Consider the following 103,036-nt stretch of genomic DNA (forward strand, 5'->3'; position numbering starts at 1 on the left):
TATGATGCAATAACCCAAAACGCTTGCAATTGTGCTTAGCCGCCTCCTCAACAATTGTACAAAATATCCACATTGCATTTGAAATGCACATGGTGACATTTTAAATCCATTATAGATGGCAACCCACTCACCATCACTTGCCAACTATAAACAAATTTGACACAAAACGGAAGAAGAAATTCTCATATTATATCCAATATTTTGACTCGCTATCATGTACATTAAGAGAATGGTGACATGTGAGTATACCTTTGCCACCAAGTATGTGTTGGTTTGGACCGTCTAAAGGCTATGATCTACATGCATGGATCAATTAAATACTACATAGGGCTCTTGAGCTAAGCATCACCATAACTTTGATTTCAAACTCAAGACTTTTATTTCACAATGTAGGGGTTTTCAAGACGAGTAATTTTGTTGGTAGAATAATATTGTAGTTGTTTGCATCCTTGCCATTGTCACATAACCAATGTCAAACTTCACCACCATGAGAAGAACTAATATTAGTATTGGCCTTTTAACTATGTGAGTCTTTAATTGTATGCTTGAAGTACCTAGAATATGACAAAGTGCAATGCTCTTTGAACGACATTTTGCAAATAAAGTTTGTCCTTTTTTCTCTAGGATACCATGTCTTTTACAAATTTAGTTGTAAATACACATACGAGAATTTGCTACAAGCAGTACATGTGTAAAGGCAAATCCAATTAAAAACTCAAAAAACCCATGGGAGTGTTTCTTTATACTCTCCACACGCCTCTCAATTTTCATAATATTTGACTATATGGCCGCTAAAGTGTTGCTCCTTGTATGGGGAAAGGGGTATTTTGGTAAATTCCAGATAAGTGGTGGGGAGGGGTATTTGGGTAAATTTTCCAAAACTGGATACAGAGGGAAGTGGGCCGAGAGAGAGCTGCTCTGTTAGGGTTTCCTCCTCCTCGTCATCACCATGTCGAAGAAGAACAGCCTCTCTAAGCGAAAGAATCAGTACGAGTTCGACCTCAAGAGTATGTATATCCCCCCCCCATTAATTCATTCTCTCCCACTTCCATTCATCGCCTGAAAACGCTTTCTTTTTCTTTCGGATTTTGTTTTTTTGGTTTTGATGGTTTTTCTGTGTCTGTGTGTGTATATCTGTTCGTGTGTCTTTCTCTCAGGGGAGAAAAAAGATCGAGAGAAGAAAGAGAAGAAACTGAAAGCCAAGTCTGATCAAATGAAGGTATTACTCGGAGACTCCTCCTCGTCCTTCTTCTTTTCTTACGCTCATGCCCCAGTGGGTGTATTCCATTGCATAAATTTATATATTCGTCTGTTTTGCTTGGTTTGGATCACCTGGGCTAGTTGGTTTATTCATCGATTGATTCGCTTTGATTTTGATTACATTGACTCAATTGTTTGTTTTTGCATCATCTCTTCTTTTTCCCTTTATTTGACTAGATCACAAAATCTAAGCCCAAATCTTCTTTTATTTGCCGTGCTTTTGGTAGTTTTTTTGTTCTTGATTGGTTTAATCACATGGATTTTAACTTTTAATTTCCTGTATCTCTGTTTATTTGCTTGAATCGATCACATAGGTATATTCTTCCGTAGTTATTTATCTTTTTTTTGTTTTGTTTGCATGTTTGGTCATGGTGATTTCATCTTTGCTTTGATAAACTCCTTTTTTGTTTGTCAATTTGTTCACGTTGCTTCATCTTTGTGTTCTCTCTCTCTCATCTCTCTGTGTGGAGCATTCATGTATCAAAGCTGAACTACCTATGCACTCGGTCCAAATCTATATGTACTACTTTACTAGAAGCCAATGCAGAATAATTTATCACAAATTACATATATTTTGCTATATCTCCTTCACTTATCTTTGATTTTCTTTATCTTCTTGTTTTGCTAGGTTGGTTCGATAAATTCACAACTATGTTTTATTATCTTTCTTCTTTTTGTTTTGGTTGGTCATTATATCATTTGTTCAAATTTGTGTTTTGTTGTTCTTTTTTTTTTACTCAGTTGTTTTGATCGAATTGCTTCATCTTTAGTGGGCTTTATCTCGCTTTATTTTCTGGTTAATTTGTTCCAACTGATTCATCTCTGCATGGGCTGATTTATATTTTTTTGCTCTTTGGTCTATTGGGTTGTATCACATCATATCAATAGACCAAAGACAAAATATAAGATAAAGCAACACAATGCAGAGTAAAGGAGGTTTAATGTATCTTGCATTGATGTGAATTTTGATCAGGTTGATTCCTCAAAGAAGAAGAGTAAACGAGGTTTTAAAGTTGGAAAGAAAGGCAAAGTGAAGGTAAAATCTTCAGCTCTCGCTAAGGCCAAAGCTGCACAAGCTATGGAAGTGGACTCTTGAAACACATATTGTCTAATGAAGGATTTCTGTTCTTCCTCGTCAGAGACTTCATCCCAGTCAAATATATACCATTCTAACCTAAAATGTGTTTCTGATTTTCACTAATTTTAGGCACTACATGTACATCTGAGACTTGTGTTTTCATCTTTTCAAGAGGTCATTAGATATTATGGCATTGGGTTGGTTTTATGGCATCATCTCTATGGTTTTAGTCTATTTTGTTAGAGCGTGAGGGTGGATATGAGTTGCAGTGGGTGGAGTTGTAAAATTGTTTTAATCTTTTAGCTGTCAAATTGAGCATGTGATACATGGCTTGGTGTTGCAAAGTGTGGAGCATCCTTTTGTACACAATCATCTTGGAAAATATTAACCCCTAGACTTACCGTGAGAAAAAGATTTTAAACTTCGTAATCATCTCGGAATACATTACGCATTTGCGAATTTAGCGGTTAGAATTTTCCATGTTGATGAAGAAGCTGAAATCTATGCATGGAATGGAAGATGTTGTGCTAGCCATAATGGAGTTTCACCTTCGTGGAGCTTGAGGTCAGTATGTAAAGATATTTGTATGAGTCTAGTCTAGGAAATGACATTGTACAGTTAATACAACCTTATAGGAATTGTTTGAAACATTATGCATGATGTCCTCATATCTGAAACATTCCAAATTGGCTTGTTCTTTTGTTCCTTTAGTACATCAAAGCAACATAGGCTAGGTGAATATTTGTCAAATCCCCAATTCCTACTTTCAATCCATACTTGTCTAGATGAGTGTGAAAACATGGCTGATTGTTTCTAATGTGGATTCTTGGATGTAATGAAGCATTGACTAGTTGCCATTAGTAATTTTCACTAATGGAGTTTCAATATTAAAAACTTTGTTCTATATTGGGTGGGTTCTCTATTTCATGTGGAGGGTTTGCAACATAAAACATGAACACATATCCTCGTGGCCCTTTCTTTTCCTCTACCTGTGCATCCATACATTCCTCATATTGCATTCAAACCATTACCAGAGAACTCAGCCATATAAAAGCAAGTGGCTCATCTAGATTTGTTGTGGTAAGCATTCAATATCCCATGAGGCGATCCTAGGCTTTGTACTTTCATTTCTATATGACCCTCGTGGCCTTCGTTACGTTATTTTGTGTTGCTTCATTGTTGAGTCTTCTTGCTTGACCTTTTCGTTAGCAATGTTTGTAGTAATGGGTGTAATCTCCCGCTAGGTCTCCGGTTTCACTTCCGTTGCTGTAATGACATGTGCCCATTCTTCCACCCGTGCAAGCAAGCAAGCAAGAAGTGGAACTCCAAAGAGGCAAAGAATTAGCAATGGCCACATCCTCAGTAGCGTAGCAAGATCTTCCGGTGAGTGTTAAATAAGTGGGACCTCAAACAATTGCCCGATACTTCAAACGTGTAAATAAGAAAATCCAAATAACAATTGTTATGTTTATAGCCTATAAATGGCTTGATTCGGCTTTTTTCCTTGAGTGAGGCTCGAAAGAAAAGAAAAGAAAAGAAAAGAAGTCGTTTTAAGTTTGACAGACTGGAAAAGAGTAAGTTTTAGCCATGGTGATTCTATTTTGTTCGTAATATATTAAAAGTTATTACTTCGGAAACCGTAGAGCCTCTAGCAAGCCGGTGGTGCAAGCGCATAAGGTGAATGGGACCCTACCTTTCTATCAGGAGTACTTCGTTTTATGAAAAAACCTCATAAAGCTCGTATATACCCTGGTTCATACATCCAAATAAACCCTAATCTTGGCTCTGAATGTCAAAGCAGGGAGTGGCCGAATGAAAGAAGCGTTTGATTTCAATAAATCCGCTTTCAAAAGAGATATTCGAATCGTATCTCCTCCCTTAATGCCAAAGTATACTGTTAGAAATTGACGCTTTCAAACCTTCACCTCTCGGCCACAACCGAGGACACACGAGTCAATGCAGCAGTAAATCGAAAACACAGAGAGAGACTCGAATGCACAGGGTTTAGCGTGGAAAACCCTAGACGGGAAAAACCACGGGAGTGCAAGACTCCAACTATCACTATACGCAGGGAATGTACAATGGCGAGCTGCAAGGCGACGACCTTGAGCTCGTTGTCCTCGCCACAGGCGGCGGTATTACACAGAGGCGTCGACCTCTTCCTTTCTCTCTCTCTCTCTCACTCTCTCTCTCGGCTGCTCTCACTTCGCTCCCTCTAAGTGGAAAACAGAAAAATGAGCAACAACTAAAACTGTTTGCCCTAAGTCATATTTATACACATATGACTTTCGGGCTATTTACAAATATAGCCTAGAGGGCCCTTGGCAAACATATTCACAAATATGTCCCCGCATCCGGATCTCTCTCTGGGTACATTCGTCATCCGGCTCCGTAGCCGGGGTCTTCATCATCCAGATCCGAAACCGGGTCTTCATCATCCGGCTCCGTAACCGGGTCTTCATCATCCGGCTCTGATACCGGGTACTCCTCATTCGGGTCTTCATTCCCGATTCCCGGACATCTGACCATCCCATCCGGAGGGACCGTAATCCCAACATATACTTTGTATTCAAGAAGGAAAAACGAAGTGCAATGAGTATAATGGTGCTCGACCTTTCGTGCGATTAGGAAATTCCATAGTAATGGTCCCGTGAATTCGAGAATATGCCAAAACGACAAGATCATCTACATAAATTAAAAGTATTACTAGAAATGTCCAATGGTTGGTTTTTTCCCATGTCTCTTAAGGTATTTTGGCGGAACTCATCTAGTTGGTTAGTGCAAAGGCCAAATAGTATAGATAATTGAGGGTATCCTTTTTTCCTATATATGATGCCAACTTCTATGAAAACCTTTGTTTGCTTTCAACATGCACCTTATTTGCATTCGGATTGTATCAAAAGCCTTTTGAAATCTACAAAACAACAATACAATGGTTATAGTGTAAAGCGAACTCTCGTCCATTGCGCCCACGAATAAACAAAGTGATGGATAGTGTTGTGTTTTGGTTGGACACCTACTTGTTCTATCTCTCTTGCACATCCATGATAATGAGCTTAACGCATATTGTGGCTCACTGTTGGTAATGCTTTATGAGATGGTTTACAAGCATGAAGTGCATAACTAATATATATGGAATTGATTATAGTGATGAGACATGGTATCCAAGGTTTGTTGGTATAGTGGGGTGTGGTTATGATGTTCATTGATTACATTTTTTTCCATAAAAAAATCTTCCATTGGTATTAAAATTAAAGTGGCCAAGGGCAATATACAAACAATATATAATCTAGGCCATCTCAACAATTATAGATCATCACAGAAAGGACCAAAGATAACTTATGTCATTTGGCAAGATACCTTCTTTGCCTCATTCGATCAAAGCATTTTAGTGCCATGTCATGAACACCATGTTCTACATAGCATTGTTGAGAGTGCAACCTTGTTGCACCAATAAAACTGCACAACCCAAGTATGCTCCAACCACACTTATTCCTCAATGGCTCATTGATTACATTTAGATGTCCTAGAGTGGATCAAATGTTGTGAGCATAAACCTTCCTATATTTATGATTGCAATCTCCATTGCCATCAACATACATTTGCACACTTCGTAGAAACTCCACTATATGTTGCCAATGGAGGTGGGGGTGTATGGAACAAGTCAATTATGCGTGATTGTCGTTGCATCTTGTGTGGTAATATTATGCTTTTGAAGCTGGAACCATCTTTGGCCAAAGTGTATTGGGACAACATTCTCCATCATGTATTCAATGGAGGAGGGTGGCATGCTTCTCTAGAATGTGTTGGTAAACATAACATCTACTCACTAAGTGCTCCATCTCAACATCTCCTTTGCATAACTTGTAGATCTTCTAGCTCTATGCTTACAAAGTGTTCATCCTTCTTTAATATCTAACTACATGAAGGGAAGTCCTAGTTGGCATATTGCATCGCAAGAACTATAGAGCATGTAGACATCCATGTATCTAGGTCTCTATATGAATCCATCCTATGAGAAACTCAAATACTATCATTATAACCTAACGTGAGCTATCTTTGTGGCAAGAGGCTCTCTATAGTTTGATCCAAGTATATTGGGTGCAAAGTTGTCATGGGTCTTGAACAATGCTTTGTTCCATGGAGAGGTGTAGGATATCATAAGGTTGACAAGCTCTCAATGTTGAGACCATTGTTGTTGAATTGCTTTGTCATTTTCTAGCACCACAACTCTTCTTCGTATTTATTGTTGATACTTCCTTTGATTCTACAAATACTTTACATTTAATTCTTTGAGTTGGTTTGCTTTAGATCCATTTGATTGGTATGGCCAATTAAGCTCGATGACCTCGTGTGAGATTAAGGATTCATTATGTATATCCGTAATTATGTGACGATATGTCAACACTCTATTTGTGTCCACATGTGGGTATGGGGGTATGTGGCACATACAGTTAGATTGTGCATGATGTAGAGGTCCCCATGGTTTTGAATAACCATATCTTGGTGAGAAAGTTCCTAGTTGTGGGCATAATGGCATTGTCATTCTAGCATGACCAAAGTTGCATAGTTTTAAGTAAGTTGATCATTGGTGACTTGGGTGATAAAGAAGTACATGTTGGTATTTGTTTGCATGACTCTTAGATAAGCATATGAAAAGTTCAACTTTTACTCTTGCTCATGAGAAGACAATCAATCAATGAGCTTGGTCCTTCTTTGGAAGATCAAGGCCTTTGTCTTTCCTTAGCTTGCTACAAGTGCTTATTGGCCACAAAAAACCATCTAGTGCATTTACATGATGTCAAACCTCCACAAGATTGACAGACCAAGATGATGTCATTGGTGTAAAGAAGAATGTGGATATCGTATCTACTATGGTGATTCCCTCGTTGCCTCCCTGTGCGATGTAGTATGTGGCTTTGTTGATATAGAGTATAACGAAGGTATGGAGAGATGGGCAAACTTGATTTACATAAATGGTGCTTGTGATGTCCATCGATAACCCCCATGGACACCTATGTGTACAACACTTGCTCATAATGCATATGTCGTCCTCCTCGTGTTGGAGGGAATCTTGAGTGCATGGAGTACATATCAAAGTTTTCTTTGTCTACCATTGTCTTGTTGAGTATGCGATGCAACGAAAAGGTATGATTGGTAGTAAAGAAGGTTATTTGAAATCCGATTGTCCTAAGGCTAGTATTTCTTCACAATTGTCATGAGTAGAGAGAGAGAGAGAGAGAGAGAGAGAGAGAGAGAGCAAGAGTGGAGAGAGGAAGAAGAAAAGCGAATTTGTTTTTGTTGGTGCGCTCTCTATTGGCAACGGAATTGGGCACAAAACAAACGTTAGAAAGCCCTCGATCAGAGCTTTGTAACGAGATATAGCAAGTTGAATTTGGTGGTCCGAACTAGAAGCAACGATTGAAAGTATGAATCTTGTGTTGTTAGCATACACATACTCAACACGCATTCTAAACCTCCTAAAAAATAATGAATATAAACATGATTTCCTCACAAATTGTGGGGGACATCGATATGGGCATCATCGACCCAATAAAGAGTAATGTGATGATTGAATGTAATCGTGAAAGGGAAGAATTTGGAAGGTTTAAGAGGTTTAAAGGTATTGAGGAAATGAATGAGAAGAAAAATTTGACATATGTTGAAGTAATACATATGGATGAGGTTGACAAAGACCATCTTAATGGGGATAATTTATGGGGTATTGCCAATACCTTGTTGTCTGATATTGTGGAAGAAAATGAAAATGCAACAAAAGAACGCATTGATGTGGAAGTTGATGCTAAGGCAGTGTTGCAATCTTTTGATGTATTCTATGATCAACCGATTATATTATTTTTTACCTGGAAACTCCCATATATAAATTGGATTAGACAATGGTTGAACACAATCGTGTCACCGAATTGTGTTGAGGATATATTTGCAGGACCACGAGGGTTTTATGATGTAGTATTTCGTTCCCCTGAACATCGAAGTGCATTGTTGGCTAAAGTTCCATAAATGATTAGTGCATGTAATGCAATGGTCCCCCGTTGTCAAGATTCGAACTCTTGACATAACCATGTTGTAATCGAGTGTTATGTGTTAACCACACATCTAGCATATAATCATGTATATACTTCCTCATTGTAGGTTTTAGCTAGCATCATGTGCATAATTTCTCCCTTGTATTATTAACACTTGGCACATGCATGCGTACCTACTGCCTACATGCTCTATTGTATCACATGCGTGCAACAGGTATGCATGCCACTTAGTATAAATAGTTGAGTTCACCTTGAAGGAATTCAAGGGGAATAACGCCAGTGATGGACATATCAATCTAGTATTCTCGTTTCGCCCATCTTCTCTCCTTGATCTTCATCTCTATCTTTATGCTCTTGTGTCATCATCCATCGTAGCCTCATCATCCGTGCTTCGTCTTAGTCCGCGCTTGATGTGTTTGTGACAGTTTGTTCACCTTCCAAGTAGAAGCATCACCCGTCTTCGTCATCGCCTTTGCTTCTAGAGTTACCATCATCACCGTACCATCATCAACATCGCTTCATTTCCTATCTTCCTCGTCGTTTCTATCTCCTAGTTTCTTCTCATAATTTTCATTGGCTTTTAGTTCTCCTCATCATTGTCTCTATTTTTTAGTTTCTTTCCGGTTCGTGTTCGTGTTCTAGTTCCCGAAGAGGGCCGCACAAGGCCGCTCACTCCCGTTGGTGTTCGTGTTCCAGTTCCCGGCGAGGGCCGCATGGTCGCTCACGCCCGTTCATGTTCCAATTCCCGGTGAGGGCAGCATGGTCGCTCACGCACGTTCGTGTTCGAGTTCCCGGTGAGGGCCGCATGGTCGCTCACACCCATTCGTGTTCTTGTGCCCAGTGAGGGTTGCATGGTCGCTCACTCCCGTTCGTGTTCCAGTCTCCGGTGAGGACCGCACATGGTCGCTCACTCCAATTATTTTTCATGTTCCACATCCCGGCGAGGACCGACATGGTCGCTCATGCCCATTGCGGCGCATGTTCCAATTCTCGGTGAGGACCACACATGGTCGCTCACGCCCGTTGGTGTTCGTGTTCCAACTCTCGATGAGGACCACCATGGTCTCTCATGCCCGTTGGTGTTGGTGTTCCAATCTCCGGTGAGGACCACACATGGTCACTCACTCCAACTATTGTTTGTGTTCCAGATCCCGGTGAGGACCGACATGGTTCCTCATGCCCGTTGTTGTTCATGTTCTAGTTCCCGGTGAGGACCACACATGGTCGATTACTCCCGTTCGTGTTCTAGTCTCAGGTGAGGACCGCACATGGTCGCTCACTCCCGTTGGTGTTGGTGTTCGAGTTCCCAGTGAGGGCCGCATGGTCGCTCACGCTCGTTTGTGTTCCTGTTCCCGGTGAGGACCGCACATGACCGCTCACTCCTGTTCGTGTTCGTGTTCCTGGTGAGGGTCGCATGGTCACTCACTCCCGTTCGTGTTCCAATCTCCGGTGAGGACCACACACGGTCGCTCACTCCAACTATTGTTCGTGTTCTAGATCCCGGTGAGGACCGACATGGTTGCTCATGCCCGTTGTTGTTCATGTTCCAGTTCCTGGTGAGGACCACACATGGTCAATTAATCCCGTTCGTGTTCCATTTCTCGGTGAGGACAACATGGTTGCTCACCCCCGTTGGTGTTCGTGTTCCAACTCTCAGCGAGGACCGTTCCAATTCCTGGCAAGGACCTCACATGGTTACTCATGCCCCTTGGTGTTCATGCTCCCCGTGAGGACCGCACATGGTCGCTCACACCCGTTGATGTTTGTGATCCAGTTCTAGTCGAGGACCACACATGGTCGCTCATGCCCGTTGGTGTTAAATACCTCGTCTTGTGGAAGGGTTACTCCTTGTCTAGGGTTTACAAAATACTTTGGAGGTGATCTCAGTTTTTTATCAACAATATCCCCTTAAGCTGACAAACGATTTGGGAAGGCATCCTTGGAGGGGGGATAATGTCAAGATTCGAACTCTTGACATAACCATGTTGTAATCGAGTGTTATGTGTTAACCACACATCTAGCATATAATCATGTATATACTTCCTCATTGTAGGTTTTAGCTAGCATCATGTGCATAATTTCTCCCTTGTATTATTAACACTTGGCACATGCATGCGTACCTACTGCCTACATGCGCTATTGTATCACATGCGTGCAACAGGTATGCATGCCACTTAGTATAAATAGTTGAGTTCACCTTGAAGGAATTCAAGGTGAACAACGCCAGTGATGGACATATCAATCTAGTATTCTCATTTCGCCCATCTTCTCTCCTTAATTTTCATCTCTATCTTTATGCTCTTGTGTCATCATCCATCGTAGCCTCATCATCCGTGCTCCGTCTTAGTCCGCGCTTGATGTGTTCGTGACACCCGTAGTGGACTATCATGCTTTGTTGAAACAAGAATGCCCCATTTGGGTAATAGTGGATTGTAAGCATACGTTTTTATGGCCACTTTTACCTGAGTTGATGAGTCAAATGGGTAAAGTGTTGTATCTCCACATGCAAATGCTACAAATAAGTGCAAATTTTGTATGTTATGGGATACAAGTTGTAAGAGGTTAGGATGGGTGTGTATGAACACACCTGGTATCAAAAGACTTTGTTTTAAATTGATATGGGAGACATTTGCAGGTCATTGTTTTGGGTGTGGTGAATGGGGTCACTTTATGATGGAATGCCAACGTCATTGCCCTTCAACTATAGAGGTTCCTAATGAAGGGAATGGTAAGGGAGGAGTTGGGAGATATGTTGGTGTATCAAATATTATGGTTGTTATGGATGAAAGAACATCATCTAGAGCAGGTTATACAAAGGTCTCACTTCAAGGTTTGGCCCCTAAGAATAAGGGAACTCAATCTATGGATATGGAAAAACAAAGTTTAGTGGTTATAGATAAGGGGGGAAAACCGTTGGATAGGACTAGTAGTGATGTTGTTGTTGACAACGATTTGCATCAGGTTAAGGGTAAGTCGAAGGGGAAAACAATGAATATGCAACGTAATAGTTTTCCCACTACTAGGGAGCGTCCTCGAAAAGTTCCATGGCAACAACAATTTAGGGATAAAGGATTACCCCTTCACCTTCAATTTGATTCATTGGGACGGGTTGTAAATTCATCGAATTCTCTAGGTTTTCGTCAAGCGGGAGGACCTAAATAAAAGATTTTGATAGACAACCCTAAGGATGTGGTGCATGAAAATCCATATGCAATATTAGAATATGCTTTGACGAGTTCCATGACATCAGTTGCTCTAAAGGAGAAAGTGCACCCATAACATTGTTGATTGAATGAAAGTGTTAACATGGAATGTGAAAGGGGCATGTTCTCCTCATAAGAAGTATATATTATGGGAAACTTTGTTAAGTAAAGTATGGGATGTATTATGTGCAGTTGAGCATAAGTGTCATGAGCTAGCAGGATCTAGAGTTCATTTTCGTGGATATTCATCATTTTATGCAGGGCATCTTAATAACCATTATTCAGGTGTGGTATTAATCGTGCGGGATAAATATTATCCTCAAGTGGTGCATAATGATCCTTATGGTCGATTTTTGGTTCTAGAAATCACTTTTTTTGGCGAGGTTGTGTGGTTGGTTGGGATTTATGCCTCCAACCAAGCTACTCAACGTATTGTATTATGGGGCTCACTCCTTCAAACCCTATGTGTGGGTCGTCTATGATTACTTACGGGTGATTTTAACATGTGTATTGATGCATCTCAATCTACATCTGAACATTCGATCATGGATGATCTTGAACAACTTGGTTGGGATTCATAGGCTATGGAGGTTCTGAAGTTGGATGTTTGGACATGGTTGCATGGGAATGATCCAGGTTTTACCTTCCAATCTGCCCAACATAGACAAACATGGAGTCGACTAGATAGAATGTATGTGATGCACGATGATTCTTTTTTACCGACATCAATTCGTATGATAGTTCTACAAGATGTAGGAACTTCAAATCACTTTCCTATTTGTTTGGAGGTTTGTAGTCATGCAATTGACATGTATAAATCCTTACTTTGAAAGCCTCCATTACGCTTCAACTCTTTTCTTTTGCTTCAGCCTCACTTTGATTCTCTTATGGAGCAAATTTTGGTAATTTTTTCACAACAAGTGAATATTAAAGGAATTAAAGCATGAGTATCACATTACAAAACATTAAGGTCATTCATTGTATGTATGGAGTAACTAATGCTCAACGACGAAGAGGTCTTCTTCGAAAATTCTCACAAGTTCTCTCCAAGTGTAATGCATTATTGATACATGCACCATTAGATGAGGAGATTTTGGATATCCAGAGTCAATTACATGTTATTATTTCTCGATTGCAATGCCAAAGTTATCGTTATGCTAAGATGCAACAACTCAGGGATGGGCTCATAAATAATCGATGTCAATCTCATTTGTTTTTCCATGTGCTACATCCTGGTTATGCTCGATCTAATGCGGTATATGTGAAGCAAGGGGATAAATTGATAGTGGATCCTACTACAATAATTGACATATGTGTTCATTACTTTAAGGATTTGATTGACCCACAATTGTTAATGACAAATGAGGTGAGTAGAGCACGTCATGAGTTTTATGATGTGGTTGCATGTATTGTGCATGACCTCATTAGTCATTAATTGGATGCGAATTTCACTGAGGATGAGGTGAACACGGTTTTAAGGCATCTTCCTAGTGGTAAGAGCCCTAGTTGGGATGGCTTAACAAATGAAGTTTTTAAGCGATATTCGAACATTTTAAAGGGGCCCTTAACTTTGATGTTTCAACATTCTTGGGATTTTGGTCGTATGCCTCAAGCTTGGAGGTTGGTCTAATTAAATTAGTTCCAAAGGTGGCATCTCGCGAGTCATTTTATCAATGGAAACCTATTTCAACATGTTTGTGTTCACAAGTGGAAGGATCGCGCATTCCACTTATACATTCCTTTTATAATCTTGCGATTTTAGGCGATTTTTAGAAACTTGATACACCAGTATCACATGTTTTAAATCGCATGTAAAATTTGTTAATTTTTTGAGATTTAACAAGTTTCAAAATGATAATTTTTAAAATTGAATAGTTTTTCAATAAATGCTTAAACGTTGATAGTTTGCAAATATGAAACGTAGTTAACTTGAAGAAAATCACAATGGTTAACTTACCACACAAGTTAAGATTAATGGTTTCACCATCTTGAGAAGATGTAGATTCCAGAAGTGGAAGTTACATCTATTGTTAGACTTGAAAATCTTTTAAGTATAAGAGGTAACATTGTAATCTGTAATGCCATCATCTATAAATTTAGTGCTCATTAACATCCATAAATTCACAACTCAAGAAATGTATACAATATTCATAAACAATTTTGGTAAATCCATAACTCCTACATTGTAGATGATATTCATAAACTGTCAAAACTACCAAACATAGATGTAAACATTAATATATTAATTTGAACATATCACATACTTATCAAGGTATCCACAATGCTCAATTGGTTGAATGAATATCTAGTAAGTTGAGGGATAAGTTCATGTATTGGAAGTCACAATCTTGGTCATTTCATGTACGCTTGAAGGTTGTACAATGTATTATGGAACCCATGATATTATATTACTTGTCATTATTGCCATGGAAAAAGAATGCTTTGCATTCTGTTTTGCAACCTCTTCGATATTTGTTCTCGAAGAAGAGGGATAAGATGGGAATCACACGGGTGGCGTGGAATCATCTAGCAACCCCTAAGCGTTTGGGGGGAGCTGGAATATTGAACTACCTATACATATGATGTCTCATAGATTTTCATTATTACAAGACATGTGTTCAAACTCACAACCGTGGATATCTATTGTTCAATATTCCATTAAGAACAAGGGTTTAGCACATGGGAGGACAACAATTAAGGCTTCATGGTGGCAATTACTGAGTGGATGTATTTCACTTACGATTATGAGCTCTTCATGTGTTCAGTACTTGGTTACCTCATGGCAAGAAGCACTCTTGTTATGTGTACGGAAACCATCATCTAGTAGAGAGCATTGTAATTATTTGCAAAAAGAGTTACTTGTGTCTTCGCAGTTATTATGTTGGCCAGGAAAGCAGAGATTGCGCTCTCAATTTAATCATTTGTTTCGTTTGGGGGTCAAAGAGATGGGACATATAGTTGAGGTTCTATCTCAAAGAATTTTGGAGTTTGTTGAAGCGCAACAATTATTACGCATCCCGCCTAATTATGGATTTATTTGGCAACAACTACAAAATATTGCATTGATGCAAGGTCCCTTACCTCTACAAACAGGAGAACAACCGTGGATTGATTGGTGTTTACAGGGTTAAACGTCGTTGTTACAAGTGACTACTAATGTTTTGTATCATTGCTTTGTTAAATCTCTTGGATGGCTATCATCTACGGCGAAAAAAGCATGGAAAATACATAAATATGATAATGGGTGGTGGCAGATCTTACAATGTAGTGGGCATTTTAAATTATCACTTGTAGCAAAGGTCTTCATTTAGAGAGTTTTGATTGGAGGGTTGCCTTTGGGATTAGCTCTAAAGCGTCATGGACTAGCAACAGGTAATTGCTTCTTTCGCATTGTTCAAATGGAAGATAGTACTCATCGATTTATACAATGTCCGATTGCTTGTTAGATTTGGAGTTACATTTCTCAAAATTGGCAAGTTTTATCATGGTGTTATTTGACACCTAAACACTATGTGTTTGCAAAATTTACAAAGGTTGACCCAAAATTTATGAGATATGGGGAATTCCGTCATAATTGGAACATGCGCAACGCTTTTGTATTTGATGGTAGACATGGAGTGAAAGAATATCTATCGAAAGTTAAAGGGAGTACAAATGTAACAATTTTCTTTATTGGAGCAAGTGGAAATTCTTTCCTCAGTGGAGTGTTCATCTTGCCTATTGGCAATTCAACATGTTCCACTACCCATGTAGTGTAGTTAGTGGGTGACTATATTCCATTGTCACGCCCATTGTAAGTAGTGTTTTTCACACACATTTATTAATATAATTGTGTGTTTTCACCGAGAGAGAGAGAGTGTGTGTGTGTGTGTGTGCATGTTTTTTTTTTCTTTAGCAAGAGCACATTGTAGATTGTATTACATTATAGACATGAATTACAATCATTTGATTTTGATGTGTGAGAATTTGTAGGTATTATATATAAAAAAAGTACATTTCAAATCCCTTATATCGTGTTAATGTAAAGAAACTACGTTTATACGAAGGTCAATGCTCTTATTCTATGATAAGATGCTTTGCAAACTACAATGAGAGGGTCTTGATGGGTTGAGATGAATTGGTTAATGTTGGAATCCTTATTTCATACGTATGAAGTTTAAAGCTATGTTTTTTTAGTCATAGACTCATGTGCCATTTCGAATCAACATAAAGTTAAGAAGCTTTCTATAGACACTTTTTGACTTTGTCCTATTGAGCCAAAATTTCGACAATATTAATATAGTTTTGTAAAGAACATGAAACACCTCAAACACTTATTTAAACTGAATCCTCATCATCTTATCCTACCTAGCATTTGTTTATGTCCCCTTCATGATTTGGATATGTTTGATCTCCCTCGTGCATATACACATGTGCATATCTATTGGTGTGCATGTGCTAATAAGGATAAGATCACATCGAGAGTGCGTTGCTTTAATGCGATGTTGAAGGAACAAATAGTGTGCATTGTATCATTTTCTTTCTCAGCATACTTTAGTGTTACAATAATATCAACGTGCATGTAATATATGTTGATGATTGCATGGACATCTAAAACGAAGAATATACAATAACTTCTATCCATTGATCACATATTCACACCATAGAGATGTAAATGAATAAGTAATTGTGTCACGGATAATGAATATGTTTGTGGAGTTATGGTGTTGTCTAGATTTTAAGGGGAGATCTAAGTGTGGATTTACTATTATACATGTCACACGGTACACCCAAGTAATCGTTACTACATGTGGATACAGACGCATGGAATATTAAGTGGTGTACTTCTATCATCATTTGTTTGGTTGCCCCAAGTGGAATAGACTTGTGATTAATGTGTATTGGAACTTGGACCTCATTTTTTGTTTTGACTTTCATAGTCCTTTACTTGTATGGCATTCATGTGTGCACATACATCAATTTGTTTCTTGAATAACCAAATAATGTTGAATTCGAACCAGGGTTAAGGTGATGCTATTATCTTAGTTTTGTTAGGATGAAAACATTAGAAAGTTATCATAGAAACAAGGCAACAATCATAATAGAAAAGATAAATTATTCATGCCATCCAAGACCATAAGTGAAAGGTAATGCCATCAAAGTACAATATCACTTTTAACTTATATCTCTCTTGTATGCATATACATGTTGAGTTATCGGATTAGCTTTTGGACCATATGATATTCTAAGCAAAGCTCACAAATATATAATACTCCTGAAAAGTTTCCAAGTTGATAAACTTTTGCTCATTTGACACAAATTATGTGGATGGACTTCTATCGAATGCATATGAACATCATCATTGTGTTTTGAGAAATTTCCAAAGTATTGCTAATATATTGTTTACTTCCCAGATGCCCCTGTATCTTTGCAGTTGTAGTGAATGGCCACAAACAACCCCCAAAAAAGAGAAAAAAATGGATGAATTGACCAAATACACAAACAACACATACAACTGCTCAAGATGGGGTTCCCATAAATGCCATTTGGGGAAATGATGATAATTCATACTTAAATTTGAATAGGGTAAGTTTGGTTTGAAGTTGTCAAACCTCTTCAAAAAAAACTTAATTTATAAAAACATTATCCAACTTTCTAGAAACATATGACCCTTGCCATTTAGGTAGGACATCATGTTTCAACAATCAACCCTACAACTGTCCAGTTAAGAGAAGAAACTTCTAAAAAGTTTATGTTGATGCCAAAAGCTTGAATAATAAATTATTGCTACTTTCTACAATGTGAACTTAAGGACATACATGTTTGATAGTGTTTGCAATAATAACTTTGAACATGCTATTATGATATTGAAGTGAGAGAGTCTTCAAGTTTTCGACAATGACATTTCTTTGACTATATGTAAATATCATAGCAAATAATTTCAATTAAGGAGATTTTAATGAGAGGGGAGGAACGTATAAGCATCTCCACGTGAACATATTTAAAAGAATAATAAGCCTCCGTACTTCATACAATGCCAACATATAAAGATAACAAATCATTACTTAACAATCATGAGACAAATTTAATGACGAGAGGAAACATGACTACATACATTTAGTTAAATGGCTAATCAATGGGATTGCTTCTTTGGTCAAGAGGTGGAAAAGTAATGAGATTCTTGCATTGGTACAATTTTTTTTACCATAATTGGATTAGTCATAAGTTTTTGGCTTTCGAAAATAAGGTCTTGGCCCTTGGGTTTAAATCATTATACTTCCACATATACTTCATGTCGTTTTGTATTCTGTTTTCATAATGAGCTTACCCTAGTCAATTTATCAAGCAAACAACCTCATGGATTCTAAACATTTGATATAACAATCTCAAGCCTCTTTCTTTCCTCGATATCTTTTTTTACGTGCCAATCATTGTTGATTACATGTACCTCGATGAACAACCTTTGCCAACAAAGTTGCCATTGACACTCACCTCATTCCTAGTGCATTACCATCCAATTTGATGTGTGATTTGTTTGAGACGTTATAAAAAATTGATATCTATGTCCTATGATTCACTCACCTCCAAACTCCATGTATTTCTCTTGATTAAGAAATGTTTGACAAGTCAAGCGCTCGTGATGATTTCCAACATGTTTTTTTTGTATGAGGTAAAAGAGATAGATGTAGAATGAACATGTCTCAAAATCTTTTGTAGGATAGAAATGCAAAGACATTTACCCACAAGTATAGATAAGCCTTCCAAAAATAAAGCAACATGTAAACACGCGACAACCTTACTTTCACGTGGAATAAAATGCGTGCCTATGTCAAAACATGATATTAGGATATGCCTATTAGACTGTGGAGGGCATTGTTTGCCACATATGAGTAGGTCAAGAACAAGTACATGTAATTGTTGGACATTGTCATTCCCTTGCTCCACGACATTGATAAATCTCCTATATCATGTCCTTTGATCATTAGCCATTTCACACATGGCGATTTTGTACATTTGTAAAACCATCTCAATAATCAATACCAATTGTAAAATGACAACACAGTTAAGATCATTTAGGTAACTTAAAACTTTTATTTATTCAATATTCAGTATGGATAACGTAAAGCTACTCGTATTTGTTATCATGGGTTATGACATAGGTTGATTTCGAGGCATTCTATCGTCTCAAGAAACGTGCTCACACCCATTCTCTTCCTTTGTCTTTGTCTTTCTCTCTCTCTCTCTCTCTTTCTCTCTCTCTCTCTCTCTCTTATCGATGATATATAGTATATACACCAACATTGTTCCGATTTCTCGTGGACATTAGTCTCTATCTTCAAACGTTTTTGTTGTACAGAGGATAGTAATAGACCATCATCACTCTCTCAACGAGTTAATTGGTCTCTCTCGAGGTATTGGGCACATTGCTTCTAACAAAAGATAATATATCATCCCCACTCTCTTTATGAGCTACCAACATCTTGAGGTTTCAGTTCCATAGTCCCATGTCATCCCAGTTGAATGATAGCAAGTATAACATCATGGGCAAGCAAGCTATTTCGATTAACAACAGAGCATGCTTTTCATGGGGGTTCAATATCCTCGTCAAATTCACTGAAGCATACAAAGACAGGTGTCCCATGGTTATGCATGGAAGGAGGGAATGAAACAACCCATTGGCTATGGAATGATGACGTCTCATCCCGTGCCATCTGGTGACTATGGTGTTTCAACATTATGGGCTTGACTGATTGGCATCTCCTCTCTCTCTCTCTCTCTCTCATCATGCCATGCCCCGCCCAAGCTTGCCATGCGTTGCCTCGGCTGGACCCACTATGCCATGCCATGATATGCCCTACCCTATGATGCCTTCCCATGCCTTCAAATGCCTTGCCCTGCCCTGCGATGTCTTGCTGATGCCTTGCCTACCCTACCATAGCCTGGCATGCCTCCCACTATGCCATGCCTTGCCCTGCCCTGCCCTAACCTACCATACCCTACTCTGGCATGCCTTGCCTTGGCCGGACCCGCCATGCCATGCGATATGCCATGCCATGCCCATCTGGTGTCTACGGTGTTTCTAACACTGTGGGCTTGACGAAGAGGTTTCTCTTTCTCTCTCGCGGAGAGCAGTACGCACCCAGTCTTTTTGATTTGCTTACTTGTTGCTAAGAAAGAAAGAAAACGCTTCAAAGTTCATTCCTTTTCCTTTTACGAGCGAGCGAGCGAGCGAGTGCTTCTTCTCTCTGTCAGAGTCTTCCCCCGTCTCGTTCCATCGCCATTTCCTGCATACTCTGTACAACCACGGCACCCCCAGGTTCGTCCTCCGCCTCCCAACCCCTTCCTCCTCCCTTCCCTTCTCTTTCCCTAGATCTGTCAGATCGTGCTAGATCTTGTCCACAACCCTCCCTGCAGCTCTCCTTGCGTTCTTTACTAGTCCAGGGATTGCTCAGTTCTCTTCGGATTACTCCGCAAATGGGTTACAATTTATTGTGCTGGCTAATCCCTGAGTTTTACCTCCCTACTACTGTAGGAAATCAAAGCTATGTATATATCTCGAGTCTGTAGCACAAATGTACGATAGGCTTCCAACTTTTCTAGGATTTTCTTTCTTCTAGCGTAAGGATTAAACACATGTACTCTTAACTTTTGGACGGAGTTGGAAAACGATGAGCATATTTGTGATAAAGTTCCCAGTTTACTTCATTATTTCAAGATTCTCTATATTATACCATAAAGATCAAGTATATATGCCCTTAAAATTGGGAAGATTATGTAGTATTAAACACATATACTATGGAAACTCTAACCCCTAACCCCGAGGCTTTAAACCTTATATGGGAGGAAGTTCTGTTGGCTGATATATTTGGTTATTATTCTTCCCATAGAGACCCCTGCACCGAGACATATGAGATTTAAAAGTCGTTTTTATTTAAAAAAGCTTCTCCGAGTATACTATACATTTTTCGCAGACGACTAAGCCTTAAGGATTCTCTTTTTCCACAGGCGTACATAAGTTTCCTCAGCTAGGTTACCATGGGAAACTACCTTAGCAGTCCGAAGACTGAGAAGTTCTCAGAGGATGGGGATAATGGAACTCTCAAATTTGGGGTTTCATCAATGCAAGGTTGGCGTAGTAGCATGGAAGATGCGGTAAATACCTCGCTTCTTCTATTATTATTCCATTTCACGAATTATCATGTTTAGTGCAGAAATCAGGCATGATTGTGTATGCCATGTACGGTTTTTATAACAGAAACTGTATATAAACTTGTTCCTGGATTCTTTTATTTTTTTATCTCTTTTATAGAAATACATAAGATACTTTTGACAGACTATTAAATTACAATATATATGGATTGGCACAGTTTACTGTGATGCCAGCTACATTAAACCTTTTATGGCCTCAGCAAAAGTACCTTTAACAATGCCATTTATTTTTGATTTCACAGTTCTTATGTAAATGCGCATAGTCTTGTCAGGAACCTCAACTATTACTAGTCAAATCCAATAATTTCTACCATAATAATTCATTCGATTGAAGAATAATGAGAACCCCTTCTATTGAAATATCTATTACCTAGTTTAATTATACTGTAACATGGACGTGTTGACGTGCTATTGTGACATGTGCATTAAAATCTCATAAACTGTAAATAAGTAGGTGTGGATGCATGTGGGGGTTTACTCTTTATACATTTGAGGACATTTTATGGTACGGTGAGTACACAAGCCAAATTGATGCAGGCATAATACTTGGAAATAACTGTAACAATATAAAACCAAACTAAACCACCATCAGAAATTCGGTGCATGAGTCTATCTGATGTACTATTTATTGCTTATGCAGCATGCTGCAGTTTTGGATCTTGATGAAGATACATCCTTTTTTGGAGTCTATGATGGGCATGGAGGTAAGACTTTGTACTTTCTGAGATAGATATTGATTTAGAAGCTAAGCTGTTTTAAGCTCCCTGTCCATATTCAGAATTATGAAGACCTTTCTAATTAGTCTGCAATTATCAAAAAACTGGTTGAAAAAATTTGAGAATGCACCAAAGCCTCAATGCTACTTGAAATTCTATGGGGCATTTATTAATATTAAGCAAATAGTCAAATTGCTTCTTCTCGATAGGTGACATGTCAGCTTTATTGGAGCTGTACAACATATTATTTGACTCTTGTTTAAGGAGTGAAGAAAGAAAGATATGTTTAACTTTTTTAAGAGGCCAAAATGGCCTATAAAACCAAACAAGAGATTGCATCTGAAAATATTGTCTGGTCTTTGAGAACATCAAACCAAAATAAATGTACTCAAGCAAAAAAGTAAATTGAAATAGACTAAGCTATGACTAAAGAACTCGTCATCTATACATATAAGATTCTCAAATCAGATATATTGCAATTTTCTTCTTTGAAAGATCTCTACCATAGGTCAATCCAAAACGGAGAGGTCTCTAAAGTGAGGTGTCTGGTCTTTGAGAACAACAAACCAAAATAAATGTACTCAAGCAAAAAAGTAAATTGAAATAGACTAAGCTATGACTAAAGAACTCGTCATCTATACATATAAGATTCTCAAATCAGATATATTGCAATTTTCTTCTTTGAAAGATCTCTATCATAGGTCAATCCAAAACGGAGAGGTCTCTAAAGTGAGGTGTCTGGTCTTTGAGAACAACAAACCAAAATAAATGTACTCAAGCAAAAAAGTAAATTGAAATAGACTAAGCTATGACTAAAGAACTCGTCATCTATACATATAAGATTCTCAAATCAGATATATTGCAATTTTCTTCTTTGAAAGATCTCTACCATAGGTCAATCCAAAACGGAGAGGTCTCTAAAGTGAGGTGTCTGGTCTTTGAGAACAACAAACCAAAATAAATGTACTCAAGCAAAAAAGTAAATTGAAATAGACTAAGCTATGACTAAAGAACTCGTCATCTATACATATAAGATTCTCAAATCAGATATATTGCAATTTTCTTCTTTGAAAGATCTCTATCATAGGTCAATCCAAAACGGAGAGGTCTCTAAAGTGAGGTGTCTGGTCTTTGAGAACAACAAACCAAAATAAATGTACTCAAGCAAAAAAGTAAATTGAAATAGACTAAGCTATGACTAAAGAACTCGTCATCTATACATATAAGATTCTCAAATCAGATATATTGCAATTTTCTTCTTTGAAAGATCTCTACCATAGGTCAATCCAAAACGGAGAGGTCTCTAAAGTGAGGTGTCTGGTCTTTGAGAATAACAAACCAAAATAAATGTACTCAAGCAAAAAAGTAAATTGAAATAGACTAAGCTATGACTAAAGAACTCGTCATCTATACATATAAGATTCTCAAATCAGATATATTGCAATTTTCTTCTTTGAAAGATCTCTACCATAGGTCAATCCAAAACGGAGAGGTCTCTAAAGTGAGGTGTCTGGTCTTTGAGAACAACAAACCAAAATAAATGTACTCAAGCAAAAAAGTAAATTGAAATAGACTAAGCTATGACTAAAGAACTCGTCATCTATACATATAAGATTCTCAAATCAGATATATTGCAATTTTCTTCTTTGAAAGATCTCTACCATAGGTCAATCCAAAACGGAGAGGTCTCTAAAGTGAGGGAAACACCTGCAACGGCTGGAAATAATGCCCTTTATCCGTCGATTGAAAGGGTGATGAGTTTGTGGACCACAAGGCCGAGTTCTACATGCATGACAAATTGCTATTGCTCGACCTATACTATCCCTTGCAATGTCTGTTTTGGGAGCACATCTTATAACCCTTGATTGACATGTAGCGTGAGTAGGAGTGAGGGGGCTACAGGACGTTGTGATTGTTCTTTGCTGATTAGCTTGTGTGGTTGTACTGTTGTCATTTAACAACTTCTCGCTGTGTCTCAGCACCTTGATCTTCATATTCTACTACCTTGTGTAGTGGGCTGAAGCCTCACTTAAAGAGGCAATTATATCTCTCTCTATTTTCATAAAAAACACTGCAATGTCAAACTTAGTGTTAGTCAGATTCCACTCCCTGATGATGCAATTGGCAAATTCTTTCTTCAAGAGGTATTTGTGCATTTCTGCCTACCTCAATCTCTAACTGATGTGAATAAGTTCATACCCTGTCACACTGCACTGTGCATGGGATAGATGTATGTCCATATAAGAGGGTAAAATATCATTATGGTCTATTGAGTCCTAGCAAAATATTACAGTTAACTTGTCAATTTCTAAGGTCTCTAGAAGACTGTACTAGCCTATGAGACCTAACAAAGTTTACAATTAACTCGTCAAAGTGAGTAATAAAGAAGAAAAAAATTGTGCATTTCAATCGAGCTTCCAAGTAAACGTATCTAGGAGTGGCGCCACGGAAACGACTGCCCTCAGAGGATCTCCTTCAATGGGCTGATCCAAAATGAAGAGGGATGCAAAGTGATCTAAGCAGCTTCTGTATTGATTCATAATGGCCTTCATTCATTGATAACAAGAGTTGAAGATGAGGTGGTCTATGTGTATAAAAAAATGTTATTGCTTGATCTATTGTGTACCCTTTTCGATTGTTGTGTTCAAGGTCCAATTGGTGTAGCCCTTGATTGCCTTATAGCATGGGAAGGAGGTGTAGTGGTTCTTGATGAGTTCTATGGCTGTATCGCTGTCCGGCAAGTTCTATGCTGCAATTAATTGAGATGAAGATCTCTCCAAAGCTATCTAGTTCTATATCCTAGGAAAGCTTGGTCTGTCCCCATGCAGCCTCCACAGGGACAACCAATACTGTTTAACGTTATTCCTAGGTATGTGTAGGATTATGATTATGCCACCCTTTCCTCTCTCGACATTCTGGTTTTGTTCTTGTTACCCATGCTTGAGTGGTGCCAAACACCATCACTCTAGTTTTATCAAGTTTTACAATCAAGTTCGTCTCTCTATAGGCAGGCTTGAGTTTTATAGAGCGCCCATATAAGTATCTGAAGTTGCCGATAGGCCATGGTAGAAAATGTTTGTAAGGGTCTTCAACTTTTTAGCTAAAAAGAATTCGAAATTTCGGAAATGGCACCTGCTTTTTACTGGTTCTACATTTTGAGCTACTAAGGCTATCATACAACAATATGTTTTGTTACTGGTAAGCTGTTGTCACCAAGAGTCACATTTTTTGTTATTCTTTTATCATATTATTTATTTATCATATTATTTAATAACTGTATATATTTTTATTTTTTCACTCACTCCATGGAACTCTTGAAATTGAGAAAGACAATGTTGCATGTTCACTGTGAAATCTGCTGATAGCCAATGATCCCGAGATTAGATAGAGGAGACCTGGTTGGTAGGCCCTGAGATGGGCATGTGGTTGGTCCTGTTAGCATTGGGTTCAAATAAGATTGTGGAGATCTTTATGTCCAATTGTACAGTTGTGTATTATAATACTCACTTCAAAGTTCAATGTAAGTAGATGAATGGAGTGGGCTAAGATGTTATTTTTGAGGACTCGACACTTAGCAGCATGATCAAGTGTTGCTTTACTCAAAAAAACCTCTTTTCTGATGTAGAACTTGAAAATTCAGCTTTACAGCTAATGGAGAGTCGTTTTAGAGTGCTGAATGTGCAAGGGCCATGACTGATTTGCGCTGTTTTCCAACGTGCACAGTGAAGTCTACCTTGAAAGCTCTACAAACGAAATTTAATCGTGAAATTGGCTTAAATTCGTGGCTGTGTTCAGGGTTTGAGCTCTATCTCATCTTATCCTCTTCTATTAATTATTGATGAAGAAATAGTAAAAGGTGCCAGTCTTTGGGACTGTCAAAACGTCAAATTATTTGTTCAAGAGAATTCCTGGATGTGAAATAAATCTTAGTAAGGCTCAAAATCACGAGTTCCTTCTTTATTTATATAACAGTTGTCTGGTGGTGAAATTGAGCTAATTGGGGGTTTGATTTCAATAGTTGGAATGGCCTTCTGTTATGAGGAATGTCAGACACTTTGTTTGTAAGAATTAATACTTTATGTGATGCTTGATGTACCTATGATGGCAAATAAGATACTGTAAACTAAAAGGACGAGCATGCTTTTCTGCAAGTTCCCTTGTTTTTGGTGTTCTTGTTTCATATTTCCATCCTTATCCTAATTACAGAAGCAAGTAATGGGATAACACAATAAATAGAAACGATTCTTGCTCTAAATTCAGTAAGATAAATTTATAATTCTATGAGCAGCTGTGAGAAGCTTCACAAGGCTTAAATAAACATACAAAAGTTGGAGGCTGAAAGCTAGATGAAAAAAGTGATTAGAGAAGGCCTATTTATAGGCCACAACTTAAGTGTAGATGATTGGCTATAAAGCTCTCAAAATGGAGACAATTAGCTGCTGTAGAACTCTACCTAATCCTGTATTTCACTAGGTGTAACACCCAAATTCTGGACCTATAAATACCCCTCGATAAGTTGGCTGTAACAACTGAAACCCCTAAAACTTCACATCAGAACTGGGATCCAAAAAAGCAAAAGCTATAACTGACTGATCAAAGTCTTTCATTGGATACCTTTGTGAAGATATCTGTGTCGTGGACAGTATGCAACATGTATGTGCTACAAGAAATTCTCTCAACGTAATTGGATTGCATTTTAATGTGTTTGGTGCAGGTATGAAGCACATTGATAAAGAGTAGTAGTCAAATGAGGAGATTGTAAACCTCCAAGGAGCTGATGTAGCCAATTACCTGCAAAGAAGCAGAATGATATTCCATTTCTGCAGAGAAGAGCACAATCATAGGCTCTGCCACTTACTGTTCCATGATAGGGACTTGAATCAAAGCTGCTGAAAATTAGACTTGTAGTTGAGTGACAGGTTACTGGATGCTGGCTCAATGAGGATCACCATCCTAAGAGTGCATTGTGTGCAATGGTTATAGAAGATCCCATGAGAAGCTGTCGTAGGGTGAGTCAAACCGGAATATGTTTTGTGATATGTGCCTGGTGACCATGACGGCAACAGGGCTTTCTTATCCATTTTGAGGTGATTACAGAGTGCCAATGCTCAATTCCTGTTGGGCTTTCATAGTCCAAGGAGTTCCCAACTAGTTGTTCTAGACAAGAACAATCCATCTTATATATGTTTATATTTGGTACATGCTGTCCTTTGCTTGTGTGATACGTGATTCTCTGAAACATTGTTCTGTTTTTGTGTATCTACATATGAATGAGACTGTCAATGGTAAGTATTTGAGAGGTCTCTGAGTATGTATCGTTCCTTGTGTGAGATATAAGAATTGTGAAAATTCTACTCTTTATCACTGTGAAAAATAAGAATAGCAAGGGATGCATTATAGTATGCTAGTGAATTTGTTAAGGCATAGAAAAAATGCGAAGTGTGTGATGAAGAGGAGAATAGATACTCGAAATAGTCAATTGATGATATTATGTTATTCCCTTTGGAGATGTGTTGTGAATCGAATGATTCACCAGGTTCCATTCTTGTGTCCACCTGATCTCGTGAACAGAAGTTTACTTGTGCTCTGAGAAGAAGATACCATTTGGTTGTGGGAAGCCCAAAGCTAATCATGCTGAAGTGGACTTCAATGTATTCCATGATGCTCCGGATCATCTTCGTTGGCAACCCTGTAAATGTAAGATCATCCATGTACACAGTAACAATGGCAGTCATAAATAATGAGTAGCATTACAATGATGGCCAGAACATCTAACTTTTTATATGAAGCCTGGGGTAAGAGGCCTAGTGAGTGAGCTGCGGCAAATGAACTGAAATGAACATATGAAGAGGCTAGATGGATGAAATGAGCATATTAATTTATATAGCGCAAAACTCATCTTAGAACTGATAGACCATTTTTAAAAAAAATCTGTAAAGTATCCATTCTGTTTAATATCATAGATTGCCGTTTCAAGTCTGTGCATTTGCTAAGTTGTCTCCTTATATATAGCATTGGTCAAAATTTGTATTTTAAAATACACATTCTGATTAATAACCTGAATCACAGTTCCAATCATGTATTTATTAATATTTCTCCCTGTGAGTAATATATATGTGGAAGACACTAGCGTTTGTGATGGCTTTGTCCTACAGGAAAGGTGGTATCGAGATTTTGCGCAAAGCATCTCCATCTTCAGGTTTTACGTGGTGAAGCATATCAGAAAGGTGAATTAGGACAGTGTCTCCAGAGTGCCTTTTTAAGGTTCGTATGCTGTTGACATTCTGCCACATTTCAAACAATTATCATCTGTGACATGCATATATTTCTTCAAAAACATCTAGAAGTTGTTTTTGCTTCAAGCAAAAGGAAGAAGGACAAAATTGTCCTGTTTGATGCTATTCAAAAGAGAAAAGATGCATTTGTTTCATATTCCTCTCCTGCTTTGTCTACTAAGTGCCGTTTTAAGGTATGTTAGCTTTTGACAGTCTGCCACATCGCAAACAATTATCATTTATGACATACATACATACATACATACATATATATATACACACACACACACAAATGCATTTTTACCTTTTGGTTTGTTACCAGCGTTGTTTGCATCACCATTAAAATGATTGTAATATAGCACCTCATCCTCATTGCTTCTATGAAAGAGTACTAAACTTCTCTAAACTTTGTAGAAATATTAAATTTCCCCTGTAGACTTAAATGGGAAATATGCCATTCTACCCTCAAAACAAATTTCCAAAATTCCAAAGATCCTTCCCTTTTCCCCATTTCTAAATGGGGCTCCATTTGTGTTGCATACACAAAAATTGACATGCTAATAATGAGTCCCTTTAAGCAATTAGAGGTCCAATTAATGAATTTGGTGCTGCAGTTGACAGGGAGAAAATATGCTGTTTTGACCAATCCAATTAGGCACTAATATGAATCAATTAGTCATTAATTGTATTCCAAATATTGAATTAGATTGGATGGAGCACCTCAATTGGTTTGATGGTAATCAAAACTGAATGCCATTGGAAAATAGGGCAATTTGGAAATTTGTTGAAATATAAAGTCTATTTTGGTAAATTTCTGAAGAAGTAACATTACTAACCTACTTTTAACTACTTTAAGGCATAATAATGCATTTGCGAATCTCTTCAAATGATTTTAATATTCCAATTTCACACATTAAGTTAAATTAACACAATTTCTCTTGATGTACAACGTTTTCAGATTTTTATTTTCATTAATCAACTGCTCAGATAATTTTACGCGTTCCTATGATTTGGAATAGAGTTGAGTGCGACTTGTGTTTTGATGATATGCAATTGGCATTTGTTTGAAAGTCTTCTTTCACTCTCAATGTGGCTCCTATTTTGTACTTTACTTATGTTAGTGAAATTTAAATTGTTACACTTTTCATATGTGACTAGTTGCTTTACTCATTAATATTCTTGAAGTGCCTCTGAAAAATTTTCATTGTTTAGGATGGATGAAATGATGCGTGGTCATCGAGGCTGGAGAGAGTTAAACATGTTAAATGGAGACAAGATTAGTAAAATCAACAATTTCATTGGAGGTCTTATGTCTCCGAAAAGTTCTGAGAACAAGGCAATTGCAGGAAGCAAGGAAAGTGAAGATGAAGAATGGAATTATGAACAGGTGCAAGCAAGTACTTCAAAATTCGTTTTTATTCCTTTTCCTTCCATTTCTTTCTCTTTATTGGGCCATGTATTGCATGTTCTTTACAAGTATCATATGTACAGTAGTCATGGAACATAATTAATCAATAGATGCATTAGGAGGCAAATTCAGTTTGTAGATTTGCCTAATTAGCAAGTGAGCACAAGCAAGTTTATACTTAGAAGAGTCAGTGTGATGCATCAGCTGGTTCTTCCAGGAAGACTCATACAAGAAGGTAGTCTTTCCTCAAAGCTTGGGGTGTTGGTGCGTCTCTCTGATATCTATTTAGGCATCATTGCTTAGAGATATACACTAACAGTGTATTTTATTTGCATCATATGTCTGTGATTTAGCTGCATTTCTTGGCTACAGCTGTTATGCTTGTTATGCTTTTGATATCCCTCAGAATTTGGTCACATCGCAGTTCTGATCTATTTTGTACAACCCTGTTTTCTTAATAAAAAAGGAGAGGGAGGCCGTTAACATAGAGATAATGCTGATTAGACAGAGAGTGGAATTCTGGACCGATGTTACAAACAACAGGTCTTCGAGCTGACAGTTGGTTGAAATCTATATCCTATTTTTTAACATGTTAGGGGTAATAGACCTTGAATTTGACAGCTGGTTGAGATCTAGAACTTATTTTTAACATGCTAGGGATACTAAATAAAGTTCAGATGTGAAAACAGTGATTATAGGTTTCCAATAATTTGAACAATTTCAGTCACAGGTAATAAATTGTGATTTTAGTTGAATTGCGAGGTCAAGCAAGTCATTTCTGTCACTAACATGGGATGGTACATGGCCCTGGTGTTCTGATTGGGTGTCAGCTAAGATCATGGGGACTGGGTTAGGAGGAGAGTTCTACTCTAGTTGTTCCCTGATCAATTCATTAGCTCCAATTGACAGATTAGGATTTATTGTTATTACAATTATAATTGGCGTAGAAACTATCCTGATTTATGTACTGTTCTCTATATTGCTGTTATATGTTCGAACACAATCTAACAACTGTAGGATCTTTCAGGGTGCACATTCTGACTTTTCTGGACCAACATCTGGAAGCACAGCTGTCGTGGCACTTGTAAGAGGTGACAAGATTGTTGTCGCCAACGCTGGTGACTCTCGTTGTGTTCTTGCAAGGGGTGGTAAAGTACGTTTATGTAGAAATGTATTCTCTATACATTCATGTTGAAATTCTACTCACATAAATGAGATCAAAAAAATATTATGCAATTTCTGCCCAGGCGTTTGACTTGTCTATTGATCATAAGCCGGAACTTGAAATCGAAAGAGACAGGATAACACAAGCTGGTGGATTCATTTATGGTGGCAGGGTAAATGGAAGCTTAAATCTGGCAAGAGCTATAGGTTTGTCTTATATATGTTTATTTAAATTTGACTGATTCTGACAAAATCATGCTTCTCAATTCACAAAGAGCTTTTTGGACAGGTGATGTGGAATTCAAACAAAACAAATACCTGTCCCCTGAAAAACAGATAGTTACAGCATGGCCAGACATACAAATTGTAAGTGACCTTAAAGAGCTGATACTTTTCAATATGGATTATACATTTTATACTTTATAATTTGAAGCTTGTATTCAAATCTACAGTTTTTCTTTCCCTCAATTGGCAGGTAGAGAGAACTGCTGATGATGAATTTCTTATACTCGCTTGTGATGGAGTCTGGTAATGATTAATTTCTTACTCTGAATGATTATTATATTTCGAAGTGTGGACCTATGATTTGGAATCGTTTCTTCTTTCTTCATGATGCTTGGATAAATGAGATTCCTGTGAAAAGACTTAAGTACTCATTGCAATTGTTAACAGTGGTAGATTTTCTTGAATACCTTGTTGTCTAGATCAATCTCAATATGATATCCTTCTTTATACATGTGAATTTCAGATGCTTGAACAGTGTCAATACCCCAATGTTGATCTCCCGAAGAACAATGTTTAGAAGCATGAGATAAAGTAATTAGTAGAATTGTACAAGAGCCACCATTTGGTTGTGGGACCTTGGACTGTTTATTGTTTGTCCTGGGAGATGTAGCGTGGCACATTTGGGGTCTCTCATCATCGGTTCTTTAGTACTTCCCAAATAGTGTGAATATAAAAAAGTTATTATTCAGAAAATACCTCCTTGCAGATATATATTCATGATCCGTTATCTGGGAGATATATTCAAGACTACAAAGTGAAGTCGGTTGTTGTTACTATATTTTATGTATTAGTTGAATATGCTCAATGCATTGACCTGCCTCATAGAGCTTTGAGTCTGGAGACTTATCTGCATGCTCTCATCACTGAGTCGTGAAGTTTATAGGTAGAGGCAAGTATCACATTCACACTGGTAAATTGCACTTCAACTCGCTATGTTATATAGATAGAGAAGGATGTATCTGTCCTTGAATGAATTTCTAGTTTGTGAGGATATCAATTAACATTTCCAGTTTTTATGATCTTGGTTGAAATAGGCATAGATAGAATTTTTATGTGTAGCATGATGCCGAAGTTCTGACACTCAGTTTTATGTTAGGGATGTCATGACAAGTCAAGCTGCTGTAGACTTCATTCACCAGCACATGCAAACGGTAATGTCCTTGGAAAATTTCAGGAACATTAATAGTGCTGTTGCTTTTACATCAGGAGAATTGTGAGTCTGAGGTGTGATGCAACTAAGTCGCCTAATAGTATTCTTACAGCATTCTGGAATGTGATTTATTTGCAAGCCAGGTTCCATCCCTTTCAGCACTATGCGAGAAACTTCTGGACCATTGTTTGGCTCCTACCATCACACCTGGTGAAGGCTGTGACAACATGACTATTATTATTGTACAACTGAAGCAGCAGCATTGACAAATGCTGATTCCTTGGTCTCTTCACAGGTACAGCAAAATTTAGACTCATAATATAGGTACAGAATCCAGGGTGTGTGCTGCCATTTTTCAGCAGTTTGTAGGTGAGGGTGTTTTGGTAATGGTCATGGCAACACTTCCCTTGTAGAATTGGCTGTATATAATGTGCACATTCTTTGTACCCAGTTTTATTGAGCATGAAATTCTGGAACCTGTCGATCCATGCCATCCTGTTGTAACACGATTCCAAGTGGAGGAAAAAACAAATAATTTGGTAAAAACACTTAGGGGTATTAGAAATGTTCTCGTGAATGTATTAATTACTAAGTGGTATTGCTGAAAGAAATTACATGTTACCACTCTTCCATAGACGGTTCTTATGTTTATTGTACATCCAATCATGCAATGCATGATATTTATTTATAATATTGCATAACACTATGAAAATCATGTGTCGGAAACAAATCTCTTTAGAACCCTATATCGGATCTTGTACAGAAAATTAGAATTTTGGTAAAGGCTAATGGATTCTGGAAAATTCATGTCGTTTAGATACCGAAGGGTAAAACGTTTGACCAAAATAAGAAAAACGCAATATGAGGTTTTCTCCAGTATTATTCGATTATCTTGTTTGAACCATAACCTGTAGCTAAAAATTGTGTGAGAAACAAGAGGCTGGAAAACCAGCCATATTTTGTTGCAAAGTCCTACCTAATTCTAAATCTCCTACAGTTTTGATATTGGCATGAACTGTTTTTACATTGGGATTGAATTACAACTGAAATGTTGGTTGGTAGATTCATCATTATAAGTTTTTGGCGAAATATCAGTGGTAACAAACAATATGTGTGCCATACAAAGATGAAGAACACTGAAGGTGAGATGAACCAAGGTTTTTTTTACATTGGATGTGAGGGATGAGACTGTATTGGAAGCAATAGACGGTCATGCAATAGTTTAGCCACTAGACTCAGTATGATGTCTCCATCAGTTGGATTATGAGAGAAGATTTGTGGGACCTGTACATCTCTCTGACCTAAGATAGCAGCACTGGGAGCCATTCTTGATAAGCATATTTATTGGTAACCTCTGGCCATATATTCGAAATCTCTTAGATAGTGGTTGTATGACAGACTATTAGACTTTTTAAATTCAGAACAATCCTTTGAAATGTAATTGTGATTAACCTAAAATCAAATTGAATTTGTTTATCTCCAAAAATACCATGTCATTGCGTAATCCAATATGAAAAAAATCATCGTGATGAGTGGCGGCATCTTTGATGATGGCTTTTATTTTGTAATGATATGGGTATAGTTGCTCCACTTGTGTCTCATGTTTGGCATGGGTGTTTGCTTGTAAATGCTAGTGGTATTCTTGTAGCAGAAATTTGTCAAAGTTCCCAACACGTGGATATTATCTATTCATTAAAGTTCTCTACTTATAGTGGCTTTAGGAGATCTACCTATTAAAAATTTTGGAATGCGTTTGACATCTGTCTAGATGTATCACGCTGATACCACTAATTTGTCAATCTCATTACACCATGTGTGGATGTCACTTAGGGTACAAGTACATTTGGAGATCTATAAACATGGTGTCAACGTATTCTTTACAATACATTGTGAACAAAGTATCTTCTTTTGTACACATAGTGTGCAAACTCATTATTGACTTAGCATATGGTTATCGACAATTAAATCCACGCATGGGTAAATGAAACATGAATCATAAAACGAAGAGAGAGAGAGAGAGAGAGAGAGAGAGAGAGAGAGAGAGAGAGAGAGAGAGAGGGAGGGAGGGAGGGAGGGAGGGAGATTTTATTGGTGTCCTTGAGTCAAAGAGTACAACCTATGTGATCAAAGTAAACCATTTTTACAAATTGGGTGCGGAATTGAATAGAGAGAAGGAATGCTATGTTAATGTGTGATAGAGGCCAAAAGTCGGCTTATGACATAATTCATGGTTACAAGAATGGGTGAATTCATATCATTCATACTAAAACACTCATAAAAACAACAGGTTTGCTAAAGATCCACGATCATTATTTGAATACCTATGTTTTTGAGATGGTTTATAAACCATTGTGATCAAAGTAAACCATTTTTACAAATTGGGTGCGGAATTGAATAGAGAGAAGGAATGCTATGTTAATGTGTGATAGAGGCCAATAGTCGGTTTATGACATAATTCATGGTTACAAGAATGGGTGAATTCATATCATTCATACTAAAACACTCATAAAAACAATAGGTTTGCTAAAGATCCACGATCATTATTTGAATACCTATGTTTTTGAGATGGTTTATAAACCATTGTGATCAAAGTAAACCATTTTTACAAATTGGGTGCGGAATTGAATAGAGAGAAGGAATGCTATGTTAATGTGTGATAGAGGCCAATAGTCGGTTTATGACATAATTCATGGTTACAAGAATGGGTGAATTCATATCATTCATACTAAAACACTCATAAAAACAATAGGTTTGCTAAAGATCCACGATCATTATTTGAATACCTATGTTTTTGAGATGGTTTATAAACCATTGTGATCAAAGTAAACCATTTTTACAAATTGGGTGCGGAATTGAATAGAGAGAAGGAATGCTATGTTAATGTGTGATAGAGGCCAATAGTCGGTTTATGACATAATTCATGGTTACAAGAATGGGTGAATTCATATCATTCATACTAAAACACTCATAAAACAACACGTTTGCTAAAGATCCACGATCATTATTTGAATACCTATGTTTTTGAGATGGTTTATAAACATGATGTGTGCATTGCTAATACGTATGGGAGTGGTGTGACTGATTGTGACTTCATACCCAAGCTTGGGTGATGGCGGTGAAATAACGCGTTGCGGAAGTGATTAACAAGCGCATTTGGGTGTCGCATTCAAACATGCGACACCCAAATGGTGCTTTATAATAGGGTGATGATGAGGACAATGGTGCTTTATATCCTGGTAGTCGCTCTATTGTCATTCTTAACATTCCTTTGCTCGCTCTATTGTGACTCCTCAAGCATGTCGTTCATGGAGGTGACGAGCTACGGAACAAATCAGTGTCAAGCGATATTTATTTGTCGTTACACCGGCGTATTGATGCAAGGGTTCTATTATACCGTATGCTTTCGGAGAAGTTGAGCAACATTTGGCCAATGTGTAGTGGGTTAGCCTTCTCCATCTTTTGTCAAATAGTGGTAAATTTCCATGTCCAAGTATGTAGAGGGTTATCTGGTTGAAATCTGGGTACCTATTAAATGCTTATTGCGTAGGGTGGTACAAGTTTCTTTGCTCGCTATATCTTTCCATCTCCCCTTCACCGTAATTTGGAGAATCTTTCAACCCTAGGTGCGCGAAGGCGCTCGTCCTTCCTTTATCTGTGTTGGCCTATTGCTTCGCAAACACTCTAGGACCTACAGATGTCCGTGTACCTCGATCTCTCTATGAATCCATGCTTTGAAAAGCTCGTGCTCCTTGTATTAAGCGAATAGATGTCGAATAAATTCTAAGCATACTTTGTGTGTTTTGGGGCTCTTGAAAGTGTAAAATGGTGGCATTGTTGTTCTAACATTTCTAGAATTCGTATATCCTCCAGCCAGTCAATATTTGGTGTCTTGGCTAATAGAGAAGCATATGCTCGTGCTTGGATATGTCATTCCAAGATATATAGGCATGATTCAATTTCTTCAAACTTACCCTTTTCATAGGGCAAGAACTTATCAACTAGTTAGCACATATGTGCGAAATCGGAAAGATCATAACAGTAATCCTTCCTAGGTTTATTGCAAGCATTTATTTGAAGCAAAAAGAATCAAGAGCATTAATATGATGTTGTAGACCTATATGAGATTCAAAGACCAAGACTATGCCATCACATGAAGGGGTGTACTTGATATGTTGATCCTCAACTCCACATGGGTTCAAGTCAACACCACATATAATGCTTACTTCACACCAAGGGTGTTTGTGATTACCTTGGAAACCAGATCTTTTATGTTTTTCATCTCATTTCCTCTTTTATCAACATTTGAAAGTGCTGATATCCTACCTAAGTGTTATGTCTTTCATCTCATTTCCTCCTTTATCAACATTTGAAAGTGTTGATATCCTACCTTAAGTGTTATGTCTTTCATCTCATTTCCTCCTTTATCAACATTTGAAAGTGTTGATATCCTACCTTAAGTGTTATGTCTTTCATCTCATTTCCTCTTTCACTGCATTGGAATGTGAGAACCTATGGTTCATGTACAAGGGCTTATGGTCTTAGACTCTTAGTCAAGAGATAAGAGGACAAATTTTAAATTGATTCACCATGGATAGATTATATGCCTTCATTAATGCATAAACTATCACACTTCCTTTACCTGAAGATGGTAAACATGGGAGTACATTTGTCAAAGGAAAAACATTTACTCCACTTAGGACAATCAAGCATGTGTAAGTATCCTTTATAGTCATCCATCATGATACAAAGGCCTTCATTTTGAGGGTATGGATTGGGGATTTGCCATATGGAAACACACTAAGGAAATGTGACTAGCAACATGCAAATGCTTCTTTTTCATTGTTCAAGTGGAGATAGAGCTCATATCATATTGTGCACATTTGGTTGCGAGAGAAAGACAGGTCTTGTCAATGTATGGAGGAGACCAAGGGTGACAGAAAGAATGCAAAGTTCAACAAATTAATATCGGCAAATTCTCTGCATCTATTGACTCTTCAATAGACTGGCAAGCTACAATGTTATTGGCAAAATCTATGCATATAAGTAACATGCATCTATTGACACCCCATGTACTAGATGTTAAGTAGAATATTATTGGCAAATCGTGTCAAGTAAACCTTGTCTGGAGCACATTATCAAGTCATCTGTCTTAGAATCTGCTTTCATGCAATTGGTGCCAACTATTTAAAGATAAAAGCCACAAATTATCTATACCATAATGAAAAGACAAATACATTGTCAATTACTTCCTCAAAACACCCTTGTAAACAAGCCATTCCAGGGCAATGCCAAATTTCAACAACTCTTGAGCAAGAAAACATAGTAATAGCTTACACATGTAATGCATACATCGTGGATGCCTTGCATCCATTGTACGGTCATTAGAGTCATCATTAACAGTCTAATAGATACAAAACCATGAAAGGAATTAATTGATTATGAAAACATGGTTTAACTAATCACAAACCAGTAAATTTATCACCCACGAATAATTTGAATCTAAAAATTGGAAAGTATCACTACAAGATTCAAATAGAAGCACTTAATTGATTATGAAAACATCATTTAACTCATATCGTCATCGTCAACAAGTAAAACTATCAACCCTGCATAAATTGAAAGGAATTAATTGATTATGAAAACATGGTTTAACTAATCACAAACCAGTAAATTTATCACCCACAAATAATTCGAATCTAAAAATTGGAAAGTATCACTACAAGATTCAAATAGAAGCACTTAATTGATTATGAAAACATCATTTAACTCATATCGTCAACAAGTAAAACTATCAACCCTGCATAAATTGGAATGTAAAAACTGGAAAATATCAGTACAAGATTTTTGTACTGTAGCACAAATCTTAGCTAATGGCAGATAGACAACAAAAAAATGGCCTCACCCACAGAATAACAAGGCATGCATAACACAAAACATTAGAATATCAAAACTGTAACCTCTGCACTCAGTAGCATATGTATATATTATTGAAAATCTGAAGACTATTAACTTCACATTGGTAAATTACATCATTCATACGTGAAGTTATGGCCCTCATCATGAATCCTTGCAGCAGAAAAACAAACAATCGCTGACAAAGTTATTTTGCATTGCCAGGAAAGTCGAAAAGACTTTCACTCATTTACAGAACAATGCATTGTACCCCTAAAAAGCAACTAGGAGATGTATGTACAAAAATACCAAAATTGTTTTCATTCCAATCAAAAAAGAAAAACAATAATTTGCAGCAGCATACTACTTTGCTTCTTTTAAGCCAAACCTGAAAACCAGATAAAAGAACCCGAAATTTAGTCAAGGCACAGCCCAAATATCGTTGAAAATGATTGTTTTTTCTATTATATGAGCTATTACTTAGATTTTGACTATGCTGCTTCTAATATGACAAGTACACAAATTTTCTATTGAAAGAGAGTCATACCTTTGATGCATGGGACTGTAAGGCAATGCCTTGGAAATTGTAGCAACATAATTGAAAACTGAGGTTTGGAAACTAACATCAACTGATGTATTGATTTCATCAGCTGTGGAAGCTCTTAGCCAAACATTCCTGCCACCAATGAGAGTAAGAAAAATAAAAACTACGATTACAACATGTCACCCATAAAAGATCAAATTATCGAGTTACAAGGATAATATTTTGGACATGCATTACATTCACTGGCTGGAATTAAAATGATGTAACATACATAACAAAAATTGAGTTTTTGGGTTAGATGGACAATTTAAAGCACATATGGCTTACCAAGGATTCACATTAAGCTCATCTGTTGGAATCAGCATCATGAACTCCCGAAACTGACCGTACTTTATTGATCCATTTGCGTCAGCACCTAAAAATTTCATCATAGAAGTAATATTCGCTTCTGTTGCAACAAGACCCGTTTTTTTCAGCGACTCCCTAAGATTCTCTCTGTGAAGTGTGCCAGATTTGCTAACACCAAGAGAGTTGAAAAGGTTAACCATAATTGGCTCTTTCTCCTGCAAAACAGATGAGAATTCTGACCATCCAAAGGACTTGATTGGCCATATTCTACCATTACTTTGCATCAACTTCTGTGCATAACAGTTTGGAAGGTTCATCTTGGACATGGCAATTTTTAAATCACTCAGTGTCACTTTTCCATCTGCATTAAGATCAAGTTTTTCAAATGTGCGTCTTCCTGGACCATAGAATATACACACTTAAATGTTAGTATGGGAACAGAACTATTTATTTTAAAAACGCCGTTATGCAACCGACTTCACATAGATATTTTAATTGCGATAGAAAATTTTATTTATATCATGCATGGGTTCAATGAACTCAATGCGCATTTACCCCATTTAGGAGAAGGTTTAAGGAGCATTTTTCTAAATTTGACTCGTCACATCTTGGATGACAAGGATTGCATGAAAGCAAGCACACATTTCACATATTTACTGTTAAGCGTAGAAGGATATATATTTTATAACCATGGTGCATTCAAATTCACAATCACGAGAAGAAAAATATATTTTTTCCGTGGCTAAAATTCCAGAGGAAGATTACCATGCATGCCGTCAGACTTCTATAGTTGCATATTTAAGTAGATCCACAGTCAGACATCCAATCATGGATTTAAAAGAATGATATGACCTCTAATTGAACACGTAAGCACGACTCAAATCACATTAGACTCCTATTTAGTTGATATTCAATCAAAAGCCATCCTAACACAATAATTATTAAAATTTCCAAGAAAAAGGATTTCTTTAGAAAAAAATAGTGGTACCTTCATGTTCAGTATACATAAAGAAATCTTGTACTGAATTGAGCATTTCTTTATCAGGAAAATCTTGTTGCTTCTGGGATCTTACTGCATGTGGAATCAGCTCACCATATGCTTTGAGAGACATTCTATGCATCAATGCAAGTGGAGTCTTCTCTATCTGATTGCTATCTTTGAATTTTTTGATGCCTAAATCCACCATCATCTCATTCTTAAAAAAATTGTTTGTACATATTATCCCTGGTTCGCCTTGTAATCGAGCATATGCTGAGGAATTATAAACCATTGGCTTTGCTTGAATAGCATCCATTAGTGTAGACACTAAATTTCCCCTTTCATTGGGGGAAGTCATTAAAAATATTCCAAACCATAGACCTATCTCAAGATATTTACATTGAAGTATTTCTGAATCTAAGCCAGAACCCGCTACTTGACTTTTGAAACGTGGCTTATTTGAAATGGAAGAAAGTATGTGTCTTTCTAATGGTGGCAAAGAAGCTTCGAGCTTATCTTCACCCACATTAGAAGAACTCTTCTTCTTCCTCTTCTTCTTCTTCTTCTCTTGAAGAGTGAAACCAGATTTGATATCTCTCTCATGGAAGAGACTCGCCTTACTCATAGCATGGGAGAGAATCTTAAAGGTCTTTTGCATCCAAGGAGCTTTCAATTTGAGGAGAGATGGAGTAATAATATCAGGAAGTGAGGCATTGCAAAAACAATCCATTTTTGTAGTTTCTTTAGCATTATAATCACACTCTGCTGATGGTTTGAACCCTTTCAACACTAAGATTCCGGGAAGAATGGCCTTTTCCTTCCTCTTTGTAATATCTCTATTTCTGTTGCTAAATTGAATATTAGCCATAGAACTTTTCTGGATTGAGTTTAATTCACTTCCGTCTCTCTCCCTTTCCTCTCTCTCTCTCTCTCTCTCTCTCTCTCTCTCTCTCTCTCTCTCTCTCTCTCTCTCTCACTCTCTCTATATATATTATATGTAGACAGATATCGATATATAATATATATATGTATATGTATTGATTGATTGAGCCTAGTTTACTTCCTTTAGTATATATTTTTGTCTCTATATAGAGAGTGTATGCTACACTTTGGTTGAAGTTCTCTCTCTCTCTATCTCTCTCTACATGTATATATATAGATCGAAGCTTAATTCACTTCCTTTCTTTCTATTTTATATGTATATAAACACAGTAAAGTTGAATACAAGTCATCCTCATTCCTCGGAAGCAGTGGGTTCTGCTTTGATGGTGAATGTTGGAACTTTCCTATCCTAGTCAAATGGAATTGAAATATGTACACGATTTCAAGTAATTAGTCCCAGGCATAGATTACTAAATCCAGCGTTCCAGTATATCTTTGACCTGTTGCAAACAGAAAGGCAGTGTCAAACAAATCCAGCGTTATGCAAAATCTCGTTCTTGTTTTTGTTCTCCTTATTTCTCCTGCTTAAATCTTACCTTCTCCTTCTATCTTCTTAAAGCCTGCTTGCTTCTTCATTTTCTTAAAACTTCTTAATCTAGCTGTTAAATCTAAGACATTCTTTAATCATCTTCTTATCTATTTCAACTTCAACATTGAACCTCATCCTTCTTAAATCTTGTTCTTACACAGTTTTTTTTAAATATTCTTCTTATGTCAACTTACATCAGTCTTATATCGTTCTTAAACCTTGAACTTCATTCTTAAAATATTCTTCTCATCTCAACTGCCTCCTTCAATCTTCTTCCTATCTCGTTCTTAAATCTTGAACTCTCTTCTTATTTAATCCTGAAGAATCAGATAAGAAGGTTAATACCTTCCTTTCATTATTCTTAAAATCTTCCGAACAATTATTACCATAGCTACAATGATTACGATGATGATGATAAACTAACGTATAAGCACTTCCTAGCGGATAAGAAAAAGAAACCAGCAAAAAGGTATCAAGAAGAATACCTGTAGCAGAATAGCAATGTTTTTGTGTCGACAAATTCAAGGTAAGCAAGAACAGAAACCTTTCTTTTGCCTTCTTCTTTACAATTTCCTGTGGAAACCTGAATGCAAAATCTTCTTTCTTCTTCTTCTTCCTCACACTTTCTGGTCAAAATGCAAAATACATACGCGTAGGGCAGAGCTGAAAAAGGATTCTCCTCCTCCGTCGGTCTTCTTGATTCTCGTTTCTTTCTGTCTGTATTTCTTGCTTTCTTCGTCCTCCTGGCCTCTGGATTTCTTCTGTTTTCTGTCTACTTCTCGATTCTTCGAGTATTCTGCTTGCTTCACTGCTTGCTTCACGTTTCTTCTGCCTTCTGTCTTCTCTGTGTGTTAAAAAAAGACGAGTGAAATGATAATAAGGGAGCTCGGGAGGATAAAAACAGAGAACTAAAAAAAAAATCAACGAAATTTGAAAAAAGAAAAAAGAAAAAAAATCAACGAATAATGAAAAGCTGAAGGGAAGGAATAATATGTATGCAAGAAGAAGAAGAAGCAGTGCCACGTCATCTCTTTTTTATATTTAGTTTTTATTATAAATAAATAAAATAGTTTTTGGAATAATAATAATAAATAAATAAATAAAATAGAAAAAGAAATATGTATCTATGTACATATGGGAGGAACTTATCTATTTATTTATATTTATCTTTTTACTTTATATACTTATAAGTTATAAGTTATCCATTTACACACATACATACTTATGTATTTATTTATTTATCTTTTATCTACTTATTTATTTCTTTACATATTGATCTCTTTGTCTACGCGTGATTTATCTACTTACTTATTTTACGTGTTTATTGATTTTACTGTACTCATTTATGCATGCATGCGGTGGAGCGAATGAGATGATGCTCTCGATCTTATCCTTATCCACACCCCCCCCCCCCCCCCCAAAAAAAAAAAATTATACTATAAAAAATTATTATCTATATATAGTTTATAACATTTATTATCGCCCCATGGAGAAAGGAAGGAAGGAAGACGGCATCCACTCGATGCCCCATCGCGCATAGATCCTCAGTTAGTTCACCCCTGGAACACACCACCGGTTCTTCCAGTGTCGTATGCACTCCTACTAGCATTGGGTACCACGAGGAAAACTCGAGCATAGATCCTCAATTCACCTTGGAACACACCACAGGTTCTTCTAGACTCATACGCACTACTACTAGCATTGGGTACCACATGGAAAACTCACTCCAGTTGCCTATGCAAATCCAAGCCCCTCGGAGATAAGATACCCCCCCCCCCCCCCCCTTTTGTTCACCGGCCTGACCTCAATGTACTATTGCTCGTTGCCTTTCTTCTATGCTCCCAAGGAGAAAAAGAAGAAGAGAGTTTCGCCTATGTCTTTGAACGACATGAATGTTTCTGATAATGTCCAACAATATAGTGACGAAATGATCAATACCGACACTTACAAAAGCCTCGTGTTGTGACAAGAACTCTTTGCCTTCCGAGAGTTGTCCCTATTTCACTTTGCTATGAATTTTGGTGCAAAGTATCTAATGCCATTTATAAGATATTTGTTCCAACATGAACAAAATGGCTTTTTGTTGCAACATGTGCACGAGCAACGAAGATAAAATCACATATATTCAAAATTTGTTGAGCTATATGTGCATAAATGCTTACCATGCATGGCACGTAATCCAACCTCTTGATGATTTATAGCATGTGCCAATTTCCTAAAGGCTAATTGGATCCAAATTCAATAATCTTTTTGTCAAGATCTTCATAGCTTTATCATCATATTCTTATGTCACGTTTTTTCTTTTTAAACATTAAAGGATAAAACTTTTATATCAATAGAGTGTCAAGTCATGACCACGACGAGTAAAAATCATGAAAGTGATTTAACTTTACACTCGAAGTTTTTCGCCTTGACTTTGAAATATTGAACTCATATATATGGTACTATATCAAGTAAACAACTAGGAATTTTCATACTAGTCTACCTGTCTCATGTCAAAACATTAAAATGACCACTGCATATACGTATGCAAAATCTTGACCTTAATAAAAAGGGAAAAGGCAAAGAGGAAATAGAAAGGCTTAAATAAACTACAAAGAACTAGTTTTGACCTACTTACTGACCTTGCATGGCAAGCTTATCAAAGTTGCAAAAGAATGAGTTAGTCTTATTCACCAATAAGTTTAGATCATAGCTCATCATTATGATCTACATAGGTTTCTCTAATAAAGTTGGACCATAGTTTGACCTAATTACATTGGCATGATAATTTTTTTTTGGTTATAGAATTTTAGAAAAAAACATATGATTCATCGTTACAATTTACCTCTACGTCAAAGGAAACCCTTAATGCCTTCAATCGTGTAACCAAGAGTAGCTCATATATCATGAAAAGTAGTAGACGTAAATATAATATCACCCCACACATTTCTCAAGATATTTACATCCTTATCTAAACATTCATCATCGACATCACGGATAGAACAACTTACAAGTTAGGATGAACTTATGAAATTTTTTTAGCGCGAATTCTCTAGCATATTATTTTTACATGGGAAGGGCCTCGCTTACGTGGAAAGTAAGCTTCTCAACTTTTCATGTCTCGTGTCAAGTTTTAGGTCCACACAATTGATCACATCACATGTGATGTAGATGAATGAATCGACATTCAACCTAATGTAGATAAGTGTGTGTATGAAAGAGAGAGAGGTGTGTGTGTGTGAGAGAGAGAGGCGCCATGTGTTAAATTGTTAATACCCCACACTTGTAGTGGCGCCTAGTAAAGTACTGATATATCGAGATGTGAACCATGTGCACGAGTTTGTGAAGGGGGCAAAAAGAGAATGAGAGATTTCTTGAGTGTACATTTGCATGATTTCGTGTAAGTTCTATCTTCAAAATATCATGAATTGAAAATGATGCTTTGTCTCTCAAAATGCCACATTTTTTTGTTTAGAACATGTCTTAGAGGGTATTTCTATGGTACAAATGTTCCTTAACAATCATGTCATAATGACGTTGTTTTTAAACTATTCATATGAAGCAATTATTGAAAGCTTCCCCATCATTGTGGAGTGTTCATCATCAAATGGCAACCATACATTGTATAAATTGATGTACCAAAGCAACTTATTTTTGAGGTCGTTATAAGTGTTACAATACAATCTTGAGGAAACTTACTATTGTTAACTAATAAATAAATATGAAAGTATATACCGAGAATGAGGTGGTGCTTCATTGAAGAGCATAAGTTGGCTACAAATTGGTTTCAATATACATTGGGTGCATGCGGAATATACTTTGAACGTATCTTTACATTAATTGTTATGAGCATATGCATGACTATTAATAACGTAGGCAAGTAGGATTCAAATCAATTCTAAAGGTAGACCAACGTGTGGTTAGGAAACCTCATGGAATGTGAGTCATGGTCTAAACACGATCACGAGTTAGTTGGGTTATAGTGTCATAAAGGGTTACATGTTCTGTAGTTCAATTATATATCAAGTTCAAGTCACATAATGGACTACTTCTTCACCTCAATGTCTTGGTGTAGTATATACATAGTTCAAGATTGCTACACATAGTATATGATGCACATTAACCTCAAAGTCGAATGATTAGCTTTAACTAGGGAATTAGTTTGGTGGAGGGTTCCACGCTTTGGTTTAGACTCTTTATTAGGAGACATAATTTGAATTGATTAAAGGATCAGCGATAAACGATTAAATTGCTTTTCTTTTATGAAAAACTAAATCCAAACCTTTCACCATAGTTTATTATTCAATAACATACATGTGTAATGCCTTTTTTATTATCCATTGAGATCATGCTCATAAAGTGGACAAGGCACATATAATGGGTTGAGTAACCATTTTACGACACATAAGGTGCACTAAAAAATCATATAGGTTACTGGTTAACATAGCATAACCATTAATGTCGAGATAACATTTGGGTATGCTCAATCACATCATATGACATACACTTAAACCATGTTTTCTAAATGTTAGAATAATTTGTCATGCTTGAGGCGTACATTTGCAAGTACACATGTGTGTATGTTCAAATGATGTAAACATACAACTTTTTGGCATATGTACTTTATATTAACTTAATGTGCAAAGACGAGCCCATATAATCTTTGCTATTCCACTCTCTGCACTTTTTGTGGTTATGTGAGTACATCGTGGAAGATGAATGCCGCGTCCCATGTATGCATTAAGTAAGGGCTATATTTATTTTGGGCCTTCTGTCCTTATACAACACAAATAAATACATTTTAATGGGATCCTCAATCAAGTAAGTGTGTGAGCTTGACAATTCACAACCATGGAATCGAGCCATTGGCTCCTTCTCATTAGAATTGTCGAGTGACAATCACCACCACCTCTTGTTGCATCATTCAACATTTGTTATGTTGGACATCTCGTGTTTTTTATTTAATTCAACATTTGTCTTGATTTTTTTTCCCCAAAAAAGGAGCTACTGTCCCAATAGTTAGGAGAGATTTTTACAGAAAGACTATACAAGTATGTAAGTCGGGGAATCAACCCTTGGCCGAGTTCAAGAATATGATACTATGTACATATCTTCTCTTACTTTTTACTTAATGTAAGTAGGTATCTAGAGCTATAAACTAGCGGCAATCATTGGAAGACCTTGGAAGACCTTTAGGCAACATACTCTCCACACATACTAAAGGGTGAAGCTTGCGATCAAAATCCAAATCTCCCAAAAACGAGGGGATGTGGTCTTCAAGCCTCTCGTAAAACGGGTTTTGACGAGTTTACCTCTTGTGCATTCATCACACCAACTGCATGCATTGAAGGCAACCGTCCAACTATCAACTGAGGGAATGATGTAGGCCACTACGCTTCACGATGATGTCCCTTCCACTTTGCAGACAGTTAGGAAGCGAGTCACCTTGCCCCAAACCCTTTGAGCCTTGAGGGCAATCCCACAAGCAGTGTCTCATAGTCTTGATAGGTGCAAAATAGAGTTAGCAAGCTATCGAGCTTCCTCGTTTACCTAACTATTCGCAAACCGGGACCACGGTATGGACGATCTGCCACCAAAATAGCTTGATCTTCTCAGGCACGTGGAGATGCTAGAGCTTTTGTCTTGATGTTACTTTAATTCATACTTATATGCCCCCACCTCTAGTGGCTAGAGCACCTTGGTGTTTTTTCCTATCAACACCATAAATAAAAGATACCACATCGATAGGACAATCATCATTGCCAATATTTTGTAATGCCAACAACTACACACCAATATGCAATATTACTGCCTTTGTAGGGAATAAAAGTTGATTAGATAAAGTGTCATAGAAAACTTTGGTGTATAAACAAGAGCACACCAATAAAAACCCCTCCAAATTTTCTTCCACCTTATCATCATGGGGCATGCACTAGACAAGAAAACGGGACTCTAAAAATAACACATTTAGCATGAAGAAGGTAGAATGAATTGAAAAGAAAGAAAGCATGGGAATAAGGAACACCTTAGTTTATGCAAAGTATGGATAAAACCATTGGTGAAATATGGACACTATAAGGACTTGTAATGATGAGTATAAAATATGACACCCTAAACTCGCTAGTAATTAGTCATTCTTGATTTCTAAATTTCTATCTTCAATGATATTTCTAGAATTAAGAGATAGGACCAAATGAGTGTTGGAAATTAGGGGAAGGTATACTGAGTAGCGGAGAGAACCTTCTAATGTCTCTCTCTCTCTCTCTCTCTCTCTCTCTCTCTCTCTTAAAATAATAATAAAGATCCACCTTGGTATTAATGGAAAGATGCCCGAAGGCTCCAAAGAATTCATACAGTAAAGTATAACCCTCATACCCACATAAACCAACATGTCTAGTATCAAAATCCCTCATATAGGGTCCTTCGAAGAGGGGGGGGCGGAAAAAGCCATCTTGTGGAGCATATCTCCACTTTATTCTCTCTCCAAAAGAGGTGAAGACCTCTGCCTTTTTCTAAATATCTCGAAATTGTTGTTGTTTACAAATCACACCATTAGGCTCACCAGTTATTGCCTCATATTGACCTCTTAGAGTATGTAGGAGCACTAACTATATCTCCTTGACTAACTCAACCCATTATGTTTGACTTTCTGAAGTACACATTTACATCTAGCCTTCCACAATACCCAATTTACTAAAGAAGATATCATAGACCAGACCTTGTCTTCTTCCAAACAATGGATTGTTGTAGTATAAGGGACCTCCAATACATGTCTTCCATCGGATAGGAGAAGAAAATCAACACAATTCTTTTCATAATTCTGTATTTCTTCAGCCCATCTTCCCCATCTCACAAAACCCCATGTGTACACCTGTTTACCATAAATAGGATACAAATACCTCAACATTCTTTTCCAAACTACTCTAACAATAGGACACATCCATAAAACATGGTGAACCGATTCAATGGGAGAACCGCAACTATCACATTTTTAAATGGTTGATGATCTAATGTTTTTCTTTTTGCTCCATACATAGTGGAATTAGCCTCTAAAGAATGGTCATATCTTATCGTCATCAACATCCTATCATTTTTGTCCCTCTTACATGGGAGGATGTCCAACAAAATATTATAAAAGACAAAAAACCGAAATGATCCAACACAAGATTAGTAGATAGTCATGGTCGACTCTCTTATCATCAAGCTATTTAATATATAGTGGAGTAAAATGCATGACAAAAGGGTTCATATACAAATGACCATTCCTTATCTTGTGATTGTTTAATGCTTAATGAAGAAAATGGGCTTTAAAGGTGAACACAAGCTTCAAGAAATCTTTGATATGTTACCCCAAGAGCAACTTTGAAGATGTATGGAAGAAATCAAAGTACCAAGTATTAAATGTTTTCTGTAAGCGTCACTTCCCTACTTCTCCTCATGGGTTTGGTTTTGGTACAACACCTCGAAGATATAAGGGAGAAAGAGCAACACTGGGGAGCTAAAATAAAAGAGTGTTGTGGTGAGACAAATGTGAAAGGGGCATAAGAATAATGAAAAGATTATAAAAGTCACTTTTATGCCTTTTCTCATCGCTTCTTCACTTTTTTTACAATGAAGTATAGTTTTTTCTTCATACCCTCTCTCTCTCAATGATGTCTTGATGTATGAATAAGGCGTATACATATGAGCTCATGGGCCAAATTTGGTCTTAGAAGACATTAATATTTCTTTCTTTCTTTAGTGTGACACTCAAGTCATCACTCCCTCTTAATATATCATCATAGTTTTCACGAAATGCAATGGAGGACAAATAAAATGTCGAGTTCTCAAGAAATACAGTTTTAACAAAATGTGAGCACCAATATGTCTCAATGTGGTTGAACCATAGGGTGACAACAATATTATGTTCACTTGGAATGATTGTGCTACTAAATGCTTAGAAGTGGGAAAAATATAAAATGTTAATATATGCAATGCAACACTAATAAAATGTTTTGGGTTCTCAAGAACATGTGTTTAACACATTGTTGACACCAATGTGTACATCTCTACGGAGTTGAAGTGTGGAGCAATGACATTCCTTCATATACTTGGAGAGAGTTTGAAAATGTCCAGAAGCATTATCTGATGTCGTTTCTCAAGTCACAAACTTAGTAGGAATATGTTTTGCCAAGATCCACACTAACGTTATCAAAATCATAATGGAAATACCTTGCCAAGATCCACATTAAAGAAGAAAAGATTGCTCCCATCAACCAACCCAAACTATGGAATTAATAATCCAATTATGATGAGCGCGTAGACATTGAAGGAACTTATGAGGTGTACTATCATTAGCCATAATGCAAAACACTTCGTTTTTGCAATTCAATTGCTCCCACTATCACCTTGTCGACAAAAGGTTAAGTTTGTAATACATTTTGGAATGCCACCCAATATACAATTCTTCATATTACCACAATTGTGATATTTGGAACCCCCCACACTTTTAACATTGGCACGAGTAGCCATAAATATTCTAACATACCAATCAATGATAGATAACATTTCAGCTAACATTTGATAATAACTTAAAAGTGTCCAAAAAACACTAGCCCACCCATTGTGTATCTAAAAGGTGAAGAGGAAAAGGAATATGTGAAACATGCAAAGTTTCTAACTTCCTTCGGATGTCAATCACATGGCACCTTACATGTTTGTTGAAATGCATGAAAATTCATTAATTTACATTGAGAGAGGAGGATGCACATTGAATTGCAACTAGATGTAATCAAGTGAATTGAGACATTTGAGTTGAAGGGAATATATTTTGTCCTCTCTCATGGACAAATATATTTCCGAAGTTTCCTAATAAAACATATTACTTTTCCCAAAGAAACCTATTATTTTTTTAGCTTCACATGAGGTTCCATATATGTCCACAACCTTTGGAATGAGGTTCCATATATGTCCACATTCTTATGGCTATGTTCCCATATGGATGATCCAAACTACTTGAAAAAACTGAAAAATGTAACAAAGAGAACCTTAGCAAAGAGACCCCTAGGATCACTTTCTTTAGGGTGAGTTCACATGCATTTTGTACCATTGATAGCTAACCTACCCGTATACCCCAAGGTTAGTACATAGGAAATATCAATTTCACTCTCTAACGTGGTTTAGTAAGGAACATGACTAAAAGTATGCAATTAAAATTTCATTTACATGTCTTAAAAGATTATTCTTCTCATGCTTGTTTATATCTTCATAGATACATGCATATAAGGATATATAAATGTCATCTACACATCAATGACAAAAAAAGATGTTGATCCCTTTTAAGGCATCAACTATGTGTATGCATCACCAAATTGACCCCTCTTTAACTAAAATGTTGATTTTCATAGAAAACAATAGTAGCTTTCACTTGAAGAGCCTTTGTATAAAGCTATATAGCCAAGTTTTGTCATTTACAAGACTTTCACATAAATGTTTTTACATAAAAATGTTGACCATATTTTCAATCATTAGCATTAGCTATTACAATTTGTTCCCTAACTTGAATGTTCTAGAATTTGTCAATATACAATGTGATGTTTTTATTTGGCTCTTGTCCACCTTTCTAAAGATATAATGTTGCCATTACACGTTTAGTCAAGCTACACTATGTTCTTATATAGCGCCTATTTTAAACAAATATATTTGATTGAGCTAATTAATATAATAGACCATGTACGATTTAACATGCATAGATTTAATCCAATGATCTCAAGCATGCAGCCTAGCTTGATATCTTTATCGGTATGTATTTTTGTAAGCTCTCATATATTCTTGTAAGTCCCGAGAATGATGTATTGGCGTTCAAGTTTCAAATACATACCAAAATTTTCAAGTCTTGCAAGAGCTATGGATCAAATTACAATCAAATTCACAATGATAAGCTTGTTTTGTTGTGTCAAAGCGGCATTCAACCGGTTCAGGTAGCATTCAGCTTTTTTTTTCTTTGTTTCCTCTAAGAGAGATTATAGACCCAATCGGGCTATATAGTGGTGATGGCAGTGCCAACTGTTGAAAGATCGTAAGGTTGTCAGTTCAATACACTGATGTAGCAACGAGTATGGGTAGCACAGTTGAGTGAAAGTAGGCATGTGAAATCCCAACTTTGTGTTGCTAACCTCGGATAGCATGCCACTAGGATACACCATCGCATGAAAACAGAACAGAGACATTACCATCAAAAGAAAACAACATAAAGGCACATAGAAACAATGTCTAAGACGATTTCTCTAAGCGTATTATCATTGGCTGAAATATGATACAGAAGACCATGAAAAATAAATGTGAAATGTGTCAGCATTTATGCGGCTTCAAATGATAGAAATCCTATCTAGGTGTAGAATTTCAACAATGTCTCGTTCATATGTACACATTTAGTGCAGCAAAATTTCATTCTTGTTTTTATTAGCATGAAGCAAAATGTAGAACTTACCAAAATTCAAATTCAAATTACACTAGATTGAAAAACAATCACTCTCAGATGAGGCATAATTTACCTTATTGGGATGCGTTTCTCAATGCGAAAATGTATTATCACCATTGTATTTGCAGCAAAAATGTTTCTGCTATGGCTATTGCTCATTTCTTCTTCGGCTTGCCTTTGCTGTCTTTGGCATCATCCACTGGTTTCGGTTCTTGGTCTTCCCAATTCTGAGAAATGAATTAATTTCTTTACAAAGTGCTCCAGTGAAGGTATATACATATTACATACATAAATATTGTTATGTATAATATACATTTCATTGTGATTCTTTAACCTTTCCTTAATTTTATATAACCATTTATTAAAGCTTTCCACTTACTTGAAGGATTTCATGCATTGCTTTATCTAAAGGTAGAAATTCCCATAGACGAACAATTAGCTCCTCAGGTATGAGTGGGTTAGAATGCAGCTGAATAAAAAGTAAAATAAAAGTCTATCAAGAATGGGTTCTTTGCATCCAATATTTCATTAAATTTTCAACATCAGATTACCTTGCGCAACCGCTTTTTTGTGAGAACAGATTTGCACACTTCTTCAATAATACCAGGACTATAGTCCATGGAGAGATGTGCCAAGATAGAGAGATTGAAGTTGAGTTCTAGCACTGCTCCATTTCTCTCCAACATCGCACGCCACAATAACACTCTACTTGTATAGTCGGGGTACGGAACATATATCCTTTTTGAAAAAAGGCTAAATAGGCTCGGTGGCTTTAAAGGTGAAAACTAAGGAAAATAATATATTTCCATAAACACAAAAACTAGTCAGCCAATGTGTCTTTATGATATGTCAATACACATTTCCATTCACAAAACATAGCAAATGAATAACTACCTGTGGGTTTGATGATGTGCCAACAAGCAGAACACGGTCTCCAGGTTGTAATGAGGAAACTTCTTTGATGATAGGGCTTTTCAACCGAGATGGCTTATCTTTAAGACCACTCGCTTTGAACTTCTTTTTATCTCTTACAAATAACTGGATAAAAAGGCTATCAAATTAGAAAGAAATCTCATATCACATGTTCAGTCTTCTTGATTGAGAAATAATGGGTACAATCAAATAAATCTGCTGGACAAATTTTACAATGCAAGTTAAATCTATAGGAGCAATACTAACTGCCACAATGAGCTGATGCTCAATGTAAGATATACATGGGAGATGAAATGGTAAACAATGTTTACATATGGAGTATATCTGGGTCAAGTGGAGAACAATGAGTTGGATTATCGGGCACTGCTAAAAACGTGAAGATAACGATCATAAGACAGAGATATAAATATATTTTTAGATGCAATGCTAGTTGGGGACAGAGGGTTAATCTGATCATCATCAGAAGTGCACCCTTACTAGGAATGCATAGGGAGGGCCAGTCTGATGAGAAAGAGTCAGATTTATACCATGATGCCCTTTTGTGACATTTTAAAGATAACGCTATATAATAACATGTATTTATGGAATAAAATGAATAAGCTGTAGCAAGGAATTGCGGTGTTCATCAATGTAGACTACTGAATTTCTTACGCTAGTTCTTATACTTCGATGGATGCCTGAAAGGTTATGCAGGTTATGGGATAATTTAAGGTCAACAATTCTGAGTAGGATAACATGATAGGAGGCTTCAATACTCTATGTTTTCAGTTTTACCTTTCATCATAGAAAGATGGCCATTAGACAACTAAATACTTATGCCAATTTTTGCTATATGAACATCATGCTGGCTTTTTTCATTTTGGGCCTGTTTGTAACAATCGCTCAAATTTTGGCCAAACGACAGTCAGGGCAGCGAGAAAAAATGATATTTTGTAGGTATTGTGTAAGCTATTATGGAAAGGAAGAAGTTCAAACACCAAGAAATTATAATATAACGAATTAAACACCACAATTTTTTGTCATACTCGATACAATCTAAAGATTAAAAGCATTTGAAACTTTTGGCCTAGTTTGATATTAATGTTCAAAGAAAATACCATCTCAACTTCGTCAATGTAGATAATTGATGGCGCCATGATTTTTGCAACCTTGAAAGCAACCTGTATCATTTTTTTGAGTTGACCTCCAGGATATTTACCATCTAGATTTCTAGGTGACAAATTAATGAATGTTGCTCCGGCTGACGAACAAGCTGCATGGACCTAAAAGCAGGACATCTCAAGGTTAGGAGGCTTACAAAAAGAATATAACACTAAGCATGATATCTTTCCCAAGGATCAATCACTTACAAGTAATGTTTTTCCATTTGCTTCCCCTCCATAAAGGAGGACAGATGGCACAAAAGGAGAATTTTTATGAATAAAATCAGATGCCAGGGGCAGGACACAATATTCCATGATTGCTTTTCTGACCTGCCATATGGAATCAAGTCAGAGTAAAAACACGGCAGATCATATATCATATTAGCATATAAAGAATACCAAGAAAGATGTACTGCTTGTGTTAATAGAAAGAAAATATTTGGCATGCCAGGTGATATACTCTTGGTAAAATTGTGGGAAAGATGTCAAGCTAAATTGGAACACTCTAAATGGAATGTTTTCCATGTGATTCATAAATAGCTAGTTGCAAGGCACTGCGATATGATATCCTTTGGCAACCATACCTGTGCCATAGAAGATTTTATTCTGGTAGAACCTTCAATGGTAGCAGTCTGTAAGTTATCAACTCCTATATAGTCCCCAAATGACTTGTTTGGACAAAGCTGTATGGTACCCTTCTCAGCAAGTTCATTGAAAAGAAATTCCAGGCTCTTTTGACCTGTTTTATCTTTCGGTTTCTTTGGTTGTTTAGTGTTCATGTCAAGCACAGTAAATTTTACACTTTCTTCTTCACCCTTTTTTGAACTCTTTGACTCTTTTTTCTTTTCTTTGTTTAAAGCCTTTGCTTCAGCCAACATCTTCTTTTTTATATTGTTAAGTATTACCCTGGTGTCTTGATCGACTTCTAGTCTCACCTATAGAGACACTTGAATTAGTTACCATTGATCAAACTATCCACATTTTCTTCCCTGTACATGAAATAATTGATATAGAAATATACAGCCTCCATTTAGACACATTATATGCCAGAATAAGATATGGAAAAAGGATCCGCATCCAGTGCTTCAAGGCCATGCTTTTTTCACAGTAGAAGTTCTTTTTAATATGGAATTTACCTCTTCAAATATTACAGGCCGTAAAGATGATTTAAGCAAATCTGGATCATATTTCTGAGGAAGGTTGGAAGAATCATCTTTGTCATGCCATCTGTTATTATATATTTGTATACTTTTAATGACATGATTTCTAAAAAACATAGGACAACACCTCGTCTGTCCTTCTTCCACAGCAGGTAAGGAAATCTTCTTAATCACAGAAGGGCGGGCCTTCTTTTCACTTTTCTCGTTTTTTTTGTCTTGTTTTTTGCCTTCCTCTATAAATTCCATTTTAGGAGGGGGATCGAGTATATATTTACTACCACCTTCATCTGGTTTTGGAAATGTGGGATAATAACCTGTCTCTGGGTTACGATTTTCAAGTAGCCATTTATTTATTTCCTCCTGTATGATTTCACGCATTTCTTGGCCTTCTAACTCTTTTAGCTTCTCTTTCGCAAATGCAAACGCTTCATCATAGTTCAGTTTATTCAAAGCTTGAATGCTCTTTCGCCTTTGCATGTTCTCCCTCATTTTCTCATAAACCTTTTCCCTTTCAGGATTATGCCAAAGTTCACTCATGCCTGCCTTTAAAATAAGGATTAATTAAATGTAAGAATTTTCGTAACATTCCAAAATTTTAATATATCCAAGAATGAAACATAGGAATCTAGAACATAACCTATTTTGCTAGCTACATAGGGTACTTGTTAGCATCAAATTTAGATATAATGCTAGAATTGTAGTCTCATTTTCTTCATCTAGGATTTTCCTATACACCATGAGGTAATACAGCATAAATGCTTCCGTACATGTGTTTATATTGTAAAATATGATTGCAGAACAAAACATGTAGAACAAGGCTATTTTTCGAGATCATGGCATGCAGGCTATTTCTTTCAATTTTGCCACTTCTTCTGTAAATCCTATGATATGAGAAAATCCTATTATTACACATGGTCACACATTATCAGACTAGGTTACAGTGTCTTTGATCAAATAGTAAGTCAAGCTGAAACTAAATTCAGGATTTTAGTGCATAAGAAATTTCTAGAAATCATGTTAACCAAAAGCCAAATTTACCAATTAGAATCAACTCCTTCTCTGCACTGTGCTTCACACGGCATCTCCCAAGGAAACCTCGAGCTCTGCATAGAGTGGTCAAGGTTTGGTCATGTAATACAAAATATACTCCTGCATAATATTTGCATTCTCTGTGTTAGGAATAAATCATCATTGTTTCTGTGGATACAAAGCCTGTATTTTCCTAGCAGCAGCTTCTGGAGAAAGAGCTTCCCCTCCTGAATGCTTATGATGTAGTTCCTCTTCTTGCATTTTTCTGTGAATTTTATTACAAAGTTAAAATATTGTCCTAATATGGAAGGATGAATCCTAATGTTATTTAACCAGCTATGTTTTTAATTTGTCTTATCTGAAAGCATTAAATCAATTTCATACTTTATTTTGAACAATTCTGCAATTCTTTTCCGGCTTTGACGTCCCCTCTCGCAAGCCTGTAAGTTAAGATTCTCTAAGTAAATTTGTACTTCATAATTTACTAATTTATGTACAACTTGACATACAGGAGCGCTGGATGACCTGAATAATTCCAATAGCGACTTCCTTGGACATAGTGGATTCATTTACAGAAGGCAAGTCCTGCTTATTTGTTTCCACACGTGTACTTTCCTACAAAAAAATTGCATGTCACATAATGCTATGACATGATCGCATTAAAATATTGAATACCTTTACAGGAAGGCAAAGGATCCCTTCATATTCTTAACTATTTCCAATCCTTCTAATAAGAATCTAGTCCATTAGCTTTTAGATTATAGCATTACATCCCTTCTACTCAAAACTAGAAGTAAATAAGTGTCTTCCTCTTTAATGTACCCTAGATACATTGTAGAATCTTTAACACATAATGATGATTTTTTGACCCTTATTAACGATATGAATTATCTTGACTACAGCAGATTAAACCAAGCTAGTTTGCAAAGAAAAGGTAACAACGAGTCACCACCAAGATATGCAAAGATTGATGTGGCAATTTCATTCCCATTTCAATTTCTTACATGCCAAGCAATTCTTCTAATTCATATGAGACAACCGCCAATCGATAACTCTGGTATATAACTTGATCTAACCTTTTGACAGTAGGCAGAGAATATTCAATAACAAGTCAAGACTATACGTTGGGGATGCAGGCCCCAAGGACTCTCTTTTTGTATATTTTGACCCTTCCATGTGAGAGCTCCCTTCGAGAGCTTTCTAGACACATCTTTACTATATTTTTGGCCCCAACTTGGGGGGTTATAGGCATTTACATTACCTTTATAACTTTTGGCCATGTGTGAACCTGCCCAAATGACCCAAAAGTTACTTATCAATAAGAATTGGTCCCAAAACTCTCATGATGAGATAGGGACTTTAGTGGCTAGGGTTTCCTCTCCATTTTCTGCATAGTTTTCTCTACTTTCTCTCCTCACATAACATCCCACTTCCTTAGGTTTTGGATCTAAGCACGCCACCATCATCATCTCTCTCATATGCATAACTCAATTATTATTGTTATAACTTATTATATTGTGAAATTCCAATATTGAAACATATGAATTGAGGGTATACCAGTAGTTGCTTCTGAGCTTGCAATGTTGCAGAGTTGTCATCGACCATAAACCGTGGATGTGGGACTTCCACGGCTTCAGCACCCAAATCTAAATCTTTCTGTCGCAACCATATGTGAATCATTTTTATTCGACGAAAGAAAAAGGTAAACCAAATAGGTTTTTGCATAAATGAATTGCACTTGCCAAAATTGGGTAGAAATCCAAAAACTCTGAGCCTTTATTCAAGTATACAATCCACTGTACCAGAGATGAGCAGAATTAAATTATGGATGAATTTATTTGACCTTAGACAAATCACACATTCCAAAAAATAAATGTCTTGTAATAAACTTTAGGAGGTTGTAGATTAAAGCCCAAATGAGAAGCAATCCAATCTCTAGCCAATAACCTGTTCAAGAATGTGGTCAGGGCTTTCTTTATCTATGAGTAAAGAAGATGCCATTGCACTTATGCTTCCTATTCACGGTTGAGACACTATCCTTAAAAGTGGTTTTACTACTAAGATTCAGAGAACAAACACATCTTCAAAATATCTGGTTGAGGGTTTAAGAGTGAAGAAGATTCTTCATCAAGACAGATTAACGGTGTACATATTCATGTGCTTAGTCGATTCTGAACTTCACTGCATTCTAACATTTTGAACATACAGGGTCATCATACTCACATGTTTCAATTCCAAAATCCGCCCAATACATGTCTCTAGGGTTCTCCTTAGATCAATGCGTTTTTGTGCATGAATGATCTGCAGAATGCAGAGAGGACTTGAATATCAACTAAAAAATGAACTCTGCAAAAGTGGAACAAGAAGCCTAGCTGCTTCTTATTTATTCTTCTTACTACAAGGTCATAATGTCACCTGATCATAGCAATCTTCTAGTTTCTTGTAAATCTGTATATATCTCAAATACAAAGAGGACGATTCTATTAACCCCTGTAAGAAGCATTTTAAATTCATTAGTCTCACAACGTAAATAAATTACACAAGGTGTACCTATGAAAGAGTACTCTCACAAGTTCTACAAATGGTGCTGTAAAGATAAACATGCATCACCACCAGAAGAAAGATTGAGGCTATGGCAGGTACATAACTAATTGGACTGATATGAATTAAAAATCTACAAACGAGCAGAATTCTACATAGAAAGAGTTTTCCTTGTAAAGGGAATCAGGAATAGCTTTACATTCCCATTTGGTGCCTAATCATGAAGAAAGATGATCAAATTTCTATATCTTAAGTGTGCTAGGTCTAACCTGCAATTCATGAACAAAAACAAGGGCTACCTATTGCATTTCTCACAACTAAACTAACCTTTCTTACTGTTAAGGCATAACCTGAGAGAGGAATTTTAATGGATTTAAGAGTAAGAAAATTGGAAAACTGGTTATCCCAGGACTCAGAGACAACCCATAAGGATCAAGGACACGTAGAAACAAATGGCAGACTGGGATCCTAAGGATTTCAACTATATAAAGGGAACTAGTAACCTCTTCGACATGACAACTCAGAGACATTGTAAAAACTTTAATGCAAAGCTCTTGTATTTCAGAACCATCATTGGCTTACTTCTGCCATATAACATAAGATCATAATCGGTGGTATGGGATACTGACGGAGTTCCATATTTGTGTCTTGTCACATACCTGACCCACATGACCAGAGGGTTAGCAGACAGCAGTTGGCCCAAAGAAAGTCGGGGATTGATTCTTGGGGCTTTAGAGACTGACATGCAAAGTAGATTCCTCCTTTACAATATTTTCATTCAGGAGCTTTTGCCCCAGTAAGATGCCTTGGAGAAAAGAAAAGTCTACCTAAATTTGCTCTTGGGCCTTTTCTTCACGTTTCTATTCACTGGGTGCCTCTATGTTATCTTACTATCTTGATGCACTCCAATTACACTAGTTATGCGCGTCTATGTCATCCCATTACTCACTGGTGCTCATCTCTGTTTAGGAAGGAAAATCAAGTAGAAACCCTTTATTTATTTGTATATTTCACCTAGGAAACCCACCCCATGCACTAGCATTTATCAAACCTATGTGCCCAATACCTTGTCTTTCGTGATATATCTTGTCTTTGACGATGTACCTGATCTTTGGCGATTCCACAACATGGGGGATGGATCCCGTTTCCAAAGCAACTAGGTGGTTAGCACAATCTGAAATATGTCCAATTCCCTCTGTGTAACCCATGATCAAAACGATAATTCCCAATTAGACCAATCAAGCTTCAACACTCTCTCAACCATCATCCCACCGCCAAAATGGAACTTTTGATTGTCATTGCAGACTAGTTTTTGCATGAACTTCGTAATTATGTTCTTGCACGTGTTCATAATTCATTCAGTGATTTTGTTGATGATGAAAGGACAGAAACATCTTTGTTTGATTGTTGTACTTACACACGTCAAAGATCCTCATGATCATTCATTAGGGGAGCATACATTACAGATTTATAAATTGACAATCATTATGTGTTGTAAAATGTTTTTATGAGCAATACCATATCACCCTTTATACCATCATCTTGAACAACTTTGGATAAATCTCGCATCACCTCTTCCAATTGAATATCAAACGTTCTATATCAAAAAGGATAAACAGAATAGATTTCTTAAACCCATGCAAATCAAAACATATCTACGTCTTTCAAGAAAGCATATTTGAAACGGAATTGCAGACTTAGGGTTTCGAAATCGTTCACGAATGGAATGGAGCAGCAAGTCATAAATAAGAATTAACAAACAAAAGAAACGGAATCACCTAATCTGTATCGATAATATAAGAAATGAGGGGAAGATGGGTGAGGTTGAACTAACATGTGAGACATTTGTCGCCGAGTCGCAGCCGAATTTCTTTATGGCGATGATTTGCTGTATGTGAAGAAGAAGAAGAAGATGATGATGATGATGATGATGAAGAAGAACGGGTTCATATTTTTGCGAAAGTATAATCTTTCTCTTCAAAAAACACACACACACACACAATAAACAAAATAAAGAAAAGAAAAGAAGAGGAGGAAGAGGAAGAAGAATTATATTTATTTACACATATACCCCTACACAAATGCACAAAAAAACAAAAAAAAAAGGTTGTGCGCGTGTTTTGAGAAATTCTGAATGTACCCCTCTCCTTGTGTCCAAGTGCTCTTTTTGCCTCCAGAATTTCTCCCCATGGATGGATATCATATGGAGAAGCACTAGCCTTTGAGAGCCAATCGTTTCCGTGGCTCAGACATTGTACAACCTCATTACTGAGAGATGACCATCACATTTGGAACTTCATGTACCATGTGTGAGGGTTGTTTAAGGACTTGTGATAAGGGAATAGCTTGTATCATAAATCAAAGGCAAATGGCCGTGGACAATCAAGGGATGAATCAAGCATGCGCCAATTTGGTGAAATCACGAAAATTTAGGGACTTTTTGGGGAATAAAAGAACACCCCAAAGGATGAGTCAATTGAAGCTAGGTTATTGTCATATTCACAAGGGTACCTAGAGAACTTGATGTGAAAGGGTAAATTTGGTTGGAAAACAAGCTTGACCAAATTTGCACATAGTTCTCATCATCTTTGGAATTCACCTGTAAGCCTTTAACTCTCTTTTTCTATTATTTAGCCTTAATTCCCCAAATACTTTATTTGACAGCATTGGGATGAATCACATATGTCAATATTTCCAAAATCTAAAGAAAGAAGTCACCATACTCTAACACTCTTAGCCAAGCTTATGGAATGTTTAACTAAACGAAGAGTGGGATTGTCATAAGTTTTGAGGTTGTCTTGGATAGAAGACTTTGCCACAATTAATGGGAGGAGGGGTTGTGTTATTTCAAAAGGGGAAATATTAATGTTCAAAAGGGCAAATTTAGATAGTTTTCATGTCATCAATTCATGGGACACGTTTTCAAGACGTGAACAAGTTTTTAACAAGATTTTGAGGATGTTGGAAGGAGGGGAAATGGGTTCTCAAAAGTTTGTAATTTCAACAATGCCACATATATGCGTTTCTAAATTTGAAGTCTATGTGATGTCCAAATTAGTATACGACCATTGGCTAATATTACCTACATTTGAGAACCTTTAAATTATCCTAACATTAATAATTATACATGTATGCATAACCCATATGAGTGTTGGTGCTACCAAAATATCATTCAATCAATTGCACCTCATGTGATGGAATAAATATTTTGACTTTATGGATCAATGGAGTTGCAATGTCCTCACGCTGTTTTGCGCTAAAAGATGATGTTTTGGGAGATTTTTCAAAAGTATTGCAAATAATCCATGACATATGATAAAGCTAGTGTCAATTGCCTCACTTTTGATATTATATTGCAACTAATAGTCCATAAGGTTTCACATGAGCAAGGTATCAAGTATTCTTGTCTTCTACCTTTGTTGAAGCTCAAGAGATAGTAAAAAAATATTTACAATGAAGATATTGAGCCACTGTGTCGGCAACTATGCCCATGTTCTAGAGACAATAAAGGTGATAGAAAGGGATCACATAAGATAGAATGCAACACCCACCTCGATAGATTAATTGCATTATTCCTAGTTATATCTTTATTTTCGAGAAACATCTGGCCATCTATAAATTTGGTATTATATGTTCTTGCACAATTATAATTCAAACACCACCCAACTCTACCAAATTCCTTGAATGTTTTGCATTCCCTATTTTTAATCGAAGTATTGCCTTTGGTCTACTTTGTTCTCAAAGAGAACACCACAATATTTTGCTTTTCAACATTAAAATTCTGAATTGTCTAATGTATTTGTTTGGATATATTCAATCATAGTTGTAACGTCATTCTTTAAAAACAAGATCAAAATTTTGTCCTTTTGTCGAGGCTCTCTAGTATCGATAGGGCTTAGGAACTATTATTTTCCTTATGTATAATGGGAATTTGGCCTACTACAATAGAAAGGATGCAAAGGTGAGGTTTATTTTAATAAGCTTGGATGGTTATAACATATGAAAGAATTGTAGTTTGTAGTAGAGTTGCATAAGTTTGTAGTAAAATTTGCTTGAACACGATGGAAATCTCACGCAAGGAACATAAGCCTACCAGTTCATGGGTTGATGGATACATTGGCCTACCTTTGGTGTTGTAAGGAATCCATAGTTCATATATCCATATACTAGTTGGAAACAAGGCGGTAAATTTATTCATGGTATGTAAAAGCGAGGCCTTGTTCAAGGTGGGGTGAGATCAACAATTTTTTTTACAAATTGAGCCAAGGCATACGTTACAAGGTGTATACATTAAGGATGACCAAGTAGGACAAAACGTAATATTTACAAAAAAACTGTGCAAATCGTAGACAAGAAACACGTTCCACGAAGGGTGATTGTATAATGTAGGACTTATTATGAACACTAGAAGCTACTCATGTATGCTGATGATGCGACTGAACCTACGGAATTTGAAGAATTTATATCAGAATGGATCATCCCATTAGATTTGGTCCTTTGGGTTACATAATCTCCATCATAGCTTTTAGTGAACACAACTTCTTCCTCATGTATTATGTTACCATATTCATATCCAGATTGTTTACAAATATTTAGGAGTGTTCCAGCCACTTCCTTCATTGGCGGTCGATCGTCTTTCTCTTCTTGAAGACAAGTGAACGCAAGTTCGAGCACGGATTTGACCATTTTTTCCACTTGTGGATCGTTTGCAATATCCAAAGAGGGGTCCACAAGCTCCTTCCAAACCCCACTCGCAATCTTTGTTAATGCTAGACTTGAAAGATTTATCTCCCCCCTTTTCCTAGACGTGTCCACAGCGGCTTGGGCAGACACAAGCTCAACAAGCACAACCCCGAAGCTATAGACGTCGCTTTTATCCGTGAGTTGATAGCACTTGTGATAGTCTGGATCTACATACCCAGGGGTCCCTTGAGGAGCTGTCGAAATGTGAGTCACGTTGAGTGGCACAAGCCTTGAAAGCCCGAAATCGGCCACTTTCACATGCAATTCATCATCTAGCAAGAGGTTTGTTGTTTTCACATCCCGGTGATATATGGGCGGGTGAACATTGTTGTGAAGATAAGATAAAGCTTGTGCAGTTTCACAAGCTATGCCAAGTCGAACCTTCCATGATAAAGTGCTTGATGACGTCCCGCCCGAATTTTCACTGTGAAGTTGATCCCACACCGTGCCTTTTGACGCATACTCGAAGACTAGCAACAAGTCTCGGTCGTCTTGACAACAGAAACCATATAGCCTCACCAGGTTCGGGTGGCGGAAGCTCGACAGGATCTGCATCTCATTGTAGAATTGATCCATCCTCCGGAAGTTGTCATGGTAGAGCCTCTTGATGGCCACCTTGTGTCCATTGGGGAGGACCCCTAGGAACACGACGCCGAACCCTCCATCTCCTATCATGTTATCCTCGGAGAACGAGCCCGTGGCATTCACGAGTTCTTCGTACGCGAACTCTTTCACGTTCGGGGAGATGGGGCCAAACTTGGAGGAAAGAGTGAGGGCTCGCCGTGTCCACAACTTGTTGTTGTTGTGGCTAGACTTGCGAGGAGTGTCAGCACCACCTTCGCCTAGGCCTAGGGGGAGACCTCGCCTATGCTTCCACTCTTGCCGATGTAGGTATCGTCGTCTTCTTCTTCGCAAGAGTATCACCAAGGCCAAGATGAAGCCCACTACTCCTAGGGTTATACCTAGCCCTAGGACTATCTTCTTCCATAACCCTAGAACATCTCAAGGTATCACACCACACACATACATACTTAGTCTCATGTCACATGTGCCTCCTGTCTGAAGTAAATAAAAAGAAGAAGCTGTAGCTACTGCTAGCTAGCTTTCATGAAATAAATGGACATGAAAGAGAGAGGGAGAGAGAGAGAGAGAGAGAGAGAGAGAGAGATGAGATTACAGTTGCATACCTGCATGAGGACAGACAGTCGAGGTGATCTTACTCCCGTTGGAACAAATGCATTGGAAATCTGAATCAGTTGATGATGAGTCATAGCCACAGTTACCACCAGATTGTTGGCAGCTTACACATTTTTCACTGTTAGAGAGCTTATTATCTTGCCATGTGAGTTGAATCATCCCGAATTTCCATTGGGGATAATCCTTTGCCTCCAGACTGTCTTCGGTAGGGCTCACGATCAATTGGAAATGCGAGCATTTCTTGGTTTTCATCATGGAAGGAACTTCCAATTCCTGTTGTGGATGCAGCTGCATGCATCTGGTCGTATTATAGAGGTCCTGCGAAAAATGGCTGGGATCACTACAATTGGCAGTATAATTTTGGCAGGCAGTGGTATTTTGGTGCTTGGGATCGGGGGTGGAGCAATTGAAGAGCAAAAAGATGTTATTACGAGAGAAGTTGAAGCTCTTCAACATGTGATCGGCCTCTAAATTTATGCTGGAACTGGGGAGGTATTGACCTAATTGGGCTGAGGGAATCGGCTGGCAAATCTGTGAGTTGTTCTCGCTCGAGCCGGAGGTAGAGTAGTTATAATCAACTTTTGAATTCCAGGTAAGGCTGATGTAGTTACTGTCAGAAATGACTTTACCCTTCCTAATGCCAATCACAATGGCACCTGTTTCTCGTTTTGTTTCATCAGAATGGAGGGTGCGATTGAGTCCGCTCCATTGGAGAGAACTGCTGGAATTGTACGAGAAGCGGAACGCGGAGGATGCACCGCAACCTTCTTCGATTCCGAAGGGGTACGAGACTTGGATCGGCGGAATCGCATTCGAAACAGTGAAATTCTGAGGCAGGCATCCGGAGTTCTTATTAGATCCACCTTCTGCAATCGCCATGGCCATGGCCATGGCACTGAAGAAGAAGACCAAGGAGGAGGACCAAGGAGAATCCTCCATGGCAGGAGGTACTATGTGACAGCTTGGGAACCCTTTCCTTCTTCCATTCATTCTTTTTTCCTTTGATTCCCTACTTGATCTATCAGCCTGAGATCTCTTCCTCTTCTTCTTCTTCTTCTTCTTCTTCTTCTTGCTTATTTTTCTATTATCTATTTCTCTGGGTTTTGGTCATATGCTTGACTGGATCAAAAGCAAAACAGAGAAAATAGTACTTCCACAAGGAATATGTTAAAATTATGGTATCTCTTCTCGTGGGTCATCATGACACATAATCTTTTGGCTTTCTTTTTTTTCAAGCAATATATAGCCTTTGTTCCCATCATGTGTTCTAAACATGCTCAAGCCTCCTAGAGTTCCTTTTTACATAAGCCCCCTGTCCCATGTCTCGAACTTCATTAAGACATCAAACCCAAAAAACCCTTCTTCGTTATAATTGTTTGGCTCTGACTGAATAAGCTTCTTGTGAGTGTCGTTATTACAAGCTTTCTCAAAGTATGATCGTTGTCAATGTGAGTCATTGGAATACTGGTTTAAACGTTAAATTGTTTTTTTAAGTCTTTGGAAATGTTTCCCTTGGCTTGATGTCACACAAGTGGCTCGGTAAGAAAACATCTCTCTTGAGTTTGTGCATGTGCCCATGCAAGAATAAAAATGGGGAAGTTGTGCTTACATAATGAGCTTGTAATGTCTCAACCCCATGATTGATCATTTATTTGGTATCTCTCTTTATTTATAGCAACCACCCACAATCCCATGCATTTTCTTAAGAAGCATTACTTGTTATTAATGTATAAATAATGTTCTTAAATCCTTTATTATGCTTCTTCAACACATATTCAAAACAATGGTTTCTAATTTCCAGCTTGGGAGACCATTCTACGTTAAGTTGACTATGCTAATAGCTATGACCCTTCCATCAAAAGCCATAACACCCTTGTGTATGCACTCTTATATCATATTGCCATTGTGATCGCTATAAGTATAATCAAACTCATTGACAAAGATATGTGCATGTACAAAAGTATATCAAATTCCTTACCCATGGATAGAGACATTATGCTTTTAGCTATGACCCTTCCATCAAAAGCCATAACACCCTTGTGTATGCACTCCCGTATCATATTCCCATTGTGATCGCTATAAGTATAATCAAATTCATCGACAGAGACATGCACATGTACAAAAGTATTTCAAATTCCTTACCCATGGAGAGAGACATTTGTGTGTGCGTGTTACTGGGACCTATTATAAAATTCACAAAATAGAAACATATAATATGATCAATACTTCGAAATTTGAACCAAAAAAACAATAAGATGCTCAAAAATATAGTACTTATAAAAACGTGGAGAAGAGGTCTAGTAGTAGGTGCCGCGCTTTCATAGTAGATCATTTCCACAATTCTCATCTGTAAAATGTAAGACTTATACAAACGGGGAGAGGTCTTGAACTAGGTGCCAAGCTTTGACAATAGATAATTTGCACATTTCTCTTGGCATTATTCCAAACAATTCCAATCTAAAATACAATGTCAAGCCCATTTTCGCTAAACTTGTGTCATGTTTATTATCTCATGATAATTGCATCAAACCATCACACTTCTGCAATGGGTTGATTTTTTTACACATCTACACTTGTGTACTCTCTAGTGGTATAGGAACATGACGCCTACAACAAAAACTTCAAATATATCCCTTGCACTAACATAGCATCCGCAGTAGTTTAAGAGAGATCACTAAACACAACATAGACCCCAAAAATAGTAAAGCAAAATGTCAACCAATAGCAATGCTAATAAATTTTAACATTAAGTGATTTGTATGGTCCGAACTCGACATATAATATTTAAAATTTGAAAATGAGTTCGTATAATAAAATATCAAACTAAATTTGAAATAGCTTGATATAGTAATATAATCCAAAGATATCTAAAATTTTAAAGCATGGCCCAATACCCTAGTGCAACGATGTGACAATGGACTCTCACAAGGTTCAGCATTGTTCATTTTTATGCAATGGCTATCACTAACCTAGTCAATTTAAGAAATTTAGTACCTACAAACTGCAACAATGTTATTATGTATCTATGCACGCAAACATCGTATATACTTTATTTAAAAGAGAGCTATTAAAGACGCTGACCACAAGGTTTCTTCACAAACTTTAGTTATCTAATTCTGTTAAACAAAACTCTTCATTGCTATCAATATTATGAGAGAGATTATAATTCTTATTGAGAAAAATATATCAGGCATGTTTTGGTTGAAATTCTTACTTATATCTAGACTACCATGCTTGTTGGAATTTAGTAAATATTGCGTGTTGATTGTTCTGCTTTGAAGCTGTCATCCAAAGACTGTTCTTCTTGAATCTGTCCAAAAAAATATGCCTTTCATTTCTATATACTACATCACCTACACATTGATGATATCAGCCCACATGAGGACCATACTTGAGCAAGGAGAGTAAATGAATTATAGTCAGAAAATCGTCTAAAACTGACAGTGAGTCCTCTTACAATCATAATGTACTTCCTCAACCTCATATTGTTAAAGATGCAAAGTTTCGCTTCTTTAAATACATGGACCCATTGTCTTAGGTTCAAATCACCTTCGCACTTTTTCTAGTTATACCTCATATTGCACGAGGGAACCTGAAAATACGGCAAAACCCCCTCATTTATAAAACAAGTGAGACCAAAAAGAAATAAATGTGAGACTAAAAATAGCATAGTTGTGCCATTCATCTCATTGAAGAGACAGCGAGCATATAACAATTGTCCTGATGAGATTTGAGAAAAATGATACACAGACTTGATGCATGTGTAGGCAAGAAACTTACCAGTACACAAGCGAATGGCTCAAGATACCTTGGTTGGATGCCAGAAGAGCCAACATAACATCTGAAATTGGAAAGCATTACTACATGCAAAATATTATATAAGAACGTGATCATATCAGATGTAGTAGAGTTTTGGTTGATTGGCCACACCTTATACATGTGGCAGGTGCAGTTTTCCATTAACATTGTAACACACCTTTTGACAATATCCCAAGTAATCATTTCATATGGAAAAGTTTCATCTTAGGCAACAAAGTTTTCCACACAATGAGCAAAATAGTCCTTTTATGCAGTGGCGTTTTCACGATTGCAGCAGACAATGGACACATGGAGTATTCAAGCAACAACAACAAAACAACTGAGCAGGAGAATGGCCGTTGTGTTTAGTGCCACCAATCTTCCATTAACAGACCTTTAAGCAATATCCCAAGTAAACATTACCAAAGGAAAAAGTCTTCGTTTACGCAACAAATGTTTCCACACCAACTTGTTTAGATCAAACCAAGGGAAAAGACAAAACCAATATTTTCAAGAAACAAAGCAGATATTTTAGGAACATTTCGAGTTTCAGAGGGCAATTGCAGAAAATAAAAAGCTGTTGTTTGCACAGCGAATCAGTGTGAGTTCGTCATCCAGTTACATTTTTGCACAAGTTCAAGGCTCCTAGCAAAATGCAACCTCACACCTGCAGTGTGATGGCTATCAACTATGCAGCCAGTAAGTACAATGAACAATACTTGCAGAAAATATAAAGGTGTTTGCACAGTCAATCAGTGCAAATTCGCCCTCCAGTTTACAATTTTGCAAAAGTTCAAGGATCCTAGCAAATTCCAACCTCACACCTGCAGTGTGATGGCCATCAACTATGTAGCCAGGGTGTCCAACTGTTCATGTCATGCAACACAGATCCTGAAGAATGTAGTGGTGCAAGACCTCCACCATGTTTCTCCAGGATGATTCGAGCTGTCATGAGGAAAGCTGGACTTACCCATTCCAACAAGAACTGTCTTAATGCCATGACTCGGACATTGCTGAAGCGCATTCCAGCACCTCATAATTATTTACCAAGAAGGTATTTAAGCATTTGCCCCACACATAGCCAGAAGTCTTATGTCGATGGCCCCTTCAAACACTAAAGGCATGCTGCTGACATCTTGCTTCTGAAATGGAAACAATGATTTAATTTGTGGCTACCAGTGCCTGCAATTGTGGTCTCGACAACATAGCTGCCTGCACTCAACAGAAAGCTTGACCATTGACCACTGGTCTCTGCCTTCAACAAACTCATTTGCATTTCTTCCTTAAAAATATCATTGAGCTATTTTGGGAATGTTATTAATTGCACGGCTGATTTTTAACATTCACCATACAAAGCATTATAAAAGCCTATTGTTTTCCTTTAAAAATATCGGTGACCTATTTTGGCATGATTACTATTTTTGTGGGTTCCCCCAAACCAAAGACTTATGTGAGTAACATGCCTCAATGCAGAATGTACCTGACCTTGTAGATCACTTCTACCTAAGTCCAGGTGTCATCTTTATTTATATACTAGAATCTCCTTTTCGGGGGGAAAGGCTGGATTGTAAGCATAGATAATCTAAACAATATTATCAGCGGACATCTGGTTCGAATCTATCTATAATTGCAAACCCCACTATACCTTGTTAGCAAAGATCTTTAAAAGAAGGGCAGTGAATAGCTGCCAATCCTCGAGCCATGCTTCTCTACCAAAGGAATTACATGTGTATACTCCCAGTAGAAGCATTCCAAGGTTACAGATATATGCAACAAGAACTGATTGTACTAGGATAAGCAGTGTATATGCATAGACCATATCACTAATTTCCAGTATTGCAGCTTAAGTTTAATCTACTCAAGAATGCAGTACACTTGATCTCATGCGGATACATTCCATGCACAACGATACCAAGATTCTGAACCAATACGTTGGGGAAATAACATGTCCTTGACAGGCATGTATGCTCTGGATCCATTATCTATGACTGAAGATTTAGTAGGGTTTTGGACATTTCAATTTCATATTTACTTTCAATTTCCAGGATTTGCTATGTTGTCTATGCTAAAGTTTAGTGATTTGTGTTCTTTTAGCATATTTGTTATATCATACCGAGGAACAAAAAATACAATGCACTATCAAAACACAATCGTACTGCATCATACAATTTTGTAAAATCGTATGATGCTTGGAACAAAACCATACTTTGAAGTGGAAGTGCAAAAAAATAGCTCTTTAGGAGATTTGGACAATTACCAATTCTGCAACACAGAACTAATCATTGTTAGCATGAATAATTTGGACTCTTGCGAAAACTCAATTGCTGAACCACTCCACCATGGGACTTAATAATGAGTCAGCCCATTTAGAGCTTCATATAACTCCATTAAACATACCATTTTCTATGCAATGCTTCATATCGTGCAAGTATTGTGTTACTATGGCAATTAACTTATCCCAAAATGCAAAGCCTAGAAGTTTGAGGATAGAAATAGAGGCAGAAATAAACAAGAAGTTAAAAGATATATCCTAATGCAAGTTCTTGGAGTTGATAACACATCAAATCAGCATTCTGGTTGACAAGTATTTTTCTTGTATCTAATGCTACTCTTTAGAAAAACAACTCTTCTCTGGTACAAGGTACATCACAGGCGATTATCCACTTATCTGTATTCTGCTTGAGATTCCTTTCTGTCCATATAATGAAGCAAATACCATGCTACATTCAGAATATGACCTTATCTTGTGAATGGACAATTGCATCTCTGACCATTGATTGAAACCAATTGCGAGATACGCAACTATTGTCAACATTAAGAAAGCATCTTCAAGTCAATTGTAGCAAATCATCTATCTAGCCTTGCTATGTAACATGAGATAACACAAGATGAGACAAAGTGCTTTGATTGTTGCAGCTATACCTTGAGGAGTTGACACTGGCTTACCAGTCTCTTTAGAGCGTGCACACATAAATCCATGTCCTTAACTCACCTTTCCATAGTCTCTTATCAAACTAAGAGTGCTAATCTCACTAAAAACAATCAAGCCTTCTTTTTGATATCGTTGAATTCATGTCATCCATATTAAGACAAAAACAAAAGCTCATTTGCAAACAAGTGTGGAAATAAATAACCAATAGCTCACCAGTGTCACAGTACAAACCAAGAGATATAATTTGGTAAAACTCCCCATAACCATTACAGAATGTATCACTTATACTGTAGTTCATTTAAATGCAGACAGTGCTGGATCTGAAATTCCTTGGAGAAAAGCTAGAAAGTGCATGATATGGATGTTTGTTATTGTTATAACAAAACCCTCAACATTTATATAGCACTGTCTGCACATAATTTGTACTACCGTATAAACTATATACGTTTTGTAATGGTTATGAGGAGTTTTAACAATTTTCAGTTAGTATTGTGACACTGGTGAGAATCGAATCATGAAAATGCATTTGTTTAAATTAACCAGACAAATGTACCGGTTACATGAAGACCCAATTGTTACCTTAAACAAACTCCGCCCAATACCACAATTCATTGCAAATACATAAAAAGACACATAGCCCTGGAAAGCAAGGTTGAAAGTGCTTGAAGGGGAATATTGATTTGAGCGAGAGTTAACATGTATGTGTGAGCGCACACACATGAAACATGTGGAGATTGTGTGTGTGTGTGTGCATGCATGCATATATGTGTGCATTTTCCGTACATGTGCGCAAGTGGGTGGGCATGCTATGCATGAACATATGTGCATGCATGCATGTACGGATGTACATATGTATGTATAAAAGAAAGAACATTTATGCATGTATGTATCAAAAAATACCTATTTGAAATCATTGATATAAAGTGTAAGATGGAGGGGAGATGGATAGAGACTGCCGGCTGGCCTCTACTCTCGAGTCACGTGGATATGAGTGCTTTGGGTCTTGTTTTAAACAGAAGCTTATGTCTGATCACTCCAATCACACGAAGCTCAACCTTCGGTGTCATCTGTTTCGGGTACTGGGTTCCGGAGTCATCATCCACATCCATGGGAGCTTCATCGTGAACCTTCTTCTGAAGCACAAGGAGGGGTTTCTTCAAGGCCACTTTCTTGCCTTGTAGCTGATGATATCCGATGGTGAGGTAGTATTCATCCTTCATATAAACATATCACAAATGAAAACATGTCTCTTCAACGTAAATATACCAAAGACTTCTCCTTCTCCACAAACAAATGTCTTCTACTTCTCCCTCTTGATAACTGAGGCAGACGTTATACTCTACCATCACATGCCTACATTACCTCTTCTACTTCTCCCTCTTGATAACTGATGCAGAGGTTATACTCTACCATCACATACCTACATTACCTCACCCCTTCACATATATACATGTGTGTGTTTACGAACAGACACAAATGCATATATAACAAAAGAGACATATATCATATAAAGGCTTCTTCTTCTTCTTCTTTCTTGTAAAATTTCTCGTGTATGATAGAGATAATAGTATCAGACATGTTACCTGCTGAGGAGAGCAGAGGGATCCCACAGGTAGGTTATGGAGGGGAAGATGTTGAGCAGAAGGTTGAATCTCCAGCACTCCCTGCAACTCCAGCAGCGCCCAATCAGAGCAATCCTTCCGATCACATCCACACTTCACGTGAATCTGCATTCTTCTTCTTTCTGTCTTCCTTGAGTCTTCGCTCTTTCGTAATCCTTCTATCTTCTTCCTTCCTTCTTCTGTCTTCTGTCTTCTGTCTTCTTCCTTCTTCCTTCTTCCACAGGAGTTCCTGTGTCTTCCTTCTTCCCCATGGGGTTTCCTTTATTTCATCGGAATACCCCTATTCTTTTCCTTATTTCCATAAATGCCCTCCCTCCTCCTCTTCCTCCTCCTTGGGAGCCAATGTATGTATGTATGTATGTATGTATGTATGTATTCCACACTCCTCCTCCTCCTCCTTCGCACTTTGTCATGTAATAGTGTGTAGTCCACGAGTTTGATCCCAGGTGATTCCCTCACTCCCCAGACCTCCCCATGCTAGAGATCTTATTCGAGAATCTTACACATATAGATGACGAGATTCTTTTGCCATATCTTTGTCGATCTGTTCTTGTTTACTTTTACTGTTTTGCTTTAGTTGCATTTATTTTGGTTCGTTGTTCTCGAAGACGAGACAACCTTTCTAAGATGTAGTATTCTCTTGTTTGGTCTTTGAATCAATTTCAGTCTCTTAAAAAGACATTAATCTTATTCCCTCCCTCTCTCTATATACCTAGGTTTTATCCCCACCATAGGCTATGTCCCATCTCATAGATTGTGATAGGTTTTCCATGGATTTCTAAAAGATATCTATCTCTCCCACTTACTCATACTCTCACTTCCATCATGAAACGAAACTCTATGACGCACCACCCAATGGATTGTCTTACTTTTTGAGCTTCCCATATCTTCTCTTCGGCACAATCTCAAGTCACTCAAAAGTCTTGCTCCCATTACACATTTGAACAAGGTTCTTTAATGGTAAAGGGGGTCCAAAGAAAGTTCTATAACAAAAACAAAGGTGAAATCAACAATTTTCCACCCAACAATGTTTTATTCTCTCATTGTCTTATCTTATTAGTAATTGAAATGTTGCCTTGCTAGTTAGTTAGCTTTTAGGCCATTGATATTATTGAAGGGTTAAAATCCTTAATTCAACATACATTTCCTATGCCATGTACCACTTCTCCAAAACATTGTTTGATGTTGGTATATAATGCTAAAAAGTGACAATCTCGAAGAAATTGTCACAAATATCTCGATTTTGGCCTAATAAAAAAATTTGATCCAAATTCTTTCCTGAGTATTAGGAAATTAAGAGAAAAGAATGTAAGTTAAATGGGAAGTTAGTAGAGTCTTATGTGTTTCTATTGAGGATTTTATCTCATTTTATTAATATTTGAGATGGAGAAAATAAAAAATGCCAACCAATCCAACTTAGATATATTGTTTCCCCCCACTCAATATTCGAATTATAACAAATGGATGTCCTTTTATGCTATGTTAAGATATATGAAATAATCATGTAGCATAATGAACTTGAGATGGAGAGATGTTATGAGCACATATGCATATACATATATGCATGTGCAATCTTAATTTAAGGAGTTACTCTCTTCATTGGGTTCTATAACTAATATCATGTATTTGCTTACAGATAAGTGTCTCGTTAGCCTCCCATAATTGAATGTCTATGAGCTTATAGCTATTAAGGAATTATTGTAACTTATTTATGAATATTTTGCATCTTGTCAAGTAGAGAGTTAAGACCACTATCATAGGTGACGACTATGTCATGCACTCTTATTTTTGGGAACAGGACATAACAAGGCTTCATCCGAAGTGTGATGGGCCTATGATCAACAATAGATGGGTCAGAGAGATCTACAGACCCCTAAATAAAAAGTGCAGTCACATTAATATATTGTGATTTAGACACAACTGAAATCTCTAACCATTTTTCTCCCAACAAAATATTCAGAAAGAGATCGGTGTTCAACGTGAAGGACTCTGCCCAAGTCTGAGTCCAAATCTCATTGGTCACAAATGGTCTCCTGTGGACATTAAAATGGTGTCTATCTATCTATCTATCTAAGCCTTCGATGTCTCGGCGTTTCGAGAAGGGTATTTTGGTAATTCTGGAAAAGGGCATTTTTTGTTGCTAATTCCGGAAAGGGTAATTGTTTTGGTACTTTTGTTCGACAAGGGTAGTTTGGTAATGCAAGAAGAAGAAGAAGGAAGACGATGAGCGATGGAAGCTCTGATGGATTCCTGCATGGCCAACAACGATCTACGCACAGCCAAGTCCCTCTTGGATCGATTCAAGACGATGAAGAAAACGGAGATGAAAAACTCGCCTTTCATCATCGCATCAAACACATTGTGTGCTTCTCTCATTCGTCTCTCTGTGAAGCTCGGTGACCCGAAAGGCGCAGTCGACCTCTTCTTTTTCACACAAACACAAGGTATTATTCTTCCCGATTCTTATGTATTTGTCGCAGCTCTTCAAGCATGTTCCTCATCATCAACAAGTTGCAGTAATGGTAGTAGTATACGTTGTAATAGAAATATCAGTAGCAATAGTAGCAGTAGAGATATTTGTAATAGTAGTGCAAACAATATAATTAGTAGTAGTAGTAGTAGTATTTGTCCTTTTTCTTCTTCTTCAGGAAACGGTAGTTGTGCACAACATTGCAGGCTCATTGAATTCCTCGTGGTTGAGAGAGGGTTGGAGTCTCATCTTGTTGTTGGAAACTCTCTCATCCACACGTATGTGAAATATGGTCTCTTTGAGGATGCGAGACACGTCTTTGATAGACTTGAAAGCGGCCGACGAAATGTTGTCACTTGGAGCTCGATGATGTCAGGTTATGCTACTTATGGCCATTCTGATGAGGCCTTTCGCCTCTTTCAACACATGCAATGTGAGGGTAGTGTGGCACGTAACAAAGTCCCATTCATTTGTGTCTTGAAATCATGCCCATCATTGCATATAGGAAAGACTCTACACATGTATGTGGTGGCTAATGGCATGGACTCAGACATTGTTGTTCGGAATGCTTTGATCGAGATGTATGCAAAATGTGGTAGTTTGAATCTCTCTCATTCAGTGTTTAATCAATCTCTTATTTTGGATGTGGTCACTTTTGGCTCAATGATGGGTGGGTTTATTAAGCACAACCAATTTGAGGAAGCTTTGAAGCTCTTTGAAAGAATGCTCGAAAGTTCTATCCAGCCAAATGAGGTCATTTTTGTGTATGCATTTAAAACATGCTCAATGTTAGGATCTCTTGATGATGGGAAGTTGATCCATAGCCTTCTTATAGAAGACAATATTCCATTCCATGGAACCATTGGGAACACTTTAATTGATATGTATGGGAACCTTGGGAGCCTCGAAGATGCATTTCGTGTCTTCGATCGGTCACCCAAAGGAGATGTTGTGACTTGGAGTGCATTGATTTCGGCTTGTTCTCTTCATAACCAAGACAAAGAAGCACTCCAACTCTTTGATAAGATGCGGGAAACTAGTGGTATAGATCCAGATCACATCATTTTTACTTGTACCCTGAAAGCTTGCTCTAATATTTCAGCTCTTCGCAAGGGACAAATGATTCACATCCATCTCATCAAATCAGGTATTGGATTTGAACTGTCTAGTAGCAATACCCTTATTGATCTCTACATAAAATGTGGGCGTCTTGAAGACGCATGTAGGATGTTTAATAGGTCTGCTAAAAAATCAGTGGTCACATGGAATACCATCATATTAGGGTGCTGTGAATGTGGGCAATTCTTTTTAGCCAAAAAATATTTCATTGAAATGCAACAGAGAGGAATTGAACCCAACACCATGACTTTTTCATGCCTACTTTTAACATGTAGTCACATGGGTCGAGTGAGAGATGGCCTTAGCTTTTATAAAGTGATGTGTGAGGATCATGGAATGGCCCCTGAGCTCGGTCATTTCGTTTCTCTTGTTCATCTTCTTGGACATACAGGACACTTGGATGACGCCAAATGCCTTCTTGCAACCATGCCTTATGGGCCTGGTGTAGTAGGATGGAGATCTTTGTTAAGCCAATGTGGAGCTCATGGTAATGTAAAGCTAGGTCAACAATGCTTTGAAAGTGTGTCATTAGGAGATCAGAGAGAAGCGGCTGGATATGTGCTGATGTCAACAATGCATCTGCATCCTGATACTCGAGTTGAAGTAGAAGAAATGAGAAAATATGTCAATGCATGGAAAAAACCAGCGCAAGCTTTCATCGAGGTTGATGGTAAAGTGCACAGTTTCAATGTGGGTGAGGAATGCCATCCTGAAATTCATAATGTTCATGAGAAGTTAAAGCAGATGTGGGCAAAGATGGTGGAAGAAGGTTACTTGCATAGATGGTGATATGTATATATACATATAACATGATATGATATTCGACAAATTTAATATGCATAGATGGGGATGTGATGTTATGTGTAACTATACAGTGACATGATGGTTTACAAAGATTACATACATGTAGAGGTATTGTCTACATACAGGAATAGGATGAACATGAAATCATGTTGCTTCTATGTCCTAATGGAGTATTGGTTGTCAATTACGTAGTTGAAACTCAGTTCTCAAATTGTTCGTTGATGAGTTTTTTTCTGCCGGAGAAGGCACATTTATTTGGGGGAGTTTGTTTTGCCTAAACAAGGGGACGCTAGAACGGTTGATATATATATATATATATATATATATATATATATATAGATATCACGATTCAAGAGAGTTGTTTCACTGAAAGAAGGGCTTAGGAGACCTCAGAAGTGTTGCAAATTGAATTCCTATTTGCATGCGGAGACCTCAGAAGTTTTTGGGCTGAAAAAGCTCATCAGCTTGTGGAACAATAGCTCTCATTTATGGTGTATTTGTAAAAGATGATTGCACTATCAAGGCTGAAGGTTGTGAGAAGATCCATATTTATGGAGTATGTCTATGTATGTGGACTAACGGGACTATATATGGGCTGACATTAACAGTATGCTGATGCATCTGTCAGTGTTACTTTCATGCTAATTGGAGTAACTCTATACGTGTGGATTAACAGAATTGTGTATATGAACTGACATTAACAATATGCTAATGCATCTCTCAGTCTTACCCTAATGCTAAAGCTATTCAAGCATTGCACTAAATTGATGCAGTGAATTGATACAAAGGAAAGAGTTTGAGCTGATCTAGTTTATTAGTGATACTTGAACTCTACATTTCATGGGGAAGCAAGGATACTCCCCCCATAAACTTGTTTTATAACAACATTCTCAAAAAAGAACCTCATGTAACAATTCTGGCCTTGTGACTCGAGTCATAGGGTAACTTGGTAGATTTGCCGGGTGCATCCTCCATTTCAAAGCAATTTATCATTTATAAACGGCAACCAAGTTAGAAGTGATCATTTGAGCATTCTTACTTTATTGGTATGCATGCAAATCTGGTATTCTCGTGCTAGATTCTACCTTGTTTTAATATTTCTTTTGCAAGCTGAGCCGTTTCATACAATGTACTATGCCCCAACCAAGACAACACGCTTGTCATGTTGTGTAGCTTACGTATGTCATGGAAGGTGTGATATGATGACTATCAATTTTGTGGATTTTTGTCGTATTGCACTTAATACTTAGTAATAATGAACATTAAACTGTACAACATCAATAGCTTATGAAAATGTATTGCACCTTGAAAATATTCAGAGATTTAAATGTGACAATTTGAAATTTGAATACTAAAATTAAAGAGCATCAAGAAACCTTGAAATGGATAAAAGAGTTTTAAAGCTTTCAGTAACAATTGTTGGAAGCTGTTATAATGAACATTACCTTTGAACAAGGGCAACAAAACCAAAAAATTATTAAAAGATTTATAACAAGATTCAAATTTCAAAACAAAACCATGAATCACAAGTTGAATTATGCAATAGAAAAAGATAAATCTGGAGAGGTTTCTGTAGACTAGCCTACATTCTCATATAGCTTGGTAATTTCATAAACACAAATTTCATCGAATTGTTTGTCAAATCTCTACAATATGTTGTATACAAAGAGAGCATGTTAATGACCAAGTGTTCTCAAAGCTTGAAGCAATTTTACAGAAAAAATCAAGAATCATATTTTGTATTATGTGAAGATAAGGTAATTCTCGTGAGATTTTGGAAGACTAGCCTATGTTCTCATATACCTTTAGACTTTCATAACTACAACATTCCCCCAACTGTTTATCTATTAATTTTGTGTTTTGAAGGTTTTTTTCGGTGATAGAGCCCAAGGGAGAGGAAACTATAAGCATTTCTTGGGGTATCACGAATGATGAAGACAAAGTGAAGAGATGATAATGAAGTGGGCTATGACCCGATATTACTAAGGAGTGATGCCTCAATCTATAGACATATGTAATTGACAATAGAAACTATAACTCTGGTTGCTATTTCTATGTATGAAAACCAAGGCAACATGTATTTTGCCTCAAAGGAAGGCCTCAAAGCATTCCATCAGATGCAGGATTTGTCAAGTTGGTAAGGTGGGGAAGGGGACACAATGTTAGTTGATTTAGTGAAAACTTATGATTTTTGTAAACAATCGCCTTGGCTTGGCCAATTGTGACATTTGTTGGACAATAACACAAATAGAGAGGATGATTATTAATGTTCATGGGGGACCAATACAATGTATGGGATGGGGTGCAACTAGTATATGTACGTGCGTGCGTGCGTGCGTGTGTGTATTATTAAAACATCCACAAGAGATTGAATACGATTTTTGGTCTTTGATATGAGATAAATGTTTGATCATTTTAAGATATACTCTTTCCTTGAAAGACTGTGTAGGTCAATCAACACCAAATCATATTTACTGAAACACACAAACACATGCATTCTCTCTCACCATCCACACTGACAACACATGATTGATTATATTTGTCTCTCGTGGACGATAATAATATATTTATCCATTTGAATATCACATTCATTACAATGTTCCACCTTCGACCACATTTAGGGTTTGCTTTCCCACATTTTCAAACCAAAGTGATCCCTACATACAATACTTGAGTTTTGTTTTTTGAAATATGATAAATAAAATCTCTTTTAATTGGCATTTTCACCTTATTTGTGGTTAATTGACACATATATATGTTTGCCACCCCTTAGTGTGAAAATAGTAATGAAAGGAACATTATATTTAGGGAAAAGTACCAGGATACCCCTGGAAGTTTGTCTATTTACCAGAATGCCCCTGGAAGTTCCAAATTTACCAAACTACCTCAATGTGCAAAAAATTACACTTTATAAAGTATTTATACACTCAAATCTACAAGCCCTAGTTACCAAAGATGGAAGAAATGGACTCGAACTAGCCCTATTTACCAAAGATTTGAGTGTATAATTACTTTTATAAAGTGTAATTTTTTGGACATAGGGGTAGTTTGGTAAATTTGGAACTTCTAGGGGCATTCTAGTAAATAGACGAACTTCCAGGGGTATCCTGGTACTTTTCCCTTATATTTATTGCAACCATTGAATAATGAATTAATGAGCATATTTTGTCTATTACACGTAATCACTAGGTAATGCCAATATATCTTTAGTGAATTGTTGGTCGTGGTCATATGATGGTGTCATTGAGAATGACCTTTTGACCATTAGGGCTATCGAGTTATTATGGTGCCTAGAAAAAAAGAGTTATTATGTCGGCTATGACAACTAGTTATAGTAACTTAGGCACATGGAATGGCGTGTGTTGTGGTATCGTTTTAAAGGCGTGTATCACACTTGTACCTTGTGGGACATAAAGAGGTTGAATATGACCATTGTATTTGAAGGTTCGAGGGATACAGAGACAATCAATTGTACAAAACCACCATCGTGCACAAATCGAAAGGTACGAATGGTTTGATTATGGTCGTCTTCAATCTATGATATCCTTTCACAATGGATCCATGGACAACAAAGCAAACCTTCACTTCGAGTTGTCTCCCATACGCAAGATGTTGTTTTCCCTCATGTTTGGTGTGTGCCGACCCTCTTTATTTATCAGGAAATTGGAGCATTGTTTCTATAGCTCCACTTGCTTTCACATTCCCTTTATTGGTTGTTGACATACTAATTAAGGCCTCATAAGGCACAATTAATTATGGAGCCTTTCATAAAAACTTTTTATACAAGCCTATAAAGGGGCGATTCGCAAACAAGCCTTTTAGCCATTAAAAGGCTTTTGAGTCATTAAAATTGTAAAATAAGCCATAGCTATCATCAATAAATCTTGCACAACATCATGACACGAAAGCGGAAAAATCATGAATCATCTATCATCACCATGTCATCAATATTATATACTACTTTATTTGACAAGGTTACCTTGTATATTATTATATTGTGCATGTGTTTATTGTGAGGGCTTGATGTATAAAACATGAATAAGATTGCATGGGCAGACAAGTTAGATGCATTCACGTAAAGAAGAATATATATATATGCACAAAAAGTAAATTAAAAGCTAGATAAATGATATTGTGACGGGAAATTATTGACACTAAGGTTGATACATGCAATTATGAACAAAAAATCATGCACACAAAGTTGATGAAAGCAAGTCATGAGATAAGTAACATATGTGTCAGTGATTGAAAAGGCCAATTTATGATAGAAGACTTGAAAATCTAAAGAAAGTGCACATGCATGATAATGAATATGAGAGTCACAAAAAGCTAATGGATCTTGAAATCGTGTCCAATGCTAGTCAGCCAAATGAGAAGTTGTCGCTCGGCCAAGTTTGTTTTTCTCGGAAATTTGAGACAAGAAGCCATTATTCGTCATAGGTTTGTTGTTGTAGATGCCTTTCGCGAGTTACAAAAAAGCTATTGGATCTTGAAATTGAACTAAACAATAAGTCGTCGCCATGACTAAGTTTGCTTTTCTTGGAAAGCGATTTATAGACACATGAGCAAGGACAAAAAGATAGGGAACCATTATTCGTTGTCAAAAGATTGTTGTAGAAGATGCCTTTTGTGACACATCAACATGGATCCGAGTCCAGAACAACACGAAGAAAGAGTGAAGAAATTGCCGCTAGTCATTGCATTCGGAGTGAGCATAGGTCACAAGAGCCTTGGGTTTGTGTGTCCTAGTTAGTTGTCCGCCTGCTTGCCCGTCCACTCACCCACTCGCCCAACAGGACCTTCTTGCTACCAATGACTTGTTGTGCCACATACACATGCGATCCTTCGACAAAATGTGTAATCATTTCAAGTGTATTTGATACGCTCCGCAATATGAACTTATGATCTGAATGCAATGTGAGTGTAGAGATTTAGTGACGCAATTTGACTCATATTTACACAGGTAGTAGTAGAAGAAGTAGGTTTAAAGGAAGACTAACTGACAAGGTAGGTTGAGAATAAGCTATACAAGGAGTTAGTTCCGAATACCTTAGATGATGTTCATTCTTCTTTGTGGCAAGGAGTGAATAAGGATGGATGAAGATGTGGAGTTTCGAACTCATTCCCACTCATATGAATGAAATTTGAATGTGTGTGTAGCAGGTAAGCACATATATGTATGTACATACAAGAGAGGGGACATACCAGCGTTTCTATTCGCTACCAAATACATAACAATTAGGCCTCTCGTGAGGAAATCACGGACATGGACGGTGTAGGACACATTTCGAATGGCGCGTGCGATCCTATCTATAAAAAGCACTATTCGATCTCTATCTATAAAAAGCACGTGCATAAAACGTCTGACGAGCCTCTGTCACATCTAACCCGGGCAGTGATGATGCCATTTTATTACCTAACCTAGACTTTTGTTACCGATATGGCATGAGGAGGTTCAATAAGTTGGAAGCAACAAATTGGTGCAAAAAGAGGAGCCACGTCCAACATTTCACAATAACTTATTGGTAGCTCCCCAAACACGACCAAAACACACACTGGCAGGCTACAGAGAGGTGCTCATCGTGCTAAGAGGCAGTTGCCAATATGTGACACTGAGAAGGTTCGGTGTTTGCATTGTGATGGTTTGACATTGACTTCAAGAGACTCCAATGCAAATTGCTGCAAAAATTGTGAGTGTATCTTGCCATCCTTTGAACAAGAGCCTTAATCGCATAGTTTTTTATTACATTACATCATGTGATTTTGTATTTATAATTATTATTTTTGATATTTTTGAGTAATTTTAGCATCTTTTTTAAACAATGGTGTCTTCCAAAATTTCAATCGGGTACCCAAGTTAGGTGCATGCACTCGGGTTAGGTTTAAGTGCCGGGTTAGGTTTAGGTACCTGGGTTAGGTTCATGCACTCGGGTTAGGTTTAGGTCTTATAGAATAGCTGGTAAAAGCTGAGTTAGGTGTGACAGAGGTTTGTCAGAGCCGGGTTAGACGTGACAAATCCGATTGTCAGACTCAGGTTAGACGTATACAGTAGAAGTCGCACAATGTGTATCATATTCTCTTTGCCAATAATGGCCTTGATGCAAATATTTGAGAGTATGCCAGATTTGGGTATGACCCTTGGTATGCAGACTCGTGCATTGCTTGTGAGCCTTTTCCTTCCAAATGGACACTTACTTTGATGGAGATGACAACTCGTGGTGTACAACACAACACAACACATGCCTATCACACCAAATTGGGTGAAGTGTATGAATTTTATCCTTCTTGTGATCATGATTCTTTCCATGGAAGGTAGGTGGTATGATGTTTTTCATCCAAATAGATGCGTTGAACCCCTCCTTGTGGAGGGGTCAACGTTGTGTTCTTGTATCGTGTCTAGTTCTTGATTGTCAAACTCCATATAGACATTAATGAACGGCTTTTTGAGAAGCTCATAAGATTTTTTAATCTCTTTCATCCTCCTTTGAATTGGAATTTAGCGAATAATCTCTTTGGAAAGTCCATAAGTTGTTAATGGAAAAGTTGAACATTCTCGTTCAAAACAATACAGTTACAACTAAGTGCATCCATATGGCCATTCGATTTCTCGATACCACTTTGATCTTTTGCCATGAATAAATGACCCAAAGAATGTAGCATAAAAGTTGTAATAGCAAAATATTTCCATGTTATCTGGGATTGTCTATTTGAAAATATAGATATAAACTGTTGTTGATTGAAGGTTCGAGGGATACAAAGACAATCAATTGTACAAAACCACCACCGTGCACAAATCAAAAGATACGAATGGTTTAATTATGGTCATCTTCAATCTATGATATCCTTTCACAATGGATCCATGGACAACAAAGCAAACCTTCACTTCGAGTTGTCTCCCATACTCAAGATGTTGTTTTCCCTCATGTTTGGTGTGTGCCGACGACTCTCTTTATTTATCAGGAAATTGGAGCATTGTTTCTATAGCTCCACTTACTTTCATGTTCCCTTTATTGGTTGTTGACATACTAATTAAGGCCTCATAAGGCACAATTAATTATGGAGCCTTTCATAAAAACTTTTTATACAAGCCTAGAAAGGGGCAATTCGCAAACAAGCCTTTTAGCCCTTAAAAGGCTTTGAGTCATTAAAATGGTGCCAACTTTTTAGTTGTTTTTGTTTAAGGAGCAAGAGTTGCACCTTCTCGTGCCATATAAGGTTGATTTTGACTACCTTCGATAGGCCACCGTTAGGTGTTAGGGTCTAGATTTCAATCAAATGTAGGGGAAACAAGCCAAATCTTGTTCATTGATCACCAAGGAGCACCACAACACACATACACATGGGCTCCGAAAGGAGAGATTGATTTCAGTAGTTTCGGCAACAGAGGGAGAGCGAGCACCTCGTAATTCTGGGTGGAGTTGGCGTTACGTAAGCGAGCAAGTCTCAAAAGCGGAGCATCAAAGAGAGGGGTTCTGCAGGGGCCATAAAAAAGGTCCTTACTATCCTACAACAGCGCGGGGGGTTTGGGTAAATAGTGACAAGGTTACACTTACATATGTATATATGTGTATGATGCATTCATTGATTGGTATACATACATTAAGCCTATTGATTATTAGTAGTAACTTGTAAGTATTACTAGTGCTAGGGTAGAGGGGTATGTTTGGGAATTATGGAAAACTTAGGGGCAAGCTAGATAAATATGTAAAAGAAGCGTTAAGTATTCAATGAACAAAAACTCTCTGTATCTCTGAAGACGAAGAAGAAGAAGAAGAAGAAGGAGAAGAAGCAGAAGCACGACCTCTTCACTGCGTCGAAATAGATCAACCCGAAACTTCTTCTTCATCTTCCTCCTCAACACATTCGGAGAAATCAAGTACTCTTCTTTCCAAGAAGAACTTCAAGGTATTTATTTTACTCTTTCCTTTTCTGTTAGTGTTTTTTTGTTGTTGTTGCCTTTGAGCTTTCCATCCCTCGTAATGGTGTGAATATGCATGTATTTCTGAACTAAAATAGGTAAGAAATCTGTCTTGCATTCCACATGACTATAATTAAGTAGGACAAAGAAGGTTTCAGCCAATACTTTTCATTATTCCATGTTCTACTTCTTTACTAGTAGGGCATGCAAAGAAATTGGCATCTTTTAGTTGCTTTCCAACTCTTGAGCATCTATCTCTTTCTAAACTTAAATTTATGATACAGATTTAGGATTACCAGATATTAATTACGTCAAGTAGTATGTAAAAGTTGGAGTATAAGGTCATAAGCTAATAATGTGTAAGAAGAAACAAATAGTGGTTTATGTGAGTGGCTCATCAATGTAGGCTTTCCTTTCTTTTCTTATTTAAACCTTAGTTTTAAGGTTTGAAATGTTATTGTTCGTTTCTAGAGTAATCGTGAGTCATTAGCTTAAGACAACCCTTAGTGCCAACATAGATTTTGGAGGTAGGAGAGCTGCCTTTTACACCTTTTTGTATCTAAACCCTCTAGTACTAAATGCTAATTTGTTTAATTCTAACCTCTTTAGCTATAAACTTTTATCTACCATTATAATTAGTCTCATAACGAGGGGGGACACACATTTAGCAGTTTGTTAGTCCATCGTTTGTTGGCCGGAGAAGAGCCACAACCGGTGACACCTCCATTATGACCCATGAGTAACAAAAATGTCAAAAAGTGATCTTTCCCTTGCGTGTTGCACAATTATGGTCATTGCTGCATGTACCTAGTTTTGTAACTTGACATAGGTTTATATGCTCATAATAGTTTGACAGGACTCCTTGTGGTGAGTCTTGCCTAGAAACAAGTTTATAGTCGCCTTCAGTGATGAGCTTCAATCCTTCAGGTTTGCTCACACACTTTGTTATCTGTTGGGAAGACCTCCTACTTTCACTTGTTTTCCCAAATGCCCTTTGATGAACTTTTTGAGCAATCCTGTGTGCTATTTTAAACAATTATATGGTAAGTTCATCCCATGCTTCCGTCCTTTGGGGGTTTCACCAAGGGCATCTGGGAATTAAAAAACCCAGGAGAATAATTTAAAATTTATTGAGCTTTTGGATTCCCCCCCCCCCCCCCCCCGCCCCCCCCTCCCCCCCTTTCATTTATGTGTTATTTAATGCCTTTCTTTTTCCACTCTGGATGTGGTACAGACATTGGAAACATTGCAAGCTGAGGTTGTAGGTAGGAATGCTAGCTCTTTTAGGGTTATACACTGCAATGTCCCTTCTTATTTGTAAATGAGGCCATAACTTTGACAACCCCTTTTCTGCAAGACTTAGTAGGAATGCTGATTCTTTCAGAGATATGCAAGGTAAATGCCCCTTTTGTGCATAGTACGCTTGAATCATTCTTTTCTTTGAATATTGCCCTTTTTTGGTGATTAAAAATTTGACATTTGTCTCCACCTTTCAAACTGTCACCTGAAAACAATTGACTAAATGATCAAAATTTATCATTGTACCTAGAAGGAAGGAGGCAAGCAGACATTGTAGGGAAGAATGGTTGCTTTAGCTAATTCAAAGGTCTACCTACCAGTTTTTGTGCTTCAATTGAGTGTTTCAGAGTAATTTGTTAAATCTTTTGGTGTATATTTGCGCGTTCCAACAACAAGTCCTTATTTGTATTGCTTGATATGAGTGTATTTCCATCAGGATGTGTGCGTTATTGTGGGAATTGACCTAAAGATATTGGCCATCCGGCAGGGGATATGTATTTTGGTTGAATAGGACTCATGCTTGGCACTATAAATTGTTATGACCATAGTACACTTAAGTAGGGCTATAACTATAAATATTAAGTAGGGCATTTTGTAAAATATGAAGATTTAGGATTACCAGATATTAATTACTTTAAGTAGTATGTAAAAGTTGGAGTGTAAGGTCATAAGCTAATAATGTGTAAGAAGAAAAAAATAGTGGTTTATGTGAGTGGCTCATCAATGTAGGCTTCCCTTTCTTTTCTTATTTAAACCTTAGTTTTAAGGTTTGAAGTGTTATTGTTCGTTTCTAGAGTAATCGTGAGTCATTAGCTTAAGACAACCCTTAGTGCAAACATAGATTTTGGAGGTAGGAGAGCTGTCTTTTACAGTCCTTTTTGTATCTAAACCCTCTAGTACTAAATGCTAATTTGTTTAATTCTAACCTCTTTAGCTATAAACTTTTATCTACCATTATAATTAGTCTCATAACGAGGGGGGGCACACATTTAGCAGTTTGTTAGTCCATCGTTTGTTGGCCAGAGAAGAGCCACAACCGGTGACACCCCCATTATGACCCATGAGTAACAAAAATGTCAAAAAGTGATCTTTCCCTTGCGTGTTGCACAATTATGGTCATTGCTGCATGTACCTAGTTTTGTAACTTGACATAGGTTTATATGCTCGTAATAGTTTGACAGGACTCCTTGTGGTGAGTCTTGCCTAGACACCATGAAATCAATGGTGGCCAATGGCAAATACATTCAAGAGATACACCTATGATCCTTGGACCACTACATCAAATTCAAGAACTCTGAACTCCAGAAAGTTAAGATCAATCAAATCTGGGCATTGAGATACAAGGAGAAGGAAATAACCATAGCAGGGATATGTAATGTCTCTAGAAGCAAGTCTCAGGTTATCTAGTAGCAAGTCAATTATTCATATGAAGGCACACGATCACTATTGAGTTATTGCCTCTCCAGCATCCCTTCAGTATTGTGGTATATAGGTAGACACACATTATGTTGTCAGATGGTGGACTTTTGGTTGCTTCAGCCTTCAATAACCATGGTCTATCACAGCCATGTCCATAATTCTAGACTTGACTTCAGATGATGTTTGGAAGCATTTCTAGACTTGGCTGAACTCAAGAAGATAATTCGTTTTCAATGGATGTTCATAATTCTTGACTTCTAGTTGGCGCTTGGGTAGAGTATTTTTGTTACAATCCCACTCACAATAGATTGTGGACATGGTTGAATCACCTGAGTGCCTATTTTGATTGGGGCGTCTCCAGACATAATTTAATGTGATGATGTTAACGAGACAAAATGGATCTCCTTGCTGTGCTTTTGGTTATTCCTTAATGCTAAGCATTGAAGGTACTTTGGAGGCAACTTATGAATGTTGCTTAGGTATAGATTCAACCCACCAAAATCTCCTTCTTGATATTGATAACGTGCAAGGAGATAGGAAACTGATTCACGAGGATCAATGGTGTAAAAAGTAGCCAGGTTTAAGAGCGCAAGAGGGTAAATGTTGTGATTCACGAGGGTCAATGTTGTTGCTAAAGGATCCAATTCTAGAATGTCATTATATGCTCCACAACTATACACATTAACTGTCTGGCAAGTAAACCGAGTAAATTGGTACTTAGCCAACTCACTATCCTGTTTAGCATAGACATCCCTTGTGCACTTCCAAAGGTTACAAAGTGTTTGCCATATTGTGTTACTTCACGCATATCTTGAGCTTGTCACTCTAGACCAACTTCTTATGCCATACCTTCTCCATACATAGCCTTTGGTGTCAAACATAATTATTTGTTCATCCTTGGTTTGGGCATTGAAGTCACAATATTATATCGCCCATAGCAACAATCTTATGATATCATCATATAATGGTAGATATGGTGATTCTCCGAGAGGTGCAAACCTCAATTAGGCAGGTGGAAAGCAACAAATTGCAATGTATAGTTCCCTAAGTTTCCCTCTTTTGATTCATATACACATATACCATACATCTATATTCTTATGCACAACATACACTCTATCATGGAGCTCCTTTTTGTTGGGTTCTTGCTTTGAATCCCAAAAAGCTCCACCACTTTAGGGTTGTAAGAGTATTTTGAGACAGGGGGAAAAAACCTCCTAAAGAGGGAAAAAATGCCCCTGTAGTCCTAAGTGTGTTCACACACATCATTGTCCTAAGTGTGTTCACACATTACTGTCCTAAATGTGTTCACACACATCACTATCCTAAGTGTGTTCACACATCACTGTCCTAATTGTGTTCACACACATCACTACCAAAATATGTCAACAAATCCCCCTTGGGAGTGATGCGGTGAACAAGGAGCTGACACTCATGGTTAAACAAGTGCCAAGCTATGCGGATAGAGATGAATCCACTAATGGGATTAGGCCTAAAGCTTTGCGGAAAGCTTCAAACTTCTTCCTAGGCAGAGCCTTTGTGAAGAGGTCTGCAATTTTCTCCTGCGTGGGCACATAAGCCAAACTGATCTCTCCAGCGGAGAACCTTTCCCTGACATAGTGATAATGCACCTCGATGTGCTTAGTGTGAGCATGGAACACAGGGTTCCTCGCAACTGCCATTGCGCTTTGATTGTCATTGAAGATGGTGGTGGCAGAAGATTGACCAACACCCAAATCAGCTAAAAGGCGTCTGAGCCACACACACTCAATTGTAGATGTGAAAGCTGCCCTATACTCAGCCTCACAACTAGAAGTGGCCACAATAGGCTGCTTCTTGCTCAACCAAGATATGCATGAGCTACCAAGCATGAAGCAAAAACCACTTGTGGACACACGAGTGTCATAACAACCAACCCAATCAGAGTCAGAAAAAGCATGCAGGTCTGGCGGTAGTGATCCCCCCTTGGGATAAAACAACCCAAGTGACTGGGTACCACTCAAGTAGCGAAAGATGCGCTTAACTGTCTGCCAATGCTTAACTCCTGGGCAATGCATAAACCTGCTCATCTGAGAGACAACAAACTGAATGTCAGGTCGGGTTATGCATAAGTAAATCAAGCATCCAACTGCTTGCTGATAGAGAACAACATCAAATGCATCTCCAGCATCATGAAGGCTCAAACGTAAACCTGTTTCCATGGGAGTGGCAATAGGTTTATAGTCTTCAAGGCCAAAACGCTGTAATAATGTGTCAATGTATTTCGATTGACACAACGCTATTCCACCATCAACTTGCATAAATTGAATGCCCAAATAATGATGCAAATGCCCCAAATTTGACATCTCAAAAGAGGCATGCAAATCAGCCTTAAAGTCAGCAATATGCTTCTCATTGGGACCAGTGAGCAACATATCATCGACATACACAACCATGATCAGAAATACATCATCAACATGCTTTACATATAAGGTGCTTTCAGTTGGACTATTCTCAAACCCAAATGCAATCAAATAGGCATGTATCTTTTCATACCAAGAACGTGGTGCTTGCTTCAAGCCATATAATGCCTTTCGCAACCTGCACAAAACCACGGGGCTGGGATACATACACTTCCTCATGAAGATCACCATTTAAAAATGCTGTTTTAATGTCCAATTGATGTACATTCCAACCACGATGAGCTGCAATTGCACAGATGTTACGAATAGTAGTCATACGGCAGGTGGGAGCAAAGGTCTCATCAAAATCAATGCCTTTTTCTTGGGCATAACCTTTCACAACAAGCCTGGCCTTATACCTGTCAATTGTTCCATAAGGTTTACGCTTTAGCTTATATACCCACTTAGTGCCAATAGCCTTCCTTCCAGGAGGCAAGTCACATAAAGACCATGTACCAGTCTTCATAATAGCCTCATATTTTGATTGCATAACAACCATCCAATTTTCTGAATTTTTGCTTCATCAAAAGAAATAGGCTCATTCTCATCGCAAAGACTAGAGGCAGCCATAGCATAACAATCTGATGCAAAAGAAGCACTATGATAACCTGAACGAGTATGATATGACAAAGGAAAATCCAATTTACTGTCTTGCAAAGTCTGCAACAACCATTTAGGTACAATCTTTGCCTCCTCTATATCAACCCTCTCATTAATAAGTGCATCATGTAAGTCTGCATCAGAAATAGAATGATCTGCATAAAAAATGGAATGATTTGCATCATTATGAGTAGCTTCCAAAGGCTGAGAAGGTGCCTCAAGTGGGTCAACACTTAATTGTCCAGTTGTAAACAGAGGCAACAAAGTGTCATACACATCTTTGGAGCTAATTGATGTCTCCTTCGTACATGAAAGAAGTGGCTGAATTGCATCCTCCACAAAACATCACAGCTAACCAAAATGCGTTTAGATTATGGATGATACAGACGATAGCCTTTACTTTCAGAACTATATCCTACAAAAATACATTTCACTGCGTTATCATCCAATTTTTTGCGTTTTTGTTTAGGCACTAATGCATATGTCAAACAACCAAAAACACGCAGATGAGCAATGGATGGCTTTTGGCCATGCCAAGCTTCATATGGAGTGATAGAGTGCAGTGCTTTAGTGGGACATATGTTGCACACATGACAGCCTCAAGCTAGAAACTATGCGGTAAGGCTTGACTTTTCACCATACACCTCGCCATTTCCATGAGTGACATGTTCTTTCTTTCAACAACTCCATTTTGTTGAGGTGTATACGGCACTATAAACTGATGTTTTATCCCACGTTTAGCCAGAAATGCATTAAACTCAGAAGACATATACTCCCCCCCTCGATCAGAACGGAGGGTGCCCATTTTACATGATGACAAATTCTCAGCCAAAGCTAGAAATTGTTTGAAGCACAGAAAAACTTCGGACTTTGCCTTCAATGGATATACCCATGCATGCCTAGAAAAGTCATCAATGAAAGTCACAAAATAAAGATACTTCCCAAGAGAATGTGTTTGCATAGGACCACCGACATCGCTATGAACAAGCTGCAATTTTTGCGTAGCTCGAACTGAACCATCTTGTGGAAAGGATGAAAGGTGCATTTTGCCCAAAATGCCGCCTTCACAAACATGCTTCCGAGGTGCCTCAAGTTTGGGCAAGGAGGACACCATTTCAGATTTCTGCAGGTGAAACAAACTTGCAAAATTCAGATGACCGAAGCGTGCATGCCAAATCTTTGCATCTGAAATAGCCTGAGAATCTTGTATTGCACAGGTTGAATCATTGATAGATCTTTCATAATCTATGAGCTTATACAACCCACGACATAAAATGCTAGAAGCAATAATAACATCCCCATTGGACAGATCATGAACTATACACCTGTCATCAACAAATTTAACAACCAAGCCAACCTTGGCTAATGTTGCAATTGACAACATATTTTTCTTGATCCCTGGCACAAACAAAGCATCTGACAAGATGAAAGGACTACCATCAACAGTAGTCAAAATGATCTTACCAACACCCATAACTGGATAAGATGAGTTGTTGGCACATGTGACAATATTCCCTGTAGGGGCAGGCTCCAATGAAGTGAAGAAATTGCGCTGCGAGGTAATATGTTTGGTTGCCCCAATGTCGAAGTACCAAACATCTGATTGTACAATAGACATACATTGTTCAAGTGAAGATGGGTCAAAACTACAAACAATAGTAAATTCCCATTCTTCATTCTGCACAAGATTTGCAAACTCTGTTTTTGGTGCAAAAACTTATGCAACAACGAGTCCTGCCTCTTTTTTCTTTGCCTCTTTTGCAACCAAATTTGGACAGTTCTTTATAATATGATCAATTCCTTTACAATATTTGCAAAATAGTTTTTGTTCCTGCTCTTGTTTTTTTTCATTCACTTGTGAATTATTAGCAAATCTTTGCTTGCTAGCAGAAGAGTTCCATTTACCTTTGCCCTTCTGACTAGCTAGGAAAGCTTGATCTGCAACACGCATAATAGACCTGTTTTGCCTAGACTGATCTTCTTGTAACAAAACAAAGGCTAGCTCCTCGAATGATAAGGCATTGGGATTGCCTTTCATCATTAAACGAAGAGTAGAAACAAAACTCTGATATGAATCAGGAAGACCATTTAGAATGGTCTGCACAAGTGAACTATCTGGTATCATTTCATTAGCAGAAATTAATTGTTCCTTGAAATCTTTGATTTTTGTAAGAAAACAGTCCATAGAATCCCCTTCATTTCATGTGCTCGCTCTCCAATTGTTTTCGGAGATAAGCAACACGAGCCTCATTTCTTGCTTGGTACAAAGTGGTAAGAGTATCCCAAGCATCCTTTGCTATCTTGCAAGAGCGAATATGGGGACTAATGGCATGTTTCACAGACAAAGCTATCAAAGCATGTGCCTGAGCATCTCTGCCATCCCAACGAAGTTGCTCTACAGTTGGTACAACAGAAACTATAGCATGGGCGTGAGTAGGATGATCAACATCCTCGACAGAATCAGTACCATTAGCATTTGTGTTCTCAACAACAGGACGTTTTTCAGCCCCTTGAACCACATTCCATAACCCCTTTACTACTAATACATGGCGTATCATATAAGCCCAAAGAGGGTAATTTGTTCCATCTAGTTTATCCTCAACAGCAAGTATCCGAAATACATTATTGCTCTCAGCCATGGCCGTGGACTGAACACGTTTTGATACAAAAAATGGACTGCTGAAGGGAATAACGTACCTCTTTGACTTGAAAGATGAACAAGTGAAGAGAAAAGGGAAGCAAATTTGATTTTTGAGGGTTATAGGAATGTCTTGGAAGACTCAAGAAGGCTTTTTCTAGGATTGAATCAACTTGGAAGCAAAAAAAAAAAACACAACTGAAACTGCTTAGAGGAAGAAAACACGCAGAAATTGGTTTTTTCAATAGCAGAAAAATGCCACCACAGATGGCACAGACGGACTGCGTATGAGAGCCGTTGCTTTGCTACTCAAATATCGCTTTTTGGCTCTGATACCACTGTTGGGTTCTTGCTTTGAATCCCAAAAAGTTGCACCACTTTAGGGTTCTAAGAGTATTTTTAGACAAGGGGAAAAAACCTCCTAAAGAGGGAAAAAATGCCCTTGTAGTCCTAAGTGTGTTCACACACATCACTACCAAAATATGTCAACATGATTGTGTTTCTCCCTTGATTAGCAATTTGTTTGGGGGCTCTACACATGAGATTTAACTTTAGGCTTGGCCACAATCCTTTCTTGGAATTAGTACGATCTTCGTTGTGATGTTTTTCATGACCATCATGTTTCTCCTAATTCTAATAATAATCAGTGATACGAGAAAATTTTCAGTGATCTATTTTCAGTGCATTGGTATACATGTAGTTGGGACATGGTGAAGCTCACACTGTCTTAATGTGAAGAAATGGTCTTTATAACATGTTAACTTCTTACAATAGCTCTTAAGCAACACAAATACAAATGGATTTCATTTATGATATTTTAAGTAGTGTTTGGATGAATAGTTAAGAAGAAAAGAAGAAGACGAAGAAGAAGAGAAACTAAAAAACACACAAAAAGAGACGTGTCTCTTCTCTTTGGGGCTCCCCTATCGGTATCTTCCCTTCGTCTTTCTTTCATTCTTCCCTTCCCTCTTCCGTTTCCTTCCGTCTTCGAGGAGTTCTTCTGCCAACAACTAAGCACTTTCTTTCTTTCTTTCTGCAGTACGATTAGGGTTACGCGTAGGGCTTAGGTCTCAAAGTTTTAAGGTTAGGTTTTGTGTACATGGTTATTTTTCTGCCTTAAATTTGCTTTTCCTCATCCTCTTTCCCCTCGATTCCGCTTCTGTTTTCCCTAAGCACTGCCATTTTTATTTAAACCATGGTAAATTTCGTTGTTTTTTTCTTACCTGTGCAGATATGGCAATTCGTGGTTCCTCGTTTTTTGCATTTTCTCTTTTCCGTACGAGTTCACTTATGTGTTATATCTTATTTCACATATATGGTTTAGAGTCTAGACATGTCACAAGTAGTAGAGTTTCACATTTATGTGCAGACAAGTTGTAATTAGTTTTTTCCCCGTTTTACTTGTGTTGATGTGGTGTAGATTAGCCACATTTAGGGTTTTATTATTATTATCTAAGGATATGATTACGAAAAATTCAAATAGAATTTTCTCATATCACTGAAAATAGATCTCGTTGCTGTAATCAATGTTTTTTTCTTTTTAATTTAAAAATATTCTCATGGCATTTTGCGTGTAGAGAGAGAGATATTTGCCAACACTTTCATCTCTAAGAGCTCAATCAATAACCTTACTGAAAGATAGAAATTGGTTTTGAAAATAGAGAAATGTCCCTCTTCCTTATGTGAATGGTGTACGTAAAATGGATGTACGATGTGCATGTAAAATCACTCGCCTTTAAAAAGAAAAAAGAAAAAACAGATTAGCATCTCTAAAGAGGTCTAAATGGCCAATGGATGGACAACAAACTAAAAGCTGATCAACGTAATTAGGTTGTCATCAACTCACAATGATATAGGGATCATGTTGTGGATGATGCAATGCACAAACTAAATATATATATCGGAGAAGTAAAACATGAGAGGATCAGTCCATGAACACTCATAGGATGGTTGCATATGACATCAATTGTGAACCACATGTAGGGCTACTAGATCTGGAGCATGTCTATGTGACATGTTATCATTGAAGAATAGCACATTGAAGTGCATTGGTATACATGTAGTTGGGACATGGTAAAGCTCACACTGTCTTAATGTGAAGAAATGGTCTTTATAACATGTTAACTTCTTACAATAGCTCTTAAGCCACACAAATACAAATGGATTTCATTTATGATATTTTAAGTAGTGTTTAGATGAATAGTTAAGAAGGGTTCGGGTAATGAATCTAAGGCAGTTTTGTGTCGAGGTAATTATTGCGAGTATGACATGGAGTAGTTCATTGAGTAGGTTCATGATGCACAAAAAGCAAGTGGTTCGGGCTCTAGCTATTGTTAAATAATCCTCCTTGGATAACTTATCTTATCCGAAAGTAGCTATAATAGCGTGACGTCCCTTAAAACTATTTTACTTGATGCATTATGCTACACACTTGTTGATCTATAATGGAACCATGCAACATGAATGAAATCATCTCCTTGGGTCTAGCAAAGTGGCTTTGTTAGTCTCTACACAATCAAAGGAAGGAATAGGAGAGATGTTGGGCATGAAATCTAGACCCAAGCAATATCCATGTACAATGAGCTTCTTTTTGGCATATTTTTTTTTCTTTCTCTAGAGGATGGCAACATTGAAATTGTTTCCATTTGAGAAATTGTGTTTAAGAGTGATTATTGGTTGTGCGTATATTATCCTTATGATGTTGAGCTTTGTAATGTCTTGTAGGGGTATAATGAAAATATTTTAACCTTAGCATGGGAATTTGGAAATGACCTATGATTATGTTATTGTAGCATTGGAAACCTCCTATGATATTTCTTGTGTTTGAATCATTGCAAGGTTTGTTGTTTGCCTAGCTTGCTTAATGCAGGTGTACATGTTAGGAAGGTTTCTTTTGGGAGTTTTTTGAGTTTCTATGATTCTACAATGTAGGCATAATCCCCCATGATATTGGATTTTGTCATTCTTCTTTATCTCTAAGTTGTGTGGATAAATTTGTTTTTGCGTGAGAACATGTTTCCTTGTTACTCCTATTGTACTTGGACATCATCCTTGGTTTCACCACAATCGCCTGAATTTCACACAGTTCGGCTTTGTTAGTGGGAACTATTTTGACCACATCCTGGTTTTGACGTATAGTTTTTTTTGCTTATGTACCTCCACTTGGTTACATATGTTGGTGTCCAGACATGCCGCTTGTGTTGTGCATGCCACACTTATAGGGGGTAGTTTCTAGATCATTGGTTTCTTCAATGTACCCTACTCCTTCATGAACCTTCCCTACTTTTTGGAGAGGGGGTGGGAATCTTGGGAGTAAAAATCGCATGAATCTAATATAATGAATGCTAGTAGAAATATAAAAAGGGGTATCCAAACCAAGTCGTTAACCCTATGTATGTGTGACAACTTGTACATGTGATGTGAAGAAAGAAATAAGGAAAGATGTATTAATGTCTTTTAAGAGGCCAAATGGCCTATAAGACCAAACAAGAGATTACATGTTAAGTGTTGTCTTGTATTTGAGAATAGCAAAATAAATGGTACCGCGTAAAAAAAAGTGAAAAAGATTAAAGGTGACTAAAGAATCTCGTCATTGGTACATGTAAGATTTTAAAGATGTATGTATGTATAAGATTTGTTAACATGTATGTATAAAATTTTATGCATAGTTTTTTGTTATCTTTTCTAACACGCCAGGCTTAAATGATCCCACCTCTGTGCTTTTTGTAGGTAAATAACTCGTGGAGATGGATTCACAAGGTTTTTTTTTTCATCATTGTTAATATTCTCTTTAATGGATCGCTTATTAAGAACATTAGATTAAGGATTCGACTATTTGAGTTACTAATTTAAGCCTTTATTTTGTTCAACTACATTTTCAACGTTAGGGCCGTTGCTATCGACAAGCCGCGACAATATTCGAGGGCATTTAGAGACGGTGAACTATAACGTTTATTGTATAGAATCAAGGCCATTGGAGGGAAAGGAGTTGAAGGATTCACCAGGTGAAAACAAAACCTTTTTGGTTGAATCTTTACTATAGAAGGTGTTAAATGACTTAATTAAAAGTGTAGAGGGCTTAAAGGCTATCGTAGAAAGTTTAGGGGCTGAGATAAAAGAACATAAATTAAAGAACAAAGAAGAAATTAGCCAAAAGATAGAAAGTTTAAAGAAGAACAAAAAAGAATTTAGCCAAAAGATAGAAAGTTTAGAGGCTAAGATAAAAGAACATAAAAGAACTACTACAAATTTGAAAGCAGAGATAGGAGAACATGAATTTATTATTACAAATTTGGAGGCTAAAGAAAAGAAACGTGATATCTACCAAAATATTAGTACGAGCCAATTGCTTTATGTTATGTCTTTAGTTTATAAATTAGAACAAAGCATTCATACTTTCACGAAGACACTAGCTAATAAGTTGTATAAAACATCTCCACAAGAGTATAAAACATTAGTTTTAAATAAAAAGAATAAAAAGAGAAATATTATATATGACGACGTGCTCGCTCTAGAGAGTGATAGTGCGTGTAAAAAACTTTTAAATTCAATACAAAAAAACTTTGATAAGGAGCATGAAACTTATGAGAGAGTGGATCTAGTGATAGTCATGCTAAAGCTTCGTGAGCTTAGGCAAAAAAGAAATAAGTTCTTTGTACATTTATTTGAAGAACAAAAAAATGAATCAAATTTAAAAGTAAAAGTTGAAATACTTTTAGATATAGAGAAGGATTTAGCTTAAAGAAACTTAAGTGAAGAGGTAAAAGAGGTAGATGGCTTCATTTTAATAGCCATAAATAAGGAGAAGGCTGATATAGAAAAAACAAATAACAAAACTCTAGAGGAAATACTAGGAGGGTAGAACAAAAAAAGTGGAAAATGAAGAGAAAGAGGTCTTAAGATGAGATGAACAAACTATAGAAGAAGACAACTTCTAAGGTTATTGTACACCTCGAGTTGGATCCTTCCTCTCCTTTCTTTCTCTGTGCTGAATCTTCATTGATGAGGTCAAGCTCTTAATGGTTATCCGATACTGCTGCTTCATTGAATATATCTCCTTCCTTACCATACATCTCTTGTTATCATTCTTTGCTTTTCTTATGAATTAGCTATGTTCGTTTTACCGTTATATTTATGTGATTACAAAATATGTCAGAGACATTTTTTGAACAAAAAAATTGCAAAACGACTGTAAGGGTTTTTTGGAGTTATCGTATGTGAAGTTAATTGATGGTTTTCCATACTCTTGTTTGTGAAGTTCTTTCCATTTTAAATCAATGGTTAAGAAAGTTTGCAATGTTGGTTTTGTTTTATTATCATGGTCGCAAGTTTATTAAATTGTTGCGGGTCATTATCATTAGTCTTGTAATTCTCCTTATTGTTAGTATTAAAGATTTTGCGGGTTCTAGCTACAATACCCCTCTTCAAGTTGTAACTCTAGAATATTTCAAGTCAGTTTGACGATTGATGCTCTCTTAGTTGATTAGCTAGAAGATGTAAGCATGCAAATGTCCTTCTCTTTGTTTTATATTTATACATTCGGTTTGCAGTACACTAATCTGTGTTCAGTCAATGGTCAGCGAGGATTATTGACACTCCCGTTGTGTCGATGATGCACGTTTCCTAATCCTTCGATAGGAGAGCACCCCTTGTGGATAGACATACTAATTAAGTTCTGTATTCATCAATCTGATTCTATTTTCTTGGTACTTGATTTTCTTAATTTTATCTTCTTTGGGATACTTAGTTGGAGCATTGTTATGGGTGTTGTTTTGCCATCATAACCAAGCAATGTAAATCGACAACGTATAGTTTAGAAATTTAGGAGTTCATGTTTTTGGTGGTGATTTGTGTTTGTCATCCTTGACTATAATTAACTATTGATGCTTGTTTGTGTCTTGCATTGCTGCCAATCATCAATCACCCTTTGTAGTTGCTCATTCCATATGTTAATTGCGTGGCATATTTGTTGGTTTTATTTGGAGTTCTTACCTTCGTTATTTTCTTTTTATGGGTCGTTTAATTGGTATCTCTAATGATTGGACCAAAAATTTGTTGACATTAGAATAATAATAATAATAACTTGTTTGCCAAATAGACAATCATTACAAAAACACGAATTGGCTTCTATCATGGGCCAAGGTTTGAAAAGTAGGTTGATATACACATGATTTCATATTCTCCACAATGTTGTGAATGTGGGACCGGAGAAAATGCCAGTTGAATGTTTTTGGAGATCGCATTGCTCATTCACCATTCCACATGCAAAGATAAGTGATGGTGCTTGATGTTCTACTGAACCTGCTAAAGCAAGCTGTTGAAAACCCCTACTGAAATAGTAGAATTGAATATGAAGCAGGTGAAGAGAATCAAGGACATTGTGAAGAAATGTGAATCGGCATAAATTAATGCGCAAAAAAGTAATTTGAATTATGAAGTAAGTCTTTCATGTATCATATGCAAGATTCTTTTTGTTGATCCTTTTATTGGATATAGATGTGTGTTTGTCATCATTGACTATAATTAACTATTGATGCTTGTTTGTGTCGTGCATTGTTGCCAATCATCAATCACCCTTTGTAGTTGCTCATTCCATATGTTAATTGCGTGACATATTTGTTAGTTTTATTTGGAGTTCTTACCTTCTTTATTTTCTTTTTATGGGTCGTTTAATTGGTACCTCTAATGATTGGACCAAAAATGTGTTGTTATTAGAATAATAATAATAATTTCTCACTTGTTTGCCAAATAGACAATCATTACAAAAACACGAATCGGCTTCTATCGCGGGCCAAGGTGTGTTCCTTTGGCATATAGAAGATGTGGTGTGCGTTCTCTTGTCTTCACTATCACCATAATGGCATTCCCGTTAATAAATAAAAAAAACCCGGATTTCCATTCATGTCAACGGATTCTGGAGCTCAAAAAAAATGGCAAAAAACCAATGACCTTTGTTCTCAATACGGTTGGCCAATTTCTCCTATCAACCCCAATGTCAAGGTGGTTCTAGAAAAATAATGAGATCTTAACAACAAATTGATTGGGTATTCATAAGATGATTGTATTTCTCTGTATGCCCATGATGCTTATTTTTTTCCAAATGCCCCTCCATGATTCACTTGCTCGCTTTTCCTTATTTCCCGAAATGCCCCTTGTTATTATTTGTTTTTATCTCAAATGCCATTAGTTAGAGGGAGTGATGTCCCTAAATGTCCATTTTTAGATTATTTTTAGTTAGAGGATGGGGATGAATTGAATGCATATAACTCAGGTACCACAAAAAATCTTTCGTGTGTCAACCAAGGGCATTCATAATAATATATGAAAATTAAAGGGCAGTTGGGGAAATAAAGAAAAATTCAAACATTTTTCCTTCATGTGTGTATATAATAAATGTTTGGAAATTTCTTCACACTTCTAGTACTATTTTAAAAATTCCCTAACTACCTGTCTTTTTCAGACTCCTTGAAATACTAGCATTTTACATATGATTTTTGCCATCTCTCTTTCACTATGATTTCCTTGTGCTATGCCGAGGATTTTGAAAGGTGATGGCTATTGGGAAATTGGAAGCACATTTTCCTAAAACCTATGGCTATTTTGTAAAAACTTTGTAGGTTTGTATGTGATAATATATTTGATGTGTTACATGATAATCAACCACCATTTGTTCAATATCCTCAAACTAAAATCGCTTGCAAACTTTTGAAACTTATACCAAACTAGAAATCTAGAAACCATTAATCCATGGTTTCCAATTTTAGTTTTATCAACACGAACCGAATGAATGGCAAATTTACACTCAAGTTTTCAGACCTACCTTTCTTCATTAATAAACACTTAAGTTCTCTAAAGTTTATACTATTTGTTTATATATCTAATAAATATTTCAAAAATGTTGTCTTAAAATAAAGTCTCAAATTGAATCAACCTAGACCGTTTAACCTCAAACCATTTATAAATTTCTACATTTGAATTGGAGTGGCTAATCCATCAAGTCATGATTTTGTTGTTGGTTCAATCCAAAGTTTCCCCATCTTTACAGTACTCTATGTTGCCATCTAAATTCATAAAGGATATTTTGTTTTCATGTTTTTACATTTAAAATATGAAAAACAAACTTATCATGCATCACTAGTTAGGCCTAGGTATTATCATAAAAGTGTCTAAGAGACAATTGTATTTCAAGTAGCTAAATGAATGGAGTGAAAGGTTAACGTCACACATACATTGTCATGGACATGAACATAATTGGAAAGTAGGAGATAAGATAAAGGAGATGTTACTAATGACTTCATGATTCAACAATAAGGATGTGATGATCCTTTCCATGCATTTTGGTCTCCAGCACATTCAAAAATATGCATACATAGAATATGTATTGAAAATAAGAGTGGCCATAAAAAAAGGATATGAACAAGAACATTTAAAGGGTGTTAACTTTTAACATTTGAGCATAAAATATATATATTCAAATATTGGCTCAAAAGCCAACCAATTCGAAAAGTTATGGATGTAGCACAATTGGTAATGTTGCCCCATGTGGTCATGGGTTCAACCCCTACATTCCACAGTGGCATCTAGTGAAATAGAGATGTATATGAAACATATAATAGAGAGGTGAGGAAATTGGGTTTCGAACCCAAGACACAATGCTTCTAGTGTTATCAACTTACCACTACAGTAAGCTAATTACACTAAAAAAGAGAGAGATCATGACACCCTTGATAGAGTCTCAAAACTAAAAACTAAAAGACGGTAAGCTAATTACACTAAAAAAGAGAGAGATCATGACACCCTTGACAGAGTCTCAAAACTAAAACTAAAAGACAAACTAGATCAAACAAAATTCTTTCTATTAAAACAAAGTATTGAACCTATTTGATTGGTTCACTTATTTCACCTGTTCCAAAAAGAAAACGTGGAGAGACGTAGTGATTATAGCATACGTTGTCGCGAGAATCCGCGCTTGCATGTCGGATCCGGGTGGGATCACCAGGGTCATGGACCAAGAGGGAAGGAGCTGCCGGGGATCCGAAACCTCCGGAGCTTGCTACGTTGCCGGTCGGTTCGATCTTGGATACTCTCCGGACGCCATCAGTAGGCGAGAGAGCGTGCCTTCGTCCTTGCCGCCCCTTTTGCCCGTATGTACAAGGGGCCCAAAACAGGCACAAGACACGGCCCAGTTAACTACGCCCGCACACACGCACACACACATATACACATTCGGTTACAACTGGCACCTCTACACCGGCGACCACACACACACATACACACGCAACGCTCACTGCAACGCCAGTTCAAAGCGGGGAGGAAGAGGGAGCCTGTATCCTAGGGCCGGTTGGGGAGCTCTCGGGCTCGTTTGCGCAACAGGACCCTCGTGTAGGGCACGCCTCTTCCAGAACAACCGCCTCCTGTGCTAAGCCGCCTGCAAGGAGTGTACGGGCTCGCTGAACTGAGTGGGGTCTTGCGCGCCAAGGAGGGGAACCTGCCGATGAACCACCTAGCGTGCGGGCTCTGCGTAAGCGACAGAAGCCAACACCTACACACACTGACAGACATGCCGGACCACGGAGTGCTGAGCCAACAAATAGGAACTTAGGGAAAGCACAGACAGTCCGCACGCCGCCTGCCACAACCGAACACACCACCCACGCACGCATACAGAAGACATCAAAACCCTAACGGAAAACAGAGACAATGCACCCACACACCAAGATGAAGAGAAGACAAAAATAGACGTTATATGCAGAAGTTTATTAACACTAAACGGAAACTCCAAACG

At 37.3% G+C, this 103,036-nt stretch overlaps 7 protein-coding genes, 2 long non-coding RNA genes and 1 pseudogene across 17 annotated transcripts; 5 read left to right on the top strand and 5 right to left on the bottom strand.

The window, feature by feature from the left end:
* The first annotated feature begins 874 nt into the window (after window positions 1-874).
* LOC147855835 (uncharacterized) lies at window positions 875-2,543 on the top strand. The gene is made up of 3 exons (XM_087330010.1): window positions 875-1,007; window positions 1,158-1,219; window positions 2,234-2,543. Exons 1-3 carry the CDS (start codon window positions 950-952, stop codon window positions 2,354-2,356), a joined length of 243 nt encoding a protein of 80 aa, XP_087186136.1. The 5' UTR covers window positions 875-949; the 3' UTR covers window positions 2,357-2,543.
* Window positions 2,544-19,755: 17,212 nt separating this feature from the next.
* LOC147855836 (putative protein phosphatase 2C 11) lies at window positions 19,756-32,409 on the top strand. Of its 3 annotated transcripts, none has more exons than XM_087330058.1 (11): window positions 19,756-19,884; window positions 20,574-20,720; window positions 21,418-21,481; window positions 27,649-27,757; window positions 28,981-29,155; window positions 30,204-30,329; window positions 30,424-30,547; window positions 30,630-30,706; window positions 30,816-30,868; window positions 31,722-31,776; window positions 31,919-32,409. In XM_087330058.1, the coding sequence occupies exons 2-11, from the start codon at window positions 20,604-20,606 to the stop codon at window positions 32,039-32,041; spliced, it is 1,023 nt and encodes a 340-aa protein (XP_087186184.1). In that variant the 5' UTR covers window positions 19,756-19,884; window positions 20,574-20,603; the 3' UTR covers window positions 32,042-32,409. The 3 variants fall into 3 exon arrangements, with proteins under 3 accessions (XP_087186184.1, XP_087186183.1, XP_087186185.1); XM_087330057.1 differs by having other exon boundaries at window positions 19,797-19,884; window positions 20,540-20,720; XM_087330059.1 differs by lacking the exons at window positions 31,722-31,776; window positions 31,919-32,409 and having other exon boundaries at window positions 19,797-19,884; window positions 20,540-20,720; window positions 30,816-30,872.
* On the top strand, window positions 24,747-26,712 carry LOC147855837 (uncharacterized). Its single transcript, XR_015530788.1, has 2 exons — window positions 24,747-26,502; window positions 26,581-26,712. It is a non-coding gene; the product is annotated as an uncharacterized LOC147855837 (long non-coding RNA).
* A 5,308-nt stretch (window positions 32,410-37,717) lies between the features above and the next one.
* LOC147855838 (uncharacterized) lies at window positions 37,718-40,451 on the bottom strand. Its single transcript, XM_087330350.1, has 4 exons — window positions 39,548-40,451; window positions 38,539-38,956; window positions 38,215-38,343; window positions 37,718-38,055 (listed from the first exon to the last, which is right to left on the bottom strand). The coding sequence occupies exons 1-4, from the start codon at window positions 40,404-40,406 to the stop codon at window positions 38,031-38,033; spliced, it is 1,431 nt and encodes a 476-aa protein (XP_087186476.1). The 5' UTR covers window positions 40,407-40,451; the 3' UTR covers window positions 37,718-38,030.
* A 10,345-nt stretch (window positions 40,452-50,796) lies between these two features.
* On the bottom strand, window positions 50,797-60,213 carry LOC147855839 (dynein regulatory complex protein 11-like). Of its 6 annotated transcripts, XR_015530853.1 has the most exons (19): window positions 60,090-60,213; window positions 59,774-59,852; window positions 58,130-58,204; window positions 57,938-58,015; window positions 57,457-57,510; window positions 57,272-57,370; window positions 56,240-56,329; window positions 56,099-56,154; window positions 55,893-55,979; window positions 55,724-55,788; window positions 54,662-55,224; window positions 54,110-54,460; window positions 53,733-53,855; window positions 53,481-53,645; window positions 52,345-52,488; window positions 52,002-52,235; window positions 51,830-51,919; window positions 51,524-51,677; window positions 50,797-51,035 (listed from the first exon to the last, which is right to left on the bottom strand). XR_015530853.1 is itself a non-coding variant. In XM_087330649.1 (18 exons), exons 1-18 carry the CDS (start codon window positions 60,098-60,100, stop codon window positions 51,606-51,608), a joined length of 2,436 nt encoding a protein of 811 aa, XP_087186775.1. In that variant the 5' UTR covers window positions 60,101-60,213; the 3' UTR covers window positions 51,465-51,605. The 6 variants fall into 6 exon arrangements, 1 of the variants encoding a protein (XP_087186775.1); XR_015530856.1 differs by lacking the exon at window positions 57,457-57,510; XR_015530855.1 differs by lacking the exons at window positions 59,774-59,852; window positions 60,090-60,213 and adding an exon at window positions 59,322-59,664.
* Window positions 60,214-62,486: 2,273 nt separating this feature from the next.
* Window positions 62,487-65,242, bottom strand: LOC147855840 (LEAF RUST 10 DISEASE-RESISTANCE LOCUS RECEPTOR-LIKE PROTEIN KINASE-like 1.2). The gene is made up of 2 exons (XM_087330113.1): window positions 64,186-65,242; window positions 62,487-64,002 (listed from the first exon to the last, which is right to left on the bottom strand). Exons 1-2 carry the CDS (start codon window positions 65,183-65,185, stop codon window positions 62,660-62,662), a joined length of 2,343 nt encoding a protein of 780 aa, XP_087186239.1. The 5' UTR covers window positions 65,186-65,242; the 3' UTR covers window positions 62,487-62,659.
* Window positions 65,243-68,412: 3,170 nt separating this feature from the next.
* LOC147855841 (chromosome transmission fidelity-like protein) lies at window positions 68,413-72,743 on the bottom strand. The gene is made up of 2 exons (XM_087330825.1): window positions 72,509-72,743; window positions 68,413-72,139 (listed from the first exon to the last, which is right to left on the bottom strand). Exons 1-2 carry the CDS (start codon window positions 72,656-72,658, stop codon window positions 71,903-71,905), a joined length of 387 nt encoding a protein of 128 aa, XP_087186951.1. The 5' UTR covers window positions 72,659-72,743; the 3' UTR covers window positions 68,413-71,902.
* Window positions 72,744-74,755: 2,012 nt separating this feature from the next.
* On the top strand, window positions 74,756-77,743 carry LOC147855842 (pentatricopeptide repeat-containing protein At2g33680-like). Its single transcript, XM_087330664.1, has one exon. It carries the CDS (start codon window positions 74,778-74,780, stop codon window positions 76,923-76,925), a length of 2,148 nt encoding a protein of 715 aa, XP_087186790.1. The 5' UTR covers window positions 74,756-74,777; the 3' UTR covers window positions 76,926-77,743.
* A 6,964-nt stretch (window positions 77,744-84,707) lies between these two features.
* On the top strand, window positions 84,708-97,379 carry LOC147855843 (uncharacterized). The gene is made up of 3 exons (XR_015530821.1): window positions 84,708-84,845; window positions 96,982-97,011; window positions 97,140-97,379. It is a non-coding gene; the product is annotated as an uncharacterized LOC147855843 (long non-coding RNA).
* Window positions 88,766-89,774, bottom strand: LOC147855844 (secreted RxLR effector protein 161 pseudogene; annotated as a pseudogene). Its single transcript, XR_015530832.1, has 2 exons — window positions 88,950-89,774; window positions 88,766-88,898 (listed from the first exon to the last, which is right to left on the bottom strand). The product of XR_015530832.1 is annotated as a secreted RxLR effector protein 161 pseudogene (transcript).
* Window positions 97,380-103,036: the final 5,657 nt, after the last annotated feature.

The sequence above is a fragment of the Azolla caroliniana genome, unplaced genomic scaffold, assembly GCF_043228905.1.
Source record: "Azolla caroliniana isolate FFs.n. ecotype wild unplaced genomic scaffold, voAzoCaro1.0.p SCAF_14, whole genome shotgun sequence".
Lineage (NCBI taxonomy): Eukaryota > Viridiplantae > Streptophyta > Polypodiopsida > Salviniales > Salviniaceae > Azolla > Azolla caroliniana.

Excerpts from the sequence above, each read along its gene's own strand:
- LOC147855838 (XM_087330350.1), bottom strand. The coding sequence starts at position 40,406 with ATGGCTAATATTCAATTTAGCAACAGAAATAGAGATATTACAAAGAGG. Across the intron at positions 38,957-39,547 it reads TATGTATACTGAACATGAAG|GAAGACGCACATTTGAAAAA; the intron begins GTACCACTATTT and ends TCTATGGTCCAG. Across the intron at positions 38,056-38,214 it reads TACAGTCCCATGCATCAAAG|GTTTGGCTTAAAAGAAGCAA; the intron begins GTATGACTCTCT and ends TCTGGTTTTCAG.
- LOC147855839 (XM_087330649.1), bottom strand. Across the intron at positions 58,205-59,773 it reads ATGGTATAAAGGGTGATATG|GGGTTAATAGAATCGTCCTC; the intron begins GTATTGCTCATA and ends TGCTTCTTACAG. Across the intron at positions 56,330-57,271 it reads AAGCTCAGAAGCAACTACTG|GAAAGTACACGTGTGGAAAC; the intron begins GTATACCCTCAA and ends ATTTTTTTGTAG.
- LOC147855840 (XM_087330113.1), bottom strand. The coding sequence starts at position 65,185 with ATGAATGGAAGAAGGAAAGGGTTCCCAAGCTGTCACATAGTACCTCCT. Across the intron at positions 64,003-64,185 it reads GACTGTCTGTCCTCATGCAG|GAGATGTTCTAGGGTTATGG; the intron begins GTATGCAACTGT and ends GTGTGATACCTT.
- LOC147855836 (XM_087330058.1), top strand. The coding sequence starts at position 20,604 with ATGGGAAACTACCTTAGCAGTCCGAAGACTGAGAAGTTCTCAGAGGAT. Across the intron at positions 20,721-21,417 it reads GTAGTAGCATGGAAGATGCG|CATGCTGCAGTTTTGGATCT; the intron begins GTAAATACCTCG and ends TTGCTTATGCAG. Across the intron at positions 30,330-30,423 it reads TTCTTGCAAGGGGTGGTAAA|GCGTTTGACTTGTCTATTGA; the intron begins GTACGTTTATGT and ends ATTTCTGCCCAG.
- LOC147855835 (XM_087330010.1), top strand. The coding sequence starts at position 950 with ATGTCGAAGAAGAACAGCCTCTCTAAGCGAAAGAATCAGTACGAGTTC. Across the intron at positions 1,008-1,157 it reads GTACGAGTTCGACCTCAAGA|GGGAGAAAAAAGATCGAGAG; the intron begins GTATGTATATCC and ends TCTTTCTCTCAG. Across the intron at positions 1,220-2,233 it reads CCAAGTCTGATCAAATGAAG|GTTGATTCCTCAAAGAAGAA; the intron begins GTATTACTCGGA and ends AATTTTGATCAG.
- LOC147855841 (XM_087330825.1), bottom strand. The coding sequence starts at position 72,658 with ATGCAGATTCACGTGAAGTGTGGATGTGATCGGAAGGATTGCTCTGAT. Across the intron at positions 72,140-72,508 it reads CCCTCTGCTCTCCTCAGCAG|GATGAATACTACCTCACCAT; the intron begins GTAACATGTCTG and ends GTTTATATGAAG.
- LOC147855842 (XM_087330664.1), top strand. The coding sequence starts at position 74,778 with ATGGAAGCTCTGATGGATTCCTGCATGGCCAACAACGATCTACGCACA.